General features: G+C 42.8%; 1 protein-coding gene across 1 annotated transcript; it reads left to right on the forward strand.

Annotated features, from left to right (window-relative positions):
• Nucleotides 1–12,505: 12,505 nt before the first annotated feature.
• On the forward strand, nt 12,506–63,232 carry GRAMD4 (GRAM domain containing 4; the record flags this gene model as incomplete). Its single annotated transcript, XM_080363424.1, has 18 exons — nt 12,506–12,682; nt 22,310–22,430; nt 36,094–36,214; nt 43,037–43,098; nt 45,071–45,203; nt 45,668–45,693; nt 47,374–47,465; nt 49,023–49,114; nt 50,091–50,139; nt 50,979–51,050; nt 53,360–53,403; nt 53,502–53,611; nt 54,843–54,997; nt 58,844–58,991; nt 59,460–59,553; nt 60,599–60,683; nt 62,062–62,130; nt 63,131–63,232. The coding sequence occupies exons 1-18, from the start codon at nt 12,521–12,523 to the stop codon at nt 63,230–63,232; spliced, it is 1,737 nt and encodes a 578-aa protein (XP_080219550.1). The 5' UTR covers nt 12,506–12,520.
• Between the last annotated feature and the right edge of the window lie 80,947 nt (nt 63,233–144,179).

The raw sequence follows: 144,179 nt of genomic DNA on the forward strand, positions 1-144,179 counted from the left end.
GAGGACAAAGAGCAGATATTCTGCCTGCTGAGGGAATGATGCATTTTGAAATGTGAGGGAATGGAGGTTTGCTCCTCTAGGGGAGATTACCTTGAACAGAAGGGCCTTTCAGCCTCAAGCCTGCCAGTTCACTGTGTTAAGAGAAGTCAGTTAAATAGCTAAATTATTTAAACAGGTAATGGCAGTTCAGATGTCAAACCTGTCTTCTGGGTGAAGTGATTCAGTACTTTTTATAGCAAATGTGCCGACTGTGCAGATGGACTTACATAAATAGTTGTGCTCTGAAGAACTGGAGGAGAGGTCTCTGTGAGGAAATAGCCACAAGTTGAACCAGGGGAGGTTCACATTGGATATTAGGAAACATTTCTACACAGAAAGGGTCGTCAGGCATTGGAACAGGCTGCCCAGGGAAGTGGTTGAGTCACCATCCCTGGAGGTGTTTAAAAGACGTGTAGATGAGGTTCTTAGGGACATGGTTTAGTGCTAGAGTTAGGTTATGGTTGGACTCGATGATCCTGAGGGTCTCTTCCAACCAAAATGATTCTACGATCCTATACCTAGAGGAGGAGTTTGGTGCTTTCCCATGTCATGCAACTTCCTCTGCTATTTCCAAACTCTGCTACGTGGAGAAAAACATCCTTCTCCTCCTTTGGGCTGTGTGGGTGGGATGGAGGAGGCTCTTTTCCAGAGCGCTGCTTTCCTGCGGAGCTGCTCTTCACGTTTCTGTCAGGCTGGTGGGAGCATGACCTTGAGTTTTTACTCTTGTGATAAGATTTCAAGGAATAGTTTACAAGGCTTTTACAAGTGGCTGTGTAGTGTAGACTGTGCCAGAAATGAAGCTGATGCCTGAAGCCAGACCTTGTTTGAAACTTGCTGTTTCTGCTACTCCTTCATTTAGGTTACTTGGCTAAATCTCTTCTTTGTGTGTTGTGCAGCATAACTATCTTTCACACAGTGTTCTTTTACATATTATTTATGCAAGTTTTTACACAATACTTCATGCCCCTTCATTTAGAAGTTGAAATGATGAGGAATTTCAACATCGCAAACTGACATAATCTACGTGGTGTTTTGATTGTTTTTCCTGCCCTGTGTGTTCTGTGCCCATAGCACCAACTTCAGGAGCATTTTCAAGGCTTTTTTTGGGAGGAAGGGAGAATGCACAGAATGAACAGCGGCACTGCTTCTCACATGGAAATGTGTGGGATTTGTGGATTATACACATTCTTTGTAAGCTCAAGGCTAGTATATAGGAAGGAAATTAAAGGTTCTTAATTATAGTGGTGGTTGTAATTGTCATGTGCTAGCTGTGTCTTTGTAGTTCTTCATGTACTGTTGAACTTATTTACCCATGAGGGGAAAAGTTAAAAAACTCCTAAGTCATTAAAATAATTTTTATGACCATGTGGCGGTTGGAGAGCTACTGGTGTTTGGAAAAATACTCAATTCCTTCCCTTGGCTGTGCCTGTCATTGGTTTCTGTAGGCAGCACATCTGAAACACTTGGGTTTTGGTGTGCTTTGTTTTTGCAACATAAATAATTCAGAGGCTTCATGAATTCTCAGATCAGCGGTAGAATAGTTAAAGCTTGCAGAAGCAAGTTGTGAAATGTACATAAAATCACCGCCTCCTAGGAGTCTTCTGCTGAAAACTTGCATCTAGATGGTTTGATGGAATCTTGTTACTCACTGACAAAGATGTTAATGTTGGCTTCTGCTGAAGTGTCTCCCTAAATTGATGGAAGCCCCTTAAAATAGACCATCTTGCTGTACTCTGGCGTTAGCCCCTTAGCCTGGTTCTCAGTGAGGTGCCCCAATAGCTGAATGATTAGGGGAGTATGAACGTGGCTCTGTGATTGTTTTGTGAACAAAAAGGTAGAGGAGTTCATTTTATCACTGCACATGTAATACAGCGGTTGTAGTTTTGTGGTCTTTTGCCCGATAGCTTTAGTAATTCCTTCGCTGTAGTCTTGCTATAAGAGAAATCATAATGCACGGGTATCTTGGCACCGTGTGATGTGTGAAGCGTTGCTCACATGTGCAAGTTGGCTACATGTGTTATGCGGATGGTTGTTTGTAAGGGCTGGGGCGGCTTCTCTTTAGCAGCGGGTTTCATGCACTGCGTGGAGCTCAGCAGAAATTAATCAGGCTACAGTCGTTGGCTGTGAGCTGTGTCCTACTCAGATGTGTACCTCTTAGTTCTCTTAAGTGAATAGCAAGGTGAAATATTTTTTAAAATAAAGAATACATAGTCATTCTTCAAGACTAGACTATGTTATATACCTTTGTTCTGTTTCTGAAGATTGCTGGGTGAGCTGCCAGCTGAGGAAGTACTTGCCCACTGCTGAGGGTCTCCTCTCAAAGAAATACCTGCTAGGTCCAAGCCGTTCTGCATAGCCCTTGGAAGGCTGTTCTCAAGCTGTCTTTCTCTAAGCCTGGTTTATGGTTCATTTCCACAGTGTCTCTTTTCTTTTTTTTAGCAGAATCCCCATCCTCTGATATGTCTATATCTGTATCTATGGACGATGAACAGCATATAACAGGTATAACTGCATTGGTCTCAGTAACTTGCACCTTTTTTTACTTGAGAGGATAGAATTAAAATTCTTTGACAGTGCTGGGAGAGCTCACACTTTCTAAACAGCGAGCACCTTCCATAATAAACTTATTAGTCTCAATAAGATGTTCCATGCCAGTATGTGTACTTCTGACTTCAAATGTTTATTTTAAAGCAGATTGTAAAAGGCTAACTTTTGTTCTGAATGCTATGTCAAGCTAGGCTTCTTACACTTCCATTTGAACAGTAGAAGAGGAGATATACTCAGTGATGGCCTAATCTCACCCTGTTTTAGTCATGTCACATCCTTCTCCCCTGATCCATCACCCCCATGTCTGTATGTTTTTACAGGCAGCAGCTGTGGTGGTTGCTTATGGCAGCGCTTGCTCGGTGCTTCTGATTTGGTTGAAGCCCAGCTAGACCTGAGCTGCCTAAGCCTTCTTGTATAGAGAGGCTCTTGCTGAGCTGGTGGTGTTCATCTTCCCACCTTCGCCCTCAGCTGCCCTCACCAGTAGACAAAATTCACAGTGAAGACGCAGAAAAAGCTTTTTGTCAATGCCGAGCTGTGACAAGCTCTTCTCGCGTCCTTCAGAGGAGATTGAAGCTCTGTCATGGGACTGGTTTCTGAAATGTGCCTCATGGCAGCTTCATAAACGCTGTCTTTAGGGTGAGGCTTTGCAGTCATTTAACCTGATTTAAGTGCAGGTGGCTGCTGTAAAAGGATGCTTTTTCCCTCTGCCCCTGACCAGAAACATTTTCTGTTTGGGAGGCACAACAGCTCTAGCAGCTTGTGCAACCATGAGTGAGTGAGGCTGCATAGCTGTCTGCTCCAGTTAGACTGACCTTGCCAGAAAACAAACACAAAAATTAGTTGTATCAGCAATGAGCTGATAAACTGCATGAATGGTCAAGTGACATGAAGGCCATGGCAGAAATGAATGGGTTGCTCCCTTTGGTGTCAGCCTGTGATCAAGTGGGCTTCAGGCTTGGCTGGGCTTGGGATGGGTATGTAGTGGGGGAAGGCGCAGTGGGTGACGGGAAAAGGAGGGTTTCACCTGGAGGAAAATAGGCTTTTATTAATATTGTGACATGCTGACCCTCACAGGGTATCTGCCAGGCAGAGCAGCTGGTGAACACCAGGGCTGAGCAGCTACTCACTGCCCCATGGCTTGACCTAGTGGCTCCTCCAGTCCATCCATACTACTTGAGCTCCTCTCTGCAAGTGAAGCCCTTTCCTTGCAGGGCTTTTTGGTGCTGCTCTGCAGATGGTATAGTGAATGCTTTACTTTTTTTCCCACACAGGTGTCTGGAGGAAAAAGTGAGCTTTATCTTCCTGTTTTGGCAGCTAAAATTTCCAGTTTACAGAAGAATTAATTTAACAAAGCTTGCTAATTTTTGGATTTTGTTATGAAAGAGAAACAGAGGTGTGTAACATGTCAACATGTTTGTGCAAGAGCTGTGTTTTTGGAGGTGTAATATTAAGTGGGTGATTAAGTAGGAAGTACAGCTGCTCAGCTGAAATAGTCACTGCTTTCGGTTTCTTTCCTGACACACTGGGGTGTGACCTGTACAGGTACACCTGTGTGTGTTTCATGTTGTTTGTTTTTTTGTTCGTTTGTTTTAAAGTGAGTCCCTCTACCTGCAGTTTTCCAGTGGTGATCAAGCCAAGGCACCCCAGTTCCAGCTGCCTTGGCACTGCGCTAGCAGTGGGAGCAGCAGCTCCCCGTTCCATTCCTCTGTGCAGGGTCACTGGAGGTGCCTCCTCCTCTGGCTGGCCAAAGGGTCTGTCCCCAGGTGTTTGGGGGATTCATGCTGATGACTTGCACAGGTTTGAAACTTTGCAGGGACTGAGCAGCTCATTTTGGGAACCTCTGAAATAAAATGTTGCTGGATATGTCTGAAGTAGCCTCTGGCCGGGGCAGGTACAGAAGAGAGTCCTGCAGCCCCCTGCCGCCATGTTCTGTGTCTTCCCTCTTCCCCCAACCCCTCCTGTCTACGGCAGCTGAGCTGATGGTTTTGAAGACAAGGCACTTTTATTGTACAACCCCGATTCATCTCCCAGGCAGCTTCATGTTGTGAGCTGAATGACACGTCTGTCTCTTTTGGGAAAAAAATAGATTTTAGTGTAATGCATATTCATGAAGCTGCATTATGGTTGCTGTGACAACCTCACCGCTGGCAGGCAAGATCAGTATGTTGAACTTCTGTCTCCAGTCCCCGTGTTCTACCATAGTGCATATTACACAGCTTTCTACATTTTTCTTTTCTCCCTCCCCTCCTCCCCCTAGTCAGTGGACAATTTAAATTGTTTCATAGTTGATGCTTAATTAATAGCTGCATCTAATTAAGCCTGCAACACTGAAACGCAACTTCCTGCTCATTTCCGACCTGTGCTAATTGAGTGTTGGTTCTGCCAGCAGTCTGTGACACAGAGGAGATGATTGTGGTGGGGTTTTCTTTGTTCATCTCCCTTTAAACTCAAAGTAAACCTGAATTACTAAGCATAGTAATTCTCCACACCATAGGTAGCCTAACTGATAGCTTCAACTCTCATGCAAAAAACCACAACAATATCTATCCCTCTAGTCTGTCCCTACCCAGTCTAGTCTATCCCTAGAGTTTTAAGGATGTCTGACCCTGAAGGGGTTGGGAGCTTGTAGTAGGTGTTACTCAAAACCAGAAAGCAATTTGCTTGCTGTATGCATTGCATCATGTGATGCCCCTGGGGCCAAGGGTGACGTAGTTAGAGGGACACTTTACCAGACTGTGATGCTAAGGTGGTGACTAATTTCAGGATGAACCTGTGTTGGGTTGAGCGTGGGGAGAGCTCAGCTCTGAAGGTCAAGCTCTGCGTGTTTGTTGATGTCAGAAATTGAGGGCATTTGCACAACACTTGCAACTTTTGGAGAGTGTTTGTAAGCTCCTCTTGACCAGTCCAGCTGGATATTTGGCCCAAAGTATTGCAGTTTCTTGTTTTCCCATGAGAAATGATGACATACAGGTAATTTAACATATTGCATAGTCCTGGGTGATACAAGTCTCACATGGGCACCATTCATGAAAGGACTGCGTTGAATGAAGTTTGTGTTCCTTCTGTGTGCTTCAGCATCTTGTTGAGTTGAACTTAATGTGAAGTTTTATTGAAAGGTGCCAGCTTCTTCTATACAAAACCATTCCCTGTTGCTCAAGAAGAGACACTGTGGGTAAGGTTTGGCTTTCTTCACAAATGTGAGCCTTCTGAATTCCAGATTGGGAGAAGTGTGTGTATGAGGCAAAGAAAAGCTGAGCAGAGAAGGCGCTCTCAAGTGCAGTCAGTTGATCTTTCTCCAGTTAGTTTCTTAAATATTAATAAGTACAAAATGTTCGGACAGTGACTTGAGATGAGATTCTGTCCATTAGGATGAAAAATTAGGAGGGAAGTACTTGTGTAGCAAGAGGAAACTTTTTGCACAGAGCAGTTCACAGAGCTGGACCATCTGTCTCTTTTAAGCTTAGATCTACTCCTTGAAGTTCCCAGTTTTAGAGATGTCCAGAAAAAAAAGAGCAGACCAAGCTTTTTTTTTCAGTATCAGTTGGTATGTGGATGACCTTGAGTGTGTCTTCTTGTGTTCCTGTTCTCTTGTCAGCTCTTTTCAAAATAACACCCAGGAGAATTTCAGTGAAGAAGTAATGAACACTTAATGTAGTCATAATACCTTCCACTCCCTTGATTTGCATGTCCCTCCTTCATGATAAGACCGAAACATCCTGGTGTTGACACAGTGTCTGTGATCTATTGATACACACAGAGCCTGGCTTTTCCTGGGTACCAGAGCTCTTACCCTGAACTTCTGTGGAAGGCGTTTTGAGATTAAAAGAGGAATATGAAGGAGATGGGGTGTGAGGATGAGAGCTCAGGGCTATGCTAGATTTGCTTCAACTCCAATGTCGTCTTCAGTTTTCTGAAACACTGTTTTTCTAGCCAAAGAGCACAGGTGCTTTGAAGTTTCCTTTGCTGTGTCATAGTCTCACGTGGCCTTTTTGACCCAAGATGAAATTAATCTATGATGTTTTAATGTTGTTTTATTTATTTCTTTTTTTCTTCCCCTCAGGCTCCAGATGAACACTTACTGAGGCAAAGAGGTTTGACTTTGTGTAGCTGGTTTGTGTTTAGTTAGCAGCTAAGGAAAACTGAATCGCCGTGTTGCGAAACAGAGTCCTTTCTCCAATAAAGTGCGCGTGAAAACTTACCTGTTCAATCTCTGCCGGGTCTACCAGCCCGCTTATTCAGCATGTTCTGTGTAAGAACGAGATGCAACAACAGAAAACTAAAACCACTTGTAGGAGAGACTGGGGCGAGTTGAGGTGGATTTCAGACCGCAGCGATGCATTGAATGCTGCCATTCCACGAGTTCTGTCCTCCCTTCTGCATCCCAACCTCCTCCCTGTCTGTTCAAGAGCAGAGCATGGGGGGAGCAGTGGCACAAAGTGTGGGGGGATGATGTCCATAGGAGTGAGCCCTGTAACCCAAACTGCCCCCCAAGACTAAGCCGGCAGGCTGGCTCTTGTCATTCCCCAACAGCTGATTGTCTCCTTGATGAAGCCTTTCGGTAAACACAGGAAGGAAGAGCCATGCTAGATCTCCTTATGATTTCCACGTGACAGGTTGTGAAAATTTGGGTTTTCTTTGCTTAACATAAGTTTGTAATCTGTGCATATGTTGGTTTGGATTTTGAGGTCTTGATATATTCACTTAAACTGAGCATCTGACAGTTGTTTAGGGGTTAATTAATGGTTTTCGTATCAGGTTTAAATAAAGTCATCTCTGGCCCTCTGTAGAAGGAGTAATACCTAAGCCTTGAAGGATTTGCTTTAACAACCGGATATCAATGGCAAATAAAAAAGCACATTTAAAGGTTATTTTAGTGGTGTGGTGTGGGGTTTCTTTGTTTGTTTGTTGTTTTTTTTGTTTTGTTTTGTTTTTGCTTTTGATTGTTTTGTTGTTTAGTTTTTGTTGTTCTTTGTGGTTTCTTCTTTTTTTGTAATGTGGAAGATATAGACCTTTTAACTAATGAAGCCCTGTATACATAAACTGTTGCCTAGTTTTTTACTCGATGGTTTGGAACTTGAAGATAATTTTTACAGGCTGCTGTTTAATTTTGCTGGTTTGACCTCTGCTGCTGCAACAAGAGAAAGAAAAGCCACCTCCTTAAAAACCTGGGTGCCTGAACAGCCTTGTTTATAAGCACGCTAATGTAAGATATCCTTACTATATTATGACAGAGGACCTGCTTGTATTATTAGATCTGGCTGAGGTGCAACAAAGTTGGACCTAAATTGGTCTTGCAGAGTCAGCGTCTGCCTTACTGTGCTCTGCAGCACTTTCTGTTACAGCATTGAATGTGGGAAAGATCTCCTGTTGCTCGCATTAATGGTAGGGTGTTTGTATGCTGAAATAGACTTGGTTAGGGAAGATGGATTTGATTTTTATTTTGCTCAAGTTAGTAATTTGCAAGCATGACACCAGTCTTAATGCTTATTTATAGCTTGTTTGTTGTATGGTAGTGGGAACAATTATTGTCATGTGTATGACAGTGCTGGGTAATTAGTGTTAGCAACGCATGGAATTAAAAATAGTTCTATTTTTATTATAATTTCATAATTTTTTTTTAATACTTAGTTTGAAAGCAGAAGGAGATGTGGGTCTACATTCATGTTCTGAGCTCTGCATGTGCAAAACTGCATGTTGGTTTTAGTGTTGCTGGTGTGGGGAAGTACTAGAAACAGCCTGAAAATTATTGAGCTGAACCAGCTGAGGCCAAGATGTGGATGGGTGAGGGGGTGAATAGCCATGAGGGTGAAGCAGGTGTTTTTGATATTTAGTTACTCTGTTTTACAATAAAGCTAATTCTAGGTCAGATTCTGGTCTTGCCTTTTACAAAAGCTCCCTCAAGCTTATCTACCTTTGACTCAAGCTACTTGGAATACAGAATCTCTGAGAAGCTTTTTTTCTAGCAAGCTTGAAACTGCTTAAGTGTCACCATATTTATTGATGTGTATCTAAAAAAAAGTTGCTAGTTGCAAGAACAGGCTGCTGACATAAAAAGCCTGTCTTAGATCGTGTATTTGGCTGGAGGCCAGATAATGGGTTTCTATAGGAGCTTGTTGGCAAGCTTAGGTTTTTTCTTAGGTTAATCTAATGTAGCTGTAAGTAATCTGGGAGCCTGGTACACTCAAAACAATTTTTAGACAAGAAGATCTTATTATTTTTAAATTATAACTGAGCATATATTTTTATATAACAGCTTTTTGTACTTACAGCACTTAAAAATGCGTAGGAACATGATTCTTTACTAGTTCCTCTTTTAATGGTCAACCTACTGAATAATACTTGAAAAATATTGGCACCGATGACATCGGGTTTTGCTAGCCTCTGTGTTACAGAATTGAAGCTGTGTTCGGTGGAGTGATCTGTTAGTGCTTTAAACAAAGGTTTGCATTCTAAAAAGAGCCGATGGTAACACACTTAAGGGCAGGTACATCAGTTTTACTAGTAAAATATACCATAAATGTGTTCCTTGGTACATCCGTTGGCCAGGTTATTCTGTGACCAGGGCTGAGATGCATGAACTGTCCTAGGAGGAGGCTGGAGTTCAAGACTTGGTGTTCCCAGTCCGTGTCCAAACCAGACAGTTCCACTGCTGGGCCTTTTCACCGGCCCTGTGGGTCTTTCATGGACTCTGTGGAGAGGGATCTGCGGGTTCTGGTCAATGCCAACTTGAACATGAGCCAACAGTGGCCCTGGCAGCCAAGAGGGGAACCATGTCCTGGGTGCATCCAGAACAGCCGGGCAGGGAGGGGATTGTCCCGCTCTGCTCTGCACTGGTGCGGCCTCACCTGCAGCACTGGGTGCAGGTCTGGGCACTGCAGGGTAAAAAAAAATATATGTATATTAAGTGTCCAGAAGAGGGCTATAAAGTTGGTGAAGGGTTTAGAGAGGAAGCTGTGTGAGGAGCGGCTGAAGTCCCTTGTTTTGTTCGGCCTAGAGAAGAGGAGACAGAGGAGAGACCTCATTGTGGCTACAGCTTCCTCAGAAGGGGAGAAGGAGGTGCTGAACTCTTCTCTTTAGCCACCAATGATAGAACCCGGTGGAACAGCAGGAAGATGTGCCAGGGGAGGTTTAGGCTGGACATTAGGAAAAGGTTCTTCCCCCAGAGGGTGCTGGAGCACTGGAACAGGCTCCCCAGGGAGGTGTCACGGCCCCAAGCCTGACAGTGTTCAAGAAGAGACTGGACAACACCCTCAGACACACGGTGTTAACTGTGGGGTTGTCATGTGCAGGGACAGGAGTTGAACTCGATGATCCTTGTTCCTTCCAGCTCAGGTCTTTCTCTGATTCATTCTTCATTACCTGAAGGTAAAGCTTGAAGAGAAGGGTTGGAGATCACTCTGTCTCAGATGTTTTTGTTGCCTCTCACTTGTTTTGTGTGATAAGCGAACATGAGTCCGCTCTAAGGGGAAAACTGAATTCAGATCTTGAAATGTCCATTCAAGTGCTGTATATACCGGGCTATAAAAAGAGGTCCAGATCTAGCCCTGTTCTTTGCAGAGTGGTGGATAAATGGGACTTTAACAGGAGAACACTGAGGACTTCCCAGTTCTGCCCAGGACAGCAATGCTCATCTGCAGCCTTGGATTAGCTACTCGCTCCGTAAGAGGGATGGAGAAGGCCCAGGATGTGTGCTTGTCCTCCCCTGCTGTGGGCTGGTAAGTGCCGGCCAGCACAGGGATAGCACTCAGCCAACCTGATTGTTTCTTCATATGGCTTTAGATCATTAGCACTGACGGCATGGATGATGAACAAACAGGGTTTGGTTTACAGCTGCTTTGCTGTAGGTCTGATTTGTGTTTTATGTAAAACTGGTTGAACACAGATGGAGACCTTTGAGATGGGGAGAGCCTGATACAATTGTGCCAGTGCTTATCAGAGGTTTAAACTTCCCTGTTAGCATTTGTTCTCTAGTTGCTATTAATAGTAGGGCCTAGAGGTATTTCTGGATGTGATAGCTGACAAGTTTCTTCGTCAAATAGTCAATGAATGAGCAAGAAGTGTTTCTATTTTCAACTTAGCTTTGACAAGCAATAGAACTTCAAAAAAAAGCTGTTCATAGAAAATAACCTTGGTCTGAGTTACCACAAGTGATTCTCCTAAGTGAAATGTTAAACACAGTGCTGTGGCTTGAAAGTATCTCTGATAAAGGAGGAGTTTCGTGGATTTTTTTTTTTCCAGCTGCACTGTAGGGGATTTGTATTAGTTTCAAACTTCTGTGTTTAAGTGAATGGTGCTAGTAAACCTTGGCAGAGGTGCAAAGTTAGGCAGATTTTGAAGGGAACGATCTGTTTTGAACTTGGCGTGGATAGTCACTGCCAAAGTGTTAGGGTAAGCGGAGAATCCACAGGGAAAGACAGAGCTCTGTTGAAAGGAGGCTTGTGTTTGGAGGTGAGAGTTGCCTCAACTGCAAAGCCAGTAGCAAAGGGCTCCTCTTCCTTGCTCTTTATTTCTGTCTGAAGCGACGCGTGTCTAGACCTGCCTGTCGCTTTTTCGCCTCACACCAGTGCCTGCAATGATGTGCCACGAACCTAAGCATGTTTTGTAGTGAAGAGGAGGGCAGTGTTGACCATAAGGAAAAAAGGATAGTAAAAGGAACAAGTGCCTCAAAATAGATTTTTACCCCTGCAAAATTCCATTTGGGGGGGTGTTGCGGCACCCTCCAAAGGGAGCACTCTGAGCTGAGGAGCAGAGTTTGTAGGAGAGAAAATTGCGTCTGGTTTGTTATAAACTGCCAGAGCAGTAACTTGCTGGAGTGGCAGGATCAAGGAACTATTCTAAAAATCTTTTTAAAAGATGGAACTTAGGACCTCTTGGTACAGTTTGTGATATACGTAGAGCATTGAATTTAAGCAATTCATCAGGTCTGGTTTACATCAGAAATGGTGCAGTCCAGTGTCTTGGAAAGCTACTATTACAATGAGTTACATACATAGAATCATATATTAATCATACATTAATTAAGCTTCCTTCTATTGTCTTTTAAAAAGCAAAAATGCTTCTCCCAGTTTTATTTATAATTTAAGTATTGCTCATGTCAAAAACTCTCTCTGGAAGTGAAATGTCCTGGGCGTTTCTCATTCCTCTGGATGTCACGGCACCAACACATTCTGCAGAAATACTGGTTACGTTCATTATCTTACAGTAAGGTTTTGGTCATGCTAGTTAGAAGAAAAAGCAACCTAGCAGAGTCAGTTGTGGTAATTTTAAAGATCTTGGCAGTGCATTTGTATGTGGTTTATGGTCGATTTCAACAATCTCTAGTTTTTGGTGGGATCTTCTGCATGACTCTGTCTGGTGGCTTTCTTTAACAAACCCTTGGTACTTTCTGGTTTTGTAGCCTGAAGCAGTAGGAAGGTGTGATAGCCTCGCTACTCTTTTGCTTCATTTTTTCTACAAATTTGAAGATTGGTTGTGAAGTTTGGTGGATTTCCATGTTTGATTGGGAGTATCAGCAAGCTGAAGAATTTGGACTTACCAGCTCACCTCTTTCTTGTTTCAAGCAGCCTGTTAGGAACTGACTTCCTAATCTTTCTTTGGAGTGCAGGTTGTTAGTTTGTGCCCATTCTGACTTGCTTCAAAAATAGCCATGAGAAAGAGGCCATAATAATGTGGGAAGATGGTAAATCATCAACTACTGAAAAACAAACTATGCATCTGTTACACCCTGGAAAAAAATGCCTGTTAAAAAGCTAAGCTGCAGCGTGTTTTTCCTCTGGTGACAGGAAGGCCCTTGAAAGATAGTTAGAAGTATTTAGGGATTACAGTGTGTGTATTTAGGCTTATTGCAAGCTTTCTAAAGTACTCTTCATGTCTTGTTTCTTGCAGGGACTCCAACCGTCATGTTAAGGTAAAGCAGAAAAGTGCAGTGCTGAACATGCTAAAGAAGTTGGACAAAATAAGGTTCAGAGGTCACAAGAGAGATGAGTTCCTTGATTTAGCAGAGTCTCCAAATGCTTCAGACACTGAATGTGGAGATGAAATTCCAGTGAAAATACCTCGAACGTCAACTCGAGACAATGAAGAGCTGAGAGACCCTGTAAGTACCTGATTTAAGTATCATTATATTATGTTACATAGTTATCAGACAGAAAATTAACAGAAATTAATAATTCTTTGTCCCTATATTTTGGATTTAAGACTTGAAGATTCATGGACTAGGAAGTAAGCTTCCAGTAATAGACTTTCATTTTGTGGAAACATCAAATTAATTTATTCGTATTAGAGTTCCTTGTCCCTATTATTAATTTTAGATGTTGTGGGTTGACAGGCTTGTTAACCTTGGATGTGTTTCTGAACGCTGTCTGATTTTTATTTGTTTTGTTGGGTTACTAACGAACAGATATGAAGGGAAGACTTCTTTTCAGTCTGAGCAGCTCAAATCTACTCAAATGGCACTGGGCAGGACTGTAGAGCTGGTGGCTTCATTAGGGTTAGAGGGTCACACCATCTTGTTCTTCACTGCCGTGTTGTATCCAGTAATGCTTCCATGCTGTAGAGCTGGTTTAAACCTGAGCAGGAGGTGAGAAAGACTCTTCAGGTGCTACAACTTTTTGGTGCTTGTAAGCAAAAGCACTCAAACAGAGCTGCTGTTTTAAGTGCTTCAGAAAAAGTTAAATATTGGTTACATTAAAAAAAAAAAAAATCTGCTTTAACTGTTAAAAAATGGCCATGGATCCTTGAGCTTGGAGTGCCACCATCTAAATTATGATTAATCCATTTAACTGTATTCTAGAATGTGACTTGGAAGTCAGAATTTGTACCGTCTTATTTGGAAACTCACCGTGCAGTTTTTATCCCCAAACTGTGGTCAGGCTGTTGTCTGAAAGCTCATTTCTAGAAGCACAGGGCTTACTCACCGCAAGTGTTAAACTAAGAGACTCTGAACTGTATAGGTTTAAGCATCTCCTTGGGGGTTGGCAGCCTGGATGCTGTTCTGTAGCTATTAGGTTTTTTAAATTTAGCTGGGCCTGTATAGCATCACATACAATCCTGCATATATGGAGCTATTTTGCCAGAAGTTTTTTCCTATGATCATTGAACAAACAAGTGGTAATGACAGAACATTTTTCATTCACAAAAAGTCTATTATATGAAAGTCCTCAGGCTCCTCAGACAGGGAAGGTCTGTTGAATGCCTTTGCTTTGCTCTTATTCTGCTTAAGACATCTGTCATTTGTTAAGATGTCTGTATTGTGTATACAGGGACTAATCTGTGCTGCTGCTCTTCCAACATGGTGTTTGCTGAGGTTTTTGTGGGTAAATACTGGCTTATTTTCATTAACCTAAAGCATTACATTTATGTGTGGAGAGCAGGGAATACCCTTTTATCTAATCAGAAGGTCTGGATGACAGAGCTAGAAGCTGCATGAAGATTGATCTTAAACCCTAAATACTATTGTCTGTGTTTCTTCAGGAGGATAGTAGCTCCAGGATGGTGTGGCTGAGGGAATAGCGAGGTAAACCTACAGCTTCCATTAGCTATAAATTCTTCTAGCTACACATCTGCAGTGATGGTCTCTGTTTTCTCAAATTGTTGAGCTCTGTGTGTTGAGGAGGTAATCTGAAGAGAAACACTTTGCTTTCTGGCTGATTACATACTGTTAAGTGTGCTTTCATGATCAAAGGCCTTGGGAAACAGTTGGGTATCAATATTTTAAAAACAGAGAAAGGGAGAGAAGGAAGAGATCAGCAACAGCATCGGACTTGTTTTGCCCTGCTCCTGGTGTTTGGGAGCTTCAAACTCAGTGTGATGCTGGAACAGTCCAAGAGCAACAGCTGTGTTACAGGTATGAGCAAAATGAGGAAACTTGTATGAGAAAAGGGGTCTGACTCACAAGGGATAAGTTTCAGATGGGAAGTTTAGGGGATTAGCATTTGGCCCTCACAGACATCTGGCCACTAAGTGCTACTGCCAATCCATAAAATGAAGGGGAAAGAAATAATCCCCTGTGCTGCAGAGATGCAGGGAGCAGAGAAAGTAATGTTTGTATGTTTGAGTCAGTGTTAAAATAGAGACTGAGGTTGTGTGAACAGTGTGATTCTCTATTATGCCTCTGTTTCTTATTGAGATCATGTGGTTGAATTGTGCCTAAATTGTTTTTAATTCAGTGACTAAAACTCAAATCTTAAATTGCTTATACAGGGTGGCTTTCTGTAGTAGGCTCTGTGAGCAACTTAGTATTATAGTGTTATTACACTGGTCATGAGGAGATCAAGTCTTGTTCGTTTCTTCCTGTTTAGTACCTTTGGGAGCTGTTGAAATCACACACAAGTGAATGCAAGTCTTGTGCTTAAGTTAGGCTGCCTGTCTTTTCAGATACATGTGAGCAGTGCTGTGCTTCCACTGCTGCTGGTTCTTTGTTTTTATTAAAATCCAAGTACAGAACTAGTGGGCTTGAAAGAGCAAGATTAGTGCCTTGGAACTGAGCATAGGTATGTGAAATTTGAGTCCTGGTCCCCTTGTCTACATCTTCAGTGGGCAGATATTTCTGTCTCTGCTGTCAGCCGTTCCCTTGACAGAGGCTTCATCTCTGCCCCTCTCTACTACTGATTTTTTTTTCCCTTCTCTCTAGTCTAGTGTATTAATCATTATGGAGCCATTAAAGAAAGATCTCTGTCTATTAGAACAGTACAGCACAGTAATATGAATGAATGAAAGGTCGTTCTGTACTGTGCCTCAAGGGTATCTAGTGCACTTAGAAATGTGCACATTAGGTGCCTCTTTTTGTATGTGCCTGAAGTTGACAAGTGTATGCAAAAACTTACCACAAATTGAAGTTTCAGAGTTAAAAGTCTTGTCATAAAAGGTGGTGATAGCAGAGCCCTGGCCATCTGCAGACACATCTGCAGACTCTGTTGCACACCTCCAACAAGTGGAGTGAGTGTTCGCTCCCACACCACAGACACGGTGGTGGGACTTATTCCCAACACTTCACATGTCTTGCTGAAGTAGCATGTGCAAAATATACAGCCTGTAGAAGTACAGAAAGGATGACCATATGAGGTCATCTTATGTTCTTTATCTTAAAACTGTGAGGTTTACCTGTTTAGTTCAATAATAAACATCCTAACTTGTGTATGGGTGAAGCATACAGCTAGGTCCTGGTAGGAGAGCCCTGAGGTTGGAAGGATTTGTTATTTTACTTTGAATTCTCCTCAGTGGTTTCTGAGACTGTTTGTTTATAAGGCATCTAACTCTTAATTTGAGCTAGTTTGGTCTCCACTTAACAGGGCAGCTGTTTGCTTGTGTGGGTACTTTTCTGCCTCTCATTTATGTGCCCTGACTACCAGGTATGTCTTGGATAGCAGGTATTTCCCTAGGTCTCTGGATACTTGGACACTGATATCAGATCATTGCCAAGACAGACATGTGGGTTAACAAATTAACTCTTTTCTAAGCATCTCTTTCAGTTCCTGAATAGCTTCACTGATTTCTTCCTTCCTTGCCTCTACCATATGTGGTTGGCTGTTTTGTTTTGTTTTGGTTTTTTTTAGGCAAGGACATTCAGCACTGTGTGCAGCACTGTTATTTCTGCATTGTTTTGTAAAAACACCACAATCATAAAATAGATAAAGGGGTTAACCTGGTCCATTCCTATTTCTGGATAGTGAATGTATCAGAATTTGTTTTGTTGTGACATTGGAAATTCAGGTAGTGTTGCTTGCTCAGTAATTAAAGTCACCGTTATTCAATGCCATCATGGTTTTCTTTTTGTAGATGCAACATGGGTTCCTTCCTGCTAGACCGCAATTTTGAACTTACAAATCTTTAAAATACTGCTCCGTTGACTTGATTTGCTAAGAGGCAAATGTTCAGGAATAGGGACTGTGCCCTGAAAATTGTAGATCACCCTTTTATTTGCCAGTTCTGGCTTGATTTGCCTCATTTTAACTTATGTCTCATCATTTTATGCTATAAATGAATTTATGTACTCTTAGTGTGACAAATGTCACATTTTTATAAAAGGGAGAAAATGTTCAGTATTACGTACAGTTGTATGAATGAACTTAGTGCAGAGGAGGATCAAGTCCCCTTCGTCAGAGCGGGGAAAGAACAAAATTGTGTTTAAACCCATGGAGGTTCTGCACTAACCTGGCAGTGAGCATTGCAAATTGAAGCTCTCTTGTACTTGACATATTGTACTGAATGCAGTCCAATCTACTTATGCAAGTTTCTGACCGGTGTGCTAGGATTAAATCTGAGTTATTGTGATACAGAAAACATTAATTGCAGTTCCAGTACAGTTTGACTTTTCCTGAAACATGTCAATTGAACCCTTAAACGCTTCTGTATCATCACCTCATTTACGATGTTTGGAAGGTATAAAGCATGATGCAAACATTGCTGTTAAGATATTAAAATCTCTAAACCTGGCTAGCACTAGATTTTTTTTTTAATTGATGTGAAATATAGCTGTGTTTTAGGAGTTTGCCAATATGGGTATGCTTCCTAGAACTGCTGCTAAAGATTAGCTGTTCATGCAGATGCTTTTCTTCTTGAGCAGTGTTATTGCGTTTTCCTTTTCCTTACAGCAGGTAAGTGCACCAGCCACACAGAACCCTGTTGTAATTTAGCGTAAGAAAATGCCATGAAGTGTCAGCTGAGAAACTCAGGAGACTGTGACCTCTCCAGAGGAGCTCTGTGGTGTGTTGTATTACTGAAGAATAGCTTGGGCTGGAGGGGACATTTAAAAGGCATTTAGTCCAACCCTCCCACAATAAGCAGGGATGTCTTCAACTAGGTCAGGTTGCTCAGAGCCCCATCCAGCCTGGCCTTGAATGTTTCCAGGGATGGGGCATCTACTGCCCCTCTGGGCAACATGGGCCAGTGTTTCACTGCCTTCATAAAAGAAATGTATTCCTTGTAACCAGTCTGAATCTCTCATCTTTTAGTTTAACACCATTACTTCTTGTCCTGTCACTCCAGGCCCTACCTGACTTCCCCCCGTTTGCTGCTCAAATGAATGCAAGTTAAAATTTTCTATTTTAAGCTATGTCTTCTCTGTGTCGGTTCCCAGTCGCTGCCAGGCCTCGAGAAGTGACTTGGTGGACGGTTGTACCCCCGGGCTTGGCACATTCTGTCCTCATTGGTCCCCATCCTTCATGCTTGAGAACTGCTCCTCTCTAAGTTAATTAAAATCTTGGAAATGAGAGCAGCATTTTGTTAGATATTCCTAGAGAAAAATGATCCATGTATGCTGCAAAAGTAAAATAAAAGGAGGATGGAGTTGGGCAGTTACTTTTCTGTAAGATGCGAAGATGGAGAGGACAGATCTGCATCTGCTTTGTTAAGTAGTGACTTAGACCTTTTCCATGGCTGTACAGTGAAGGTGGTGTTGGTGCTCAGAGCACAAAACCAAATCCCAGGGCTTGCAGAGTGAAGTGCGTTTGGTGAGGGAAGGCAGAGAGCTCTCAGGTTGGGAGATGCTGTTACGAAAAGCCTGAACTGCAGATGGCTTGAAATACACATTTGTGGGTAGATGTGGTTTTTCAGATCCAGAGCTGGATGTGTCCTGGAATAGCAACTCTGAACTCTGACAGTGGGTTAGAGGCAATCTGTCGTCATCAGAAATCTTCCTTTAACCCCTCTGGCTCTGACTCTCCGTGCTCAACTCTGGCATTTTGCTGGCATCCGAGGCACCACCAAGCCTTGTGCGCAGCCTTTGCTAAGTAATAGTGATTGCCAACATTTTAAGAGGGCTCCTGTGTCAAATACTGGCAAAGCTAGAGAGGCAGAAGGAAAAGCAGAAATCTCTGGAAGGCTTCGAGGCTTTTACTGTGAGTCAGAAGAAGGAAAGGGCATCTGTAGTTAATTTAAAAGTGTAGTTAATCCAGCGCAAGTCCCAATACTAGCCTGCAGAGACACCAGAAAAACGAAACAATACCCAGTTAACGCTGGAGTTAATACAAGGTAAATTTTTTGTTAACTTGCGTTTAGTCAGTTATGCTAACTTAAGACAGACGTACTTTTTGAATATGGAGACAGGCAGTTGACCTCCAACAAATGTATAGACCTTTTTAGCCTGTTAACACCTCTTGACACAATGAGGTGAGTTGGTGTGGGAAAGAGACTCCTGGGACAATAGAAGCATCTGCTTAAATGTCTCCCAAATTGCTGTCCTGGACATGCTTAGTTTTCTCAACACTTCTAAATTGTATTTATTAATACCTTACGGTGTCCCTAATTTTGGAAATAGTATACTTTGTTTTCCACTAAACTGTGTCACTGTATCTTACCACTCTAGTTAAACTGTTTTATTATTATATGATAATTGCATGATCTTGCTCCTAGTAGTCTTAGGAAGCAGCCTTATGCTTTGACTTAATGAATGTTATCCTTTTTTTCTCTATCTCAGTAACATTCATTGTAATATTTTGGGCTTAGTTTAATGATGTGTACCTGCTGATTTTTTAACCCTTTAACTAATGTCACACATCTCTGGTCCAGTGCTGTAGTAGATAACACACATTTGGAAACTTTCAGAAAGAATTCTGTTCACCCATGTCACTCGTTTCCCAATATTTGTCATCTTTTGCTTTTTCCTGCTTGTGAAGAGGCACAGTCAAGGTATTCTGGGCTTTAATTAATGACTTAACATCTCTGAAGAACCAAGAGTGGAGCTACTTCTCTAGATGGATTTCTGAATTGTTGCTCATCTTTTGGTGAAATATCTTGAGTATCTTCAATGAGGGTGAAAACTTGAATATGCTTTAGATATTTTCTAGCCCTTTTCTTCGTTCCCTCTTCCCTTTGTGTTCCTGTCCCCAACACAGCACATAGGGTTGGGGACCAGGGACTGGTTAGGCAGGAGCCAAGTGCTGCCTTGGGTAGTGGCCAGTTCATCACAGGTTGTTTCTGCTGCTCTTTCCCCCTCACGCTCTTTCCCTGCTCCAGCGTGGGTCCGTTCCACGGAGTGCAGCCCTTGAGGAGCAGACTGCTCCAGCTGGGTCCCCCTTGGGTCACAACTCCTGCCAGCAAACCTGCTTTGGCCTGGGCTCTTCTCTCCACAAAGTCAGAGGTCCTGCTAGGACCCTGCTCCCGCATGGGCTTCCCATGGGGTCACAGCTGCCTTTGGGCATCCACTTGCTCTGACATGGGGCCCCCACAGGCTGCAGGAGGAAATCTGCTCCACCATGGACCTCCATGGGCTGCAGGGGGACAGTGGCCTCACCGTGGGCTGCACAACGGGCTGCAGGGGAATCTCTGCTCTGGCTCCTGGAGCACCTTCTCCCCCCTTTCTTCACCGACCTGGGTGTCTGCAGAGGTATTGGTCTCACATATTTTCACTCCTCTCTCCAGCTGCAGTTGCTATTATGCAGTTTTATTCCTCTTGTTAACTGTGTTATCCCAGAGGTGCTACCACCATCGCTGATGGCTTGGCCTTGGCCAGCAGCAGGTCCATCCTGGAGCCGGCTGGCATCGGCTCTGTCAGACACAGGGAAGCTTCTAGCAGCTTCGCACAGAAGCCACCCTTGTAGACCCCCCACTGCCTAAACTTTGCCATGCAAACCCAATACACTCACAGAGCCCAGGAGCATTCCTCATGAGTACAGCATCTTGCATGTGATTTTATTTATCTGTTTATTTTTGAGCAGTGGCACTGTTTCTTTAGACAGCTCAATATGAACCCCTAGGAGCAGAGACTGTCCCATTGTACCAAATGTGGATATACAATATAGAAAGCCGTGCTTTAACACCTGGGCAACAATCTGTATTTTAATAACGCTTTCCCTTTGCCTGTCTGTAGAGTGTGTTGTGAGGGTGCTGCTATTTGACTCAGTCACGTCTTCCTCCGTGGGGCTCTCCAGGTGTCTGGCAAGTGATAATGCTAAGTCTTCTGGCATAAATAAATATGACCTAACTCTATAGGTAAGAAATCAACACAGGTTAATTGCCATCCCGTGCTCATCTGAAACCAGAGAGCTGTTACTCTTCAGCAGTGGCTGGAGTGGTTGCAAATGGCATCGTACTGCTCCTCTCTGTCTAAAGACAGGTGTGAACGGGAGGTCTGGAGCCGAGGATGCTGCGCTACAGCTCCCCGTGTGAGGGCTGCCTGGGGGTCTGTCCGGCCCTGCTGTGGCATCTGTGGCGTGGCTGGTGCTGGCTCCAGAACGGCAGGCAGCTCATGGCTGCTGCTGCTCATTGGAACCGGCAGCCCTGGCACAGAGCTGTGTGGGTGTCACTGTGCTGCTTTCAGGACTGGAAATAGCATCTCTGCTTTTTCCACTGTAATACCACTGTATTGAGCAAGACCAGGTGGGGAGTTGGTACCAGGTAAATGCCAGGCAGTAGATGCCTACTGAGTGCTAATTTGCCTGTATAGACAAATTCTGAGGCTTAAACTCAGCATCTGTTCAGCTCAAACAAGAAAACAGATGTTTAATAGGTATCTCCACACTGTTTTATTTTTAAAGTGCAAATCATTCCCAACAGTAAAAGTACTTTGCTGTCAGTGAGCTTTTGTTACATCTTTCCTAAGCCATAGAAAATGTCTATTAATTAACTCTCTTGTAAATTAGTAGGATTTATATTTGTATGTAATTTAAGCTGTCATGGTTAAATGTCTGCAAGCTGACTTTTGAAAGCGATACAACTCCTGTGTTTTTCAGAGCTCAAACAAGGGATAGGGGAAGGTTAGGATAGGTAAATAAATCCCTTTTTCTCTTGAGTTCATGTCTTAGATGTAGGCTTCTATAATCTAGCACTTCGATTTTGAGTATAAGTTGTTGGAGAAGCTCCTGTAATTCCCACTGACAAACTTTTTGTACGTGATGCGGACTGCACACAGTGCCTGAACAACTATTAGCTGGGAGATGCCCTCAGCCATCCTTTCTCTTGCTGTCTGAAAATATCCCCTTTATGGGAGGAGGACAATGTCACCTGCCCTCTGCTCCTGGGTGAAAGCCTGGGGCTTTCCTGTGCTCCCCTCCTGGAGATGACAGTTGTCTCTGCTTGTCTTACCTAGTCAGGTCACTCTTTAGTTCTTGCGTTCTGCAGTATTGCTGGTGCTGAGTTCTTTTGAGGGATGCTGGTAAATCAGTCCACACACACAATCTTCAGACTCTCCCCTCTCCTGGCCGGACAGGATGAGCTTCTGGGCACCAGACACATCCTTCAGCAGAAACTGGGCAGCACTGGAGGTGGAGGAGCGGCACTCATCTTCATTGCAGAGGTTGTGCTCTTCAGAATTACACTTCCATAAATGGATATTAAAATATGCAATATGTGATTTCTGATAACTCAGTGAATGTCTGGAAAAGTATTATTTTTGCTAGCTTCATAATTTTATATGTCAAGTGTGTTGCATTGACGATTCATTGAATGGGAAGAGAAGACAGATAATGTAAATATGCCTTTAAATCAGCAGAAGAAAGGCTAAGTGATGAACTGCTAAAAGGGGGAAAAAGAAATCATCTTTGTTTTCTGTAACTCCCTCTGGTCTGCAGAAGTGCATTTTATGGGAGAAATGCTGTGCATTTGATTAGCTTTCACTCATCTTGGTAGTTTAATGGTGGATAAGAGGTATGAAGAGTTGTTGATACTTGCAGGTTTCTCACTTGGCTGTTTCTTTACTGCCCCGTAAGTAAGTTGATGTATTTAAATGACAAAAAGAAAAAAAAACAAGTGTCTCTGATCTGTCATTGTGTTCTGGATTTTCTTATAGGCTGGTCCAGGGACCATCATCATGGCTTCAGGAGTGCAGGATTTTAACAGAACAGAATCTGACAGACTGAATGAGATCAAAGGTCACCTGGAAATAGCCTTACTGGAAAAGCACTTTTTACGTAAGTATTAAATTAATGCTCTGTGGGAAGGAATAGCTTAAGTCTGCTGAAATAAGGCTTCTCTAAACTGCAGAAGTTGGCATCAGAATTTTGAGGTGTGGTGATGCACAGATAGCATGTGGGCTGACATTTCTCTGGCAGGAATTGAAAAGCATTCCCAAGGTTTCTGGGTCACTCGGATATTTTTTCCTCATTGCATTCCTCAGAACATACCTCTCACTACATGACAGAAGCTGCTCACTTGAAATCTTGGTGTTCACATCTTTAGGTTATCTTAGAATTAACTCAGCCTTAATGTGGTTGCATTAGGCATTTTTTGTCTAATAGTGATTGTAAGAAGGAAGAGATTTCTGAAGGAGTGATCAGTGCATCTCCTTGGCAGCTGTTTCAACAAGCTGTTTCAACTGTATGTCTTAAAACACATCTCTTAACAGTAAATAAATTACTGGTAAGTGGTACATGGAATAAGAGTATCTGTAGATTTCAAGTGTTACTTGTTTGGTTTGTGGGTATGTATGTGTGTATATATATGTCTATATGAGACATAATTGTTGTTCGTGGCTAGAGGCACCCTCAAGACTTTTAGGATTTTATCTCAGCAGATCTGAACTGCTGACTTGTGAAACAGGGTGTTAAAACCATTCCTTTGACTTGGTAGAAGTAGAGATCTCTGTAATAAATCAACAAGAATTCTTGCTCAGTTGCTTCCCAACATGGTCATTTTAATGAAGTTCAGAATATGAGAGTTGCTTTTTATGTGTTCAAAGCATGTCAGATAATTTCCAAGGGGTAGAAATAACAAGTCTATAGATTCTATTCAATTTCTAGGTTATAATCTAACAAGATGACTTGTGTTTTATCTTCAGCATATTCTCAAGAATTTTGAATTAATTTTCTGTTATTTTTGTTTTGTTTTGTGGGATTTTTTTGTTGTTGTTTTTTGTTTTCCCCCAATGTGTATGAGAGGAAGGCATGATAAAGGAGACTGGGCAAGGATTTATAGTGAGCTGCTATCAGCTTCCGCTGGTATCTGGAAGAGGTATCATGACTGGAATGTCAAACAAAAACTGAAAGCTCTGTTTGACTTGCCTTGTTGGTTTCAGTGATTTGTTTGAATTCTTATTTACCTTTGCAGTACAGTTACCACGTACTCCTTCCATTCCCCAAGTCATATTGCCTAAGCTCCTGTTACCAGGATGGGACATTTGTGATTACCTGATGTAATCTGATGCGTGACAGAAACAGTAGAACTTTCTAGAACAGATTTCTGGTTTGAAATAGGATGTTCTTTATGCTATAAAAACATGGTATGGTTCCCAAACTCTTCCACGACTGGTGAATCCAATCTCAGTATTTAATATGTGGTTACAGTAACTACATGGGGCACATATTTTGGGGAGCACACTCCAAGGTAAAGGGTAACAAAGCTCACCCTTTCTCGTGAACTTTGAGCAGGTGGTTGGAGGTTCAGGCCATGGGGGCGATTCAGCTGAGTGATGTGGGTCAGTCTTGGGTGTCTCCAGCCCTCACTGCCAGGTCCAGACAGCCTGAGGTTTGCTGTAGCTGCAATTATAGTGGCGTCCTGACAAGCTGGTTGTAACTCTGTACATAAAAACAAAACAAAGAATGGTAAACTGGTAGAAAAAGAAGCGCATTAAAAGTTATCCCTTATTCCCCTATACCCCATTCAAAATTCTGGGCTGGAATGTATAACTGTCAGAGTGACGTAGGAGCTCACTTTTTGGGTATGGTTCCTGTATTCTTCTATTTTCTTCCTCCTTCTCTTTGAGGTGTATGGAATTTTTGTTTGTTTGCTTTTTAGAAATGGTTTGTTATTTATTTTTCTTCCCAAACGTGAACTGATGGTGAGCAGAAAAACATGAACATGTACTGTTTCTTTGCTTTAATTTACCATTGGAAAAAAAGACTAATTGTGATTTTTTTTTTTTTTTATCATATTGCTGCAATAGGTGTTTTTTAATAAGGTTAGTCACTCAGCTGTATTTGCATACTATTTTTAATTTTGGCATTCCTTAAGGACACTTTGCTATAATTGTAGTTTTACATAAACCATTTGTCACTTACTCCGTTTCCCCCATCTAGCTGCGCAAAAATCAAAGCAACTGCTAGGATGTAGGGGAAATGTTTGAAGTTCCATGGGTTTGCTTTTTAATGTGTTGGGTTTCTAACTGCTGTCAGCCTGATCCTGTCTCTTTATTTTTACCTCTACTATAGCTCTTCTTTGTATAGGTGTGTTATTAGGTAGGAGGTTTAAAGAGATTTCCTCCCAGCTGTATGTTGTGTGTAATGTACACATAAACAACACAGCTACAAGTTGGTGTGGGTTTGCATTTGCAAATGCCTGGCTAAAGGAACAGCAAACTGTTAGTCTTCTCTAAACCCCATTCGGCTATTAGTAGGCACAAGTAACGGTGCAGTTTGGCTCAGTGGTACCTTCAGTGAAACACATCCCAAACCGAACTGTAGCCTCTACAAGCTGCAGAGGAAATCTGGAGCAAGAAGCTACTGGAGAGAAAGAGTTGTCAGTAAAAGGAGAATATCTTCATTTAAGATGCCAGATGAATCTCCTCCCTAGCAAAGAGATAATCTAAACATCTGGAGAGGTGAAAATGGAATTGCTTAGCGTGTTGCGTAGCTGTAAACGCACATAAAATGTGGCTGGAAATGCTGAGGGGTTTAAGCTGCAGACTGACAGGAGGATGAAGCACACGGAGGAAGGGATCTTGGATAATGATGTCTTAAGCAAGGGAGGGATCAGCTGACTGCACCAGCCAAAAGGACTAAAGTTGCTTTTCCTGTCTGTGTGGGAATGGTCTTAATCTCTAATCTAATGATTCCGCCTGAGCCCTAGTACAGGAATGCTGAAAACATTCAATGCATGTTGGGACTGGCGGCACTGTGATATCAGGGTGGGTTCCTGCAGAACAAGGCTTTGAACTAAAAGTGTGAAGAGCTCAGTCTGCTGGACCTCCGAATATATGTGGATGGATCAAGCTTTATCTTGGAGCCGTCACCATCACAATCATCCATGGATAAAGGACTGTGTATTACTATAACCTTTTTAATGCACATGAACCCTGTTGTGGTGCTGGCTGAGGCTTCAGCTTTGGAAGGCAACTACTGTACTGGGGCAGCTAGATTAATGTGCTAAGGTTAGTAGTGGTTTGTGGTGCTTCCATTTCAAAATCTAGTTGCATCCAAACAAGGCATAAAAGCTTGCTTGCTGTTCTTGCATTTGAAAGAGAAAATGACAGGCAATATCTGCTTGGGTTTGCACTGCACTGAGATACATGTCCTGCTTTTCTTCCCATTACTGTTTGTGCTGCTTGTGGAGGGCAGTTTTGGAGATATCAGCACTCTGGTCCTGGTGTTACAAGGTGCTTTGTAGCCATGTGTGCATCCTATGGTTTACATGAAGTGTTAGCTAATTCTCATTCAAAGATGTTGGAGCCTTTTGAAATGCTAGTTTTAGCAGCTCAGGGAAGAAGAGTTGGTGGTAGCAGCAGCTAGGAGTAAACAAACCAGGTGGCTGTTGGAGAAGAGTCATGAACTGGTAAGCTGAAGAAATGCCACGTGAAGATGAAGAGCTTTAGAAGGACATGAAGTCCTCTTCCACAAGGGCTTTGCATTGCACTCTGTACGGCAGGCTGTGGCAGGAGTCTCTAGGAGCTCTCAAAACTGCTGCTTTTGTTTATGATTTCCATACCAGCATTACAAAAGAGGTCAGGATCATATTTCATTCCCATTGCAGCTCCCACACACTCTTCATTCTCATGTGCCTTTTCACACCATGTATGTGATTAACTCCATAGTGCTTTCTCTAGCTTCTGCTTTTTGGTATAAATGACCTGATGGTTCTCTGTTAGAGGAGTGACCTAGTGGAATACAGGCCTCATGAAAGTAGAGCTCTAGATAAACATACATAGTGCTCAGGCAGATCTGGGGTGTTAGAAAGTGGCGAAATGTGTGGTGGTGGTTGTGACCAGACAAAATCTTGTTCTGTACAGAAGTGCTAATACCTCCTCGAATAGCCCTAATAATTGCATGCAACAAATTGGCTATGAAGCTGAGTCAGAGGCCTATTACCTTCTCTCCACTCCCCTGGTGGAACTTCTCCTGACATGAGGGTCAAACACCTGCAGTAGCAGAGCTGGAGAAGAGCAGAAGAATAGTTTCACTGCATTGGCTTTGCTGTCTTCATACCGACCTGGCAGCCTGCAGTCACCTTTGGTTCGGGAATCTTGAAGGAGAAAAAGAGTTGATTTGTGTGGAAGATGAAGACTCCGGTAAGAGATAAGGAACTGCCGTGTATATTGGAGGCACCCAAATACCAGCACTGGGCTACAGTAGCCATTCCTTGCTAGATGGTCAGCCCTGGTCAAGGGATCCTGAGGATGCAGCATGTGCTGATGCTGGTGAGCACCGAGGCTGCTGTGGAGCTCACCCTGAGCTTCTCCCACCCTTTACTCCTGCCCCCAGGCCTCCTTTCTTTCCGCTTAAAATCCTGGACTCTCAGAGCCCAGGGTGTTCTTGTGAGATGTGTACGTGTCCCTCACCCTTGTGGAGTTCCTCTCAGGACTGTGGTTTACGTATGGTTATTGGTGGGCATCTTCTTGAATGTTTTCCCCGGACACCCAGAGAAGCTGCAGGAAAAAGACGAGTCCAGGCATTTCGGCAGAGCTGTCTGTTCACCAGAACTGCTCTCACTTGCATTAACAAATTTGCTGAGAAGTTTTTCTAGGTCTGACTGAGAGGCTTCTCTTAAGACTAGGGAAAATTTACTAAGAGGTGTAAGAAAGGTTTTGCTTGTACGCAGATGCATATACCATGTACACCGAGTTCATGTCTAGCCTTCCTGGACAAAAAAGCCCCTCCAAAGTTCTGTATGTTTTCCTGGATGCTTTGTTGGAAGAGGTGATCATGGGCAGGTTAGAGCACTTGTCTGGGATTTAGGAGGCCTCTGTATAGACAAATGAGGATTCAGACCTCCATTTCTCATCTGCAATGACTCTGACTGGTGGAGGGTGGGTTGTGCTCTTGCTCACTCTCAACTTGGCTTCCAAGACCACAAGCTTCCTGAGACCAGAGGAGGGGGAAGGGGTGTGAATCCAGCCCAGGGTCCTGGGCGTGTTGTCGTTTCAGGCCCAGCTTGTGCAATATGCCCTCATCAGTGGGCAAAGCGTGTGAACGGTGGTGGTGTGAAGATGCCAGAATGCTGGAGGGCCCAAGCCAGGAGAATCATGTGCTGTCACGTCGCCTTTTTGTGGGTCTGATTAACCAAAGAGCAGCACTGCGCTGACAGAGACGTGTTGTTTTAGCTCAAACAGATGCCACCTACACATCACATTATGTAGGTGGGGTGTGCTCTTGCTTCTGCCTTTTTTTGGGTGCCCAACTTGGCTTCATGAATTGTGGAACTGTTGTGAAAGCTCAGGGCTTGCTCTGTCCTTCCCTTTTGTATAACCAGACTCTGGGAGCCCCATGGGGAACCTTTGCTTCCCAGTTTACTAACATAAAAGCCTTGGAACAACCTGCTGCTGTTGCCAAGCCAGATGTTGAAATGTTTATAGCCTGTTACACTTCTACCAGAACCAAGGAGTGAAAACAGTTCCTGCAATAATCACAACATTTTTGCAGTTCCCTTTATTTTAGATGGATTCTGTGACTCTTCTGGCATTTTTAGTCTCTGAAATTTCTGTAAAGTTCATAGAGCAGTAGTATTTTCATTACTTTTAAGCTGGCTAAAGTGTAGCTAGCAATAGAAAACTTCTCACTTATGTTTTGAGAAGGAGATCTGTCTCAGTAAACAGCTACTTTTTAAGATCAGATTTTTTGAGGAAGCTTAATTTAAAATCCTTTAGCAATGAAGGGGAAATGATTCTGTGTCTGTTATAACACAACAAAGCTCCACTGAAAACGCTACATGTAGATGTAAAGTTACTAATTGGTTGTTAGCATAACTCTTTTGTACATACCATAGTAATGACATCTTAATTCTTTCTAACCTCACCCACTTGAAGTGAAGAGGAATGGTGAGAGAGGAGGACAGACCAGTTTGCACAGAGAAAAAAAATCTTGTCAAATATGGTGTGCTTTGTAAATCAGTCTCCCTTATCACATAAAGTAGAAGAACATATCACATGAAACTTTGCTATTGAGGTGAGGAAGATAGTACCAGGGGAATGTTAATTGTGCTGAGAAGCAGGATGGTGGTTCAGACTTTACTTTCTCTTCACTGCTTCTGCATCATAGTTGGTGTGTTCTCTGTATCAGCTTAGAGAGCCTGTGCTGCTCCCTGCCCTGTAGGCACATCCACAGAGACTCAAAAGTTGTTCCTCCAAAGCCGTGCTTATTGTATGTACTGGAGCAGGAGCTCTGCCTTGGGAAGAGCAAAGAGAGGCACAGTAGAATGATGGAAACAAAAAGAAAAGTTTAACTGCCAAACGGGGATTGTTTAACTGCCAGACCTGTGTTAGGGTTTGGCAAATTGGCATGACTGTTTCCAAATATGACAGATGAGTTTTGATGTGTGCAGACTGAGCTGGAGAAAGGTTATAGTGAAAATGTTGGGTTTATATTTAACTGTTGTCTTTTCTCCTCTCTACCAAAATGCATATATAAAATGGGGTAGGAAGGAGGAAAAGCTAGACACTTAAATAGATGTACTTCACCTTTGTTTCTGCCTGCTTATTTGGCATTTTATGACACCAATATTCCTACTAGAAAATCTTTTTCTCTCCTTTTTTTCCTGTAAAAAAGACTCATGCAAACAAGCAAGAGGCCTGACCACAAGGGAAAACCATTAAATTGACAAAGCAAGGTGTTCTCAAATGCAAAAAACCCATGAATAGTTCTTCCTTCAGTTTTCCTTCTTTGCTGACTTTTTTTTCTCCTTACCTGATTAGCATTTGGATGTCTTACATTTTGTCCCCATCCATAGAGTGGTTGGGTTAAAAATATCTTTGCATGTTTTTAGCATTATTTTCTTCTACACAATGTAGCTGAGCAAAGATGAGCTGAAGATAAAGTAGTTCATTATGAGTCTTTTTGAACAATAGGAAAATAAGTTTTTGAGGAAGGAGGAATGAAAGTTCGCTGAGGATTAGTTGTGTAGTTGAATGTGAGGACAACTCCTTTTGATCCCTATATAGCAGTGGAGGTGTTGGATTTGGAGTGGTTTGGTGTTTTATTTTTGCACTGATTTGACTTTTTCCATGCAGGGGTTTCTTTGCTCACTTGGGACTGCGCACCACAGAATAAATAAGTTGTTTGATACAGCAAGTGTGACAAAAGTTCACTCTTGCTGTGGGGAATTTCACTACGACACTGACTCCTGAAGGTTACGGAGGTGAATCAGGGCTTGGAGATGGCTCTGTTCTTCCTAAATAGCTAGTACTTTCACTGCCACCTTAAACTGTGCTCTTAGAAAGATGAAACTGTAATTGTGATGTATTTGGAATAGTATTTGTGTAGTAGTGTCAGAGATGCTGTAACAGGGGCGGCCGTTCGCTCCTTGGCACGGCGCAGAGGCAGCCCCTGCTCTGCGGGCAGGTGGTGCTCAGAGGGGACCACTACAAGTCCCTCTTCTTGTGCTCTTCCTGACCAGCACCACATGGGATGCTGGGCTCAGTACCTCTTCCATTTCATCTGATGTAGCTGCTAAAGGTTTGTACATGATGCTTAGCCTCCTCAATGTTGCTTCATAAAATAAGCAAGATAAAGAGAAAAAGAATTATTCTCATCTTTGTGCCTGAGATGTCAGAAAGAACCACTTCTGAGTTAGACAAAGTCTGAGAGCATCTGCCTTCGGTTTAACAGGACCTTTCCTTAATCTATTTATTTTTCAAAGCTAAATGGTGTGGTATTGAGTCCACATAAATAGATACCAAACAGATTCTGAGGAAGCACTTGGCCAAAGAGGGATCAGTGATGCTGAAACCCATCTTTATGCTTTGCCAAGTTCATTCCTGGCTTTTCTGAATTAAAGGGAATAGAAAAATAAAAAGCTAGAGTGAGAACATAAGTTGACTTCAGTCTGTTGGTGTAAAAGGGTTGCTGGACCTAAAGTCAAAATAATGTGGATTCCTGCTTTTCCAGCAAAGAATATGAGGACAGTGTCCAGAAAAAACATAATGAAAAACTCTTGCTTAAAATGTGGTCAGTTTACAGTGCTGTACTGTATCATTTTGGTAATAGTATCTGGTATCGTTATAGTAGGAAGGAGCTTCTAAACCTGTCATCAGACAATGCCACAGCTGGACTGCATCTCCCACACTCTTCCCACTGCTGCCTGTCTGCTGAGATGACTCTCCAGACCACTTGTTGTCCAGCACGGGAAGAGCTGTGAAGAAGACGACTTGTGTCTGTTTGGGAAGTGACTACCTAACCACAGAAGACAGAGGAGGGGTTGGACAGTCAAGTGGTGGAGCCATTCCATGTCTTTCATAGCACTGCCATTTGCTGCTGGTGTTTAAGATAAAGATTGAAAGATCTTCAGTGTCTGTGATTATGAAAATGGACATGTTTTCAGACTCCAGATACCTTGCTAGTAACATTGTTTAGCTGGGACAAAGTTAAAATATTAGCTTTCTGTAGGACTTAGGAGTCTGGCAAGGGTAGAAGCTGCCTGCACTGGAGAAGACTCCCAGTGTCTGGCTGTGTCAGCGTGGCTGGCGAGATCCAGTTTGACGGTGTGGGGTTGGGATTTAGTGTGTTTAGTATCAATTAAACAACATACTTGAACTCTGGTTATGTTCAAAGGGTTGCAGGGAGATTTGCCATAATTAACGTAGACGTAGAAGGGTTATTTCTGTCTTGTTAAGCACTGGTGTTTCCCCATGTAAATATGACAGAGTGCGTGTATGCTTTTTTGGCATTTATAGTTTTCAACTCTTATCTTCCTTAGATTTAATGCTAAGCTGATTTGGTAGCTAGAAACAATGGTCTGCAGTCTCTAGCTATATTCCGAAAGATATTGTTTTTTTTCATCACTTTGTCCCAGGAGGGGATTTTGCAGCGCACCTGTAGGCCTGTGGAGGAATGCTATTATGCAAAACAGCTGCTAGGAGACTCCCTAATCCACCTCCAATCCCCGTATTAAGGGAAATATCCGATTTACTGCACATGCAGTATTGAATTAGAAACCCAGCGTGCTGCCGGGCGTGCCCAGCCTGGTGTGTCATCCCTCTGTTCTAAATACCACTCAGGTACTGCTCAGTCTCACCTGAACTAGATGCTGTGCTATTTAAGAACTTTTTATCGAAACATTCCTTACAAGCTTCTGTATTCTGGAGAGCAAACTGAAATTTTTCTGTTGCTCTAATGGTTTATGACATAACAATGATGCAATGAAATGCTGCCTAGCAGGTCTTTTAATAGTTACATGGTATCAGCTAAACTTTTAAAATTGCTAAGTCTTTAAATGATCAAATCCTTGGAGTGCAGGTGCAACTGTTATGTTACACTTAATAGAAAATAAAATGCTGTAGAAAACCTCAAGTGAATACATTTTTTTGGTAACTTGGGAGATGCATTGCCGATGGTGGTCAACTCTTCTAGGGTTTACAGTGCAATGAAAGGCAAATTAATGTAGTTGAAACACTATCATTGCCTTTTCTCACATTATTCACTAGTTTTTAAAAAGTGCTATATTATCCAGATATTGTCCTGCTTTTCTACACGAGTTGACTTTGCTAGAGACATTTTAAAGCATTTTTTCAGGGTCACACCTGCTGTCATGACCTAAATGGTTACTCAGCCTGCAGGTATATAGATGGAGACTGTGACTGTGGGTAGGTAGGATTCTGTTACATACGTAGACATGGAGGTTGTTTGCTCTAAATTTCTCTACTTTATTACAAATTTCCCCCAATACCTCAAAAATCACCACTAGCAACTCTACCTGTGATTGGTGGTGAATGAAAATATCTGTATATAAAACTGTTATAAATTATTGGCAGCAATCAAGTAGCCTGTATATTATTACAGGCTACTACAAACTTATCACTAGTGAAGCAAACTAGTGATAATATAGCAGCAGAAATATTTATGGTAGATTACTTATATGCACATGTATTTATATGTTCACAGTAATATCACTATCAGGCTTATTAGAAAGATTTGAAGAGTTGCCAAATCATCCCAGAGGGGAGGACAAACTGATCCCACAGGGCATCCAACCATCCCAGAAATGGGAGGACAAACCGAACGTTCCCCAACAAGGGTTCAAGATCTCTTGGACAGTTTGTGCAGACAGTTCAGCCTATTTCACAATGGAAAAGTATGTGCTGCACAGGAAGTGCTCAGAGAGAGAAGCTTCATTTTGGATAAAAATTAAGTTGTTTTTATATCATAAAGAAATGAGGAGACATAGGATACCACTACTTCAGCAACCAATAGATGCTGTTAATTTCTGGTTTTTACCTGGAATAGCCAATAGATGTTGATGTTTTCTTTTCCCTCAGGCCAATTTTTATTTTTCCAGGCTGTTTTCTTGCAGATAAAACAGCCAATGTCATTTACCATTTCCCTCTTTCTTAGGATGTTTTCTCCTTTTTCCAGTCTGTTTTTCACCTTTTCAGTTGGCAAGTTGCTATTACAGTTTCTCGTTTTTGTGCTTATCAATGGTATCTGAGGATGTCTCTGGTTTCTAGGTACCCAGCTGTGTACTTCTGAGGTGCTTCTGGTTCCCAGGCTGGTGGGCATTGTCTCTGTCAGCATTTCAGCAGAGGTTTTCTTCTGTTCAGTAATTTTCCCCTTCTAATCAGGTCACCTTTACGGCTGCCACATCACCTGCACGTCCAGTTAAGATGTGCAGTGAACCTCTTGTAATACTTCAAAGTTTCTTGCCCAGTGGGAGATAGGAAGCCAAGATTGATATACCTGGGAGGGAAATCAGGGAAGCTGGTTAATCTTGGACCTGAAGCTTGACCTTTTATGTTTGAGTCTTTTGTGTGAGTGCGGAGGGGAGGATGTTTGAATTTTGACTGTCTGAAGATGAAATCCAAGGAGCACTCTGCTCTCATCGCCAAGGAGGATACTAATCTGTAAAGCTCAGTTGATAGACACCATGGTGAAATGGTCTTACAAGCTCTTCTCAAGGATCTGTGACTGCTGCTCTTTGTAGCCAGCTTCACTTGTTCTGCAGAAAGGACCCCTCAGGGCTGGAGAAATGTCCTCTCTGAATTCAGTTCAGCTTGGCCAAATTGCAGATTATTTCAGAGGAGAGAGCAAGGAAGAACGGTTCTTCTTTCCACCGCACCCCCTCTGTGGTTTCTGTTGCTTAGCAAATGTAAAGTATTTAACCAAACACAGGGGTTTTACAATGCCAGACCACACTGCTGCCAGAGTAGCAACAAACACTTTAAAGAGTTGGAGAGGCCAGAGCAGTTGTAGTGGGGTGGATTTAAATTGCAAAGCTCTGTACTTCAAAGTTAGGAAATGCCATGAAACGTAAAACTGTGACAATCCTTACTGATGAGATGAAGTTATTTGTATTTTATACAAATTCTACCACATTCGTTGTCTACCTTTTAACTGTGCCTCTTTGCATAAATAAATTCTGCATCTCTGGCACTGCTTGTCCTCCTAGTGTTCAAGTTTATGGGGGTTTTGTTTTGGTTTTGATAGAACAAGATGTAGCGCAATGAGAACAACTGGAATTAAGGAAGCTGGAAGATCTGAGTAGACTCTCGGGGGCACTGATGTTAATTTACGTTACTTGTGGTTTTCTTGTGTATTCACAATGGATAGTCACTTCCCTTTTAGAAAAAAAAAAAAGTGCTTAAAGAAGGATTTTTTCCCTTTAATGGTCTTGAGAAGATAACATCCCTATGAAGCTTTGGAATGCTTTGCGATATCTTCATGATATTGCACAAACTCCAGTGCATTTGAAGTGCAACAGATGTTTCCCCTCAGCTGTGTGCGTGCTTTTGTTCTGGAACAAGGCAAGCCCCTGAAAGTAGGGTAAGCTCATTATAAACATAGTTTTCTTGTTGGATTTAAAGTTCTTTGTGGACACATAATTAGGAACAGCTCCACGTATAAGTATGCCCTTATGTCCGTATCTTTCCATTTATTTACAGGAGAGACAATACCTGCTGCAACAGTGAAAGTTCCCTACCCTACTGTTGGGAATAGTGTTAGTTGCTGGAGGATAACTTGGTCTCTATGCTCCAACTCTTCGTTCTGGGGTTGCTAACGCAGCATCAGTTGTGACATGACGGCAGTCTGTTCGCTTTGATGGAGTTCAGCCTGTAACCTCATGGTGGAAGCTGTCCTCTTGATTCATGTATCTTTTTTCCATCTCTCCTAATTCTGTGCTCAAAACCTCTTAGTGCTGCAGGAATACGGATAATCTACCACCACCTAACGTGCACAGTGAATAAAATGATCAGAGAGACTGCACAAAGATGACAGTTTATCAGTTCTTCTGGATATTTGCACTAGGGCTTCAGACCTCCTGAAAACACTTAATGATCGGTGTCAGAGGGCCTCAGATATTAACTGTCTGATTATCAAAGATTTACAAGGCAATATATAAAAAGAAATGGAAGAGATTGCTGGAGGGTAGAATATAAAACAGTAATATTGTAAAACGACATAAAGCCTGAACCCCTGTGTCTGCATTGAAAGTGGAATTAGCTATTATTTTCTTTTCTGGTTTGCTTTAAGCTTGAAATACACCTGCTGTTATACTATTTATTGTCAAGATTGAGCTTAAAAACCAGCCCAGAGACCAAAATGTAGAGAACTTCAGAAAACAAACAAAAAAATAAACAAAAACCCTAAAATAAAAAAAAAGAGGATCCCAATCTTATTTTTGTCATATCTCTTATATACATATCTGGGAAAAGCGATCCAGAAGCGATCAGTGATAGTAACCCCATTGTATCTCTAGAGTAAAATAAGGTCATGAACAAGGATACTGCCAATGACAAAAAAGCAAGGCTAATGAGCCAGAAAGTCTCATGCATAGTTGATACTAAGTTCTCATGAAAAAACTTGTGAGAGTGTGTATATGTGTTTGTATAAGTAAATATATGTGTGTGTATGTATATATATTTATATATAAGCTATTGCATGGGAATTAGTAGGACACACTGTTATCTTGGAAAGGGGTAAAAATCTGAACTTAGGTCCTCGTCTAATAACCCCTTTTTAAAACTATAAAATGCTCAGGTCTGTAATGGGGCCAATTGACTTGATAAAAATACAGGGATGCCAGAAATTGATGGATAGAGGGTTATATGGCATCATGTAACTATGTGAGTACCCGTTTGTGTGGTGGTTTACAACCTTTCCTGCTGATTATTTCTTTGGGGAATGAAGAGTACATCACATTTTATTTAGATAAATGTAGCTTGTACCAAGGGCTTAGTTTTGATACACTGCATCTTGAAAAGAAAACTTTAAAGTTGTTGTTTCTTCACACCTTGACAGTTGTAACTAAGTATTTTGTACATGATATAGTTGTGTGCTTTTATGAAGTCTTTCTAGTCTTTGGTTACTTGTTTTTTTGTGGTGAATATATTTGGTATAGCACAGATCAAAAAACCCATGTAGTCTGTCATAATTAGGTTTTAATTTTTTAATATAAATACTTCAGGGTAACTAAATCTTTTTCTTCTCCCTTTATTAATAGAGGAGGAGCTCAGGAAGCTGAGAGAAGAAACAAATGCTGAAACGTTAAGGCAGGAGCTAGAAAAGGAACGGCAGAGGAGATTAGAACTAGAACAAAGAGTCAATGAAGTACTTAAAGCAAGGTAAGAGAAATATCTAAAGCAAGGTAAGATAAATATCTTCACTGTAAATCTGAAAGCCACTTGAGATCTCTGACTGTCTCTGAGTTCTGGTTAAAGCCTCTATTTCCAGCCTAGGCTCTCTTAAAATAAATTAGTAGCTCACAGAGAAAGAAGCGCTCTGTATTTTCCTATTAAAGTACGTCTTGTACACCGATGTACACTGGAGTTACTTAACCATCACATAGTGCCCCATCTGCAGAGATATCCTGACACTTGTCTAGTTGGGATATTCTGAATTTCAGCTTCTCTGATGCCTTCTCTCAGGGATCTTCCCTATGTGGAGCTGTCAGCATGCACTGTATGCCAGAGCCTTTGTCATGCCATTGCACGTGCTTTGCCTCTTCAAAACCTGCGCCATCTCCAGATTGTCCGGTCCTTGTTACTCCTGTTCTAGCAGCAGCAAGGACATCCCAGTACCACAGCACAACCCGAAATGTGTGGATGTGACTGGAGCTTGAGCCTTCCTTGTCACTGCAACAATGAAGGAAAACATGTCTCCTTATATCCCTAAGTCCTTTCAGCCTTGAGGACACCCACCTTAATAATGCAAAGCATCACATTTGATGTCGTCTGTCCTTAGTCTGCCTAAGACGCATGGACTTCAGATCTTAAGATCATAGTAGTTTCTTGGTGGCCTTGTTGGTCTAGACCCCTTGCATACGCAGCTGCCTGTGTAATCTTCCTCAGCAGTAGCTAAGATTACTTGGCTGAGCAGTAGGATCTATGGTTCACCATCAACTGCTGTCATCAGGAGAAACTGCAGGCTAAGTTGGTAATCACGCGTGATAAGCACTGCCAGTTACTTAGAGGTGACAAGCAAGAACAAACAGGCAAATGTTTTTGCATGGATGTGAGATTTCCCAATGCTATACAAACTCTTTCCAGCCTGCTGCTTCCTTTTGTGCTCCTCCTGGGTATAGAAATGTCTTTCTGGTGAGGCCAGCAGTCTGTGTCCACTGGTATTCTGTAGCAATGGAAATAGGAGCCATTTACAGGAAACGTGAGCCTGGTTACTTTCTGTGGTCTGTTTACCTCCTATTCCTATAGAATCCTACAATCATTTAGGTTGGAAAAGACCTTTAAGACCATCAAGTCCAACTGTTAACCTAACACTGCAAAGTTCACAACTAAACCATGTCCCTAAGCACCACGTCTACACATCTTTTAAATCCTTTCAGGGATGGTGACTCCACCACTTCCCTGGCCAGCCTGTTCCAATGCTTGATAAACCATTCAGTGAACAAATTTTTCCTAATATTCAATCTAAACCTTCCCTGGTGCTTGGGCTCCAGGTCACACTCCAGAGAATCGGGAGAGTGAGCCCATCATTGCTGGGGGTCCTGGAGGAGGATGAGGAGCTGCCTTCCTCTGCAGGAAAGCACCCATTGTCCTGCTCTATTTCAGAGTAGTGAGAATGGTCCAGGGTCTGATATGGCCCACTGTGACTTATGAGTACATGTGTTTTGTAGAAAAAAGAGTTTGAAGGTCTTTGTTTATCAATATTAGTGTTAACATCTGTGTCTTGTTGGATTGTGGACAACAGCAAATCTCTAGCAGGTGTGCCATTGCTAAATTAAGGTAGCATGAGCTGTCTGCTCCAACCCTGTATTCCCATTTAGGTATCCTAAGGATTACACTAGGCCCTTTAGCTTGGTTATTGCACTGGGGGATTACATTCAGCCAATTATCCACTTTATCCAACTCTTTTCTAACTAGTCTTGCTAGTTCCAACCTATTTGGGACAGTCAGGTGTATATAAGATGATTTTCCTTGTTTTTACCTAGAAGAAAAATTGGGCTGTCTATGGTTTTCCCTTGTGCTCCATTGTGTGCAATTCTTTTTAACTTTTTGCGCTTCACTATATGTGTTTTGAAATATTTTTATTAGGACTACAGACAAAGTGTTGGCTGACACAAATGCATAATAGGCCAAATTTATGCCTAATGGAAACTTAATTTTATTAAGCAAGTTACTGCAGAAAGTCATCTCTGCTTATGTCAACAAAACCAAGTTTGTCCTGCTTCTCAGTTACCTAATTTTTCATAAGATGTCTAAATAGATATTCATATAAACATGTTGGCATATACTGTCCTTTTTGCTTACAGAAGTGAACTGCTAATGAAAACCAAATCACGCTATGATGTATTATAAGAAGGAAGAAATTATTTTAATAGTTGCGGCATTCAAAAGTACATGTGAAGTAGATCAATACCTATAGCTATATAAATACATGCTGCAGAGTGTTCAGCAAAGATAAAACAGTGAGCTAAAAATATAGATTTTTTTTTTTTGTTTGTTTGCTTGTTTTAGTGAAGAACATGGGCTTCTTTCCTTGAATTGTTCCCAGGGAGGAGGGAGGAGTGGAAGAAGAGGATATATAGTGGTTTTGTTTGTCGTAGGGTTCATCGTCCGAGTATTCAGAGGCATTGTGACCTCAGCTGAAGTTTTCCATAAACGCACTTTGGGACAGCCCAGCATTTGGTACAACAGCTTAAGCTTATGACATTTTGCTAGTGGAACAATGCAGAAATAATTTGGAATAGTCTGTGTGAGCAATGCTTATTTAGTGTAAATTGTGGGTGATTACTGCCTTATTTTATAAATTGTGAGCTAGCTCTATTACACAGAAAATTTAAAAAAAAATGTAGTTTTGCAACAGCGTTTACCAACAGGCTGTGTTTTATGCAAACCTTTTTATTAGTGTCATTGTGAGCTGTTTTTAAGAGGAGAAAATAGACAATGCTTCTGCATAAGCCACTATTCCTTCTGTACCACTTATCCTGGGTCACTCTTCCCGGCCTCTTGTTGAACAATGGCGTCTTCGCACATGCGAAGTTTTGCACGTGGTGGAATTTGTGGGTTGAGAAGATGCTTCAGCTCGCGGTTGCTCTGGGGGCTGGAGGCGTTCCCTGCGGGAAGGATCCCTGTCGGGCTGGGACTCCGCACAGGTAGCGGGAACCCGAGACCTGGCTTAAAAGGTTCTTGCCTGAACTGCTGTGCTGGGATTGCTGACATACGTGTGGGATTGCTGACATTACCCAGTTGGCTGAACTTGGTGCGTGCCTTTATTTTTAACTTAGATTTGTTGACAGGTGAAGTTGTTCCTGTCAAGAGTTTGGTTTTTTTTGGTTTGTTGTAGGGTTTTCATGGTTTATCTGTTTGGTTTGGTTTGGTTTGATTTGGTTTGGTTTCTGTCGGTTTGTTTTTCCTGCCTGTGAGCATTTGGATATCGTACAACTTTGAGTTGATGATATTTTTTGCTGAAGCCTTTTGTTTCTGGAACTACCAGTTTAGAACACCAGCCGTGTAAAATGCATGCAGTGAGGAGGGCAAAGGCTTCTGAAATATTTGATGTATTTTAATGGGAAGGAGAAGCAAAACATAGGAAAATGTTTTAACTCGGTTTTGCGACAGCTTCTCAAGCTCACAAGTTATGTATACTCAAATGATTAATCTTGAAACTAGGCTGTGAATATACCTTTATGCTTATTTTTTTTCATTTCTGAGCTTGTAATGTGCTTTTGATGGAAGCACATACACATTCATGTTGTTTTGAGCAGTAAGAAAGATATCACAGCCTTCACTGGCTTCCACAACAGCTGTCAAAAGAATGGTGATGGGTGATGTGAACTCAGTACTTGGAGTCAGCCTGTAGGAAAATTGATATCAATATGTCTGAGAACATCCCAGCAGTGACTGGACTTGTTGTCTCCAGACTCTTGTTGAGGAGAGTCTGTGGATTCACAGGCGCCTCAACTCGTTGCTGTCTTCATGGCCAAAGATGCACAAAACCAGAATGTTTAGCTAAGGTAAATGGCCTTCAATGTCAAGGCTCCCTTAACTTTTGTGTGATACTTACTGTTACAAAAATAATCCTTTGGCACTGTTCTGTGGGGCAGCATTGAATGGACGCTGCATCAGTGTGTGCTGGTTGTTTTTGAATGCTGTACATCTGCCAGTCATGGACAGCTCTAACAGTACTGCTTCCCTGACTTGGGTATGTATTAAAAACATTAAAACTGGCACATTCGTGTTTGTCTTCTCCATCGGCTGTAGTTGCTCTTATCTGTTTTAATCAGCCTGTGCTTTTAAATGGGTGCAGTCTCTAGTTGCAGAAGCATGACTCAACCTCAGGTTGGGCATCTGTTGGTGTTACCGATCACACACCATTTTCTGGATGGAAAGCCTGGTCCAAGAGGAATTCATGCAGCTTGTTTTCTGTGGTGCAGGCTGCAGTTAAGGGATGTGCTTAGAAAAAACCTTTTGTATTGTTCTGGGGACCGTTTGTGTTCACCAGCCCTTTAGCTGATCTCTAGCATGAGGAGTGGTTCAGAAGCTGTAGGAAAGGTAATTCCTCCCCTGTGTCAGTGGTCTTGATGTATTGGCTGGTTCAACATGACCTCATTTTGGGATTGAGCTTCCCAGTGGGTGTGCAAGCCTAAACAATGAATTCTGAGCTTCCTGGCCCGAATCTGTCTGAAGTGGCTAATTATAACCAGATTCACAGGTGCAGTAATGAGTTGTCATTAACCTGATGATTCGTAAAGGTCAGGTTCTTCACAGGGAGGGAGTAACAGGCAGATGGCAAGTAAGACATTGCCAAAATATGAAACAGAAAAGCACCAAAAAGGGCCAAAACCAAACCGTCATGTACCCCTCACGGAGCCCAGTGAGGCTGCTATCCAGAACTGCTGCTTGATGAGACTTTTTGGATTTTGTCCCGAGAAACACAGAGAGTAATGATGCTGTGCTGCTTCTGAAAATAAATCCCAGCATGTCAAAGGAAGACCCAGCCTGAAGGCTCTGGTGGTGGTGGGATCCTGTCTCAGCTCTGTCACTGGAGCTGTTCAGGTGTGACACCCTCCCAGCACCTTCACACAACTGGAGCGAGTTGAGTGACGGGCTCCTGCCTGTGTGAACCTACTCAAGTATGATTGCCTCCTTTCTTCCAACATGTGTCTTCAGCTTCAATGAAACATGGTGGCAGTGACAGATTGAGGATGAAAATGCCCACCTATATGATGTAACTGTCTGACCTGATGATAGAGGAAAACAAGACAATGCTATATGATAGTTTGTACAAATTTGATCACAATAATTGCTGTCTATCTTCAGAGAGACAGAGCTGGAAATGGAGGAGATGCAAGGGTGTTGGGGAAGGTGTAAGATAGGTGGGGAACCCGTGGTTTGTACAGAAGCTGAGGAAAAAAAGCACAGAAACCAAAGTTAAAGTTTAGCTAGAAAAAATAAACTGGTGGCATTTCAGGCGGCTTTTGAAAAGAAGAGTTGCTGCTGATACAGAAGAGGTCTGGATAAGTCCTGAAGAGGAATGAGAACAAGTGGCTTTGAAAGTAGAAACCATTTAATTTGGCTACTGCACACTGATGGATATCCAGTTATAATTTTAAATCAGTAAATTATTTCTAAATGTTCCTTTTAGAAATGAACAAGGATGTGGAAAGCTCATTAGCCATGGGAGTGCTTAGGAAGGAAGGGAGTTAATTAGTTCTGTAGTTTCTCTGTCACGCTAGTTCAGACTGCACAATTCGTTATGGCCTTTTCCATGCGCAGCCAGTACAGCAAGATCTTTCACTGATGTATTTGCTATAGGAACAGCAAGAGAGAGAACTATACATCCATCTATATTGACGTGATCTGCCCCGTACAGCAAGATCCCTCTTCCTGCTCTCCATTTGCTGACCAGTGTCCCACTTGGTTCCTTTCCCGAGGAGCAGGAATGAAGGCAACATTTGAAAGCACCTACATTGTCAGATAAATGAGTGATAATGAAATTGCATGGCCATCATGTTTTTGTTCCAAGCAGTAATCTATTCAGTCATATAACTCCCTGTCAAGTAAAGCTTGCTGTGGCTGGTGTTATGTTGTCAAAGCTGCTGCCTTGTTAGAGAAATCTTTCTGTAGAATATCTACAGGGATGGCTGAAGACTTTTGGACTGAAGCCCGAGGTGTTCTGAAGACAGCCGGAGGCTGTGGATGGTGCAAATATAATTTGAAGCCTTGCACATGTGCAGAATGGCAAAAGCAATTGTGTTCTCTAAAAACTGTACACTTTTAATGGATGAGAATATTATTCTTGACTTGTTTTGAAAGATAAGACCAGTGATGCCTGCTACTTGCCATATATTTTTAGAACATTTTTCTGTCAGTTTTTCAGACCATTATTTAAATTTTAGAAGTTTTTAAAAAGATATTTTTAAAATGGGTTGGTATCTGTGCATTTCAAGAGCTTAAAACATAACATTTTAAGTGATTCTTGAGACCTGTTCCACTCACTGAAGCTGAGTGGTGTTTGACTCTAGTGACAATGGCAGAATTCAAGGTTCCTGCATGGTTTTGTTCTAGTATTGTGATTATCAACTTGCTATATGGAATCCCTTTTCATTTGTTACTGTGGGAAAAGTCGGGGCTCTGAAAAGTTTTCCTGGATGGCATTGCAGTGAATATGCAGCACAAAGGCATAAGCAATGCAACAAATATGATATTAAATTATTTAGTAGCTGTAAGATGAAATGGAGCTGTCAGTGATGGGAAATGGCTAAACCGCACCCCTCTTCCCGGTGGGTGTATTTCCCTGGATCCTAAGTGCAGTGTGCAGTGAATATTTTGAATATTGCGAAAAGGCATAAGTTTAATTTTTCTCTTGTCGTGATTATATTATCTCATCTGTGGAAACCATGGAGGAGGTACCAGTGCTCTCTTTACCTCAAAGGGAAAAAAAATCTTCATCTGTAGCATTTCACATTGTTTCCATTTTCTTTGCAGGACAGAAGAGGCGCCTGCAGCTCAGCAACCTGCCAAGCCACAGACACAAGCCAATGGAACAGGTAATCTTGGTCAGATCTCTGCTAGCGGTATGGTTCAGTCAGAATTTTTTACCCCTTCCCTTTGATTTTTACAAGATCAAACCTTGCTGAAAAACTTGCTGGGTCCTTAAGCAGGACTTCTGAAGAAGCTGACTGTGAAAGACCGTTTGAGCAGCTGCTTGCCTCTCTGTACATGATTCTGCTTTTACTTTTTGTAGTTGACTTTGCACACCTGAGCAAGGAATTTCTTCTGTATCGTAAAATATTTAGGAGTGTAATGCCACCTGTTGCCTGACATCATGATTTGTGTGTGCCTTGTTGATTTTCGGCTTACCAGAAATCAGCTGTAATACGTAGAAAAGGTGTTCTGTTTTGTTCTCAACTGCAAAAGCTCTTTGATGCCATTAACTGTAATAGTGCTTCCTGTTTTTAAAAGAAAATATGTTCTGGAGAAAGAATAAGCTTAAGAGTTACTAATTTTCTTGGATACTTTCACTGTTGTCTACATTTATCAAGCTGCTGCTTATTATGAATTCAATAATATAGTGATTTCTGAAAGAACTAAGGCAACAGGCAGACTCTCAATCTTCCAGTACACGTAAGCTTTCCTCCCTGCACCTCTTGATTGAGACAACCACTCAGGCTTTTAAAACTGCAGATTAAATTTGAAGTTGCTCCTCCTGTACTCCCGTAATGTTATATGTTATATATATGTTCTGTTATATCAACTACCACCTGCCATTTTTTTCGGTCTCGTCCACTCAAAATTTCTTTCTCAGTACTATTTGAAGTATTAGCGTGTGGGAAGCTCCTTCATATTTGTTTATTTTCAAATATAAGTGTTATCTCAGCTGTAAACTGCCACTAAATTCCTTGTTTTTCTAGGTTTTGCTGCCATTCATTAATAGTTTGATTCTGTTTTTTGAGCCCCAGTTGCTTTATCTCATGTGCTTAAAAGCACCATTTTGGCTGTTGTAGTAGTTGCCTGATGAATCTTTCATGCCTCTGTTTAATCATATCTTAATTTTGTGGAGTTCTGTACTTAAGTGTGATCCTGGAATAGTTGTGACTGTGTCCTCTTTGTGACCTACCTTTCCAAAGAACAGTCAGTCTGTTCCTTCTAGACAGGGATTTTCTGAGTTACAGGTAAAGCAGAAGGTGATTATTTTGTTCTCACCTGCGCTACCTTAAGGCTTTAACGCTTGTATTACTTCCATATACCCATGTATTTATGTTATGTTTTTCCACTGGAACTGACATACAGAAAGCGTGCATCACTGCGTTCCTTTGCCATATAAGACTTTCCAGGCAGTATTATGACTTTATGTTCCATATATAGAAAGTGGCACATGCAGCATTATTTCTGTAGCCTGGCTTTAGAAAGAAGTGCGTGCACATTATACACACACACACACAGGCATCTTTACAGCCTAAAAAATGATTGAACAGTGCTAGTAAGAATGCCTCTTGCAGAATCTTACTCTAGTTTTCACCTCCCTTTCCTCTCCAGTCTTTGTGGCTGCACAGCAGTGTCCTGCACCCTGCTCAGGAGTGTTTTGCTTTACTCTGGCTTTTCTCAAGGTGACCCTTCAGCACAATAGGAGTGCTGAGATTTATGTCTGTTTTTTTGTTTATGGGAACCTCTTGAACCAGAAAATGTTTTTACAGTGTTTGCTAAAAATTCTTGTTTGTTAGGATGTTTAAGTAATCTCTGTACTTCTGTTAATAAGATGCTTCCATGTGCTATTCTTAAGACCAAAGCAGTAGTCACCTTCAGTCTTATTTTACCCTTCTGGTGCAGTCAGGGTTTCTTTACATCGGTAGAAGGACGTTGCACAGCGAGTTTTCGTGAAGAGTGGTGCCGAAGGGCAGAAAAGCTGCACGAACTCTGCTTCACAGCGATGTGTGGCGTGCGGGGACGGGGCAACCTTGGGATGAAGATGTCTTCTACTATTATCCTCATACTTAGTGCTTCTTCTCTTCTCCTTCATAGATAAGCGTAGTCACACAGTCAGTTCGAGGCTCCAGAAGTGGTTTTGTGACAAATTTGGGGAGTACGTTGAGGACTTCAGATTTCAACCAGAAGAGAATACAGTGGAAACAGAAGAGCCACTTAGTGCTAGAAGGTAAAGCTCTCACATGATTGTGAGAAATTGTTGGATTATCTACGAGTTGTTTTTTTTTCTTTTTTCTTTTTTTTACAACCTCTTACATGGCTTAAGCAAGTGTTTGTATAACAAGTAATAAAACAGAACGTATAGAACTGTCTCAAAAGGTTTGTGAATTCTTTGGCCAAAACATGAAATTTGAAGTTTATTTGCTGTCAGAATTACATTATTTACCAGGATCCATCATATGCCTTTCAAAAACTGGACAAAGTCTTAGTTAGGCTGGAGGGCTTTTACATTTCAGCTTTTGATCTGATGCAAGGTGGGCTGTGTTAGTTACTAGAAACAGTTTTCATAACAGGCAAGAATCGGCTGGATGTTTGCATCAAGTTTCATAACTGAGCAGTATTTAAGGCACTAAATGTACACAACTGTGCACTACTTGCCTTTTTAACAAGTTGCTTTTATCCATTATTTTTCAGGTTGACTGAAAACATGAGAAGATTAAGTGAGTACTTAGCAGTATTTATTTTCTGGAAGTAAAACCAGTTTTTAGTGACCGTACTGGAAGTATTGCTGCATTTCAAAATATAGTGTTTTGAAATACTTCTGCCAGTTCATAAGCAGAAATTATTCCAAAATCCTGAATTAGTGTTTGGAGTTCAAAGTAACTTAGAGGAGCAACGGTAGAATATTGCCTTTAATCTTGAATTGCATTTTCAGTTCAGAGATACCCTATGTAATGTTAATTAAAACATGTAAACATGCAATGAATGAGAACAGAGTATTTGTCCAATGGCAAAAGTAATAGTTTTCATACACTTATGCCTGAGCTGCTCGTAGTTCTCCTGCTTGTGCAGTTACAAGAAGGAGAGGTTGGATGATGTATACCCCAAGTGTGTCTTGCATTTCTTTCTCTTGGATAGCTGATAAATTATTTTGAAAGGTGGAGGGTGCAAGATGGCAGGTTAAATGAAGTAGTGAAGCCCTCCCAAAGTTCTGTGCAGGAAAGAATTTTTGGCTTAAAAAAATTGACTGATTTGTGCTCCAAATTATTAAATTATTGTAGGGGGAAAGGTGAAGTTGAAATCAGGGTCTGTAGTCTTCATGTAAAGTCAGTTTTGTTGTCCTTGTTCTAATACCAGTATTTCTTCTGGTTTCATTTGGGAGAATACTTGTGACCTGTTCTCTGTGGTGGACATGCATTGCCCTCAGAATAGATTTAAAGAAAGCAGTATTAAGTTGAAGCTTTGAGTCACTCTTAACTTCCACTAGCTGGGCCACAAAATCTAGATCCCTGTTGTCCAGGGGAGCCTGATGACCACATGGAGCTCCCAAAACCTGGGTTTTCCTCAAGACCCCTGTTGTCACCAGCAGTTTCCAGCGGTTGACCTTCCCTGTGGGTTCGGTGTGGGATGGTGGAGCAGTACTTGAGTCCATGACCTCTTCCAGTGCCTTGGGCATCACCTTCCACTTCATCTGCTGCTTTGGTTGTGCCACTGATGCTCAAGGAAATCTAGTCCTAGTTGTTTAATTACTTCCCATAAGGAATGTATCAAGGATAGCTGAATTTCAAGCCAGACAAATTGGGACAGCAAGTCACAGCCTGTGTTGAGGAAAACTTTTAAAGTTGTGAGCTGCAAACTGCAAATGAGGGTGGGTGCTCCTGAGGCTTCCTGTCCAAGCATAGTCTTCAGTCTTCTCAGGGAAGGTGGAACCAGTGTGTTCTAGCAGAGAAAGCAAGGGTCTTCTTGCAGCAGCCCTCTCCTGTTCTCTTGTGTCCCCTAGCTAGTTTGCCCAAGTGGTAAAGAGCTCAGAGGAGCAGGAAGGGTAAAGGACAAGTGGTTTCTGGGGACATGAGGGAGAGCTCCTGGTGCTGTCTCTGTGTGGCTGTGGGCATTTGTGTGTGAGGGTGACACCGCTCTGGGCACAGGTTTGTCTCCTGTTCAGTGACAGAGAGAGCAAAGGGCTGCAGAGGTGGGAGACAAAGTTTTTGAAAATGCGTTCCTTAACTAATTGTTCAGTTACATTTATGGATTTACTTTTTCTTAATTTGGATAAGCCTTTTTATCATTACATGTGTTGAATACTCCTATTCATTTTCTAATTTGGTTGTTCATAATTTACAAGTTATTTAACCACTGCCAGCTAATTCTGACACTTGTGTTTTTTCTCCACTTATGTTTAGAGAGAGGTGCCAAACCTGTTACTAATTTTGTGAAGAATCTTTCTGCCTTATCAGACTGGTATTCTATCTACACTTCTGCTATTGCCTTTATTGTAAGTTATCTTATTCCTCCAGGACTAGTAAGAACTTTAAAAATGTAATATTTACCGAAATTCATTGAAACTGCCATATCTGAGTAGGAGTTGTGCTACAGTTTAAGTCAAATCAAATAGTGTAATTTAATTTAACACAAAATACCAGTAGTTGTCACTTCAGTTATATTTCAAAGTCACGTCAATTGTGTATTCTGGGTTTATTGTAGCATAGTTTTGTAACTGTTAAAGTAACTTATAATAATCTGGGCATTGTTCTCTCATTTCTTGTTTCCTGTCTCCCAGTCCTTCAATTTAATGGTTGCTTCAGCCTCTGCAAAATCTCTTGTTGTCAAGGGCTGAAATGCTGATAGCTGCCATGTGTGATAAGCTGTCGTTCACCATCAGTGCTCTTTGCCATTTGTCAGGATCACACTTACTGATGAGAGACAAAATGCCGTGATTTGAGTACCATTTAGTATGCAAAAAGATCGGGTCTGTGACCTAAAGTCAAACATTCCCATGCTATGTAGGAAGGTTCGCATGCCACAAAGTGGCAGAACTATTTAGTGGGGCTTTGGTTTGTTTTCCTTCTAATTGTTAATTAAATGATCTACATTGTTTTGGTTATGGTGCATATAAAATATTTTCATATAGATGGAAATTATTACTGTTAGTTGTAGCTAAATGAACGGAATGAATTCGGTGAAAATGTCACACACGTTTTCATTAAAAGATCCCTCCCTGTAAGTTATAGAGCCCTTTTTAATGCTACTTTGTGCAGCACAGCTGAAGGAATATTGAGGAGGAGGCTTTCCCCTCCTAGTGACCTGTGTCTGTCCCTTCTCCTGATCTACTGATTTTCTCTCGCCTCTCCTGACAAACTCATTCTGCAGATAAAAGCTGAAAGAAGGAACTTCAGCTTTTGTTCAGAAAGCTCTGGGACGTCGGAGCCAGGGCGATGCTTTGGTTTGGGGTTATCAGTGAAAAGTCTGTCATCTCTTGGCAGGGAGGCTGAAGTTTCTGTATTTTCAGAAGATGGGAAAGAGACCTTTTGAAGCACTTTGTGGTTTTAATTGTTAGGTAAAATAAAACCTATTTTCTTGCAATCTTTTTTAGCCTTGGTAAAAATATGGGATTTAATTGACCTGTAATAATGGAGTGAGAGTTTATCCTGTTGCCCTGTATGGGGCTAATTGTTACAACTCTTCTATTATACCGGTGCTTCAGCTGCCCTGGGTGAGATTGGACCGTATCATGGTCACAGAGCAGATTCACAGCCTTTAGGGTTTACTTTTTACTACGCCTTCGTGTAGTCACAGTGTTGGAAATACTCAATACTCTCTCTCAAGCAACTGAGAACTAGTTAAGTATAGTCTCTGGAAATTTGGTTCAATTTTATTGTTGATGTTACGTTCATGAATGCAGTGCTGTTGTCGGTCATAGTGTGGCTACAATTTAGTAATTTTTGTGATCTGAATTGCATGATTCTGAACCCAGTAGTACAGTGGGAAACAATATTTCATGCATCTCACTTTACACCAGTTTATAATCCACATCTCTTTTTTTGATCTGCAGATTTACATGAATGCTGTATGGCATGGCTGGGCCATTCCTATGTTCTTATTTTTAGCAATTTTGAGGTTGTCCCTAAATTACCTCATAGCCAGGTATTTACTTAAATATTATTCTCTTGTAATGCTTTGCTTAAAATATGTTTTATTATTCTTGCATTGCGTTGTAAATTTTCTAATGTTCTGAGTTAAGTCTAACAGTGAAATTCAAACTCTAATATCCTTAATTTCATTGCTTTCTATATTTTTTGACTATTCTAAGGAATTATCCTCCTATCCTGTGACTTGGGTCATCATAAATCATGCTGCATGTTCTCTGACAAATGCCTCAGCACGTTAAAATTCTAAAATAAAATTCTGCAACATTCAGAGCAGTTGGAGAAAATCACCTTAAATATTGAAGCCTTCTGCTTTTTTCTGGAGAGAGTTTTCACCTAGGCCTGACATTTCAGTTCTGCCTTTTTCAGTAGCTCTTAGCATACTTTATCCAAAGTATCTTCCATTTGTAGATTCAATCTCTATTAAAAATTAAGACTTGTTAAAAAATGTATGTTTTGTGTACTGAGAGGATTTTTTAAAAATGCTTGTTTAGGATGATGGTCTCTCCCCCCTTAAATGCTGGAAAGCACTTTAATGTGCATATTTTAAAATGATTTTCTGACTGCTTAATTGAGACTTACTGTCTCACACTCTATTCTTTGGAAATTACCAGTAGCAAATAGGCTTCTGAATAAGTTGATCTAATTTTGTTCACATGAAAAAAAAAAACAAGAAAAAATATTACTAATTATTAACTCTGTGCACACAGCTCACTTCTGTTGTAAAACCCACAAGCAGTGATTCTTTGTAATATCTACATAGCCTTTTTTTAATGTATATATATTTAAAGCTGTCTGTGGTTGGCCACTTGTACTTATGTTATGGGTTCTTCATTAATTTGGGGATTATTTTAACACTTTTTTTAGCCATAGTGCTTGTTGTGGAAAACGAGTTTTTAACCTCTTACAAACAATCCATGTTGGCAGGTGGAGAAGAAGTACTTGCTCTCTTTAACTATTTCCATAACTTCTAGGGGTTGGAGAATACAGTGGAGCATTGTGCCTGAAGTTTCTGAACCCATGGTAGGTCTCTGGCCGGTTTGACCTGTATACCCACGTTAAAGGTTGCACCTTTAAAACCTTCCTCTGTGTTTATGTGAGTAGTTGTAAGAGGAATGAGGCATGAGGTGCAAATAAAGACACTACAGCTTTTTTCTTCCTCTTGCAACTTAGAAATCTTCACTAATGCACTCTCAGATTTGGGCGTTTCACCCTAAAATATTCCAAGCTTGAATCGTATTTCTGGACTCAGTGTGAACATACCAACCTGGGACAAGTTAGGTCCTGTGAGATCTTCAAGCATTCTGTTTTCTTTGTAACATTTTGAAATTAATGTTTGCATGCCCTGCTTTAAGCAGGAAGGATTTTAAGTGTTAATGTAAGATGGAGCTCTTTGAATTTCAAACTTTTCACCAAGATTTAGTGAGGTCTTGCTTCCAGGATGGTTTTGTTACTTTTAAAAGCCCAGTAAACTATTTAAATAAATAAATTTAAAAGTTTTAGATGTAAAATTTCTAAAAAAATTACATTTCTATGCTAGACCAGAAATAGGTCAGTTTAAGCTTGTGGTTGTAGACTGAAAGCCATTGTAACCATGCTGCTTCAAAGGCTTATTGTGTCTTTCACAGCCTCATATTAGTATGTTTGCATATACCCTGGAGGAAAAGCGTTGAGAACTAAAGATAACCATAGATATGAACAGTGAATCTGAAACAAGGGAAGAACTTGGTAAATTTAGAGATTCTTCAAAGTGAGAGGATTATTACCGAGAATGTTGAGGGGTCGCCTTGTCATGAGGAGTTTTGTAAAATACCGGTTTCAGCTGAGCTGGAAATTAATGGCTTGTCTCTTTCTTGCCCAAGGAACCCCCAAAAGAAGACCTGACCGTGTCTGAGAAGTTTCAGCTTGTTCTAGACGTGGCTCAGAAGGCGCAGGTACTGTGCTGCTCTTGGACCTCTACGGCTGCTTCCTTAGAAACAAAGATGTTCATAGTCCAAGTGGTCAAAGGATGTTGCTATGCAGCAAGTGGAAACAAACACTCAAATACACAGTACTTTTCATGCATAGGGATCTTTACCTATGAGCAGCAGAGATCTTGGAAAGATTCCTGGAGGTTCTGAAATGGCGCAGTGCTTCAGAGAAGTGGTTGAGGGTCTCCAGTCATGGCTCTGAGTGAGGTCTGCAGGGGGACAGGAACAGCTTCTGACTGTTAGCAGCTCATATGCATATATTAGAGACAGATAATGTAGATCAGGTGATGAACCTTACCAGTGTGCTGGAGTGTGGATCCACATCCCAAATCTGCTCACTGCAAAACTATTCCTTCAAGATTTATCTGAAGGTTACTGTCTGTTAAGCTGTGTTAATTCAACAGTTTGTACAGCATCTCCGAAACGGGCTCCTTTAAACACCAACCACCCGCCTACACCAGCCTTGAAATCTGCTGCTTGTGCGGGAGAGGGTGAAGGGAGGTTTTCTCCCAGCTGGCCTGGCAGCCGGGTGCAAGGTTTAGATTATTGTTGGACTCGATGGATCATGAGTCTCTTCCAACTGAAACAATTCTATGGTTTTATGATTCTATGCCTCCACTGCCCAGCTGAGCTGCAGCTTTGTGCCGTGTCCAATGCTGTGCCGCTGCCGAAAGCAGCTTACGTGGGTACACTTGTCTCCTGCCTTCTGCCGGTGGCCATGCATACGTTTATATGAACACCTTGGGAAGGTGAAGTTTATGGGTGCTGAGACAGCAGGGATTGGTCAGAGAACATAGCTGAATAACCCACTTAGTTCTGAGCAGGGGTCAGTTTACATCAACAGTTGTTGGAATTGCGTGGAATCCAGTAACTCCCAGGGTACATTAGTAGAACCTGATTGATAGTGGTGTGTTTCCAAAGAAGCTAACAGCCCAGCACTTGATGAACTCGGTAACTATTTCCTGAAATTTCAGTGCTCAAAATGTGTGAAGAAACTTTCCACTTCGTTACCTATTGACAGAAGCTCTTAAATTTTAGATTTGACGGCTTAATTTAAAATTTTTGCAGTGATGTAAACACTTTCTGGTTCTGACAGTGCAGTCAAATAGCTTCTTCACTTCTAACAAAAAATCGTAGGTTACAGAACAGGGTGTTAAAAGAGGTGGAAGTCAGAGTATTGCTATTCTCTATTCAGTTGTGAAGTACATTGATGGCTAAAAATAAGTTAAATATAAATTTCTAGGAATTGCTTATTACCAACAGAGTAAGATAACTCTGTTGGTTTCATCATATATTCATCAATTTGGACAAGGGAATAGAGTGTACTATCAGCAGATTGGCTGATGACACCAAGCTGGGAGGAATGGCTAACATGCCAGAAGACTGTGCTGCCATCCAGTGGGACCTGGACAGGCTGGAGAGTTGGGGGGGAAAAATGTAATGAAATATAACAAGGACAAGTGTAGAGCCTTGCATCTGGGCAGGAACAACCACAGGTTCCAGTATAAGTTGGGGAATGACCTATTAGAGAGCAGTGTAGGGGAAAGGGACCTAGGGGTCCTGGTGGACAGCAGGATGACCATGAGCCAGCACTGTGCCCTTGTGGCCAGGAAGGCCAATGGCATCCTGGGGTGTATTAGAAGGGGGGTGGTTAGTAGGTCAGAGAGGTTCTACTTCCCCTCTACTCTGCCCTGATGAGACCACACCTGGAATATTGTGTCCAGTTCTGGCCCCTCAGTTCCAGAAGGACAGGGAACTGCTGGAGAGGGTCCAGCACAGGGCAACAAAGATGATTAAGGGAGTGGAGCATCTCCCTTATGAGGAAAGGCTGATGGAGCTGGGTCTCTTTAGCCTGGAGGAGACTGAGGAGTGACTTCATTAATGTTTATAAATATATAAAGGGTGAGTGTCATGAGGATGGGGCCAGGCTCTTCTCAGTGACAACTAATGATAGGACAAGGGGTAATGGGTTCAAACTGGAACACAAGAGGTTCCACTTAAAATTGAGAAGAAACTTCTTCTCAGTGAGGGTAACAGAACACTGGAACAGGCTGCCCAAGGGGGTTGTGGAGTCTCCTTCTCTGGAGACATTCAAAACTCGCCTGGACGCATTCCTGTGTAACCTCATCTGGGTGTTCCTGCTCCAGCACGGGGATTGAACTGGATGGTCTTTCGAGGTCCCTTCTAATCCCAAACATTCTGTGATTCTGTTATGTGAACAAAAAAACAAGTTAATGTAGATATTAGTTTTAATTTTCTTGCTTCTTACGCAGAACCTTTTTGGCAAGATGGCAGACATACTGGAAAAAATTAAAAAGTAAGTTTTCTGACATGAGTCTTTTTTTTCTCTTAAAACAAGACTTGACCGATGTCTGGAACACTAGTAATAAAATCTTGTTTCTTTTTTGTTTACAGCTTGTTCATGTGGGTCCAGCCAGAAATAACACAGAAGCTCTACATTGCTCTATGGGCAGCATTTATTGCATCCTGCTTTTTGCCCTACAGGATTATTGGGCTTGCAATGGGTAAACACAATAAATAATTGACGTGTTAAAGTCTAGACTTAATGTGTTAAAACACAGAGAATTTAGAGCTTAAGAAAGAAAACACTGCATTAATAAATAATGTAGTGTTTTAAAGTATTTTCATTGTGCTTGGCATTGTATGTCATGTGCATTTTGAAAAACCTTCTCTGAATACACAATATAATAGAAAAAGATGGGATAATGCATTCCCTCCTTGAAGAGGGGAAGTTTCTGAGTAGCTATTAGCAGAGGTCTTCACACTGTCAGCTACAAGGCTTTGGGAAGTCCTATATTTTGGGTTTTTTTCACTCATACATCCTAGCAAATTAATTATGCAGGACCACATAGAAGGCACAAAGCTGACAGGGTTGGAAAAAATGCAAAGGTTAACGGGACTACTTGTAAAACCTGGGGGATAGGCTGGACAAAGTGGGCACATTACTGAGGGTGAAGCTGCAGATAAAGTCTCAACTGGAAATTGGGAAAAGAGGGTTCTTGCTACAGCATGAGACTAGCTTTAAGATATGAAGCCATCTACTGTGAACCAAGAATTTTCTTTTTTCATTGAAATAACGATATAGTCGAATGAGTATCACTTCTAGTGACACTGAACCTCAGATTGTGTCAGCCTGAACATAAACATAGGTTTGCTTGACATGGCAATTGAATTAGATGTGTGAAGATTTTTCTTTTATTTTTACTCTGGCTATTAGAAGGTGATCTGAATTGCATTCAGTAATGATTTCAGGGAGTATTTCAAGCCCTTATTAATCAGGTAGAATGCAAAGAAATAACTTGTATAAGAAAAGAGGACTTACTGGGCTGGAAGGTAGAATTTAGTGCAGTGCATGAGAGCCCTCTGTTGCCATTTAAGTTCTTGCAGGGAGCTGCAGAGTTGAATGCTCTGGCATGTTTGCTGGCTTGGAAGTGTATCATGTTTCAGAATACTTCTGGTAATAAGGAATGTATGTTTGAATTATTTTAATGTTCTTCTGCATAACAAGAAGCTACATAAGTGGTTTAAAAGAACTGGGGGTGGGAAGGAAGGAATCTGAAGAGAGGAGGAACAGAAGAATCATTTTCTGTCTCTAGAAGAAGAATCAAAATGTTACAACCAAGAGAATGGTTTAGCGCTCTGACTGAAGATACAGTATTTGGTGTAATTCATGATCAAAACAGTGATGTTCTTAACGCCTCTTCAACATGCATACTGAAGTGACCTTTTTTTCAGGACTCTATGCTGGAATCAAGTTTTTCCTCATTGATTTTATCTTCAAACGATGCCCCAGACTAAGAGCTAAGTATGATACTCCTTATATCATCTGGACAAGTCTCCCAACAGATCCTCAGCTCAAAGAAAGATCTAATGCTACAGTGTCGAGACGGGTGAGCCTAATAAATCTTTTTGTTCCTCTGTTTCCAACATCTGAAAATCAGATCCTTTTCTCCCTTTCCCTTTTCTCCTGTGACTAGAGCACATTAAAGGGAAGGTTAATTAAATTCTAACAGTCAATGCTAGTTCTATTGATTATTATTTTGAAGACCCACAGAGTTTTTATATGGATTCTGTTTCTTCTATGAAAGGAATCTGTTATCAAAATCTGTATATAGAGAGATATATATGTGTACTGGAAGTCATATGAAGCTAACCACAGAAAAATAACACCATCCATATTCATATCAACCTCTGCAAGATACATTCTGTGTGATTTTATTGTCAAAATTTAGTCTTTTTGTACTCCTCTGTTCTCAGACTTTCTTTTTCAGTGGAAATTCTGATGTTTGTGTAGATAGAAGAACAGTTAGTTAAAAAGAAATTAAAAAGGCTTGAGTATAATATGTGGCTTACTAGCGGGATAAGCTTAACAGAGGTAACAAAGTAGTTTACAGATTAAGGCATTATGTCTTGTGGTTATTTGTATTAGGTGACCTTTTAGCATAGTGGTGATAAGTGACTTTTCACCATGTTGGTATTCCAATAGTAAATTTTTCTTTTGTTAATATCTCATAGTTAAATATTTAAATGTTGCATTTTGTGCAACTTTGCAAATTGTTTTGTGGCCTGACACGATATCTGAAAAGCAAGTAATGCTTTTCCATATCCCTGAGTTTGTGAATGTTTATTAATTTAAAAGTAAAAATAGTTGTAAGAAAACTTCAGTCTAATCCCATTGTAGCATTTGCTTCATGTGTCTTCTCACAATATCTAATTGCATTCATGGAGTATCTGAGTACTGTCATAAACTCCCTAACTAAAATGTGCAGCACTCAACAGTAGTTCAGTCTGGCACACACCTGGAGAGCAAAAGGGACAAACACATAACCTCTTGGTTGTTAACCTGTGAAGAAGAAGAAATATGGGGTTCTAGGGGTGATGGAGCAGTTGGTGGTAAAAGAACTGCAGCATAATGTGAGTATTTCAGAAGGAAGTGGAGGAGAAGGATGGTCTCTCACAGAAAGTGAGTCTTTTGCTCCTCTATTTTCGAAGGGACGAGAGAGGTGAATGAGCACCCAGAGCCATCCATAGTCTGTATTTCTCTTGCTGGCAAAAGATGGGCTTAAAATTTTCTGTGCCTCTGGAGCTTACAGGTTATCAGTCACATACTGTGGTGGTGGTGGTGACAGCTTCTTGCTGTGTCCCTCTAATCTGTCTTAGAGGTGGAAAGGCTCTGAGTTACTGAACTTGAATCTGTATACTTAGAGAGTAGTCATCCCTTCTGGCTTTTCCGTATGGCTTAAGTCTTGACAAGACCAGGGTTTTCGTACTCCTGTGTCTGACTTGATGGCCTTGGCTTGTGTTCCTGAAAATGATGTGCAGGGCTGCGTTATCTGCTTCCAAGTGTCTTGGGTAACTCAGTCTCAATAATTTGAGACAAATTTTCTTACCTTTGAGAGATTTCTGGGAACCTCATAGTATAAAAAAAATAGATTTTTGTACAAAAAGGTAAAAACCAAATATGTTTTTCAATTCTTCATAGAAAAGGCAGAGCCCAAAAGCACCTAGTGCCAGCATATGTGCATTTGCTTTGGCTTCTTATCATTAAGCCACATACATTAAGCCACTGTAAACCAAGACACAATGCAGTATTCCTTGCCTATCCCACAACTCTGACCCTGTGTCCTTAGAGAACAATCTTGACAACAGTTTGTGATGGGTAAAGGTTGTATGTCAAAAGCTGATGACAGATCAAGTGAAATGGAACACCTTCAGGTTGTTGGTGATGTGTTTCAGTCAGGGCTCTTCCAGCATTGCAAATCTAATCACTTCCAGTTCAATTTAAGGCTTATCAAAATTGGGTGCAATGTTTTTTTTTTTAACTAATAGACCATAGGCTGTCTGAAGCCTGAGTGGCTATGGATGAATTAGCCACTTCTTTTAAGGGTAGGGGAAATATTTGCCTGTTTTAGGAAGGACTAGAAGTAAGAGCAGAACTTTCTCACATCTTCAGCCACTGAAGTTTAAACACCTTTTAAAAATCTCATTATATAACAGGTAGGTAGGAAGCAGTGTAGCAGAGAGCAGGAATAACCCTCGCTCCAGCGCAAAAAGCATTAGACTTCTTGCTTGGTATGTTTTGGGACATGGAGCTTCACCTGGTTATGTGCTTATGGGGCCAAGTAACTTGTCTAAGAAAGCCTTCCAAAAATTCTTGTGATCTTTATGTGCACACAACTCGGTAGAGAAGCTAGTGGTTCCCCTGCTTCCAGGGGCCTGCTCGTTGCTAAGGGCACAGCAGAGGGGCAGTAGCTGAAGCAAGAGTACAATTATCATCAACCAGTTGCTTTCCATGTCAACTTTCTTTATTCTTTTTTCCCGAGGCATCATTGTATTACAGTTACCCTAAAAGCTGGATGGTAAATACCTTCTGTCATGCCTGTTTTGTCAGTTTGGTTTGTACTCAGTAACTGAGTGCACATTTTTTTTCATTTGCTTTGGATTTCCTTTGTTAGCACTAAATCCTGCTAAATGTCGAGTTCTGCCAACTTACGTGCAAAACAAAACCAAAAGGCAGCGGAGACTGGCTGGCCTCCGACAGCCCGGGCCTTGCAGACAAGGGCTCAGTCCTCAGCTTGCATGTTGTCAATTTGCCAGTTGTTTAACTGCATGTGTGCAGTAGGGCTGAGAACGGAGCTGCTGATGCTTCGATGGCAAAAGCTAGCCTTTGGAATCGTGTGCTGCCCCACCAAGATGAAAAAGCAAACGCAGGCAAGTTTTCCAAAAGGAGCTGCCTGCTGTCCTTCCAGAAGCAAGGCTTGGGTTGCTAGGGCAGCCTCTGGTGGTTCAGGAGCTCTGTGTAAAAGTAGATTTTACTCAAGTAAACTCAAGTTTTGAGAGCTCCACGCTACCTTCCCCACCTCCCCGAGGATGCTGACAACCATTCTGATTTTATTTCACATGTCAACACTCTCAACATTCACTTCATCTTCAAAGCAAAGGAAAGATCAATGGCTCTAACACAACCTGAATAAATTGAACTGGTGTGCTCTAACCACTGATAACTCTTCTTTTTTTAATTGCATTCATTGTGTGTAGTCTCTTGGTTTATGAGCAAGATCTTGCAGCTTCACTCGGTTCATGTTTTATTCTATGTATTATACTGTTAAATAGATTTCACTTTTTTCTTTTGTCACTGTCACATTTGTGTTATTTGTTTCTTTTCCTGCTAGCTGTCAGGGCATGAAAAGGTATGGATCCTAGCGTGGAAAACTTCCTTTCAATTTCAGCATATGTGTTCCTAATGAGCTGATGCGGTTTTGTGTGACTTTGTTTGCTCTTTTTTCCTTCTAAACTTGTTTTGTGCAATACTATTTTGTGCTTGGTCTGTCTCATGAAGACAAGCCAAGTATCAATAATGTATTAACTGTTATTAGTCCTACTAGTATAATGATTGGAGTTGTGTGGAGTGACATAGCTGTATCTAATCAGATGTGCCCTTTACTGTAGAACAGTGGTGTTTTAAGATGGGTACATCTAGCACCATGTGCTTTCACCCCTGCAAAGGGCATCTATCAAAGGGCAGCACTTTGAAAAGTCATCTTCAGAGAGCACATTAGAGCTTTGTGCTATGGCAATAGCGTAGCGCAGTAGTCCAAAGCTAACTTTATGTAAGTAGTTAACGAATATTGTTGCATTACGGATATTTTTAGGAAGAATAGTTAGCCAAGTTATTTTAAAGACCGCAGCTTAAGTGTTGCTGTTCAAATTTCGGAATTGTGTTTATTTTTCTGCAGCTTCAGACAGCAGCATCCAGAAGTTACGTGGGCTCGAGTGCCCCGACGGGGATAAGCAAAGATGAAGACACAAGTCGTTTTCATAGCACCAAGAGGGGGAATTTCCATGAAGTTTTTAACCTGTCAGAAAATGAGCGTCCTTTGGCAGGTATTATGTGACAGGAAGGCTGCATTAGCAGAGTGTTTTCTAAAAAGCCAAGGATAGTTTAAAGTTGAATTCCCTCTCTGTGCAGTGTACCGATACAGGCTTTTGATTAAAAAGACCTGCTCTAAATTAGGATGAATGGAGACGTTCTCTTTCATTCCAAGTCCTTGCAGTTCTTTGAAAGAATGCACAGCCTGGCACAGCCTTTTGTGGAAATGCAAATGGAGTAGTCAAGTTAAAGGGAATAATTGTGTGGGTGGTTTTTGTTTTGGCGTTTTCTTTAAACCAGTGTTAAAACAGATGTTGTGATGTCTAAAAGCACCTTTTTTTTACGTTTTTCTTTGTAAACACATCTAGTTTTAGGTATCTAAAGTTTAATTTTCAGTGGTTTATGCTGTTTTATAAGGAAACTTGAGGGTAGTGCCTGTCTCTCTTTTTCTTAAGTGAGATTTCTTGTTATGACTTTTTCAGTGTGTGAAAATGGCTGGCGCTGTTGCTTGATTAACAGAGATAGGAAGATGCCTACGGACTACATCAGGAATGGAGTTCTTTATGTCACAGAAAAGTGAGTCATTGTCCTCCACACATTTCTTAGGAGAGAAATGCAACAGACATTTAAAAAATGTGAATCTAAAAGTAATCCTTTAACAATATTTTGAAACAAAAATGCATTTTCATGGTGCTTTAAAACCCCAAGAAACTACTATAGTAGAGGGAGAGCTGAATCCGGGGTGTGGTAACACTTAAGAAATGTGATTTTGCCTTGGAAAGGCTCACACAGGAATGGAGAGTGGCTCTGTGCAGTCAGTTCTTAGTAGCTGCACTTCTTCATGTGAATAACATACTGTCTACATATATACTAAAAAACAAACCTAAAAGCTAAGTGTATTTTGAGAGCCGTTATCAATGGTTATTTGGCAAATACTCTTAGTTTCTTTTTTTTGAAGCAAATTGAATGTATAACTTCCTTGAAACAATGTGCAACAAAAAGAAAATAGAAATTCAAGCTTTGGTTTTAATCCCTCCTTACCCCCCAGCCTCCTGGGGCTCAATAACTATTGTCACTACTGTTTGAGTTTTGCACTGAAATTCCTTTGGACTGTAATGAATGGAAGTAAATCTCATCTGTATGCAATGTCACCTAGTGATGGAGACCACTCTCCAGCATTTAGAAATGTGAGCTTTCATCTGCATCACAATAACATGAAACTAATGCAGTGTTCTCCATTAATCTTCTTTTAAGATGGTAAAAGATTTACAAGCCTTTTGAGTTTTGGTACTTCAGCTGTTTAAGGATATATGTGCCTCTTGTGTCTTGAAAATGCTTGTAAGGTTTAACAATTCAGTGCAGTAATATAAATACAAGTGTTATTTTGTGTGCATGTATGTTCTGGACTTTCAGACATATCAACCAGCTGCTAGAATTTATGGATTGTTATTATGTTCTAAATTAGAAATCATAACCTAATTGCCTATCATGTGCCTCTTCTTTTTTTTTAAAGCTGATTTTAACCTGTGAGATTTCAAACTTCAGAAGTGACAGGAGGGATATTGAAAGCTTTGTTTTAGAATACTTTAACTAAATGAGCGTTTTCTTTCCTTGTCTTCAGTTACTTGTGCTTTGAAAGCTCCAAGTCCGGCTCATCTAAAAGAAATAAAGTTATAAAGCTCACAGATATAACAGATATTCAGAAGGTATGTATGTTTTGTGTTGCAAAGGGGGGAAAAAACTCATTTTGTGTTCAGCTAGTCATGTTTTGCTTTTCTGCTTATTTTGAAAAAGCATGCCATTGATCATTTTTATAAGTAAAATGTAATTCTTTGATCAAGAATGTTTCCCAGAACTGCTTGTTTAGCCATTTGGACTCACCGCACACAAACTCACTATGAACATAAAACCACAAAACCCTTACACTTCTGAATTATTTTAAAATTAAAGTTTTGTTGTTTCATAACTCCTGCATTGACTAGAGCTGTGTAGGATTAAAGATGATGTATCGTTAGCAGAAACTGTGTAATACTAAGTTCAGTTTGGGTGTTGATATCAGTAGATGCACCATCTAAAAAGCAGGTGCCTCAGAGGGACGAGGGATTATTGTGAGTGGAGAAAGGTAAATCATTAGAGCAGGCAGGCTGAATTGGGCTGGAGGTTCATCTATCTGGGATCCCGTCACCCATCAAGAAGTGTATGGTATAGGAAGCACAGCAAGTACAAGGTGGTCCTTCCTCTGGGCGAGTTTTATCAGCCTGCGATCACCAGTGGCGTTATTGGTGCCTTGCATCACTCTGTGTGATGTTTAACGACACTTTTTGTTACCCTCTCTAAACTTGTCCTGCTCTTAAACACAGACACCTCCTGCGTTCTACCACAGCCTGTGAGTGCCACAGAATAAATCATGCTGTGCAAAGAAATACCTCAGCCTAGTGTCTGCTGCTTACACACCTCCAGATTTCCAAATGAATTCCTTCTATTTAAATCATGTGTCCATACAGCAGACAAATTATGCTCAACTTGAACATTCCTGTTGGAATTAATAAATCACATTGTTGAGTTCTAAACATCATACTTGAAGTAATGCTGGCTCGTTGTTTAGTAGGTCTTTACTGCCATAAAGGTCCTTTTGCTTTTGTGTAGCTTTTTCAGTGAAGATGAGAAAGGGATCATGCAGCCAAGTGTAAAAATGTGCCGTGCCTGGTTTTATTTGGGGGTGGGAAACACAGGTCAGGCCTGGGGTCTGTTCCTCCTTGGGGATATTGCCCAGTTCAGCAAGCTGTATTCCTTCTTAGCATTACGGACTTCTTAAACAGGGTACCTTTTTTTTCTTTTTATCTATTTAATTTTGAAAAATAAGCTTTTTCCAGTCTGCTTGCTGCTCCTTTAGTGAATGTTACTTGTAGAGACACCTGTAGGTGGTGCTCACAGGCACTCTCAGGTAGGCATATACACATGGGGCAGATGTCCGTTGTGGCTGGGAGGATAAACCACTGACGAGTTGTGTCACCTTCTCAGCACCTTTTGCAGTCATTCAGTACACAGGACATCTTTGGTCTATGTCTTTGTTTTTCTTTGTAGTATAAAGTGCTCTCTGTTCTCCCGGGATCAGGGATGGGTATTGCTGTGTCAACACCATCTACACAAAAAGTAAGTACCTAGCTGTATCTGTATTGCTGTGTTTGACCTCATGCCCTTTTTGTCTTCCCCCCCCGCCCCGCCTTATTCCAGTGTTTGGCTTTTTATTTTTCTTAAATTTTAATCCACATGTCTATTATTCTGTAGATTTGCCTTCAGAATATTAATGATTTAAACATGTGGGTTGTTTTACTGCATCTGGACTATTTGACTATAACACTTAAGAAAAGCTCACACCATCCTTTCTGCTCCATTATTTTGTTACCTCCACTGACGGTTCCCTCAGTGTCCTTCCCCAGGAGCTCGGGGCTGCTCTGCGGTGCAGTCTGGAATGAAAAGCTGATGCCTTGAGAGTGTCTGTGGGTGAGGAGGCTTTGGGATGGAAGGGCCTGACCCTCAGATGCAGTTTTCATGTTTCAGTCTTATGGTGCTAAAGATTTAAGCTTCTCTAAGCCACAGATACCCTTTGGGTGACTAAAGCTTTTCTTAACATTTGACTGAACCTTATTTTAAACTAATCACTTATAAATAACTTTTCTCCGAGTCACACGACTGTTGTACGAGACTTTCTGCTCGTTGACTGATATTGAGAAGCACTTCTCAATTACAAGGTTGAAAATGTTCATCTACTTAAATAAATATAGATGAGTCAAAACAAAAAGACACTGATAAGGATTTTTAGAAATCTTTAATGAAGGCAGAGTTCGATCAGGAAAACATCATACACTGAGCAGATGGAGAGGAAAGAGAGCTGAAGTGTTCTCCACTGCTAATGCTCTGTGCAGATGCATTTTACTCCATGTTTGTTTTAAGAACAAGATGGAGAAGTGAATTTTTTCTCAGAAACTCGGTCATATATCCAAGAATTTAGTAGAGAAAAGGATTTTTATGTCTTTATTAAAGCACTTAACGTACAGTTCATTTCCTGTTCCTGTTGATTTGGCCAAAATCAAAATCAGCTAGAGCAAGATTTTTCTTTTCTGGACTGACATGATCTTGTTTTTCCTTTTAGCCTTTGGTGTTTGGTGCCATGGTACACAGAGATGAAGCTTTCGAGACGATTTTCAACCAATATGTGAAAATAACCTCTGCATCATCAAGCAGTGAGAGCTAGTATCTTATCTTAGAAGACCTAAAGGAAAATTTCTTATTTTACGACTTGGTAGTGAAAAAAAAATGAACATCCTCATCTATTTTGCAATAATTTTTCTTGTCTGGTGGTTTATATTCTATGTGTTACATAAATCAAGTGTATTTTATATATGCCTTCATGTTTGTTTTTAAGATTTTTGTAAAAAAAGACAAAACAAAAAACAAAACGAAACAAAAGAGTGAAAGTGCTATCATCACTATTAGCCTTGCACATTAAGCACTTTTAATGTTTATTTACTGACATTAAAAGCTGAGAAGATACTTGGAGAACTTGACTGAGTGAACAAAGTTAAACAGATTGGTCCCTTTAACTCCACTGATATCACTAGGGGTACATTTGTCCCTTTATCTTGGTTATTTTTCCCTGAGATGTGAGAGTGACGACTGCAGCAGCATGAAGTCTCTTTCTTCAGCTCAGAGTTTTAATTGGGTTCTTCATTAAAACTGATAGCAACACCGCAACAACACCAAGGAAGTATTATCATCTTAGTCTTTCCATATTTATAACTGCACTTCAAATAACTCCTCCTTGCTAATTCTTGCATTGCAGAAGGATATTTTACTGGTTTGGTTAGGTTTGATTTTTCCTGCGTAGACACTTAAATTGCTTGTACAGTGAACTGGAGGAGAAAGTTTGTAACTATATCTTCCTTTCTTAATTAACCAAAGTAAGAGGAAGGAAGGCAGGCGGATACTTTTTATAAAAGAGGGCACCAAAATGTTGTTCCTAAAATGTTAGGCATCATATATTTGTATTTCTGTAGATACGTGTCATAGAAGGGCTCAACTATGGTACATGTTGTATGTACAAGGTGTTTGTATGTTGATGCATAAAAGACTTGCAGATTTTTTGTGTTGGGGGAGGTGGGAATAATTAACCTAAACTGAGACATGACTCGTTTTTTAATTTGGCTTTTCTCTTGAGTTACCGTGTAATTAAATAACACTGTAATATAGCAGGTGAAAGCACTAGTTCCCTTTCGAAGTATAATTTGGGGGGCATTGGTATGTTGCTGTCTTTCCTGTTGCAAAATTAAAATTTAGTAACAATTAAACCCAACTGCCAGGTAAAACAGGAAGGCTGTGCTCCTTCTCTAAACTCTCTCAGGCCTTTCTAGCCTCAAAGCACATATTGACCTTTGTCTTTAATATTAGAGAGCTTTTATATTCTATATAATAGCACCCATCTGAGAGGTTTAGAATTTTATTTTCATGAAAGCACAGTAGGAGTTATTTCAAGCCTTCCAGTATGTCTTTTCCTTTGCTGTGTCTTTTGGGTTGACCAGTATGGATATCTCCAGATAATATATAAATGTCTCCAGAAAAAGCAATGGAGATGCAAATTATTATTTTAAAATGGAACTTAAATTCATGGATTATTTAAAAAACAAAACAAAACAAGAATTTTCTTTCTTTATAGGAAAAGGGGTAAAATGAAGGAGGGTGAGAGGACACAAGCACTAAAGTGTATTTAACTCTTAACACGGGTTTTAATTAAGTCTCTCAACAAATGCAGCAGTGATGGAGAAGGTGGCAGTCAAACTGTACAAACCTTATTTCAGTCTGGCCATGAAGAGGTATGGTATGAAGAATGGAATATGAACTTGATATGAAGAAATGCTGTTGAATACTGTGAATTTGGTTGGGTATTGTAAAGTGAAACCCTGACAGGGTAAAACTCTGTGCCCTAGATGGAGATGTGAACAAGAATGAGGGAGAATCCACCATAATGGCTAAAGTGCTTTTGGTTTTTTGGAGTTCTCTCTTTAGAGTAGCGCTTGAACGTGTCTTTACATGACCCGAAAAAAGGGGTGCACTTCTAACACCTCCTTAGGTACAGTGTAAATCAGGGCCTGACAACTAAAAATATAAGTGAAACTGGTGGGAAACCCATTTTACCACCACCTAGTATGGGTGTAGCTGACAGTTTGTGGTTTCTTTTCTTTACACATGTAGGTTTTATGTTTAAGTAAGAATCTTTCATCTTAAATTTTTCTCATCGAACCTACTTTAAATTCTATTAATCTCCTTTTGTAATTGCTGTGTATTATCATTTATCTTTCCTTTCTAGAAGCTTCCTTTAATAGAAAGCGGCTAACAAATAGGCATTAAAATCGCTTAATGTTATATAAATTTTATTCAGATTCATTTTGTCTTAAGAAAAAAATCTTTTGGATGTGTTTAAGGTTATCCCTTCTTTTTTTTTTTTTTTGACGAAACAAAAAACTATATTTTTTACAGAGAGCATGCTCTTTTTCTTATTTTTGTATCATTTTTCAAGTGTAATTTATACCTTCACTCTGATCATAACAGCAGATTCAGCAGGAAACTAGTTGATTTGCGCTTATTACCTCTCCCCTGTCCCACCCTCCACTGTTTGAGCCCAGTCTACAGGGTTGTCCAAGGTTCTGGTTCCTGGAGGAGCTACAGGTCCTGTGCTGATGGTGCTGGGACAATTAACCGTACCTGGGCTTCTGAGAGGGAGGAAAGAAATTGTTATTCTTTAACTAGACTGAAATGCCTCGTGTGTACAATGTGCACTTAATTTTCTTTTTCCTGGACAAAGAAATTAGAAACTTCTTATAAAATCTAACGTGCTGACATTTGAAATGAATCCACAGCGTGAAGGTAAAAATGAGCAATTCTTAAAACAGTAAACCTAGTGCAAACTGCAATGCAACGTTGTTTCATTCTAATATATAGAAAACAGATTGGATTTTCTTTTTTTTTTTTTTTTAATAGCGTTGTAATATAACTGACAAACAACTGTGTACATATGTTGCAAAGTTCACTTTACATTTGGTTGTCCAGGTTCCTGCAGCGTAACTGCTCTGGCACACATAGCGTTGCAGACACCAGGAGATAACCCGGGTGTGTTTGCTCACAGGTTCTCCTGGTTTTCCTCCCACTGCTCCATCGTGGCTTTGGAGGGCAGGAGGGAACGGACAGTGAGTAAATATCTACCTGATAAATTCCAATGTTCCTACATAGTTTCGCAGTGTGGCCTGACGTGCTTCAGTAACAGGCTGGGTCGTACCACTTAATGTAAAGTGCTACTTTCTAATAGCAGAAAGTGGTGTTCTTGTCATTCCGTCTGTCTGTTTGCTGTTTATATTTGCAATTCTGATGTCCGTGGTTCATTGCTGGATCATTCACGTGTAATCGGATTTAACTTCTTTAGAAGTGCGTTGGTCAGTTTGAGTCCCTTTTAAAGAGAGAGAAAAAAAAAAGGGAGATGAAAACTGACTGCTTTAATTCGTTATCAGTGACCATTTAAATTCAAAAGGCAAAAAGAGCTGAAATATGAAATCATGCCTTTCTGTGCACTGTAGCTTTTGTGAGGCAAGATTGAATGCACAAGCTATTTGTTAGTAGCGACATCACACAGGATGCCAGCAACAAACCCTGCCCTTGTTCCTGCAGAGAGAAAAGAGATTTTACCCAATCGTGAAGAGATGAAAGGATGTACTTTTTTTGGCTACTTAAACTTGTATTAAAAACACTGGTAGTTTTTATTGAATTCTGTACATTTTGGCAGATGTTTGATTTCTACTAATCATTGAAATATAATGGATGTTAAAATTTTTATGTCTGAAGTTTGAGTCTATATTTTGAAGTTGTAAATAATTCATTATCAGTGTAACTTTTGTTTGACATGACAAAAGACTTATACTGTATAAAGAATTGAAATAATGAAATTATTTGCCCTGTACATTTTTTAAGAAAATCTTGTTTATTTAAAAAGTCTTGTATAAATTATAATTTTTATTTAAATAAACCTAAAAATGCTTTGTGCTAACACTTTTTACAAACTTTAATAACTTATCTATCAAAACCATGCCTGATTTCCTGAAATGAGTTCAGTTAGTGCTTTTCAGCAGATTCATCCCCACCTCAAGTCCCCCCACTTGGGGGGAGGTGGGTGGCTTTTGTTTCTCATTGTTTTTGGAGCCCAAGGAAAAGGCTTTTATTTTAAATAATCCTGTGAATGTATTGGGGAGAGCATACATATTTTTGGTTTATCTTTGTCTGCAAGTACATCTGTCCCTTTATACCCACATGGTTAATTTAAGAGATGAAAAAGGAACCAGTGATTTCTAAGCTGCTGCCACTGCAGGAGGTCGGGGTGACCCAGGGCTGTTTGCAGGGTGCAAACAGGGGTGTCTGCCAGAGCTCCTCCGCGGCACCGGCAGCTGCGGGCTGTGCCCTGGGTGCGCACAGAGGTAAGAACGAGCCTTTCCCACCCAGAGCTGTGCAGGAGGTGAGCTCAGCAGTGGCATTTCACAGCGTGGTACGATGGCTGTTCTGCAGTGTCTGCTATCACAGAGAATAACAGAATGGCTGGGGTTGGAAGGGACCTCTGGAGGTCATCTAGTCCAACCCACCTGCTAAAGCAGGTTCACCCAGAGCAGATCACACAGGAATGTGTCCAAGTGGGTTTGAATTTCTCCAGAGAAGGAGACTCCACAACCTCTCTGTGCAGCCTGTTCCAGGGCTCTGGCACCCTCAAAGTGAAGAAGTTTCTGCTCATGTTCAGATGGAACCTCCTGTGCTTCATTCTGTGCCCATTGCCCCTCATCCTATCATTGGGCACCACTGAAAGGAGTCTGGTCCCATCGTCTTGACATCCACCCTTGAGATATTTATAAGCATTAATGAGATCCCCTCTCAGCCTTCTCTTCTCCAGGCTGAACAAACCCAGCTCTCTCACTCTCTCCTTGTAAGAAAGTTGTTCTAGGTCCCTCAGCACCTTTGTAGCCCATCACTTCAGCTGCTGCCTCACACCGACACGCAGCTCATTGCTCAGCCTCTGGCTGCGCTTCGGTGTAACCCATAAGTAACCCTGTTGGGGATCGATGGCAGATCTGTTCTCTCCATGGGCTGTGCCAGGGGCTCGCTGCCCAGCGCTGGTCCTCACAGGGTGCACGGGCCTTTGTCTGCAGTTAGGAACATATCCCAGGAGCGAGCTGCCTGGTCATCTAATGCAGACCGATTTGTTTGCCCCTAGAATGCTCCTTTCTGTGTTTGGCCCAGCTGAAATAGTTCAGTCTGTGACAGACTCTCCAGTCCTGAATGCATGCTGCTCTCTTTTTCAATATTTAGGGTTCTTGGGATGCATCTGGCAATGCAATGGTGCTTCCAAGCTGGTATTTTATGTGTTCTGAGAACGTGTAACTTCTCACTTGTTCTACTTTAATGCAGTTCTCATTAAATATTTGTACGAGATGAGTTGCATCTGCAGCAGGACTCAGACTGGATTCAGCCCTGCCCGCCTGAAGCCTGGTGGAAGGAGAATGTGGAGCCTGTAAGGCTCGTTTTGGCCGCCAACTGCTGGCACTGGGGAGGAGGGGACAGTCTTCCTGAAAACAGCACTTTCTGTCTCAAGCTTGCTTTAGCAGCCCATGAAAACAGTAGCATTGAGTTGAATGAGCCGTTTACCTGCTCTGTGTGTAACTGACGCCTGTGCTGGGAAAGGAGGAGATGCGGGCAGCGGGCTGTCAGTGTCACACGCTGCCTGACACCCGCCTGTCAGTGTCACACGCTGCCTGGCACCGGCGAGCGGATAAAAGCACGGCCTGTGCGGGACCAGGATTAACATTGAAGACAGTTACAGCATTCTGCATGGAGAAGCGGAGGGGGTTTCTTTGCTGTTACTTTTAAGTCCAAGTTCCTCAACTTGAATCCCTGGATTCACTAAATTCCTCTTTAAGTAGTTTTAGGAAAAGCTAATTGTTTTCATTCACGAAGTACTGGCACCTCCCAGGCCTTCAAATATTTTTCCTACATCAGGAGAAAAAAGAAACTAAAGATGCAAAGAGTTCCTTTTCGGTGTCAGAGAAGTCAGGGCATTGCAAAGGGAACGGTCTCTTGCAGCAACGGTGTCCTCGCTGGGCTGCGGATGCTCTAGAAGTCCAGTGAGCTTAATGCGGCGCCTCAGGGCTGTATTAATGGTTGTGGATGTGTCTTTGGTGTGACATGTGGCTTGCACTGATGCTGTGTTTGACTGGGTTGGATCTGGTTGGCAGACACGGAAGAGGAGGAGAAGATAAATACCTCCTGTGTTTAAATACCTGACTTCTTCCTTTTTCACTATGTTTTTTCTGCTAACTACTAACTTCCATTATTCTATAGACTCTGCCTTATGCCTCACCCTTTGCTAATTCTCTGTATGTTTTCCTTTGTGCTTCTTTCCTGCTCCTCCTCATGTGTACATACAAACTCTCCTCCAAAACCACTTGGCCCATTTACCCCTTTTCTTTTTCACTTGCTCTTCATCTCTGAGTGATCTCATGTGAATGGATAAAATCCTACTAGTACTTGCATGTCTAGATGAGAAATTTCTCTTCATCCCCACTTCATGTAGTAGTTTGTGCTGGCCTTTACATTATAGTCTAGCTAAAAGTTCAACCTGAATTACACCCAAAGAAAAGTTGCTTTTTTTTTTCTTGTGTTCCTAAACTGCCCAGATTTCTGGTTTGCCATCTATGTGACTACTCAGTTTTTGAACTGAGAACTTCTTCGTTTCCTCTTATTTGTGGTTTTCTGCTTCAGCGTTGTTCCAGTTTTCCTGGAACCCTCATGCTTTCAGTGCTGATTATTTAGAGATACTGACTGGCCGTGTCCTGACCAACATGTGACAAGTTCACTAGAACTGCCTCCACCTGCTACAGCTTCCATTTTGTGTAAATTGGAGCTAAATTACTATGGGCTAGTTTGGATTATTCAGTGGCTTCCATGTTTCTCATGCTGCTGTATCATGTCTTTGCTCATGATCTGCACAACGGAAGGGAGAGGATGCTTCTTGAAACTGTTGAGCGAGCTCTTTGACGACAACAATCTCTTCCCAACAAAACCAATTTTACTGGTGCAAGCCTATGCCAGGCAAAATATGTGTCTGCAGAGGAACAAAAGTAGAAGTAGCTGCCTCCTGCAAGGTGGTATTTGGGAAGGACTGTTTGAACCTAAGCTCCTGTTTGCTCAGGCATCCCCATGCCAGTCTCCTGAGCACAGGGCACGAGGGTTTATCCTCTCACAGCTGAGTCAGTGAGAACTTCTGAAAACCCTCTCCATAGGTTTTGTTGTTTTTTGGTTGTTTTGGCTTTTTTGTTATTAGCCACTCATGAATGTTAACCAGCCACACAGCAGGAATAAGAGCCACATGAGCTGTTTCTAAACCCAACAGTCCTTAAAACTTTCATACAAGTCTATACATTTGCAGAAATGGGATCTGTATGAAAAACATTTGAGATCAAAAGAAACTTTTTGCAAAAAAAAAAAAAAGCTTGTGGAAAAAGATTAAATCTTCTAGGTGCTATTTGAGAGAAACTGGGGATGGGTCCTGGAGTGTGAGCCTCCACTGGATATCTCTATGGTGTGTATTTATACAATGGTAGCATTTACCTTTCTTTACATTCAGGGGTGGGGTTTAGCATATTAATGCAAGGCTTTCCTGTATTCACATGTTTTTTTCTTGCACTACCCTGTGTTTCGGATGCTCACAGGAAACATCTGAAAGGTGTTGGTCAGTGGACATGCTCTAGGAAAGTTTCCAAAGCTACGCAGGGCATCACTGCTCACAGTGCTCACCTGGCAGGGGAAATGCCTCAGAAAACTGTCTTCCTGCTCATTGATGGAGGTTCACATTGTTTCTCATGGTGTGTTGACCCTTACGGCTTCCCAAAATAAGCAGCCTCAACTGCACAGCTCATGGAGCGGTGGCGTCTGTGCTCAGATCTTGCAAGATGAGTGGCTCTGGGCAGTTTCCAAGGAAAGCAAAGCAGAGTGGAGCGAAGTTAAGCCCTGGCCTTGCTCTGGGTGATGCAGGACTGAAATGGTGTGTGCTGGAGGGGAGGACCGATGGGGTGCTGTGGACAGGCAGCTTGGAGTCCAAAACTGGACTTGAGATGGTTGTGGGTGCTCCCCATACCATCTGTGGCTGAGCGGAGTTCAGAGAACTTCAGGAAAGGAGAGGAAATGCTGTCTTCAAAGACGTATAAATATGTTGAGACTCTGCTTTTAAATGGACTAAAAAGCATACAAAGTGTTTATGTGAGGAACATCTTCATGTGAGGTCACTGTGATGAATATCAGTTACATTTCTCAACTTGGGGAAAACAAACACACAAAAATAATGTATGGCCCCAGCAAACAACCTGGACATTCTGCTTGTGTCTAAGACTTATTCCTGATATTTGAGTAGGGTGGGCTTTTTTTTTTTGTATTTCTGGCAATATGGGCTGCTTAGCAGAGCTTTACTGTGCACCATGTGGCTTTCTCCTAACCTGTAAATGACAGGAACCCTTTAACGCCTCTGTCTGCATGTGTGCTGGGAGGTCCAGCTGCGGAAACGCCTTCTTGAAAAGCCTGAACTCTGGCTTGTGCTTCAGCAAACATTTTAAGCTGACAATGGTTCCACAGGAAACTAAGAGCTCCTGCCACCTCCCTCATGCCAGCACGAGGGCTCACTAGCCCTGAAATGACAGAAACCCAGCAGAGGCCAGTGCCCGTCTCCCTTTCCAGCACAGCAAGCTGGTCCAGGCTGGCTTGGCCACACTTGAATCTGTAGCCCCAGATATGTTTTTGGTGACCTTAATAGAGCTGCTGTATACAATTGCCTTTATGTTCCCCTTTTCAGTTTTGCAATGTTCATCAGATTTCAGAGGTAAGTTTTGAGCATAATTTGGGTAAACATTGAAGGCTGGTGCTGGTGCTGAGTTTATAATATGCAAAGAAACTTAGCTAAAACTAAAGTCTGTGTGTGCAAGTTAACTCTGCACAAAAGCTGATTGTGCAAATATTTAGCCAGTTGGTGTGCTGTTGTTAGGGCTACATTTCATCAGCTCAATCCAATTCCTTCCAGGACTGACTTTTCCCCTGCTCCTTCTCTCAAAACTTGCAGTCGTTGCTTGTCTAGGTTTTTGGTCAGTGCCATCAGAGCAGGGGTGGCTGTGGGGGACCAGGAAGCACGGCCAGAGGTGTCATGGTCTTTCCACTTGACGTGTTACCCAAGGGGCTGTGGCTCTGCCAGCAGCACTGAGCACATGGGGAATCGCTGCGTCCAGTCGGGCTGGTCCCTGCTGGCGGCCGGGGGCAGGGGGGGCAGCTCCCTGGGAGCCCCCGTGCAGGAGGAACAGAAGAATTGTCATCTGTGGGGCAGTGCATTCTCCTCCTAAAAATCACAGGTGAGGATCTTGGGTGTTAAATTGAAATTGAAAAGGATTTTTTTTTTAATTGTTTTTTTGAAAGCCATGTCACTCTCCAGTCTTACTTTCTCCTTTCTGTATCTGTGAGTGTGTAGCTGTGTATGCTGACAAACAGGCCAAAAGCTTACAAAAACTACAACAGATGCATTTGCAGGAAGATAGACCTCCTTTTTCCAGGCCCTTAGCCCCTACCCAGCCATCGTGCTCCTGCAGCTCTCCCTGTTTCAGTTCCTGGAGCTGCCTTTGGCCACCTGGCATTTTCTGCAGGGGCCAAGGGCCACCACATGGCTCAGGAGTTGGTGGCACCGCTCAGGTGCTCCTGTTGCTTGAGCATCACCTGGAATCAGTGATACTGCAAGGCAGGGAGTGCTCCTGCTGTTTTAGCTGGTTAATCACCCCTCAGTTAAATCTGCTGGGAAATTTGGCCTCTAGAGGGCTGGGTCTGGGATGAGATTTTTTGCCAGAAGTAAGCTGCAGTGCCACCTTTAGCAAAAGGGGGTCAGGAGAATAACTGGCAGAAATAGTTTTATCTCATTTTTTGCAGCTCCACAAAGGAAGCACAATGCTGTCCCCGTTTTCCCCTATGCCCAGTGCTCATTATCACTTTAAAATGCAGTGTGGGCAGACTTACACTTGACCCAGTTGCAGAAGTTCAGACACAGCTTGGTATAAAATGCAGGCAGATACAGGATCGGATGGTCAATCTGCATGAAAAGGAAGCTGCTGGTGGTGCTGGTGTTCTGAATCTTTGCAAATCTCATCCATAACTCATAAGCTGCCTGCAGATGTGGCACTGGCCATGCCAGCTGTGGTGGCTGCTGGGGGACAGCTTGGGTGTCCCAGACACCCCTCAGCCCACATCTGCCTGAGCGTTTTTCTCAGGCGTACAGTTTCTAACACTTAATGCTTTTAAACCTAGACAGGAGTAACTCACATTTTCGGATGGGGTATGTCCTGCTCCTGTTATGCCGTTGTGCCCTTAGTCTGCAAGGAAGATACTGTCTCTGTTAAACACACCCAGATCTGTGCTCCTGAACCTGTGCCAGCGATTTCAACATTTGCTGTATTTGCCGCTGTCTTTCTGATTCTGCTCTCCTGCTGTTTGAATATACCAGCTGCCCGAGCCGTGGAGCTCACCAGCACCAGACTGGAGTGGGGACCATTTGTCTGTGTCTGACGTGCCCGGCTGGTCCCTTGGCCTGAGGGACTGCGATGTTGAGAGGTTCCTGCGACAGCTCTGGGAGCCTGGCCTGTGAGCTCCATTTGGAAACACATCACACAAGTTCCTTTATGAGCTATCTATATCATTCCATGCCTGAGATACTTCATAGCACTGTACTATAATCCTTCTTGCTGCTAACATTTTTTCTGGAGAATATACAACCAGAATATATGCCTGGTTTCAGTTATTTTTAAGTCTTCGTTCGTGGTTTTAGGAATTAGATTTTTTCATTACTTATTAAGGAAGCCCTGCTGACAGACACTTTCCCCCTGCTTTCAGCAGTGTCATTTTGGCAATCACATCAGATTGCTCAGAAACAGGTCATGCGATGAGAGAAGACCTGAGCACCTGTTGGCAGATGCCACACGCTGCACAACAGGACACTGACAGGGGGGCATGATGGTGACAAACTCACTCAGACTTAGGATTTCTGGGAAGGCTGGATCTCCAAGAGGCATTTAACCTCAAACGTAGTTGCTTTAAAGCTCCTTTGGTGAGCACTCAGCCTTGTAGTTGTCCAAATGGACAGAGCTGGCTGAAGCTTTTATGTTTGGAGGACACCTACAGCTCCTGCAAGCTGGATGACTCCTCCAAGCCCATCTTGTGCTGCTCTTCTGGCTTTGGCAACTGTTTGGAGGTGCCTGTACCAAGCTCCAGGCTCCTCTGCAGTTGTACGGGGAGGTGAAGGGAGCAGCTCACGTCCCCCCAGTACAAAGAGCTGTGGGAGCCAAGTGCTGTCCCTCTGCAGCTCCTGACTGGGTACAAGTCACTGCTTTCTTCTCTTGTTGGCAGGGAAAGTTGTCACCCTCCTCACAACCAAGCTTGTCCCAGCTGGGACAAGTGATAGAAGCACCTGGGCTTTGCACCTCTGGCAAGTGGTATGTCCCCAAGCCCCAGGTCCCCAGGCTGGTTGGGCAGAGAAGGAAGGTGAAGAGGGCTGGTGGGGAGAGAGGGGATGCCCTTGCAGAGGAGAGTTTCACCTGTCTGTGTCATTTATCCTCTTTTATTAGGGCAGCTGTTTTTGTCTGGTTTTATACTGTTTTGTGTAGTTCCTGAAGTGCAGGAACTACCTGGTTTCTGCTTTTTGGAGGCCAAGGCTGTAGATGAGAAGCATCTACAGCAGAGCCAGGGGGACCCTTTCTGTTTCCTTTCACTATTGTTGTGACTGAGGTGACCTAAAACCTCTTTCCCTCTCTTAATTTGTTGCTAAAATGCAGCTGATGGGTGAGACTTTTAACCAATTCAAAGGGAAGCTCTTGCAGGCAATGAAACTGAAGTACAGTTACCAGACGTTGATTTTGATGGTCTCTTTGGGAAGAGCTACGTTGTAATCTATCTGATTTGCTATGTTTGTAAGGAGCAGCAGGCACCTTTGTCACCAGCACACGACAGCTGGCTGCTGCAGCGGGTAACATGCAGGAGCCTGTTGAACTGCAGGGGTGATGTGCTGCTGTGCAAAGGATGGGGAGCAGCCACTTGTCCCCATGGGGTACAAAGATTGCTGTGCTGGAGCTGGAAGTCTCCATCGCTCAGAGCATTGCTCAGCTGGGCACCTCTGAGACCTTTGGGGTGGGTATTTTAGCCAGCGTGTTTTCCTGTGAGCTCTCACCTGGTGTGTCCCGCTGCATCCAGCTCACAGCTGAAGACAACTCACATCCTCCTCCAGCCCTGGGCACGGCTGGGTACAGCCTGAGGCTGAGTCTGTCTGCGGGTGTTTAATAATGAAGGGAAGGAACTCGAAGGAAGTGTACTGCTTTAGATCTCCTCATCAACAGTTTCGACATGCTCATCAGCAGTGAGGTGAAAATAGCGTCTAGCTACAGATCAGTGTGCAGGTCTTGGGAAAGGTCTCCACACCTCATGATTACAGGGGCATCAGGATGCAAGTTTTTGACACGCACCCAAGCCCTTTATAAGAAGAAAACAATGTTTGCAGATTCTGAGAAGAGAAGCAACAGAATTAATCCACGTGCTCTGTAGTACTGAAATGCTTTTGTGCCAAGGTGGAGGCTAAAGGCTGAAGTAACTTAATTTCTCACACCTCCCAATGCACAAGTCTGGCAGCTGCAGGCAGGGTGGCGAGGGGTGGAGAGGCCTCATCTCCAGTGGGATGAGTGCAGCTTCCTCAGGCTCCAGCAAGGCAAACAGACTGGAAATACCTGGGAAAAATCTTTCCCTACCAGAGTGTGATGTCTGTTGTGTTTAATTGGTAATGTGAGCAACCCAGAGCTGGCCAGCATGGCTGGGGTAGCTGTCTGCCACTGCCCCAGCGTGTCACTCCTGAGCTCCAAATCCCACAGGGTACACCTGCCCCGTGCCTTGGCTGTCAGGGCACAGTCCCCATGGTGTATGGCACGGCAGCACGCCATGGGAGACACTCTCCAGAGCAGAAAATACTCATCATGGCCTTTTTATAAGGTCAGAAGGGACTATGCACTGCAGAACCCCATCCCCTAAGGCTGCTAAATGATACCTGTGTGCAGGCAGGCACCTTGCCTGTACCTGCTCTCTGTTTTGCCTGTTTAGTGCCTAAATAGAACAACCACTATCAGGCATTTTGAGGAGGAAGAGCTATCTTTTTGGTAAGCCCAGAGCCCTGCTGTGGTTGGTGGTTTGGCAGGATCATCTAAGTAGGGGGTATGAGAAACTGGCCTCTGGCTTCATCCCAGCTTCCCAGCCCAGGACCCAGAGCCTCCAGCCACACTACCCTGTGCTGGTGAAGGGCTGGTGGCAGAGGAACATCCCAGCACTCTGACCTCAGCTCAGCTGGGCTGGCTCAGTTTTCACGTGAGGAGTTTTTATCCAGAGAGTTCATTGGACATATGTGCAGATATGATTCAATATTAAAAAAAAAGAGGGTTTAAAACAGTTTTGTTACATCTCTCTGACTCAATTTGCTTCTTTCTGAGACCTACCAAGTCTTCCAGAAACAGAGGGACAATAAACAACGATAGCTATTTCACTGTCATTATTTTTTGTAGACAGATCTGAACTTTTAAAGCCAGGCAGTAGTAGATACTTAAAAAAATCTTATATCTCATCTCTAATACAATCAGCTGTGGTTGCAAGTGTTTAAGGAACAACTAAAATAACAATGTTAGGCTGTGGTGTGTACCACGGCAAGTCATTTTAAAGTTCTGTGAATGTTTACCCATTGGTAAAGGAAGGGGCAGAAGCAGGAAAAATAAATCTAACAAAAATCCCTGAAGCCTGAGGTACAGCAAGACACTCTTTTCTTCCTCTAGACCTCAGTTATTTGCTTTCCTAGGTGCAACGTTGCCTTTTTGCTGCTGAAATGGTTTATTTACCCCAATGCATACTTAGATCTTTCTTGATGTACTAATTCCTCCTTGCTTCTCTATTTACGCCTCTTAAATTTTGAATCAATAACTAAGAAGTGAAGATTTGGGGATATTCAGTGCTTTCATGGGAATGTTTTTGCTTTCTTCCTGTTTCTTTCTGGCCTGTTATCAGGTTCAAAAGAGAAGAAACCCAGGTTTCATTGAAAAGATGTAAAAAACCCACATTCCCTTTTAAGACTTCAAATTCTCTTGATAGTAGTCATCCTGACTGCTGCTTTGTTGCTATGGTAATTACTAGTCCATTAAAGCCACTTTAAAATGGTAATGATGAGCAAGAAAACCGGATTCATAACCATGTCATTAGCATAGCTATTTTCATATGTTTCATGAGATTAGAAAATAGTCTGGTGAATAGTAGCCTGATTTATATTCAATTTTTATGGACTGCTAATGATTTAATGGCAGACAGATCTGATGCAGGCTGCTATCAGATGCACCAGCTCAGAGCTCTGTGATGATAAAGCTACGGGACCTTTGTGTTCCCCCATGGTAGAATAAGCCAGCTTGAGCTAATTAAAATACCTTCAGGGACATCTGACATCAAACATGCTCAGTGAGGAATCTGGCCCCACCATAGCAGTACCAGGGAAGGAAACCTCTGAAGATGTTATCCTGGTTCCCAAACTTTTTGGACCCTCAAGACCTCACAGCCATAAAGCTGAGTGGTGGGACTCTGTGTGCCACCACCCCTGACACTGCAACTGAAGAACTGCAGAAGTGATGCTGCACTTGTGGGTCAGTAGCGTTGAATTAGGAAGCTAACTGGGGGACCTGAAGCAGGGCTGGAGGAGACCTCAACCTCAGGGCTTGAAAGGAGAGCAGACAGGGAGAAAAACCTGGCATTCTACAGGTCACCTCTCTGCCTGTCAGGACATATGTCTGTGCTAGAGGATTTCAAATGAGTGAAAGGCATCGCTAATGCTGGTGCCGAGGGCCTGGTGAGCTCCCCAGGGCTGGTGGCTGCCGAGGAGGGCACGGAGGCTGATCCGCCAGACAGGTGACTGGGGCAGAAGCTGGAAAGAAGCCTTCAAGCAACACCAGTTGGGGAAGCCGGTGCTGCCCAGACAGAACTGCATTTCTTTTAGTCCTTTGGGGACTATTTCAAAATATGATAATGTATTTATCCTTTCAGTGAATGAAGGGTGGTAATAGATGCCAACGGGAGCTGTGATGCCCTCCAGCACCTGGAAGGATGCTCTCAATCTGCTGACAGGCTTTGTATGGGGACAGATGTTACTGTATGCCATACCAGTGAGATGTGGTTGGCACAGGCAGGTGACAGTCGTTACCCCTAGACCAGCAGCAAGTGGGACATGAAAGCAGATCTGATCCGGGGATGGCTGCACCTTGCAGTGCCATTTGCTTACAAACCAGGTCCATCACAAATTCATCCTTACTAAGCTCACACATCAAGGACTTGGCTCCAAAATCTCTTGTTTAATAGAATATGTATTACATAAAAGAGATTTTAGTGACCACAAATCTTAAAAGTATTGGCCAACTCAGAGAGAGGAAGGGAGAAGCGAAAGAGTTAAGGTAACAAAACAAATCAATATGAAATGGTAGATGCTGTGCTGCTGATGTCACTGATGTTACTTTAGCTTAAGACTTGTTTGAGGCAAGAGGAGTCTGAAATCCCAGATGTGACAGACAGCAGTTATTAAAGTTACTATGAGTATTTTTATGAGGCACCTGAAATCTAAAAGCCCCTCCCATTTGCCTGTTTAGAAAAAAATTCAACTGAAATATAAAAATATCGCCTGCTATTCAAGGCCAAATTCTTTTTCACTCCTGAAAACAGGGATCTTGTCATACCGTGGGTCACCCAACAAGTGAGGAAACTCTGATATCAGAGGCAGGAGGCTGCTGCTTACAGCTGTTGCAGTGGCCTTTGCATGGCAGGAGGCACATCTGGAAATACTCTTATCCCAGCACCTGGCTTTAGGCTCTGTCTGCCACTGGTCCCAGCCGTAATAAATGGCGTGAAAATGAAAAAAGCTAGATATTGATTTTTTTTCTTTTCCCCGACTTTCCTCCCTTTACTTGTGGCTAAATATGTTAGTTATTCATGAACACGTAGTGCTGACGGCCTGGTTGGCAACATGTGATGCGTAGTGGCATGTGCCACCCTAGAAAACAGGCTCTGCTAAGCTGGGAGTTGGGTAACACCTTCCTGAAAACCCCTCCAGTGTCACTCGTGGCCCAGCAATGCCTCACTAGTGCAAGACTTGCTCCTGGGTCCATCTTCCATAGAGAGATACTTGAATTTGCCTCAGAATATTACATATACACACATATATATGTATAATATACTTTGCCTTATATTAAAAGAATGGATCTTCTCCGAAAGGCTCCCACAGATTCCAGGTTCACTTTCCATGACTGTAAGAGCACTGGTGTCCTTCTCAGTGCCACAGAAAGACGTTAATGCCTTTGCAAGACTAGTTTGAAGAAGGGAAGCCAAGATACCCTAACAATGCTAGTAAATCCTTGTAATTTAATACCGGTATCTGCCTATCCCAGCAGACCACTGCCCGCCCTGACAGAAAACAGTTTTCTGTCTTCTGTGCTGGCTACAGGCGCTGGGGCAGCCCAGAGACGGTGGTGTTTTGGCTTCCTCTTTTCAGTGTCATGGAGATGTCCATCCCTGTGGCTCCTGCCACACAGAGGAGGTGGAGCTGCCATTTGTAGAGCATGATGACCAGGGACACAGCGGCAGGCTTGCGGGAAGGAGGTACAATTAAATGAGAAGTTTGCTTTGTAGTCAACAACAGATACTAAAATTATCCCACCTGTTGCAGTCCGAAATTGTCGCTGGTTTCAATGGCAAAGACAAAATCACCCAGTGATTGCTCTTATAAAAGTAGAAGAAATGTAGGATCTTTCATGTGTGTTGTGCTTTGACTCCAGCCAGTGACTAAGCACCACATGGCCACTCGCTCAACACTCTGGCTGCCCTCAGTGGGACAGGGAGGAGCACGGAAAAAGAAGTAAAAATGGTGGGTTGAGATAAAGACAGTTTAATAGGACAGTAAAGGAAGAGAAAATAATAATAATTATAATAAAAAAATATACAAAACAAGTGGTGCTCAATGCAATTGTTCACCACCCTCTGACCAATGCCCAGCCTGTCCCCAAGCAGCAATTGCAGCCCCCTGGCCAACTCCCCTCAGTTTATATACTGACCATGACATCATATGTTGAGGAACATCCCTTTGGCCAGCTGGGGTCAGCTGTCCTGGCTGTGCCCCCTCCTGGCTTCATGTGCACCTCCCTGCTGGCAATTCCTTAACTTGGTACAAGCACAACTTAACAACAACTAAAACATCCGTTTGCTGTCAACATTATTCTCATACTAAACCCAAAACACAGCACTGTACTAGCTAATAGGAAGAAAATCAACTCTATCCCAGCCAAAACCAGGACAATGTGTTTTCCTACATGAAAAAATTGGAACGCAAGTACTTTATTTTAATTCAAAGCCTATACAATGCAACATTTTGTTTTATCTCTTCCATCCATATGTGGCTTGTATGTGAAAAGCAACATAAGAAAAACAACATCAAAATTAAAAAGAAAGGAATAATCTTTTTGGCCTGCAGAGATTTCATCAAACACTTTATGACAGAAGTGACTGAGCGAAGACAGACTCAGCTTGTCATTTTGGATGCAGGCAAAAGGAAAGGTAAATGAAAGATGAAGAATGAAGGTGTTGGGTCACTATCTGTAATAACACATCTAATTCTGTTGTTATTCCGTCTCCAGGTTGATCTGGGGAATTTGTTGAACTGTGAATTTCTGTACAGATATAAAGTTCATGCTTCAGTGCACAATGCTGATTGCTCATCAGAGGCCTGTGAGCAAAGGCAGCTACTGCAGAAATTCAGTTCTCCTTCTGTAATGAGCTTGTCTAAAAGAAAGAAGAAAAAGGATTAAAATCGGTAATAAATTGTGTGTGTTTTATTTTCCATGATATGCTTTCTCTGCAAATATCTTATATATGCCCCATATGACTTCAGTACAAATAACTATATATATATTTTCTTCATTTAAACATAAAATCCGATGAATTCTCTTTGTTACAGACATGAAATAATCAAGGGAACAAATGAAAACCCACTGAATGGTTATTTACTGCCTGTGATGTTTCAATGAGGAAAGTCTTCCTGTTACCAATTTAACCAGCTTCTCCCTCTGTTTATTTGACTAACAGATGAACAAGTCAGCAAGACTGAAAGAATTTGCTATTGCATCTTCATCCTAGTAATGAATCAGTGTGGAATGAACTTCATTGCAGGCCAGCGAACGCAGAAGCGAAGAGTCGTGTGCTTGCAGGGGGTCTGCTAGCTGCAGCACTACTATTAGTGTGAAATGTGGCTGTCTGACTATAGGAGGGAGATTCGACACAGCAAAAAGGGACTTTTAAACAAATGGGCCATTTAGAAACCATTCACATAAATGGGATGAGTCTTGGGGTGTGTTTTAGAGTGGTGGAAAAGATGAGAGTTTGATGGGAACTACTTTCTGTTCATCTGCTATCCTGTTCAAGGCTATTAATTATTTCTTCTTGTTGTTACATGTATTAAAGACAGTTGAATCTTATTCAGCTCTGCAATGGCGGCTTTTTGTTTACTTGTGAGCCTGCCCTTAGAGCAAGTGAAGGTCTTAGAAGGTTCACAGTAAACAATCCTTTAAAATAAAATTAAACTCTGCAGGTTTTAGTGTAATATTTTTTTTAAATCCTGCCTGTGTAATCTCTGCTGAGTGTTACTGCATTTTCCACAAGGTGGCCGGCTGCATCGCTTCTTAGTGGCTCCCTGTCTGCACAGCAAGTGCTGGGAAACCTGCTTAGATCCCTTCACCCTTCAACCAGTGGTGGTAATAAATTTTGTTTCCACCATCTCAAAAGCACTTCTATTTCTGTTTTTCATTACAACTTAATCATGGCCTTGTAGTAAAAACACACAGCTCTATAAAATACATCTTGTTAAGGTAATATTTTCTATCCTGTGCATCACTTAAGTGCTTGCCTTAGTCTTGTTCATCTCCAAGGTCGGGGTCCGAAAGCCTGGCTGCTCTTCTGAATTACTTTTCTCCTTACACTGCAAAGTCAAACAAGATTTTGGTTTTCTTTTTCTGATTGCTCACAGAAGCCATTAAAAAGTCGATATTTGCCAGTTCTTACCACAGGTATAGTCTGCTTTTAATTAAGCCTCTAAGCTACTGTGGGTTGTTTATTTTCCACAGCCAAGTAGAAATTAGGTTTTTCATCCCCGGGAGAAAATGAGTTCTTCAACATTTGTTGTTTTGTCCTGATGCAGGCTGCAATATTTGTGTTAGCACACGTGAAAGTTTGAACAAATGGTTCAAAAAACCCCATCTAATTTGGAAACATCTAAATGTTTTTGCTTCAAGCTGCAATCTATAGCACATACATGTCCCTGAAGCTGCAGTCTGCAGGGATATGAGTTTAGATCCTCTTTGCTCCCATTTTCTCCTGTGACTTTTCTATGTCACAGCCAAAAATCCCGAGGAAAGAATTAGGCAGCAACCTCCTCTGCTTTCTCTCATTTACCTCTGCGGCTGTTGTCAGCCTCCTGAGAACATATGAAGGGCTGAGGCCCCGAGGATCCTCTCCTTGGTGGAACTATGTCTCCCATTGTTTACCCACAATCATGCTAAATCAAAAAAACACATTTCGATAAAAAGCTTCTGATGAGCTTTGTAAACTTGCTTGGTAGTAGCCCCAAATTCTCCACTTCAAAAAGGGGACTCATGCAAGCCACCCCATTTGTATATGATGAACTTCTCATTTTCAGAATCTGTGTTGACTTCCAGATTGCTCTCATATTAGACAGAGCCAAATTAATATTTCTAGGTTTGTCAGTTTTTATGTCTAACCAGGCACCACGAAGTGACTAGAAAGATTTCTGGGTACAATCATACAGGAAGTAAGCAAATGTTCTTCATGGCTAAAGTCAAAGCAAGGTTTCTTTTCCTTTCCTTCACATGTTTAAATGCCCAGGTTTGCCAAGGCTATGGAGCATCCACTGCATGTTTACCTGCCAGTGCTCATTTCAAATCTAGAAACAACATTAAAAATGCAGAGAGAAGGACTGACATGATTCGCAGAGTTTCTAAAAGCATAGGAAAAATGCCAGCCAAAGGGAATTTAAAATCTAGGCATCATGAAAAGGAGCTCCTGAAGAAACTCTGTGTGATGCAGTACAGGAAGGGATGTCAGTGGGATAGCCTCATAACCTGTAAACACTTTCATTTCAACAGATGTATAAGGTCAAGAGTTCTTCAGAGACTGTAGGAGAAAAAACAAAGCGTGAGAACAGGTAGGTTAGATACTGTGACAAACCTCACAGTATGAATAACAGGCTTAGGCTACAGTGAAATAGGGAGCTGAGACAACAATACTGCAGGCATCTGGGAAAAGGTTATGTGAAACCTCGTAAGAACTGGCATATCAAATGGTCTTCTAAATATATCACTGACCAGAAAAGGCAAAGTGGTTTCTCTTTGACCAATTTTACAGATACTTGTGAAAAAAAACCAAACCCATTCTACTGCTGCTTCAAAAGCAAACCTATTTTCTGTGCTTCAGCTGTGATTTCAGCATTCAGTTCAATTTAGTATTTTTTAGCATTAGTATTAGCAATTCAGTTCAATTTTAGTATTTTTAAATAGGCTTAAATGATCAGTCTTCCATTTAGAGCCATGGGCAGAGCAGTGTTAAAGCTTGTTCAGATCTCACTACTTCCATTCAGGACACTCTGGGGCCAGGTGAGAACTGAGAGCATCGTTCAGACACATATGGGCCAACAGCAGTGGAAGAGCTGCTGGTGGATCCAGCCGTAGGATCAGACTTCACCTTTCGTTTAAAGAAAGTGAGTCCAATAAACAGTCCCTCCCCTGCCCCCACGAATCACAAACCTCAAGCTATTTCTTTTATGTGTCTGTGATACTTTTTAAGCTGTAGAGAGAGATAATAATAATAAAAAAAAAATCAGTAATAGGTTGGTCTGTTTTCTGCTGAGGATGAAAAACCTACCGTTTGCTCACCAGGGTTCAAGTCTCCTATACAGGTTCTCAGCAAAGTCTTGTTTGACATGACTGTGCTTTTAGTGCTTTGCTTTAGATGAGGGTGGAAATCTTCAGGACAGGATTTTTTTGTTATTAGAATGGGTCTGTATTTCCCTGCCATCGCTGTTTGAGACATTTGAAGGGTGTAAAACTGGAATTGGAATCAATTAAAAACCCAAAGTGAATCAGATTAAACCTCTTTGAATCATCACTCTGAAAGAAATGCAAAATTAGAAACAATGATAAAGAGGAATTGAGTTTTTTTAAAGCTTCAGTCAAAATTCTCTAAGCCATGGAGATTAATTGAGGCAAAGATTTTTAATTAACATGATTTTTAAGGTAAAATATGATGCTGTAGCACAAAATGTAATACTGAAACATGGTGTTCAGCAGTTTCTTATAGCCTCCCGCTGATATGGGCTGTTAACATAGCAAAGAGCGATCAGCAACAGTACGGCACTGCTGCTCAGGTGCGTGTGGCGATGTGGGGGCTCATACCATGCAGGTGAAAGCTGTGGAGGCCTTTTTTCTTCTGCTCAAGGTGAAAGGGAAGGCTGGGGGAACTGTATGTGTAGGGTGGGTTCGTGGAAGGGGAGATTAAGGCTTTGGTGCTCGTGGAGTGCTGTGCCTGCTGGGACACATCCTCCTGGGGATGGGGTGACCTCTGGGTGCTGTGCTGGGCAAGGACCAGATGATCAGGAAAACTGCATCAAGACAGCTGGGAGGCTTCACATTTACCAGTCTTCCTGGTTAAATACAGCTGCAGAAGAACAAATTCCCTATATTTCCAGTCTGAGGCCAAAGTTAGCAGGGATATGTGGAGCAGCTGAGCTGCATACATTTGAAATTAAATGGAGAACTTATGGTTGTACCAGAAAGTGTTTTCAGGTTTTCTCTTCCCTGGGGTCTTGGTTTCCCAGCTCACTGTTATCTCACCTGGACACATATCAACTTCTAGTGCACATAAAACCTTCATTTTGCCCTTTATTAGCCAGCTCCATGGTCTGGGAGACAGACAGCAGAACAGTGGATGTGTTAAAAAAGGTAAAGCTTATGTGTTCATCTAACAGGTGCTTAGCCCGGGTGTGAATCACAGTAGGGTTATTCTGATACTTAAGCACATTCTTGAACACTTTACTATATTGGAAATTAAATTATGTAATATCTATGAATGCTATTATGAGATGCTGTGTCATTAGAGGTTCATTATCTTAATAGAAAGTGAAAAGTAGTTAGCTCATGAACATAATTAAACTGTTAACTATGATTTTGACTAGAGTTGGTGTACAATATTTTCCTTCATAGATATAATATTTTGTTTCAGGGCAGATCTATATATTGTCCCATGCAACCACAGAATTGCTGAGGCTGCAAGTACCGTTGGAGACCATCTAGTCTACTCCCTGCTCAAGGCAGGGTCAGTGACAGCAGGTTGTCCAGGACCATGTCCTGTCAGGTTTTTAATATCTCCAAGGATGGAGACCCTGTATCCTCTCTGGGCAACCTGTTGCAGTGTTTGACTTCCCACACACTAAACCAGAAGTGCTTAAGTGCTATATACTACAAGTTCTGCTTCCTTACATCACCATGCAATGGCAAAATAGACATCAGTTTAAATACACAAACATACAATAGTACTTAAGTAAATTTTCAGCACAATTTATTATATCATTGCAATATGGAAAATGCTACTAACAGGAAAGCCCAAAGCACAAAGAAGATAGATGGATACATAAATCTATTTAGGTATCTCATACCTACCCAAACCAAGGAGTGCATACAGAGCATCAGAAACATGCTCTGAATGACTTGGCCAGGATCACACTATTTTCTGTGCTTCAGCTGTGATTTCAGCATTCAGTGTGTTCCATATTCTTTTTTAGTATTTTTAAATTCTCCAGCTCACAACTCACTCCTAATTTACCAGTTCCATCCTCTCTGTACCTCCTCATGAGATCTTAAATAACAATTTTAGCCTTTCTGAAGGCCCAGACAGTTTATTCCTCACAGAATTAAGACATTCAGACTTATTAAAATGGGTATAATGTGGTACTACCATTTTTTTTTGTGCTACACAGCGCTCATTATGAACCCCACCTGACATTTCATGAAAATATGAAAAATCTGAATCTTTTAAAATTAAAATCTTTACCCCTTTAGCTTTCTTATACATTGTATGAAATGTGATCTTATGAAGTGTGATTTTTTTTTGTCCAAAAAGGACAAAAACATCATCCCGGTAAAATGGCTGCATTTCAAGTACTGAGCTTTATCTTTCAGGGAAGCAGAAGTAGCAGACTTTCTGAATACTTGCAGGGTACAAAATGCAAAATCAAATCCTGTGTAGGGAATGAAAAAAAATCCATTGAAAAAAACAACCAAACGATTAACATCTTGAAACCAAAGCAAACCATTATTTAAAGCACTCATCATGAAACCTCTTCTCTTTGACACCTGCAAAACAGCAGCTCAAATCAGCCCCCTCCAAGGCTGGGCAGACAGAGCCCTACCCACAGGGTCTGAAAATGTGAGTCCCATCATTACGAAGCTGTCAGCACAGTCAGATACCGCATAATTTCAAAACACTGCTACAGTGGAGCAATGCGGTGGCTTATTGCTGTAAAATACCTGTAGCACTTCTTCTGCAAATGAGGTCAGTGAATTCGTTAAGAGCCAAATGCTCTTGCTTTGGGTTTGCTCTTCACAGTGGATGGTGGAGTCATATCTCAGAGAAGCACTGGATGGCAGTAAATGCACAACAAAACCGAGGCAGACAAAGGCAATTAAATAAAGCAAGGCAGAGAGAAACCAAAAACTTCAACTGCTTCAATGATCAGTTCTTTACAAATGGCTATTATATAATATAATAAGTAACTGTAGTTTTACTTATTCATTAGAGAGTTTTGTGCATGACTACAATCCATCTGCTTTAAATGGCTTGAGAGTGAAATTAGCTGTCTCAGATGTTATGGGAGTTGCTGAATATCAGGAAGGAGTAAAAACCTTTCTGTTTTCAGGAATATTGCAAAGGATGAACTGAAGATTTTCCCTTTGAAAATTTAAATAACTGAATATATTTTCTTATTTGTTGAGGTTTTGCAGATTGATTGCCTTTTTGTATGCATAGGCAAATGAGTGCAGAGCGGTATTTCTGTCAAATTTGATATTGCTTTTTCTTTGAGATGCAGTTTGACTGATAAAAGTAACAGCATTGCCAAACTAAACACTGTAATGCATTTCATTTGGTAACGCATGACATTTTGTTAAAAAAAATAACCATTTCTGTACACAAGACAATACAAACCCCTATCACAAGACTCAGAAATCAGCTAATGGGTGGATCTCAGAAAGTAATTATATCTGAGAAACCAGTCTCCCAGTGGAGTGCGTTCACTGGGATTTCACAAAGTGCCTGCTCATAGTCCCATTCTCATCAATGTCCCCTGCAGCCGGGGTGCAAATACACCCCAGGGGACCTGGCTGCAAAAAGCAGGGGGGCAAGTGATGAAGGGCAGCTCTTCAGAGAAGCCACAGCAGTCTGGGCTTCCTTGAATAATGCACCTTTTCATTTTGGGCTGATTTGCTGGGGGTGGAACTGTGTATGCTGGAATAGTTTTATGCGAGAACCAGTGATAGAACTCAGGACTGTATTTCAGCAAGTAATGGCCAAGAAATGGTTTCATGTTGGACAGCTGACTGCTGATGGGCTCCCGGTCTAGCCCAGTGGCTAAAGTGCTAAAGAAATCCTTGGCTGCGTGGGAGGAAAACACTGATGAGAGGCGGGAAGAGAAATTATCACTCTGTGAGGCATTAGCAAGAGCATTACTGGAACAAACTTACCACTTCTTGGATCCCCAGCTTAAAGAGTACACTGATAATTTGGAAAGGATTCAGAAAAGTACTGCAAGAATGATTTGAAGTCTGGAAAAGCTTAGAGAGTGCCAAGAGCTCAATATAATTTATGCAGAAGCACTTTAAGTGCCTTGGTCATGGCCTGTAAGCCCCCACCCAAGGAAAAGGTTTTTGAGTCTCTGTAACGTGGCACAGAATGCCTGGAGGAAGGGTCAGAGCAAGACCGAAGGTCTATGCTGGAGGACAATGACTTTTTCAAAGTCTTTGTACATCATCCATCAGGACGCTGGGCTCAGCCGTGCAGGGACAGCCATGATGGAAAAAAATGAGCATTCTGTGGATGAGTTTCTCCTTTGGTACAGCAGCGGGTATCTAGATGAGCAACTTAAGTCAACAGTTGTTTTAGATTTATTCAAGCATAAATAAGAGCAGATTTTTGTCTGCCCTTCACCAGACAAACTGCAATGTTCCTAATTTTTCACAGCAATATTAAAACAGAGAGCTATGTTGCCATAAAATAAATTGTATAATGCTCAGAAACAACATACTGTAGACAACAAGGTCCTTAGGATAAACAGATATTTTGTTGCAAATACAACAGAGTTCTTTTTATATAAAGAAAACCAGAGATACATCAGATAAAAGCCTTGGTACATAGCTAGATAACAGACCATATTCAATAAGTTTTCTAAACATCTTGTTCTGTCTGTCAGATCTAATGATGACTGGTGACTAGACACTTCAGCAAAATGCTGCTTTGCTATTTATTTCTCATTTATTCTCCTGAGAAATCTCAAAACATTTCCAATTTGATTTAAGGAAGTTTCCCGAAGTCAATTGAACATGCTACAGAAAACAGTTCACTTTCATGGTCAATATGCAGTCTATAAAGAACAATAAGGAGAAGGTAATTTCATTTTGATTATGCTAACCTTGTATGTTTATGCTCTGCTTGGATTTTAGTCTCCCTGTCGCTTGCTCTGAAACTTGTTATATATTGACTCCTTTTGTCACATCCAAATCTTCCTGGAGATAGAACACAAGGATGCACCTAAACTGTGCTCACATGAAGGCCAACTTAGTCAGCGGCCCCAGAGATGTGACATGGAAGAGCCTGCAGCCACAGATGGTGGTAGAGCACTGTGTGATGTGACTTGTGCTTTCAGCCCGCGCTGTCCCATACTTAAAAATATAGCTATCCTGTTTTAACATTCCTTTGGCTGCATTTGAAAATGTTACCAGGGCTTTTAACTATTTTTACCAAAGAGAACAGGGTGGTAAATCACTGCCTACCGCTAGCATTGAAGTCCCTCAAGCCAGTGAGGCTAATTTTACACTGATAGCATTGACCTTCTAGACCACCTTCAAATCCTGTGGGCTGCAGGTGTGTAGGTCGGGTCCCCAGCATCCAGAACAGATGCCTGCAAACCCCAATCATTATTACATCTGTCTGCGGAAAGGAGAAGCTGCCATTCAAGAAGACAGCAAAGGGTTTGTGTTTAGCCTGGTAAACCAGGGACTGAGATGTATATGCTCACTGCAAATAAAATACTCAGGGACTGATCCTCAGGGAGATTTGATCTGAAAGACAGCTTAGGTATGGGATATAAACTGGTCTTGAATAAATGTAGTCTGGAAATTACAGAAAGATCCCAACCGACTAGAAGGGTCCAGGAATAGAGTCCTAGATGAGGGAAGGTAATTATCTATTAATAAATACCTTCCAGGTGGACGTAGATCACTTTATGAAGGTCATACTACCTGATTGCTGAGAAAGCAAAAGCTGAACTCCATGAGCAGGGAGGCCCCTGCAGCCTCGAGCTTCTTGCTGGCATGACCCTCTTGTCCAGATTGATCCCTGCCTTCCCATAAGTCTCATGCCAAACAGCGACCCTGGTGCTTTTCTGTTCTTTCCCTCCTACACATTGTGTTTATTCACAAAGATGACAGGAAATCTTCAGTCTGTGGTTTCCAGACATTGTGGGTAGAGTTAAAAATAAACGCCAACAACCAAGCAATAGTTTTACAATGAATTTCAGGCATGCAGTACTTGTCTGATAGTTTGTTACCAGGCTAATTTTTTGTTTCTAATATATCGTTATAATTCCATGATTTAACACGGAGAAATTTGTATGTGTGGACAAGCCAGCTCTATGTTTTAATGATACTTATGTATATGGAATTTTAATGAAGATTGCCTTCGGTGGGTCATTAATCTAATCAAGAATATGCAAAATGCTTCCTTTTTTTGTGGAGTCTGAAGAGCAGTGAGAGACAAGCATTTGTCCTGCCACCATGCAATTAATGCTCTGACATCTTCCATCTGCAACTGAACAGGGGAAACAGGGACAGACCCGTGCAGGAATGGGAGCTCAGGGAGCAGGAGGCAGTGGTTTGGGAAACCTCTGTGATCTGAGGGTCAGGGAAGGCTGGTAGAGCTTCAGATGTGCTGCTCTGAGGGGATCGAAGGATACTGAGCCCCAAAGATCTCTGGGCTAGAGTTTCTTTACTTGTTATATACAGAATGCAGCACACAGGGGTATGTTGCTAATTCCCTTGTTCCACTCCCACTACCTCTAATGCTAAATAAAATACAGTAATTTCATAATGATATTTACAAGGTCCCCATGTCTTTGCAAATAAAGTAAAGACTCTGTAGCCTTTTCTGGTGCTAGCAGTATCCTGCTCATGGTTGTGTCGGTGTCTCGGTGGCGCCCTGGGCTCAGGGTCCCTGTCCTGGGTGGCAGGCAGCACTGTGGGGCCAGAGGGCACTGGCAGCAGGGGGTCCTTTCCCCAGCCACCCCCTGGGGAAGCAGAGAGCTCCTTTTCCCTGGGCTGGGAGCAGGGGCTGCTTCCTGTCTCCCACCAACCTGAATTTCTTGTGATGGCTTTAGCAGCTGTATTAGCTCACTGCTGGATCAGAAACCCTCAGTGGCTTCCTGCAGGCACTATTCTGTCTGATTTCTATAGAGATTACCATGTTCTCTTCCTCCGTGTCTCCCTCCCAAACATCACACCCACATGCTTTCCAGGTTAACTGCTCCTTGCACATTCGTGTGAGGGCTGTTGCAAGGCTGGCTGCACCTCCCCACTGATACACCAAGGTTTTTTCCACAGATGCATGATACACAGATACATATATATATATATATATGTATCTGTATCTGCATCTGTATCTGAGGTTGTCCGAGCCTTAAAAGTCCTTCATCTGAGGAGAGAGCTCCTTCAGCTAGAAGTGGCTGAAACCACCTGCCAAGCCACGTGCCCGTGTCTCTTCTTCATCCTGGTTTCAGGCTTGGTTTAAGTGTTGAGCTGCAGGTGGGGGATGTTATAGGATAAAATATTGTCAACAAATACTTACTTGGCTTGAATAATATGTTTTCCTTGCATTTTCTGGCAGTTAATGGAAGGCTCATATGTATTTTTAAAATTCTAATTTTTGTTAAATCCTCATGTTAAACTCTTCTGCAAATCCAAAACCTGATGGTCTTATCCTTCAGGATGCTGAGCCCCCACTCTCAGTCCCTGCAGGAACTGAAGCTTCCCAGTGCCTTGCAGGGGGAGCACTTACTGCCACATTGGCATGGAAATGGTGTATCGCAGAAAAGCTGGAGCTGAGCGATCAGGCAGACTTCACTGTCTCTGCATAAAGTTCTGGCAGGCTGTTCATTGTCAGGGTGCCTATTGGGTTTGGTACTGAAGGAGTTAACAGTGGCAGCCCTCCATGGCTGTGGCAGAGGGCTGCAAAACACACTTGTTAGCGTAACAGTGCCTTGCCCCCTGAGCAGCTTTTCGAGAGCAATCACATTTCTGTTTTAAATTCACATCTTTTCCTCAACAATATGCAATGCCTGCGTCTCCCTGGAAATCCTGGTGTTGTACAGCATTCATAGCGCACAAGGACGAAACGCAGAAGATGCATTTTCCCCTGTAAAGAACAGCCCCAGATCCTCCTGCAGCTGCCAGGGGCTCCCCGCTGCTGTTTGCTCATTCAGTACTGCAGCTCGGCTTAAAAGGTTTTTAAACATCAGCTCTCCAGCCTTTTGCTGTCTCCAAACACCTTTAAAGAATCTGACCTTGCAGCAGAATCCCGGTACATGAGAAAGACCTTCAGGAAGGTACAAAACTCACTGCAAGATGACAGGCCCTCTCCTGTCAGAATTTGTGCACCCCACAATTTTATGTGGTTGGTGAAGAGCTGAATGAAGGAGAGCTCTGAGACCATCCCTTGCTCCTCATATAGAAAAGAGCAACTGGGTTACTCTTTCTCCCCTACATATAGGTCTTTTTTTTTTTTTTTTTTTTAATGTATGCACACTGTGGATTTACATAAAAAACCCAAACAAACCTGGAGGCCTGTTTTATTAACATGGTGCTTATTGACTGTTTCTTTTTCTACCAGTAGGAAGCAGAGAAACAGCTCTTCATGCTGCCCATCTCAAGAAGCTGGTTTAGCATCGGGAAGATGCCCTTGCCTGGAGAGAGCCCTTTCCCTGCACCGCCCAGCACCGGTCACCCCAACAGCATCTTCTACCTGGAGGCTGCTCCTACCTACTTGGTTCTGTTCCCTGTCCTGGTAGGCACCTGGGGAAGCGAGGTGGTGAGAAGAAACCCAGCACAGCTCAGACACACGGGGATAAGTGGTGGGGAGCCCAGCGTGAGAGCTGGCAGCTGTGGGAGGCTGGTAGGACATGCTGGTGGGCTTGGCCATGTCCCTTCTCCTTTCACAACAAAAGGAGAATGACAGTAATGTCCTTCTGTGGGAGTGCTTTGAAATCTACAGATGAAAAGCCACTACATAAAGGCTAAGTACTATTATTGCTACTTCTATTCACACAGTATAAGCTTGAAGTACTCTCCTGCTTCTGCTCTTGTTTTTAACACAAATAGGAAGAAAAAATTTAATCTAGGAGGATGGCAAGGCTATGGTGAGCTATCTTGTATGAAATTATGGTTGTGTGAATGAGGTGATGTTTTCCTGAGACCTGCTCAAGCTCCTGCTGGCACAGTTCGTTTCCATCTGACAACTCCTCACTCGCATCCCCAGGGCAGCGGCCGCGGGGCTGCGGGCAATGGGTCCCTGTCCACTTCCCCCAGGCAGACTGGGGAGGAGACAGTGCCTTTCCCTTTCATTGAGCTATTGGTTTGAGAGGGGATTTCTACTAAAGTGTAGTTCGTGACAGGTAAGACTGAATGAGACGTCATCCAGACATAGATATTAGTTATATCAGAGTAAAGCTAAATAAATAGCTTGGAGGTTAGTGGTGTTATAGCATGTGATTGAGACAACAAAGAGGCAAGAAACCCCCGTCACTGGGTTTTGTTGCAGCAGTTGACACTGCTTATAGCAATACAGATTTGCACAGTTTTGATGTAAATTTGAAAACTTTTTAGTAAAGAGCATGGACTGCACATTTGCAGCCAATCCCAGGGCTGCCGTGTGCTACTTCTGGAGTAGCATCACGTACCGTGAGCAACACCCGCACAGCATCTTTTCACCCCCCAAAAGGAAGTGTTTTTAAACAGCTTCACTGTGCCTTGCTGCTGTGAGGAATGATGACAGTTCTTAGAAAAGGGCAGGCCTGCAGAACTAGCAGGGGGGAAAAACAGTCCGGAGCCAGGTAATCAGTGGTAATGAGCCAGGAGGATGCTTGCCTTGCATTTACCTGACTGTCCAGCGAATGCTGCAGAGGAAACAGCTTTAAAGGCTGCTAGATGGAGAGAAACCAGGCTTTCTAAAATTGATAGGCAAATACAAGCTAATGCTTAGTGAGAAAAGCTGCTTATATGAGGATGAATGTGGTATCACATATAACAAGGAATTATTTGGTTTATTTTAAGCTGATTTATTTTAAAATAATTTCTGAGCTCCTGAGGAATTGCATAAACATTTTTCATAGTATTTTACAGAAACAGCAAAAGATCTTGGTTTTCAGCAGAGCTTAAAAGTTGTTTGCAGACTCCACTGGTGTTGTGTATCTGTGGGGCAGCTAACACACTTCAGACTTCTGGTGATCCCAGCCCAAACGAAAGCCACTAATAAAAAAGTTATTTTTAAAATGACGGTGGAATATTTAACTACATTCAGCTGGATTCACCTGGTAACACTGGCAGCCTTGATTCTGCTCACCAAGAAGGAAGAGAAACAAGAAGAGGCTCCTCCTGCAATGCTCTGGAGGTCCCCAATGCCAAGTGGCTGCATCTGAGCTAGCCCCTGTGGTTCCCCTGGTCACAGGGGAGACAAACTGGCTCATCCCACCCAACAGAAGCCGGTGAGGGTGCTTTGGATGTCTGACATGCCCTGAAGCATCTCCCACAGGTGGCACTGCCGTGGTCAGGTGAAACAGGGGGAACGTCTCTGTGATCCTGCAAAGAGCATCTCCAAATGGTAGAGTACCTGCATTCTTTGGAATGTCCCAAATGCCAAAAGGGACAATCCTGCTGGAAGATTCAGGATCTGTGGTCATGCAGGGGAGAGGGTCAAGTACTGAGCCTTGTAGGTGGGCGTGAGATCTAAAACCCCACCCTGAGGTGGTTAAGGATGTCTTCTGGTCTCCCAAGCTGGTTCCCTGGCCGTGAAGTAGAAAACGACATATTGACACTGTCCTATGAAGACTGTGCTCTAGATACAGATTTGAAAAGTTTAGGGTAGCTGATTCCGAAAGAGGGGCTACTCCTGTGACTTCTATCATGGCAGTCCCAAAGTTATTACAAATGCAGAAATTTAGACCCTGGTCTTTATAGTCTGTGAAAAACCTGATGGAGTTATTTTTATAAATGGGTTGCATATTTTTATGGGCTTAACCTTTTATCCTGAAACTTCTCATAACTGTTTTATTAATGCTCAAGAGATCTGAAGTACAGATTGCTCAGTTTAAACAGTGTAGGAAATTTAAATTACAATTAAGAGCTGGCAGGAAAATTAACCTGAGCCACAGCTGCAGCCTGGAATGAGTGGCTGGTGTATTAGGTACCTGCCACTGACCACCCACCCGGACAACCTATATTTTGTACATTCAGGCATAAATCAGGGATGATACTGCAGAGGGTGAAGGACCTGAAGTGCTGTGACCAGCATGCGTTTGGAATTCCCCCTGTCCCCCTTGCTGCTTTCCAATGGGCTGTGCCTGGGGACATACTGGGGCTGCAGGAGCCCCAGACGCTTCCTGGGCTTTACCACATGCCGTGTCCCTGCATCCTCAACAAGGACATCGTGCATGTTCTCGTTCCCCCAGAGCTGAGAAGAGCGCAGTGACCCAGCTCTGCGGCAGGCTGCATTTTGGCAGAGGCAGGAGCTGATTTTGCTCTGAAGGGGAAAATCTACGTCCATTAAAAGGTGCAGCATCAAGAGAGCAAATTAATCAGACACATCTCAGCCTCAGTTGATTATTAAATTAGAGGTGACCTCTAACTTCCAAGTTTTTCACCTAGTTGTTCAAATGCCATGATAATGTTATAATTGATATTTGTTTTTAGAAAGCCACAAAGGCTCATCTTACTCTCATTCTCAAGAAAAGAAGATGAGGACTTTGGGAAAAAATTAAAGCCTTGATCTTCTCAAAAAGTCCAGGCATAATGGTAAAGCCAGTAGTAAATGCTTCTGTGTCTCGGGTGAAGGAGAAGAGGCAGACAGTAGCAATGTGATTCAGGGATGCAGCACATGCAGTGGCAGGGGATGGGAAGCCAGCACATGCAAGGCTGGGCAGAGCAGAGGGATCAGTACCCCTCCCTTAGTGAGCAGTGGTAAAGTATCATAGAATCATAGAATAGTTTGGGTTGGAATGCACCTTTAAAATTCATCTGGTTCACCTCCCTGCAAAGAGCAGGGACATCTTCAACTAGATCAGGTTGTTTAGCGTCCCGATCAACATGACCTTGAATTTTTCCAGGGATGGGCATCTATCACTCCTCTGGGCAACCTCTGCCAGTGTTTCACCACCCTCATTGTAAAAAATGTATTCCTTATATCTAGTCTAAATCTGCCCTTTTTTAGTTTAAAAACATTACCCCTTCTCCTATTGCAACAAGCTCTGCTAAAAAGTCTGTTCCCATTTTTCTCATAGGCCTCTTTTAAGTACTGAAAGGCCACAATAAGGTCTCCCCAGAGCATCTTCTTCTCCAGGCTGAACAACCCCAACTCTCTCAGCCTGTCCTCACAGGAGAGGTGTTCATCCCTCTGACCATTTTTGTGGCTTCCTCTGGATCCTCTTCAACAGCTCCATGTCTTTCCTGCGCTGAGAGCTCCAGAGTTGGATGCAGGACTCCAGGTAGGTCTCACCAGAGTAGAGGAGAGGGGCAGAATCACCTCGTTCAACCTGCTGGTCGTGCTTCTTTTGATGCATCCCAAGATACAATTGGCCTTCTGGGACGCAAGTGAACATTGCTGGGTTGTGTCCCTCTTTTCATCCACCTGTACCCCTGGGTCTTTCTCTGCAGGGCTGTTCTCAATCCCTTCATCCCCCAGTTGCCTCAATCCGGGTGTGGGACCTTTCATTTGGCCTTGTTAAACCTCATGATGTTTGCATGCACCCACTTCTCAAGCTTGTCCAGAGTCTTCTGGATGGCATCCCATCCTTCTGGTGTGCCAACTGCACCACTCAACTTGGTGTCTGCAACCTTGCTTAGAGTGGACTTCATTCCACTCTCTGTGTCATTGGTGATGATTGTAAACAGTACTAGTCCCAGTATGGATCTCTGAGGGACACCAGTCACAACTGATCTTCATCCAGACATTGAGCTGTTGACCACTACACTCTGGATGCAAACATCCAACCAATTCCTCAGCCACAGAACAATCCACCAATCATATCAGTATCTCTCCAATTTAGAAAGAAGAAAGTTGTAGGAGACCAGGTCGAAGGCTTTGCAGAAATCCAGACATCTCTAGCTCTTCACTTGTCCACTGATGTAGTCATTCCATCATAGAAGGCCACTAAGCTGGTCAGGCAGGACTTGTCCTTGGGGAAACCATGGTGCCTGTCTTGAATCACCTCCCTGTCCTCCATGTGCCTTAGCATAGCTTCTAGGATGATCTGTATATGGGGGATGAACTGAGATGAGGAGGAAAGGTTAAACACAAATGGCCAAAAAAACCCTATGAAGCCAGAAGCATACAGGCAAAACATTCAGAAAACTCTAGAAAAAGTAACTGAGAGGGTTATGACATGAAAGCAAAAATGGCTTCTCTTCTTCTTGTGGACATAGAAATTTACTAAACATCTTTTGAAGCCCACAGAATTCACATATCAGCCTGGGAAAGTAGTATGGGCTAATTCTATGGCAGACTTGGACCAGACAGCGCTCACTAACGCTTGCATCAGCATTATGGTCAGGTAGAGAAAGGACAGCATAAATTGGTTTCTTGGCTGATATTAAAAAACTCAGGCAAGAGGCTTGTGCCAGCTGAGTTCATATGCAGGCTCATAGAGTTAAAGCTGGTAGGATTGTCTGAGGGCCTCTGCCTCAAGCCTGCAATCAAAGCACGTCCAACTTCAAAGTTAGCTTCAACTTCAAAGCGGTATCACACTGCTCAAGGTCATATTCAGAGGTACATAGCATATACCACATAGTTCATATAGCTACATGGTTCAGTGAGGCAGGTGCTGAAAAATTAGGGATTCTTTCTGCCACCAGGGTCTCTGAGGAGGACTGAGGACTGGTGCCAACAAATCAAGTGACTTACAGTTCATGTAACTGGAGATGCTGCTACCTAATTCACAGTTAGGTTTGCATTAGGGCCTGTGAAATCCAGGGCTGGAAAAACAATACGATAACAAGTCCTGCAAAATATGGGGCCTTTGCTGGAGTTTGGTGCCACTGGCATCATGCACATTAGAGTGAGCCATGTAACAAATGTGGGACTCCTGTGAGTGAAATGCCCAGGCAGTTGCTGTGTCCTGCAAGGCCTGTTTACTGATATAAGGAGCAGTGTTCACTGGGATGACTGATTTGCTCTAGGGCTGGTTGCATTTCTTCACTTTTTCGGGGATGAGATAGATAGATATGGGGTAGGGTTTAGAAATCAGTGGCTGAAAAATATTTTTTTATGATCACTGAACAACATGCTGTGCTACTACCAAGCTTAGAAATAGCTCTAATCTATGGACCTCATTTCATACCAGCCTTTATTGCGGTCACTGTAGGCTTTTAGTCAAGCTAAGGGAACCACTTCTTGCTTATTCTTGAACAGAGTCCATCTGTCCCACCACCATTAGCTCTCACATCAGTCTGGCATATTTAGTTGAAAATCTATGAGAAAGTTTAACCATTTTGTGTAGTTAAGGTCTTGAGTGTATAAAACACCCTCTTATAGCCTGAGCAGAAAATGTAGCCTTCATCCTTGTCTACCAGCTAACAGTCATAACCCACCAATGCAGAGATGCACATCTCTGAATTCTAATTCTAACTTGTGTATGTGTTACAGTAAGTGAAGCCATTTAAAAAAAATAAATTCCACTGTATTTTAATTCCAGCACATTTCCTTAGCCCTGAGGACTTCCCCAAAAGCCATGAGGAAACTTCATTATCCATCTCCTGGGAGCCTTAGCCTTAGTTTTGACTGGAGCATTAGCTCTTTCTCTAAAGCTGTGTCTGGAGCAAACCTCAGAGGCCCATGCACAGGCCACACTGAGGGCAGTAGGGTGGGCAACAGGCAGCAGGTCAGGTCCCAGTCAGGTATCTGGCTTTTTTTGACCATTGGAGGGACTGAGTACATGGTGAGCTGAAAACTACCTGGCCTGTCTGGGTCAGAACAATATCAATAGTTCAAAGCCTACTTGAGCCAGCAGTGTGTCCAGGTAGCCAAAAAGGCCAACAGCATCCTGGCTTCTATCAGGAATAGTGTGGCCAACAGGACCAGGGCAGTGATCGTCTCTCTGTACTTGGTACTGCTGAGGCTGCACCTTGAATACTGTGTTCAGTTTTGCCTCCCTCACTACAAGAAAGATGTTGAGGTGCAACTAGCATGGTCTTTGGTTTGGATTTAGTATGAGAATACTGTGATAATATGCTAGTTTTCCCATGTTGTGCCTATGAAGAGCTAACATTTTCTCTCAGTAACTTTCTAGTGTTTGGGACTTGATATGGAGAGAATGTAATAACTTAGTAATGACCAGGGAGACTAACTTCTATCTAGGCTTTCTATCTGCAGGTACAAGCCAGCTAGGAAGGGGGGCATAGATGGAACAGACTTTGATTCACATCCAGGTTGGTCAATGAAAATGTTCCCCACCATTAGTGTCATGCTCTGTATATAATTGGAATTGGCCTCTCTGGCTCATTAATTCCATTCCTGTTCAGTTTGCTTTCCTTAGTTCAGTTAGTTCGGTTATTTTTTTTAGTCCAGTCTTTCACTTTTCTGTTGTTTTGCCGTTGGCCTTTGGGCCTTTCTGCTTTTTTCCTGTTTGCTTTCTCTCACTGAGATCAGGTGTTTGGGACCAGGGTGCTCTCTTGTATGAGACCGACTGTTTCAGCACAACTGGAGTTTCATGAGGGATTGCACTGAGTATATTTTATTTTATTTTATTTATTTAATTTAATTTAATTTTATTTTATTTATTATTATTTTTATTATTGGTAGTATATTATTAGTATTTTGATGCTTATTAAACCGCTTTTATCTCAAGCCATGAGTTTCTCTCTTCCCTTTAGGTTCTCTCCCCTACTTTGGGGGGTTAAGGAGGGAATGAATGAGTGAGTGGCTATTGTGGTCTTTGATTGCTAGCTGGGATTAAACCATGACACATGGTTCTGGGTGAATAAATGGTAGTGCTTCTTCCCGGGGCAGGTGAGGTTTGTTACAGCAGACTAGAGCTGTACCAGCATTACTGGATTTTGCAAGATCTGCCACTGTTGGATAAACATAAATAAAAGCAAAAATAGATAACTAAGCACAGCGGGGAGTTGCATAGGACAGCATGCTTCAGAACAGAAAGCAGCCAGGAGAGCGAGGCATGGACTGCAAAGCACAGAGCAGAGTGGACCCTGTCTACGTGTTCACTGTGTTCAGGGCTGACTTCTTCGTTAGGTCTGTCTGCTGCTAGAATATAAAATGCAACTAGGAAGGTGATGTCCTTCTCTAGTTGAAATTTCCAGTTCCAAAATAAATGGTACACTTTTGAAAAGGGGTCAGCTATAAAGGGACTGACCTTTATTCTCTGAACATGGTGCAGTATATTAGTGTTGCAGGGAAGTGTCCATGTACAATCTTGATAGAAGCATGAAATCGCAGCCTTCATAGGGCACCCACTGTAATTTTCCTGACCACAGAGGGCAATGTTTAATATTCGTGCTTTGGATGTATTAAAAGATAAAATATGAATCAAATAGCATGACTGGAAGCTGATTTGGTTCAGAAGAAAGTAGAAGTTAAAACTTTTATGCATCTGCACATCAAAGTGTTATTACTAGCTAAGGTTTCTTTTTATAATTTAAGCCCATATCTGAATTGAATTTCAATAGGCTGATTGTGCAGTGTACTCCAATCTCCATATCAGTCAAATTTGATGAACACCCCAAAGCTCAGTGGCTGAGAAAGAGAGAAGAAAAAGCATGCCTAGGAACATCAAATGGAAGTGCAGGCCTGATATCTTTTGTCAGTAGAAAGATTGTTTTAATACCCTGTCGGTCACAGTAATAACCTTAAACAAATAGATCACTTGTATTTACTTTGTAATATCAGTGCTTTTACAAGATTGACTACCTAGTGGGATTGTCTGTACAAATTCCACAGTTGTCCCCAGGCAGTTCTGTGAAGAGGACACTTTAACTCCATATGCCACAGAAAGATGCCTTCAGTGACGCTCCATGAATTAATCATATCCCCGGGGGCTGTGGGAGGATAATGGTAGAAAAACCCTGCCGGAATGACTTGAAGAGCTCCAACGAGCTGTCACAGCACCTGGCCACTTTGTGCAGTGGGGAGCAGTTATATCAAATAGGCTGCTACCTGTGCGAGCAGACACCGCTGAACCTCGCCGAGCTGCCCAGGCTGGGGAGAGAGAAGCCAGCCAAGACCCCACTATTTACATTACAGATCGATATGGACTCCCTGCCACCTGGGGCCATAGGGGTTGGAAGAAAGAAAAGGCAGTAAACATTTATCTAGTGGATTACTCTTCTTTTTCTTAATCCCCACCGCTGCTATTGAGTTACGAGGCACTGTAAGGACGAACTGTGCGTGCTCTTTTTACTGATAAAATTGCTAAGCAGTGAGCTGAAGTTTTTGATGAATGAATGGCTTTTTTCTTGATTGGTTATCCATTCTTTCTTCCCAGCTTCTAGGATCGTACCCTCAAACTCATGGCCATGCCCAGGCATCCCCAGAAAACAAGTGCATTCCAGGAAGGTGGAGATAACTGCATGTAATGAAAAGGTAAAATTATCACTGAGAACATGTTTTTTTCTTCTTGTTATTTCCAGCAGGCTGTGTCAGATCTGATTTAATTTTCTTTCATCTCTTCTGGGCACCAGAAGTTTTCCTTTTATATGAACATAAATAAAATCCTTTCAGAGGAATGATGTTTGCATGGAGGGTGTGTTAACCTACAGGAGTGTGAAGTAGGTTTACATTCAGAGAACAACATGTGCATCAGGATTATTCCCTCCCCACTTCCCCCATATGAGACCTTTTCCTCTTTTGTTTCCATTTGAGCAAGGTGCCAGTTCATTACTCTCAGACATTTAAAATACATCAAGTGCAAGTAATGCATCGGGTTTTTTTCCTAAATGTTTTTCGGTTGGTCTGTTCTTACTGTATTTTAAACCTGTTTTTCCCTGTCAAGACAAATCCTGCCTAGACAAATATGAGCACAGCTCTCCTTTTGTATTTCCTTGCACCTTGTTCTGAATTTAGCAGGAGCCCCGCTGCAGGGTCTGGTTAACCTCTCTGACTGTGTGAAGGGACTCCCAGGAGACCATTGGAGAGACTCCTGATTTACAGCTGTAGGTGAAAGTAGGAAATCAGACCACTGCTTAAAGCTGTAGACATGCCAAGCATAAATCTTCTCACCACATAGACACTTGAATGGCCAGAAAAGTAAGGCAGATCTGGAAAGATCCAAATGCCACTCCACCCTAAATGAGCCTCTTTCTACTGATTGATATAAAGTGAGCCTTGGAGTGACTAGCTTGGATGTTGCCCTCTACCATGCAGGCATTTCCAGTCCAATGAATGAGTTTTCCACCTTCCCTTTTCTCGGATTGTCACTCTTGTCATTTACTTTCATGCAGGAAATTGTTGCCTTTTAAAGATCTCAGGGCTGAAAGCCAGACTCCATCATGTCCCAGGCGTAGAACCTTAGAAAGAAGTTCATCAAATGCTGTTGGCTGCTTGGCTGGTTGATAGCTCAAGCCAATACATTCTGGCTTGAATGGTCAGAAAAGACCTCCTTATTTCCCCATGTCAAGCTCTTCAGCACAGGGATTGACCTGCCAGGGCAGTTAGGCTAGGCCTGCTCGGAGATTCAAGAGAAGATTTCAGAAACCATTACTGCCAGTCGATCTCATCTCATACTTCTTGTTTTCATACAGCTACCAAGCAGCATGCCCACCTTCCAGGCACAGCTGATGACAGGGTCAGATTCATCCTATTAGGTGCTAAAGGCATCTAGACTTTAAATGAAGATATTCTGCATTTTCCACCTACTCTGACAGAAGAAGTGGGGAAGTATTTTCTCCAAGTTGCACTGTAGGAATCTGTCTTCTATGGGATTTCATAGCAGCCTTGGTGTCTTAAACTTTTGGTGGGTCTGATCTTTTACCTCTCATGAACTCTGTGAGATTTCTGTCTCCTTTTTGCACAGGGCAGTGGTTTTGTACTTCTGTTGAACTGGAGTAGTCTTTGAACTGGGCATATAAACACAATCCATTTTACTTTTACTGTGAGTAAAAGTCTTAAACTGTGTAGTCAACATGTCTTCCCCAGAGAAACACCTCATTGCCTGGCTGTTTCATTTTGAAGTCTCGTAGCCATGAAATCTGTTGGGAGAGCACAAACATTTGTGATTACCTGACAGCTCTAGGAAATGGCACAGAGACAAGATCTGTCTTTGAGAGAAAAGTGCTGATTGCAGGTAGAGGCTGCAGGCAGATCTTTGAAACTTCTCCATCAGCTTTGGGCTCTTGGGAGCACTGAAGGAGGGCATGCCCTACCAGTCTGCCCCAATGAGCAACAGTGATTTGATATGGTTCTTTCACCCAGCTGATAGTCATTAGTTTTGTTAAGCTAAATAGGATTGGGGGTGTCTGCGAGTGTGATGCCATTATTCTTTCTTAATGTTAGCACACTATTACACAGAGGCTTCCAATAACATAAAGAGCCTTTGGTATTGTACATGCTGTACATGTCCCTTCTGAGAAGCAGGTCCTTACCTGCAGTCTAAATATTCCACAGGAGGAGCATGGAGAGGTGTACATGGCGAATTTTTCACCATGATCAGCAGAAGGTCCGTCTGAAGGAGTCAGATTTTGGAGTGCTAAACTACAAATTCCTTCTCCTAACTGTGTCTGGGACAAGCTGTCTTTGTGCTTGGTTATTTGCAGTGCACCTCACTGAGACTACAGGAGGCAGATTCAGATGCTGTTTTAGCAGCTGGAGATCCAGGGATGTGTAACCAGTGGGTCTGCCCACTGTCTCATCAAGCTCTACTTAGAGTAGGTTTGGAAGACCCAGTTTATAAAATCCACTGTTTCCTTCTTTTTCTCTTCCCTGTCTCTTGCTTGTGCATGCATTAGTCCATTTTGCAAGGACTTTCACAGGCATGGAGTTAGAACAAGCTGGGTTTCTCAGTCATAGACTCCTCATCTTCAGATCTGTTCACTCTCCTTTTCTCCTGTAGCCTGTCCCTTTCCCTTCCTGCACATTCCTACACTCTGATCTTTTCCTTCCAATTATTTTTTCCCCAAGAGATTTTACTTATCGCAGTCTCCAAGCCATTTGTTACTGGACTACAAAGGGCCTTATGCGTTCTCCATTTCCCTTTTCCATTAGTTTTGTTTGCTTGTTTATGTTGTTGCTGTCGTCCTTTATTTTTTTTTCCCCTCTCCTATTTTCTTCGTATTTTCCCCTCAAAATAACTTTTACCGCTAGAGCTGATGTGCACCATCAGCTACAGTTCTTGACTATACATTTTCAAGTGTGCGACCATGCTCCAGCACTCTTCATGACCCAGGCAGGTGGGGAGGGCATCCAGTCCTGCAGGAAACTCCCACACCGCAAACTGTGCAGGAACATAAGCAAATCTCAGTGTCTTACTCCTGCCATGTAGTGGTAGTGAATCTAGTGGTGTGATAACTTAAGGTGGTTATGCTTTTGCTGGTTTTGCTTTTGAAGAATGCTGTCTTTGAGATACAGTGAGACCACGTCACTGGGGATTCAGCCCTGTGCTGTGCTCACCCTGTGGCCGTTTTGACTTAATTTGTGCCTAAATCTCCTGATAGCACAGCACCAAGAAGTGATGTTAAAGAAGGGAGCAACAATCTCTTCCAGTAGCCCAAGTCATTATTAAAAACGAGAGGAAAAACCCATAAATTTATGTGGACTCACTTGGATTTGAGACCTAACCTAGGTAGCACTCAGGTCTAAATTCAATTGTCCTGGAAAATATCCTCATGAGTATTTTGAACAAGAAAATTCGTGATATTACAAAATGGATTGTTTGTTTGAGATTTTGACCACTTCTGGGCAAAAATCCCCTGAGAATAGTTGTTCTTGTCAGTTTTTGTCTGCATCTGAACAAGAAAGAATATATATTCTTGAAACATAAAATCTCTCAGTCAGATCCACAGTGGAGTGGTATATCTGGAAATTAAATTTTGACACTTCATGAAGACTGAAAAATGAAGTGGGTTGAAGTGTGCGAGACTGTTCTTACCCCTTGTCACATCCACAATATCTCCTACATTTGGGGCAGGCACCGGCAGCTCTGCTGCCCGGCACAGGGAGGCACCCCAGCCCAGAGGTGGCATGGTGGGACATGATTGTCACAAGAGATGGCATAAAGCAGCCCCCCATCCAGTATGACTCTGCAGGAGAGGGCATCACCTTTGCATGTGCTGCAGTGCCCCATGAATGAGTAAGAGACTGTGCCAAGCAGCTGGTTACTGTCAATGGAGGTGGCTGGGGTGGCCACAGTCCAACATATTGTGACAAAGTAAGGGGGAAAAAAGTATTTTCATCTGGTTTTGTAGAAGGAAGAGGGGGACAAAAGTGCAGCCTTGTATCTGCTGTGTGTGAAGCATTCAGATACATTGGGTTCTGGGGAAGATGGGCTTTTGGGTACCAACACCAGCTCCAGCTTCTGGGGAGTGAGAGGGCTGCTCTGCCAGGGGCTGAGTTGTGGGAGACCCTGATGTGGGCCATGCCCTCCCTGCTGGGCACCATCCCACAGGCCCTGAGCAGACAAGAAGAGCTGTGGAGTGGCAGCAGCAGGTCCTGCCCGTGAGCCAGGGACAGAGCTGGAGCCAGACACACTTACAGGGGCCCGGGGATGAGCTGCAGTGGGCTTGAGGTGGTGCAAGGATCTTCCTGAGACATGTAGCAACCTAATCAACAGAAGGATGTGCAAGAGCTCCTCCACTACAACAGGGGAGGAAATTCTGACACCAGAAGATCCTGCCTAGGTTTCTCTAATGGTAAGACCATGCAAAGAGTGCTAGCGCTGCATAGAAGATCTTGGCCTGTGGACAGAGCCTCAGCATTACACTGTGGCATCCCAGTGGTACCCCCAGCTCCCACCCCATGCCCCTGCCACCCTTTGCCTGTGTCTCCTGGCTGTGAGTGTGACCTGGCAGATCATTTCTGCACATTTGTGACTCCTGGGCAGCCCATTGAGCCATATCTTTCAACCAACCCATTGTGAAAATACGGTCAGACGAAAGCAAAGACTCCTAGGAACATTTTATTGTCTGTGAAGCTTAAACATGTGACTACAGTATAACATAAAGTGCAGGCAGCTTTGATGTGGCCAGGAATGGGGTCCACACCTCTAACTTCTGGGTGGTAGAGATTCATACACAGACCCATTCCTCAACCAAAGGCTGGGAGCAGCTGCTCTCCTCCAACCCAACTCAGTCCTCTCACCAGCAGCATCAGACACAAAGCAGCAGCCACCAGCCCGGGATGTGGGTGCTGGGGATGGAGGACATTGCCCTTTGGTCATGGTGCTGCACCCCACAGACCTCTGCTTGGAGCTGAACACCTACAGCTATGGTGACACCACGGTGGCAGGTGACACACACTTGCATGGCTGAGCTGCTCTGACATCTGAACCCATGTTGTTCACTGGACACTTCACCCAGCACAGATTCCAAAATGTCTCATTGTTTTTTCCCAGCAGTGATGGGGGATGATGCTCCTGGCAGAGCCATCATCCAAGGCACTTCAATGCAGTCTGTGATTGAGAGGGTTGTTTGAAACCAGCTCAGAAAACAGAAATTTTAGACTGCTGCATTGAGAAACAAACCGGCATAGTTTGGATTTGATTTTCATAAGGAGGCTATATGTGGCCTGAGGTATGCAAATGCCTTCTGATGCAGAGAAAAAGATTTCAGGAGTGTGGAGGTGTAAAGGATGGCAAATTATGTGGCATTATGGAATAATACTCCATTTTTGTGCAAATTGAGGAACAGCAGCTGTTAAGCATGTCAGTGTTTGGGGAGGTTAATTTCCAGAGCAGAGAAACAGAAAGCATTGCTGTCACTTACACGAGAGGAAAGGGAGTGAATGCAGCAACAAACAGGTGAAAGAGCCTCACGTTGTTATCCATGGGAGGATAAAAACATTAAATCCTTATTTAATCCTTGCAGAGTTATTTAAAATATTAAAAATAGTGGGTCTCAGAGGGGATTTAGAACAGTTACAGAGAGTGAGCTGAATTATAAAATGAACATTTGAGGTTTTTGGACTCATTTGCAGGAATAAAGCAAGTAATTCTTTTTCACAGTCTTTTCTCTTTTCTAATTGGCAAAAAAATGCAAACCACATACTCTTCTTACCAGTATTGGTGTTCTTTAAATCCAGAGAACCCCAATCTCACGGCTGTCCCCAGTGCTTACCCTGCAGAATCCCCCAGCCCTGGTACCTGGTCCCTGGCTCAGCCACTGCTGTGGACTCATGTATCTCACAGATTCTCCCTCAGTCTTAATCTGCTGCCCTCCTTGCCTCTTTCCTCCCAAAGTGTAAGCAATTATCTCATTTTCCATCTCCATAAAGCTGACAATTGCCTTCCCTGCTTCCTGACCCCACTTTGTTGTATCCCATTCTCTAGACTCAATGAGGCAGTTGAGTTTTCTCTGACTGCACCGTTGCTCCTCCTTCCTTTGCCTTCTGGGACTGGTCTCCCTCAGGTTGATAATGATCCGTGAAAGACTCCACTTATCCAGTTTAATTTACTCATGTTCATGCAGGCGAATCTCAAACCCATCCATTACAATCTTACAATAATCTCTTATTAATGTGGACCTTGGACAGCTGGCTCTAGGTGGCCTGCTTGAGCAGGAGGGTTGGAGACTAAAGCACTTTAGCTTTAGTCTGACACTTCAGCAGATGAAATACTTGTCTTTGACACTGGGTTGGAGTCAGTTTACCAGCATAAGCTGGTCCAGAAGGGTAAGGTCTTCTGCAGGCCCTGGAGGATGGATACACTGAAACATCTGACTGCAGTACTCTAAACTTCGGTAGCTCTCTGAGACACCTATCCACAGCTGAGGGTTAGGGAGTTGCAACAAAAATGCCACCATCAGTAAGAAATGGAGCTTTGTGTGTGGATCAGGCATGAAATACGAGGTTCCTGACAGTTCCTCCTGATCCTTGTATGATCTTCCTTTCTGATGTACTAGCTAGAGAAGTGCAATCATTACCCATGTTGCGTTTACAAGAAAGAAGAAAGCTCCATCCTGTTCTAACATACTGTGTATATTTTTGATGATTGCTCTGTATATTTTTGTTGATTGGTTTATTATGCAGTGATAATTCATGCTGTAGTCTGAAGGTACAATTCCTGCCCTTATAATGAGGCAACATTTTATTTATTTCCTGATATTTGCTAATACCGCATTTGAAATTGCTATCCGTGGCAGGATTAAGGGTTTTACTCGCCTTTGCTAAAATCTCTCAATTTAGCCTATTGCATGCTGTTTTCTACCCCCAGAACAGGCAGCAGAAGGTGGGATTTGTGTGCCTGTGTTAAGACAGGGTGATTTGAGATGCTCTACATGTACCTGAGACAACTTCACCAGGCTGACAGATACATTGCAGGGTGACCATGCGCTTCTGGTGTGGCCACTCTATTGGAGGAAGCAGATTCTTGAGCATCTCAGATATCACTAGAAGCCTGTCAGGCAAATGAATACAGTCAGTTGAGCCTTAAGAGCAAATTGTCCTTCCAGTTTGCTGCCTAAACATAGCAGCTTGTGTTATTCTAGATGTCTCAAGATAGTTGAGACACTTAGGCTGGTGGATATGGCAGTAAATCCAAGGTCACTGCTGGAATGCCAGCAAGATGCCTGCAGCATCTGAAATGATACTTGATGTCTATGTTTGGGCAGCTGAATCACTCTAGAGGTGACTTTGCGAGTGAGCTGAATCACTCTTTGTGCTCCACTGACTAGACTCCCCTTAGGTGTAATACGAGGTTCAACATGCACCTAAAATAGTGGCACCTTGGTTTAGTCTGGAGCTGAATCCTGTCCTTAGAGTTGACAGTCTGAATGTAGCTCTGTAGTTTTCTGTAGAACATTAAGCACACTCCAGGAGTTAAAAGTCTTAATAATGATTGCAGTGTAATAATGCAAGTGTATAATGTCATTATTCTTAAGCTAATTTGCTAATAATTAAGTCCTTTTGGTTCTTCTATTTCCATGGCTCTGTAATAAACAAAAGATGGGGTTCATTCACCCTTCAGAGCTTATCTGTAATTGCATTGTATGTATTTAAATGGCATTTACATTATATGTGTATATATATATAAATGACATATTGCTCATATTAAGAAATAAAAAATACCCATTAGCAGAGGTAGGAGCTAGAAGATGCTGGCTACAAGTCCTCTGCAGCAGCAAAAGTTCGTGGTCTTATCTGGAAAAAAACCTGTTTTCTCTCTTCCATGTGCTGCCTTCAGACACAGAGGAATCCTGCCTAATGCTGCCTTACTCAGCCTTGGCTGTCTCAGCATCCCTGGTCTCATCTGCTCGGTGCTTTGCTGGCTTTGTTTTTGCAAAGGTTTGGCCAACAGCACTCCTTGGACAAGATTTACCAGCAGAGCTGCCTCTGAAAGCCCAGGAGGGTGGAGAGCCTGGCGCTGTCGGTCCTCATGGTTAGTCTGACAAGAGTTGCTCCTGTAGGAGGACCAACTGAAATATTGTTTCTCCAATTTAGCGTCTGCCAGCTCTTATTTTTCATGTTCTATCTGTGCTATAACTTACTTGATGCAGCAGGTGCTTTTTAAATAAGGGGAGAGAGATGTTGTTTTCCTGTTTATTTCGTGTTTGATAACTTCTAGGTGGATAGACTCTGCCTAAGCCATCCTTAATAGAAACTAGATATGAGAGGTCTGTTGTTATATCACAGAACCAGGTGTTGAAGGAGGACTAGTCCTCCAGGCAGCCTTAACCCTTTGCTCATCAGGCAGGACTGTTTTTTGCATACATGGTCACTCAAAGGTTCCCCTTGAAACTCAAACACCTGCAAAAATGGCAGAAAGCTAGTGCTTCCTTCAAAATCAGAGGCAGGTTGATTTATTTTTAAAGGAAATACTGTCACCCCTAAAAATGCCAATAATTTGTATCTGGCTGAGCTAAAGCCAGTGCAATCACTTGTTCATGTTCCTCACTGGTTTAGTTGTGGCTGTGGATTGGGAAGTGGGTTATTTTTAAACGACTGTGTAATGGCAGAGTTTGTTGCTGTACAACTAACCCTTGGGACCTGGGACATGAGAACAGAAAGAGGACAAGGTCATGTTTGCCTGTTTCGAAGAGCAAACCTTTAGGACAAGTAAAGAGCCATCTCCAGCAGTGGTTGGCAGTTCAGAGCTATATATACCCAAGTACCTCTGAGTCTGTTCATTAAGTTTGGCCAGAGACTTCAAGCAACCAATATTCCTCTGTAGCTGCCCAAGCCCAGATTTGGAGCTTCTTGGCAAATTTTATTTTTAGTGAGATTTTCATGGTCCTGTTGCAGCAGCCTGCTCTGGCTGCGGAGCTGATGGAGGCAGCAGGGCAGCACACTGGGCTCTGGCTCAGATTTGGGAAAGCGGCCTTGAGCATGCAATGGGTGGGAGGAGGCTTCTAGATATATTGGAAATGTGTGAGTGGATTTTACTCTCCTCTGCTGTAATGCAGACATCTCCTACTCTTCTTTCTGCTCTGCTCTGATCAGGTGGAGGGATGGAGGGAAAGCTGACTGGGTGGTGAAAGCGCTGCATGAGGTGAATAGATGGCACTGGGGTGGTGGAGACAAGTCAGGGCTTAGATGGGGACTGACTGCCAGCAAAAAGGAGGTGTAGGAGAAGGTGAGGATGTACAGAGTTGAGAAGGGACAGAAGTGTTCCAGGTGCTGGCGCTAGAGAGAATCATTAAACTGGTTGCAGAAAAGGCGGTCGCATTGGCAGGAGGATTGGATGGGGCTGAGCTGATTCTGAAGGATGGCAGATGTGGACGGCAGTGAACAAATAGATCAGGTGAAGAAGGAGACACAGAGGAAAGACAGAAGGACATGGAGAGAAAAAAATAGTGGAGTTTGAAGTGGCACTTGTGAAGCAGGGAATGATTTGGATATTGGAACAAGGAAAGCAAGGAATTGACAGGGAAATAGAAAGAAGAAAGGAGAAACTGTACCCACATTTCACAATGTTTCTCAGTTTTTCAGTGGCTCCAGGAGGATTATGGTGTGTCTTATCCTACATCCAGCACTGGCCATGCTTCTGAGGTAGCAGATGCCAGCCTGCCAGCGGGATGCACTTCTGCTCCATGCAACATCTTCCAGGGTGTTTGTCCAGGCAGCAGTAATTGGATCTCCACCAACGTCCTCCACTGCAATCTCATCAGTCTCCCTGTCAGGTTTATGCTTACACAGTGTACAACATCCCCCAAAATATCAACATCTCCATTTCAAGCACGCAGTGGCAGAAACATGGCTCTAGCCAAGAGACAAGTGGAGCGTTTGATTTACTTAAAAGGCCTAACAACTCTTAGTGTTTCAGAGAGATGCAGAGAGATGGCTGTCTGGTTTTATTTCACCTGTTAGCTTTCTCCAACATTGATATGCTGCAAATTGTTTTCCATCTTTCCCTCATAGACTGGGGAGTAGGGAGGTGTTGTTTCCCTTTCCTCAAAACTACGTTTTCATATTGAGCTTCAAGGGCTGTATTTTAAACTAAAGAGGAACACCAGTACAGTTTTCATTAATAAAATATCAGTGCGCATGGTATATAGTTTGCTACTGGCAAGGAGAGAAATGACTAAGCAGGAGATTCACTTTTATTTTTTATATACTTATTCTAAAATTGACCTGACAGTTTCTAGCTATTCCTTGGTGACAGATTTCAAACTATTCAAACAGATAATTTTCAGCTTTTGCATTTCTCTTTGGAACTTTCTGCAAAAATTCTTCCACAATATTTAGCATGTCAAAGGCTGTCTAATAGCTCCAAGCCTTGCTTGTAAAACATGCATGCACAAAAATATAACAAGACTGTGTTTTGGCAATAAGCTTAAATCTCAAAGAAATGTTCCAGTACCCTGATTAATTAAAGACAACCCAAGTGTTACCTCCAGCCTGCACTGGTACATTGTTAAGCAGCCTAATTAATACTAGGACATACTAAAACAAGAGAGGTATTTTGGATTTTCAGTTACTAAGGGAAACCTAAGTGCTGTCTTTTAAATGCTTTGGCCTCCTTTTCTTGTAGAAAATGTGCTTTGTAACTTCCCCATATGCTCCTGCTGTTCTCTTCCTGATGGATGTTGCTATGGAAGCAAACTGGGAAAAAAAATCAAACAGCTAATAATGTTTCTGCAAATGATTGCACAGGTGGAGCTGAAAAGTACAGATGACACAAGTTAGTTAAGCAGGGAATTTGAGCTGCAGCAACAATTTGAGGCCAAGCATGAAAACACTCACATTTCTGTTTCTTTCCTCTTTACATATATTTAGTCAAATTCCAGATCTCTGCAAGCTCTTGAGGTTTATTTTGCCCTTTACTGAGTACATATATTCAGAAAGTTTCAGAGATGCCCTGAACCACTGGATTAAATAGGTAGAGGTTTAGAAGAAGGAGGAGAGCAGGGCTTGCATGGGTGGGATAGTCTTGGAGAACATAGGGCCCTTGAGGCTATGGGAACGAACTTTTCTCTTTCACTCAAATTAAAAGTGGTCATCCAATTCCTTGTCATATTTGAATATTATAGTAGCAAGGGAGGATGCACAAACTAGATGCTGGAGGGACAAAAATATAATGTGACTTTCTTATACTCTTTCACAAGATTATAAGCTTTTTCTTATGAAGCATAGCTGAGAAGTGTATGTGGGTGAGGAAATGCACCATCATGTCAATACAGAGCATCTAATTAAGTACTGAAAATGAGAATACAGAAAGCCAAGGAGTGAGAGTGATACAGGTTGCACCTGGCGTCTCTGCGGGCTCCTGGCCAAGGCCAGCCAGGCTGGTGGTGTGTCTCCAGGGCACAGAATAGGTAGCTACTCTATTTATTGCTTGCTTGCTTTTCAATCATGTTGGCTGCTGTTCTCCCTGACTCTGTGACACTGAACTTTTCTTTAGCTTTTCTCAGTCTTAGACAAACTCATACATATGGATTCTCGTCAAGCTGGTTCATGCTGCTTAGCCCTGTGTCCAGACATCCATCAATGATCCTTCTTGGTCCTTTCCAACTCAGGACATTCTATGATTCTATGATCCCTCTCTGCTAACAGCTTAAAGCCTTTCTTTTCTCCTCCAGACCTCTTCAGGCATGTTTTAACCTGCAACTGGACCACCTGAGTGGTTTGGAAAGGTTTAGATGGCTGCAGACCCCCTCTGGTCTGGAACCTGGTCTGGGAGGATCAGAGTTCCCATTGGGCCTCCTGAGCCCATCCTGCAGCATGAAGAAAGGGCACATTTAACCAGAGGCCATTTTTGGGTTCTGCTGCACACCAAAATGTGGGATATATCAGTGACAGTAGTGTAGTGCTGATGTGTGCTGGCCACTGAACTCCCTCCTTGAACAGGCCTGTGCTGAGCCCTTTCTCTGCACACAGCTTTTCTCTACAGGTGCTGCAAAACAGAAGCTCGAGTCTGGCCGTCTCGTGTACCGGGTTGGAGTCCCATGGTTGCCTAATTTTAAGAAATGCCTCCTTCCTGCCAAATATGGTTGTGAAACTTTTAAGGAAATTGATACATCCTGCCAAAACATTATGGTGCAAACTTTTCAACCACTTGTAATCAAGGGATGGATTTCTAGTGAAGCAAAGGTCAACTCGTCTGCTCAGTCCCCAGTTACATGTGGACAAAGCACCTGAGTGTCTGATTGACTCCTCACACCCATGTGTGCTACCATATGGCACAAGGATGAAGCAAAACAGGGATCACGAGATACGGGGATCACAAGATGCGGGGATCACAAGATGCAGGGATCACAAGATGCAGGGATCCATTAAAGCCACCTGTAGCCCATATGTACCTAGAAGACACTGGAACATAAGCATAGGTGAAGGTGCACGAGTGTGGTCCATAACCCCAGTCACGTAAGTCTTGTCACAAAATTTGGCCAGCCATTTTGGGAGCAGATCATGAATCACCAAAGCCAGGCAGCCTCACTTGTGTGAGCAGTCCAGCAAGCGGCAAAGTTATGAGGAGAAGACGGATCCAAAATGAGAAGCCCCTGCAGCTGGTATCCCACCACCACACTCTTGCTCAGTGAAGGAGCATACCCAGATTCATGTACAAGGTTTTCTGTTGGTGTGTCTCATTTGCACATAATGTATGTGTACACAGGCATATATACATAGCTATCTACTTCTAATGTTGGATTAAAAACAAGCTTCTCAGCTCCTGGGGGGATTATAAATTGGGCTGTCCTGGTCCTTGATACATGACAGCCTTGGCCTGACCGCAGAAGAGACCTGATCAAGGCTATTTTATCCTCTTACACTGGTCTTATGGGAGAAGGATCACTTACCCCTCTTCTGCTCTAAAAGGAAAAACTTTACAACTGCTTCCTTTGATTATTTAATCTTTTTCTGCTATGTGTGTGTTCTTGAGAGAAGGGACAGTACGCTGCATATAGCCATAGTCACTTGGTATTCAGGGGAAGTTCAGAGTTAGTGAGGCGCCTCTACAGCAGCTGCAAAGGGCCTAATATAAATATGAAGAGCTGCCGAGATTCATGATTGCACCTGGCTGTCCTGCTGCTTTACAGCCACCGCAAATTAATTCTTTCTGCATGCGAGCAACTAAGTCAAGTCACTTAAACTAGTGGCCTCGTGCTGTCCTCTTAGGGAAAGAAATAAATGATCTGCACTGTAGAGACCTAGCCCCGTGACAAGAGAGTCACCTTCCATGGGTGTTGGAGCAAGCCAGGGAAGAAATTCCAGTTTGAAGGTCAGCTTCCGTATAACCCTTGATAAGATTCAGTTACTGTGCTCTGGACCAGCATTCCCTGAACAAACGAAGAGAGCACATGAATCTGCTCATCTGTCCTGGTAGGGCTCCAGGCACAGGAGAGCAGAGGAAGCAACTGTCTGATTTTCCACTGGTTTCACTGAAGCATGTTGGCTGCAGCTGGAATGTCGATGAAAAAGGACATAACCTGTCTGGGGAGGGACATCATTCAAATGTCAAACTCTGCTGAGGCAGCTGCTGCTAAATGTCTGGTGACACAGCTTTGTCCTAGAGACCCCACTGCAGCAGGTGCTGTGCAAGCTCTTGCTCGCGCAAGGAGCTCTCAGCCGCACAGCCATGGTGCCGTCGCGCTGTGCAAAGTGCCTGCCATGCCGTGTAGCATTAATGGAGAGATCACCCGGCTTTCTGAAGCAGCTGATTTATAGACACATACACCCAAAGCAATGCAGAGGCCCTGTGCAGCAGGACAGTGTTTGTGGTGTAGTATATTTAATTCCTGTAATGCATGCAGAGCTCTCAAAATGCTAACTTTTTATTTCAGTCTGAGAAAGAGAAATACATTCTCTCTGCAGTAGAGACATCATTTTTAGAGTTAATACTGTTAGAGAGAAATGGCTCGGGTGTTTTTCTGTCCTGTGTTATGCTCCTGGATATTCCTGCTGTGGGGCATGATTCTCCAGCCATTCTGAGATGTTGCAAGTGGGCACCTCTGCAAAGTGTGCCAAATGTGTTGTCTTCTAGGTCACTTTGCAGCAACTCACCACACATTGCTGCTCCTTCAAATCCATCTTTAGAGAAGATCAGAGGCAGGCAACCAAGGGGAGTTATGGAAGAAAATTACAGCATTAGACTGCTCCACTGAGGTCAACGGTTGTGTCATTTAGAACTCAAAATCAGCTGTGATGTCTGGAACATCTCACTGACCTCACATGAAATCTGTAGCCAGCAGTGTAAGGGCCCACCTACTTGTACCAGCTGTGGAGGAGTGAGACAACTTGAACAAGACTTTTCCAGAGCTCCCTGTGGCTTAGAAGAAATTTGAAAAGAAGGCAGTAAGGAGCTGGGAAGGTGGGAAGATAAGGCAGGAGCATCAGGCCAGGATTGAATGAGGAGAGGCAGTGAGACTTATTTGGTTCCCATCCAAAATTTTTTTCGAGGACCAGTGAGAGGGAAAATTCCCAGTAATCCTGAGATCCCACATGGCAGCTGCCAGGCAGATGGGTACAGGGTGGACATTCAGGGTGATGAAGCCGGTGTTGAGAATCAGAGACTCCCAGCATAACTGTTGATGTTCACTTGGACAGGAGGTTTATGTGCAACATATCAGGGATCCCTGTGTGGGAGCAAGGAGCTCCACATGCTCTGGGCATGCTGTGCCCAGTGGGAGCAGGTCACCCATCTGCCCTGCATCAGAAGTGCCAGGGCTGGGTGCTCGCAGGTACCCTATGGTGCTCCAAGTGGCACTGGACCCTTGGCTACAGACAGGCAAATCCACCACTAGATCTGCATAGGCTACAGTGGGAGCTTAGTTACTCATCTGATATGACCTGTGAACTGAACCCCACACTTAGAAATAGAGGCAGAGCCCAGGCTGATACCTGAGGAGTTACCTGGTCATTCTCCCTTGCTAAGGCAGAATCAGGTCCACTTGAGACATTCCTGACTGATATTTTTAAGACTTTTTAATGTGTCCTGATGCCTCATCAAATGATTGCCTGATATCCCAGGGTGTTCTTAGTCCCTATAGTGGGTATTTGCTATTTAGGACATATTACTGGACAAAGGTTCAATATTTGTCAATATGACTGAGCTAAGAAGCCAGAACCTCCCACTTCTCAGGAAACAAGGCTAATATACCAAATAGGACCATTACCCAATGGTTTGTCCTGTCTACAGATTCATAGAATCATTTAGGTCGGAAAAGACCTTTAAGATCGAGTCCAACCGTAAACCTAACACTGCCAAGTCCACCACTAAACCGTGCCCCTAAGTACCACATCTACATCTCTTTTAAACACCTCCAGGGATGGTGACTCCACCACTTCCCTGGGCAGCCTGTTCCAATGCCTGACAGCCCTTTCCATTAAGAAATTTTTCCTAATATCCAATCTAAACCTCCCTTAGCGCAGCTTGAGGCCATTTCCTCGTCCTGTCACTTGTTACTTGGGATAAGAGACCAACACCTGCCTTGCTACAACCTCCTTTCAAATAGTTGTAGACAGTGACAAGGTCTCCCCTCAGCCTCCTTTTCTTCAGGATAAACAGCCCCAGCTCCCTCAGTTGCTCCTCATAGGACTTGTGGCCCAGACCCTTTACTATCTTCATTGCCATTCTTTGGACATGCTCCAGCACCTTAATGTCTTTCTTGCAGTGAAGAGGACTGGAAGGGTGGGTGGAAGTCCCTCAGACCTCACATTGGTTCTCTACATCCTCAGGGACACAGTTAGTGTTGTGTGGTCTACATCTCCCTCTGGAGTCACTTTATTCCCTAACGAAGCCAAGGGGAGACAGAGAATTGTCTAAAGCAAACAATCTATGTCTTACATGGCCTTAAATGGCCTGCAGCCTTCCCCATGCTACATCAGGGTCCAACTGCTCAGGATGGCAGTGCCTTCACTGGCTTCTGGGATCCAGCAGAGTGGATCTCACCTGAAGGAAATGAAAATGAAATAGAATATTAGCAGAAAGCTTAATGATATTTTCATCTGAGTATTATGAACCTGGCCCAGCACACAATGCCACACATGCACACACGTGCATACACACACACACACACACACACTTGTTTCTCCTTAATGCCTGTGACAATTGTTCTGCTTGGCACAAGTTTCCTTTATTTGCAAAAGTAAAAATTCTATTATTGCTGTCCATAAAATTATTCAGCCCTTTTACACATAGCTATGGTAGTTGAAGTGCTCCACTGATTTTCAAGGATGCAATCAGGGATTTGTGTGCAAACAGTGCGGAAATATGTACTTTTGTTACTCACATTTGGTTTGTTTGTCAAATTTGTGGCCACCATGAATTTACTGTTTTTGCAGAAGCAGCATCAGCAAAGATTTCCCAAGACTCCCCTGCAGTAAGAGATTCCACATTCTGTCTTCTGTCTGAGTGAGCAGTTTCTTCATCATCTCGTAATCTTCTTGAATGGAATTATATAAAAACCAGACACTATAGAATTTTACTGCAGCACAAAGAAATTTCAAAATCTTTAAAGAAATCAGTTATAATTTTCAAAGAGGAATCATCCTTGCTTTTCAACTGCTTCATCAAACTATGACTAGACTCTGCCATCTGCCTAGCAAGAGTTTTTATGTGTTGATTTAATAAACATGTTATGCTAGAATACTGAAGAGAATTAAGATAAATACTAGAATCTGTGTATATTGCTACAAGGATTAATATATCAAAAGAACACCCCAGCTCCACATGTTTATAGTCCTTTGATTTTCTTGGCACCAGTTTAGCTGTGGGAAAAAAATTTTAAACTGGACCTTATGCTCCTGGCAAGGATGGAACATTGTATATAACATTATACACAGCATAGCATAAAAATGTGTCCTTTTAAGGATCTGAACTGCAGTCCTACTTGCATGAGTGGAATCATGACAATAAAGGGCTAAGGAATGGGACCTTGCTGGAATTTTTCCATTATGGTATTTCGAAATTTTTTTCCCTTCTGTCTTATTTATTGAAAGGAAAACTCCTAATATTATTATGATGCAGTTATTTCTACATCATGGGGATAGGCAATTGGAGTTTTTTTCTTACTTCTGGTTAGGGTGACAAAGTTACTGCTCCATTTAAATTTGATATTCAATTTGTATGACTGTAGAGGGATAAAAATCTCATATTAAGAAATGATAAATGGTCAAGTCACAGAGATGAAATACAAACTTCTAAAACTAATTAATTCATTATCTTGTCCTAACTCCCCAAATGACCATATTAATTGCAGTCTAATTCCTATTGACTGGGACAAAGAGGTGACATGTATCCTTTGAAGAGCTGAGTGACAAAACTTTTTGTGTTCAGATAGCTGTCCCTGAATATTCTTGCTCAGAAGGCAGAGCTCAGCAGCAAAAACAACAAAGCTGCAGCAATAAGATATTTTCCTGAGCTGGCTGATGGCCTTACCTGTTCCCTCTGGTTCCTCTCAGCCTTCGAGGTACTAAAATGAGTTCAACACACATAGCATTTGTACACTACTTCTCACCGAAAAGATGTGCTGTCAAGCATGTTGTTCAATTTCCATTCCCTGCCTGTGCAAAGCAGGTTGTGTTCACCCAGATGTGTTCGTCAGGCCTTGCAAACGTCACTCGTTTCTGCCAGTGCCACTTGTTTGAGGCTGCAAACACCCGGGCACCGAGGAGCAGCAGTGTGCTGGGTGGCCTCCCACTCCACAGCCCGTCCCTCCGTCATCTCCCCAGTTCAGAGGAACATGTTTTGAGATCTTGGGATCTTTGATGCCTCTGAAGAGTGAGGAAGAACAGTCTGACATTTTGCTGGAAGAAACCCAGTGCAGAAAGGTTCCAGTCGCAGTGACTGGAATTTGCAGCTGAGTGTGCAGAAGTAGGTCAGGCCAGATGCTATCTGTAGACTCCTCTTCCAGGGAGGAGGGCAAAGGCTAATCAGCTCCGGGGTTAAGGTTAATGCAGACAGCTATGGTGGGTGCCAGCTCAACCATTCCCAAGCGGAGATTTGTATTTGACCTCTCCTGGCAATGCCTGCATACTTTCAGAGCTTATTCTAACATAAAGTGCTACTAAGCCGTTCTTTCCTTATGCATTTCACTCAGGTAGCTGTTGCAAAGCCTTAGACCTTGCATTGCTCATTTCTGCCCCTCTACAGTCCAGGGGAGCCCCACATAGTCTGTATATTAGGAAAATGAAGTCATGTTTTATACTTTATATGGGTGAATATTCAGCAGCCATGCAAAAGTCACGTTTGGGCTCAAGTCTGATTTGATTTAAGACTCAATTTATCTTCATAAAAGACAGTTTACAGTCATGCTTTTCTATTTGGCATATAATAAAAAAAGAGGCTTTTAAACCTTTGGGAAGAGCCATGTCCAAAGACACTAACCTTAGAAAATGGGGAACCTTAAAATGTGCAAGCTCAAGTGTCCAGCTTTAAAGCTCCTCTGTGTAGGCTTATATATATCATTCAAGTGAATAATGTGTTACTAACAAAGCATCATATTAAAACTGCTTTCCATTGGAGCACAGTGTGAGGACTGCAATGAGTTTTAATTTAAGAGCTCAGCAAGTGATTTGGGCAGCTGCCCCACCGTGACACCTTGCAGCTGAGGCCAGCCCAAGCAGACGGTCTTGGGGCATGGCTTGTGTTCTGAGCCTATTTTCAGGGATTGTGATGCCACTACATCATTGGTGAGCTTCAGGATGTGTTGTGGATACAGCCATAGCTTCCTGAGACACAGCTCACCCTGAACAAGAGATCACTCTTTTCACCAGAAAGATCCAGTTGCCCTCAGGGGACAGGCTTCTGATGAGCCTGGACTACATTTTGGGCTGAAGGTATTCAATATGGAAGAGTGCAAATATATGGGTTTCGATTCAAGTGTTACAAGGAGTTGGGGGTTTGCAAAGCAAGACATACAACCATGGTAGGCAGATGAGCTGTTATTCTTCACAAATTGCTGTGGTTCCAGTGTCAGTACCAACTTTGTGCTCTGCTTTGATTTGCTATGTCTTTCTCAGATGTCACTATGGTGTGTGCTTAAACGAGATCCCCATTTCAGAAAGTTCATTTGTATGGTATCTATATGGCAGAGACATCTGTCTCTTTCCTGAGCCTATGTTCTGGTTTTGATTTAGTGTAGTGGGTCTCTTTAGTGCCAAGAAAACACTCTGCTCCTCTCTGGCTGATAAATTCTGATGATTGCTCTCATTCTGTTTTCTTATGTGAGGAGACATTTTAATACTGCCTTCTCATCCATCAAACCTCTTCTTCATCTCAGGGACTCGGGCAACTATCTGTTTGGGAAGTGATTTCTTGTAAGTGTCATTTTCTAAAGGTGAACTCCTCCTGGCCATTGCTTTTAATCGTATTTTAATGGCAAAGGGCTTGCAGAGGCACTATGTAATCAAAAAGATGGCTCTGCGCATCCCCCCAAGGGTTTTGCCACAGTTGGACTCAGCCAGCTTTCCCCCACCTTGCCCAGCAATCACGGGGAGGGAGGGAAGGGTGCTCTTCTCTTCAGGTTGTACATTTTTCAAGCTCGGAGTTGGCTGCCCACCCAACATGTAAAGCAGGAAACAATTCCTGGAATCTGTGAGTCTCATCTTGAGAAAAGACATGAATTTACATTCATAACCACCAAAAGGATTTAATTTTTCACAATGAGTCTGCAGTTCACAGTAAATAGCTATTTGTCCTCATGTCCAGGGAACAATAAGATTGTAATTGCTTTCTGCTGGCAGGAATCAAAGATCTTGCTTTTGTCAGTAGGTTTTTGATATGCAGGAGCAGCCATGCAGACAGTGAAAGCAGCCTTATACACCTTCTCTGCACCTGGGACACCTCGTAGGTGAGCAATTAGCAGGGTCTGGTTTGACAGCCTCCAGAGACTGGTCACACCAAACATTTCTGTTCTTAATAAACAAGTGAAGAATAACAAAGCTAGGGACAACCAGAAATGTGCTTTGGCACAGTTTATTTCTGGGTAGCATCTATTTTTCTTTTGTCAGTCTCCATCTTAGGCACTTTGAACAAGTCATCTCTTTTGAGTCTTGTATTTTCAAACCAACAGTATGTTTGGCCCAGGAGCCAGAGCTGATGCTGGCTTTTGGCCAGGAATTACAGAGAATATAGTTGGTGGATTATCAGTCCTTAGACAATATTGAAAGAAATCTACCTTTGTTCCAAATCTCAGTGTGTTCTGTGTTGGTTACTGCTAGAGGAAGGCCACTTGGCACTTAGGAGGCATTTTGCTCTGGCAGGAGGTGTCACTGGGTGCAGAGGTGCAGCTGAGCAGGGAATTGCTCCTTCCTCACCACCTCACAAGTTACTGTTGAGGATGAGTGCAACAGATGCACTTGAAATAGTTTACTGCTTATCCTTTGATTTCTTTTTGCTGCTCCTTTCCAGCCCCACTGCAAATGAAGCTCTAAACTTCATCCTTCTCTGAACCCTTCTCTCAACCCTAGTTTTAACCCTAAACCTAGATGGAGCTGAACCATTGACGGTTCTCCTACAGCCATTACCCAGACGAAACATTTCTCACAGCCACCATCTCTGCAGCTTCTACTTTCCTTTTGCAACCCTGTTCCAGCCTCACTGCCATGGGAAAACTGACATTTTTTTCTTTCAACCCTGACCATAAACATGGGTTGAGAAGTTCTCCCTGACTTGCATTAGAAAAAACAAACAAACAAACAAACAAAAAACCCCAATCAACCAACCAACAAACAGACAAACAAACCCAAAAACACAAACAAGAAGTCTTTCTTTTCCTCTAAGACCAGGGCTAGAGAAGGGGTAAGATCCTGCTCCAGCAGGGGGATTGGACTAGATGATCTTTTGAGGTCCCTTCCAATCCAGAACATACTGTGATACTGTGATATGGAGAGTAAGGGTTAGAAATGGGTTAGGGTTTGGGTTGGGGCAGATAGAAAGGAAAACCTTTACTTCGCTCAGGGAGCTACAGCTTTTGGAACAGTTCCTAGTGGCTTCCTCACCCCTGAGATCCCCCAGGGGAACCCCTTTCTAGTCCACTACAGGGAGATGATTATTTCACAACAAAATGAGGTGGTGCATTCCTGTAAAAAATAACTTGTTTCCTGGTTTCATTCCAAGTACAGATGAAGCGGAGAAAGATTTATCACGCTTCCTTGTAAGACTTCATCTGAACGTTGGTCGCTTCATCATAAACAATTTTTCTTTCTACGGTTTCCCTTCCCTGGCCCCAGGCATGGGAAGCTGCAGAGGGCACCCGGGCGGGAGCGTCTCACAGCAGCGCAGGGTCAGTGCAGTGTCTCCCTGCCCTCTGACTCTGCCGGGCACGTCTCTGTGTCATTTCACCAGAGCAAAAAAGGGCTGATACGACTATGCTGGGCTGAATTCTCACAAGAATGATACTCCAAATACAGCAGTGACTGAGATGCTTATGTTGTAGCATCCCTGGGGTATAAGTCTTCAGGGAGCAAAGGTTTCTCTTGTGGTATAAAACTCTTCCCACAGCGTGGTGGCTGAGAAAACAACAAGTGGAAAAGTGGAGAATGTATTAGCATGGTCACAACAGGCTGCTTCTCTTCCCCCGCAGATGCTGGAGAAAATAAATCTGAGTGGAGAGGATTGGATTTTGGTAAATAATCACCAAGTGGTCTCATGTACCTTCTGTTCATTTCTTCCATCTGCACTGAAGAACAAGTGCATAGCCTGGAACCCAGCATGGTGACACACTGTAGACAGTGTTGGAAAGGCAGCTATTGACACGTTATATCTGGTTTTATCTTGTTCTCACAGGCAAACTTGCTCTGGATTTCACAAACAGGCTCCCTTGTTTTGTTTTTTGTTGTTTTCATAATACCACATATGAGCTCTTTGGTAAATTGCCACTGTGATTTTTTCCACTCACATCATAGTTTTTTAATACTTCAATTCTGAAGTACCATAAAACCTAGATTAATAGTATAATGGGAATTTGGAGAGCTGTGACATACAAGCAGTAGGTGTCCATGAAGTACAATTATAATACTGAGCTAATCAGCACTGCATTCAGTTGACTAAATTCTCACCTTTTAAATGACGGTAAAAAAACTCTACACCAGAAAAATTAAGAATGATGCAAATGCAGAAAAAAGTCAAGGCGAGTTCATCTATTTCAGTCGGAGATGTGTCAGTGACGTCCTGTTGATTAAAATGAGTACTATTAAGGTACATCATGCTTCCCAGCTCTTGAAAGTTTAAAGGCATAGGTAGGTAACACACATTTCCTAATGGGGGAGTTTAGGGTGGGACGGGGGCAATGGTGTGTGGGACCTGGTGGGGATGCTGGATACTGGCATGCCCAGCCCTCTGCATGCAAAACTGTTCCATTTGAGACCTGCTTTGTCAGATCAACATCCCCACACAGCATATGGATGATGGACATATGCATTTCTACAGATCTTCTCTAAGGTTTTTTGATTTTCCTGTCATGGGCTCCCTTAACCTTTCATGTTACATTTCATGCCGGTACATGCTCAGCAAATCTAAAGGCAGAACAGCACATCAGATAGGTCAACTGAGTCTTGGCTGATCTCAAAGCATAAATTATATTCAAGAGGAAAATGCTGGCCTCCTTGATCCGTTCCTTACAGGTTTTCTCCTTTTTTGTTTTAAATTTTGTGTCAAAACAGATTAATTCCCAGAGACAGCCCCTCTCATCCTTTGGCTCTTCCAAACATGGGCCATAGTCAGGACTCAATGGTGTGGAGTGGCCCTAATGAAGTTTTATCTCTTGTTAAATATGAGATATAACCATGTAAAGCAGCAGTTTTGTCTGGCTTGTAGTGGACAAGTCAGGCACACCAGGTGCTCTTTGGCCATCACACTGATCCTGCCCTAGTGACCATCCCACGTCCCAGCTCTGCTGCTCTCCACCTTTTGGAACCTTAATTAGCAGGTCATCACTCAGACAACCAGTTATAGCTTTGTTCCTGGCTTTCCCTCTCTGTGCACAGAGAGGCCCTTGAAATGCAAATATCCCTTGTGATTTTTGATCACAGGTGCTTTCTGCCTGTGGGTGACGTGGCAGGGCAAAATAGTCCCCAGGAATGTGTCCAGACTCTGCATTTCAACAGTTTCTGAACACCAGTAACACAGGGCTCTGTTGTAAAAATCAACTAAGAAAGGCTGGATTATCCTTCACTGAGTGAAGCACATCAAGAGAAAATAAAAAAGGAGGCCCTGATTTCATCCACAGAAGCTGTCATGATTTATTTGCTGTCGTTTGAATCTCCATTAAAAGGCTCACTGCGACTTCACCAATTTCTTTCCATTCTGATTGTCTCATCCTCTGCTGATATTTGAGGCTTGGCTTGTTATATCTGAATTTGAAAGATAGGCAGCCACCCGGAGCCTGGCAGCACGCTAGTATTAACTTCTCCTGCCCAACGGGCTTTTGCTGGTCCTTTATGGAAGATGAAAACTGATTAATCAACTTCAGAGGCTTTCTGAATTGCACAAACCCCATCCTTCTTGCTACCCAAGTAAAGCAACAAGCCCTGCTAATGAACCCATTGGAGGAGGGCTGCGGCTGCTGCTCTGTGGCAACCACATCCAGAGCAGCTGTGAACTTTTTGAGCAGCACTTTCTAATATGGGAAGTCTCAGATTTATGTAGCTATTTTCTTGTTTTAAAAGAAGTCAATACATATTCACAGTTTGACCCCCATTAAGAGCCAAAGTGATGCCACGTTTTGCCAGGAGAATGTTAATGCTATCAATTTTTCAGCTTTCCTACTTTATTTTCTGCGTGTCATGTCCCTTCATATTTAGCATGTGCTGAGGGACCACTGGAATTCAATTACTGCCTGTCACTGCTGTTTATATTGATTTATAGATCATCTATTTTGACAAGTTCATTGCCAAGCTTTAATATGCCTTAATAGCTTTATTGTTTATTAATAGTAATGCAAGGGTCCAACCTCCATTCTGCATCAAATGTCAGCCCTTTCCCTCAGCATTGGGCTGCAGGCTGCGGAGGGTGGTTGGGCAGGTGGCCACAACCAGGTGCCTTGCAGTGCCCACCTCCGCCTGCCCAAACGCCACCGGCACAAATTCCTTTGATTAATGACCTCCATGGATTTCCTTCAGTGCCTCACACAGGGAATTAAGAAGCTATTTGTCTAACAGATGCTTGTTAGAAGGACCCGGGTGGCTGGTGGTGCTGGTAGGGTTTTGGCGGTGCTGCAGGTACAGTATGCTGGCACTGCTGGTGCCGCGGTGTCTGGGGAACAGGGGAGCCCTGCAGCCCACAACGCCTGGCTCGGCAGACACAGACCACAAGGTACCCCAAAAAGGATAGAGATTAACACTGCCACTGGTTAGCATATCTGAACAGAGTAATATAACCAAGACCATTACAGAGAATGCAGAGGTGAAAAGGGTATGTGCATCACAGGGGTTTTTTTATGGCAAGCTATGTAGAGTTTTATAATGAGGGCAGAGTTCACTGGCAATTATTGCCTAGGAAAGTTTCCATGGATGGCTGTTTTTCCTTCCTTTCTTGCCAGTTAGCTATTTGAAATGTCAATTTTTCATAGGAAAAATCCTTCTCAAAAGCAGGAGTCCCCAGGCACCATGGGTCAGGAATATTTCAATGGGACAACGCTGTAAAAAAAATAAATATCCTGAACAGCAGCTTAACGTCTTGTATTTTTAGGCATAAGCTGTTGCATACTGGTGGGATAAATGATGAACAACAGCATATTTCTGATATTGTCTGCCTAAAAATCTACAGGACTAATTTTTCAAATGAAGATGTAGCTGATCTCTTGCGCACAGGTTTGTGTGTTTCCCTGTGTCACTGTGAGCCACTGCGTGTGGCCCTGAGCACGGTGGTTTGTTTTCCAGGGTTGTTTGCAATCCCAGGATGTCTGCAGCAGAAAGCTGCTGCAGCACGGAGGTGCGGAGCCGAGCTCTTCACTCAAGCCAGGGAAGGATGAGGTGCAAATTCTTTCCCGAAGAGCAGCTATCAGCAGTTCAGGCTCCATCGTGCAGCATTGCTCTCTCCTGTGAGCTGCTGACAACAGCAGCTGAGGACTCCTTGCTTTCCAGACCCTTCTGGAAAGATTCCTTCTTCCCCATATCTTGCTCAGCAGTGCCGAGCACCTTCAGAGGAATATAATTATGTGCTTATTTCTGTCTTGGTTGGCTGCATTTGCCCAATAGCATTAGTTCATATATTCCCTTTGCCTTGACTAAAATTATGAGAAATGAATAGCACCTATACTTTGTCTTTCTCTCTCTCACAAACACAAATACACACATAGACATATTTAAAGAGACAGCTTAAAACTTAAGTTATAGCCCTGGAATAACAACTGAAGGTGATTCTTTTTTTCTTTCTCCCTCAAATTCAGTTTTCAAAGTGAATTCAGTGGGAGTTGCCACTTTGGCTGATGAGATGAGACCTGTTTTAATCACTGCTGTCCACTGACAGGTATGTCAGGCAATTTAGCTTCAGGTGCATAATGGCAAATTATTATAGAGACAGAATGATTTTAAGTTTCTAGACAGTGGGAGCATTCCCAGAATCCATTACTGCCTGATTAAATTACCCAGATTTCTGTGTGTGAAGGTTTTGTACAGCAGCATGTAATCCACGAGAGTAACTAATCATATCATATTGATTTAGATGCTGCTAGAATGGGAAATCTAATTGTAATACTGAGAAAGCTTCTTGGGGAATCTGTACTAATGATTGCATTTGTAATCCCATTTGCAGGTGAAAGTTCTGAAGCACAGCCGTGAGATGAATAACAATGATGCTGGTTTGGACACAGCCCTGCAAACTCAGGTTGCAAAAGATGAGATGGGCAGAGGTTGTCCTGATGACTTAGCAGCAAGTCTCCATCCTTGTGGTTTTCTTCATTGATGCTTTGTGTAACTCATACAAAAAAGAAATGTGAGCAAAACACGCAAGTAAAGGTGAGAAATGCAGTAGGATTCAGCCTCCTGTCCTGCTAAGCTTGAGCTTTCACTCCAGCAGCGCTGTGCTCTGACCTCTGCCATGGTTCTGCTGGAATGCCACTTCTTTGCTCTCTCTCTTCATTTTATCAGAGGACAAACACATTTGAAAAGCACTTTTCATTCAGGGGAGTGAAATACTTTCCTGCTTTAAATTCAAATTATTTAATGTTACTTTATTCTTCTTTAAATACAAATTTCTACAGCACTTCTTTTCTGTTTGGTGATTGCCAGCAACTTGATCTGCCTTGACCTCCCATGTCTGTGCTCTGGCGATGTTGCTTCCACTTTTTTTGTTTTCTGGACTATATGGTCTATTAACACATGAATTATGTGAACTGCTTTTTATCTTTCCTCTTCGTGATACTATGGCAGAGCTGTATAAATATAAAAATGCAATGTGAGGAATTGTTTAGCTCATTTACTGTCATGTGATTTTTTGTAGCTGTTGATTTTTACTCTTTTGACCTGTTTATAATAACATTATAATTATCATTATAATTACAATGTTTATAATAATTCAGGTCCCTGCAGGGCACTGAAAGCCTCCTTTCCAACATATGATGAGGCTTAGCTAATTTTCCCTCTTTGGCTTCAGTGACGTCTGGTTTCTGAGGACCAAACAGCCATGCCCCTTATGGGTGAGATTTGTTTTTGTCTCAGAGTTAGTCCCCGCTTCTGGAAGATCATGGAAGAGATACCCTCATCCTTCCCTTGTGAGCTGACTCTGACTGATGCCAGCTGGACTTTCACAGCCCCATGCCACAGACCATGTCAGGGAGCTGCCAAGGACTACACGTGCCACTGGAGACCCCCTGTCACCTGGCTGAGCACCCCAGTGGGATGAAGAGCAGGGCCTGTCATATGGTCTTCTCAGAGCCAGCCCAAAGCAGCCCTTTAGACATAGACCACAAATTTCACCTGCACCCTTCCAGCAGCTGCTCTGCAAACTCACCGAGTCCTGTTGTACACCAACACTCTTGTAAAGGAGGGTGGTGTCCCTATCCCTCCTCCTGCAGGAGGACGTCACTGCTGCAGTGGTTCAGAGCTTCCCAGTTTGCTCTGGCAGTCTGTGCTTTGAGTGGGTACAAGGCAGGATAAACCAGGGTCCTGGGCAGATGCTACCTGGCTCCAAACAGGTTTTAAGCTTTTTTAGAGTGAAACATTCATTATTTTTGTTGCAGCATATTTTCTGGCACAGTTCACATGCAGTTTAATCTCCCAAATGATGGAAGGAGTCATAAAGAAACAGACATAAGGAAACTCTAAGAGTTTGAAACAAACAGCTGTATGGTTCCTAGTAATGAAGAGACATGGAATTTGTATTGGGTAGGTCGACAAAACTGAACATTAGTTAACCACAATCTAAATAACCTTTAGGATATTCAGCAGTGTATAGTAAAGTATTTACAAGAAAGTTTAATGGATGACTCCTATCCTGTCTATTGTGTCATTAAAACCCATAGGAGTTTATTCAACGTAGAGAACTCTCAAAGTTTTAGATAGCATTTGAATTTGGGATAAACTACAGTTTGGTTCCTTGGCAGGTAAACAAAAGTCTAAATGTCTTGGAAAGTGTGGATGGTTAATTCTGGTAATATGGATTCCCGGCAGCTGTGGATTGTGTTTCTGAAGAGGGTCTGTGACTGGAGCCCGTTCAGCCTGAGGCAGGCGCCACCCCATACAGGATGAGATGGAAGGAAGGAAGCAAGCGGTCAAACAGGCCTGGTTCATGTGCTGTGATCCTGTACTCAAGGACCACAGTAAATGTGTCAGTAAAACATATTACACTAAAAATATACACAGATTTTCTGCATCACTGAGTTCTTCCCAGGGAACCATCCAGCAGTGCCCCAGATTGCTGCTGCTGCTGGACAAAGGGCAATAATAAGAATTACATTTAATGAGATAATTTAAGTTAAATCAGTTTTAATACAAGATCATCAGATCCTGCCATACTGTGAAATTACAGCCTCATTTCCACCATTATATGAGATATACTTTCCAAGTCTCAGATTTCAATGACAGAGTTTTCCTTGAGGTCTGAAAAATGCAGAGCAGATATAGAAATGCTTTAATGAATGCAGTCTCCTCTATTCTATTGTATTACTTTCTCCTCTTTTTCTAGGCTGAGAAAAATTGGTAGTGAGACTGGGAGTCTCACAGTGATGCTGCCATCCATCTCACCGTTTCAATTTCTCTGGAGATTGCTTCGTGTCTATCAACGTCTAACTGGGTTGAGCTTTTAAGCTTGTATGCTCCCACCAGCTCCACTACCTTGTCAGCTGGCAGATCTGCAATCTGAGCTATCCTCTTTCTGATTTGATTTTCACATTTCTCAGTCTTTGGTCTGCGACGCTCTCCTGGTAGGTACTTGAGGACAGTTTTCCAGTGCTCATCAGAGATGAGCTGTGCTCCGTGTGGAGGTAACGTGGTGGTGCTGGGGTCAGGCAGACGAGTGATGGAAAATAACTGTAATTAATGGCAAACAGTACTTTTATATATGCTTAAATTGATATTAAATACAGTAAGAATAAGACTGAAGGAAACTTTGAATAAAGGGTCCCAGCAGGCAAGCCCTTTCTTTTGCCCACAAGACCAAAACACATGGTCCACCCGCACTGGCATTTTCAAAGCTGTCTGTCACTGTTTCTTTTTCTCACTTCCCAGCCTGCATCAGTGTCAGGTTCAAACTGTGAGGGTCCTGCTGCTGCCCAAATCTTCTCAGAGAGTAAGTGTGAGGCAGTGGCCAAAAATCCCAAGTCAGAAGGTTTTGAGTAGGATGTGTGTTTGGCTGGAGGGATGACATCCCGCGGGGCGGGTGGACCCACTTGCCCATAGAGCAGTGTGGGACGTGCAGAAAAGGCATCTGATGGGATCTGGCTTCAAGCCCTGAGCTGAAGGCTACCACAGAGTCTTGATTTGCACCCTAAGCCAAAGGGCACCGTTCAACCTGAAATAGAAGTTGCCCAGCTGAGAGAAGCAACATCTCTCCCCTTACTGGCCTGCTGCCCTGTGGAGGTTTCACCCCAGCTAGCACTGACCCAAATTCACGTCCCTGAGGGCAGTTTTACACAATGTTTGTGGTTTCTTAAAACAGCAGTCAGAAAAAAAATCAATCAAAAATGCCAAATCAAAAGGAGATGATATCGTATAAACAAAACCTGCCGAGTTTTGCAGAGTTTTCCTTTATCATTGCAGAAACCATAAGGGGCAAACTTGCTGCAGCGGGGCAATGTACACAGGGTGTTGTGGGGCATCCTGCCTGTGTGATCACTCAGCACAGGCAACCACATCAACCATTTTCTCTGCAGCTTCTGCTGTGATATTTCTCAGACAAACAGGATTACTTCCATTTCATGCTCAGTTTGCATGTTTGGGTTTTTTTTTCAGAAAGGGGAGGTGGATTTTTTGTGTTATGTACTTCCCTGTAATTAATCTGTAGCACAGATATGTGCTTTCTTGTGCTGCATTTCTGTTTCTCAGTATATTCAGGTTTTATATCTTAGTCAACTTATTACCTTCCTCTGCAAAAGAATTATTTCTATAATCAGATTAGTGCTGAATTTATACTGAGTCTGAAGTACAGCTTTACTCGCTTGATTATTCAGTTTGCTATAAATGTTGGGAATAAATTTCAAGAGAGTGAATCAAGCAATTTCTTTTTTTACTACCCTTATACATATTTCTACTTATTTGCCATGTACCTTTACTATACCAGCTCTAGTTGTTCAGAGTAGACCAAAAATGATGCTTAGCAAGACTGTAGGACCTTTCTGAATGCTGAGATAAGAGTGTTAAATATTTTTCCAGCAAGAAAATCCCTTAAATTTCTGTGAACTTTATTCTGAGATAAGAGCTGAGAGGGCTTGGGCTTTTATTACACCCGGATTGTTCACCTGTCTTGAAGAGAAGCTATCACGGTGAGCAACTTACCTATTACTGCATTAGTGACAACACTGGTAACTGTGTTAATGGTAACATGGGCATGTTTGTAAAACGTAAGCTTTTTTGTATGAACTCGTATATACTTAGGCCATGCTGAAATTATCCAGGTTAGATGGAGGATTTCTCTGCATTCTGCAAACAGTGTTCTCTGTGAGTGGTATTGCTCATTTTAGAGTTAAAGACAGGCGTTTCAAGACATTTCTAGGGGAAATATGCTGGATAAGAAATATGGATATGCACGTTGTATGAGTATGAACTGAGAAGATGCACGAGTAACATAATTCTTACAAATCCTAAGAAGCTCCTGTATTTCAAAAGAAGAGGACAGTTTCTTGAATGTTACTGAAAGAGTTAATAAAGGTAAAGCCTGAGGTTTCCAAGTTATTAATTTTCTGTTCAGGAATGGGTTGTTCTGAATTCAATTACCCCACTGCAGAAGTGCTTCCTAATATTTGATGGCATCTTCTTAAAAGTGTAAATGATGGCGTGCACATGACTACGCACTTATCAGAAATGAAAGGCTTTGCAGGTCACCCCAAGGTTGGCCATTGCAGAGCATGGCAAGGTCAGGTGCCCTGTCTCCCGCAGGACACCGTGTCCTCAGGGAGCAATACCTGGTGTGTGAGCATCAAAGCCAATCAATAATAGCACAACCCAGAGCACTGCTGCTTCCCAGAACAGTCAAAACCAAACTGAAATAACCTTCCTCCTTACTGCACCTGGATCAACACTTGAAGGTCAGGGACGATAGCCGGCTGCAAAGAACAGAGACTGGTTTTGCAGCCGACAAGCTTAGGAATCTGTTTAGGAGAACATTGGCTATGGATATTGGGGAAATACTATGGGATTACACTGATTACAAGCACTTTGACTTATTCTATATATGCTTTATGAGTATATGAGTTTGGATGGAAATAAATGAGAAAAATACATGTGGTATTAGTTTTTTTCTTACAGTTCACAATTTTTAAGGGTCTGGCAAACTCATTTTCCTATAAACTTCCATCAAAAGCAATAGTCAGGCTTTCCATATGTTGCCTTTTCTTTGGGACTTACCAGACCTTGAACTAGTTAATAAATATTTTTTAGTTACTAGGAGAAAATGTACTTCATATTCTATTTCCTCTTGCTTTCTAGTAGCCACAGGCATCACACTGGAATTGAAATAACCTCCTCTCAAACTGAGAAGTGTCTTGTGAATACTCAGGATCCCATGAGGAATACAGTTTCCTTGGGAAATAACCAATAGGCAGTTCGCTGTCTGAAAAATGCATCAATGGTGACTTGATATCTCAGCCCACCTGACGATGCACTGAATGGCAGTGGTTATCTTTGAATGCCAGTCTCTGCCTAGGGACACAGGTGGGCACAGGACAGGCATTTGGGGTACTGCTGGCCATCTCTGCCACTGCTCCAGGGCACGGGAGCAGGTGTCCCCAGGAGGCTTTGGTATCATTTCCCAGCAGTAGGGAAATATTCTATAAAAAATAGCATCATTTCTCATTGTCTGGTTGAGTTTTTAGCGTCTCAAGGGATGAAGTTGTCAGTGCTCGCGTCTGGAGAGTCCCTCTGGGACATGAACAATCAAATCAGGTCCCTGTGGCAAGAAGTTCTCCTTCAGTCCCAGCTTTCCTACCTGTAATGCATTTCTCATTATTTTTGCTCCTAATAATATCTATGTGTATAAATAAGTCTTCTCTCTCCTCTGTTTTCACAGCCATCAGGGATTTAGAAAGACTGAAAGAAGTAAGCTATGCACTGAAAATATTGTAAAATGGATAAAAATGCCCTACTAGAAATACCACATTATACTGACATAACCTAGACCCCCCTGCTCACCCAGGTGGGACAAATCTCAAAGCCTCTAGTAGCATGAATGTTAACACATCATTTTACAGTATGGTATGGTATCTTTTGCTTGGTGTATGATAAGGATGCTTTAGTCTTCTGTTAAGACAGATATTTTTATTTAAACACCAGAGAAATCAAAGGCAGTGTTACTCCCCCCCCCCCTTTTTTTTTTTTCTGGGGAGGCGGTGGGAGGATGGGGGGGAAAAGCTCTGAATTGCTATTAGTGAATAAAAATAGCTAAATAGTCTGTTCTTGATTTACTGATTTTATAATGTCCCAGGAAAAATACAGGGTTTTATATGCCTTCAGCTGTTTAAGGGAACAACCAGGAGCAACCCAAACCTCCTGACTGGTTTAAGGCACTCCCAGTTGGCCATCCTTGGCTAGTGAACATTCATGGGTGTCAGCGCTGGCAAGCACCAAAATTGCTCAGTAATATAATGTCTAGAAAGCAAATATTCTTGTTCGTAGTTTCCTGTTGCCTGTTTTATAAGGTCTTGACAGTGAAACTGAAACCCAGTAAAAATAACATCTTTCTTTCCCCTCCCACCTGAATATCCCAAAGCTGTTACACTCACATAGACATTTAGCATTGTATGTCAAAAATACTGTCACCTCTGTTTCAGAAACAGTGGAATCAGGGCCCAGAGGAACCACTGAAAGTGCCCCGGGTCACAGATTGAATAGATCCAAAATGTAAGAGTGAGCACTGAGTTTCCTTTAGCTTAAGAACATCTTCTATGTCTAGACAGAGGAGAGGATGTGTTAAACTCCTTGTGTTTAGTGGCATTGTTGGCAAAATTCTTCATAGCAGCTCAGAAGCCTAGAGAGAATTAAATGAGATCTGGAAAACCTCTTCCTTTTCCATGGTGTGATGATAGTAGCTGTGATGGACAGTGCTGGGTGGGAATTTGTCTTATCTGTGTCCATATTGCTCAGGCACAGGGGATCGCCAGGGGCTTTCCAGCCACCGGCAGCTCCCGCCATCCTCCGCCTCTCACAACCCCACAGCCCCTGTGGTGTCAGGGAGAGTGAAGGTGGCTGGTCACCACACAGGTGGTGGCACCCGGGTCACATTTGTCCTGCAGACAGATGCTCCTGGCAGCAGTGCTTATTTCAGGGAGCTATTTCTATTTTTCTCTCTGTAGAAGAGGACAAGGTTGACAGCCGTGACACACAGCCTCTTCCTCAGGCTGCTCTGCCAGAGCTGCTTTTCTCAGCTGCAATCTCAAGTCATTTTAAACAACTCCCCGACAGCTCTAGCACACAGTAATGTGATTAGGGCACTAACTTCTCTGACCATATTGCTTCATATTGCATTTCAGATGGTAAATGCATTCCTCCCCCTGGAGCACATTTCGCAGTTGCCCCAGGTGCCCAAGACGTTTATAACAGCACATGAATTCATCCCTGTGTCCCTCTAGCAACAACTGCACTCGCGTTCACCCTCTCTCCTGCTGCTGCCAGCAGGGATCCTGGAAGATTTGCACAAGAGCTACTCTCCTGACATACTTCATCCCTATTTTGAAAGTGTGGTGATGTTTCAGGCCATGGTGGAGGAGGCACGGTGGTGCTGGCAGGGACAGGCCACCGCGCTGGCTGCAGCACCGGCTGGAGATGGGACAAGTGCAGAGTGGAGAGCACAACAATTAAGCAACACATTTTGTTTCCCACTACAGACAATATTTTCACAGACAGAAAAATTGCTTTTCTTAGCAGTGGCTGTTCTCTTTCTTGATTTAGTACCTATGGCGCTGACAGTTTAAAGTCACATTTATTTTACAGGTAGCTTTAAACAAATCTCTGAGAGAGTGACTGGTACCTCTTGCCCTTTGAGGAGGATGGACTGCATCTCTCAGCAGAGCAATAGCCCTTAAAGTGGTGCCTATGGAGTTGTGAAGATTTTGCCCTGGGGCAGGATTAGAGGGGGAAAATCTCAGCCTCCTCCTCTGCCCTGGAGAACACCACACATTTCACTGGGGAGATGTCTTCTTTCACTACGCATGATCAAATAATCAATGGAAATCCCTCTAAGAAAACAAGTGCCGGAGAAATGGGATTTCTGAAGGCAGTTGTAGTTTAAGCACTTCTTTACTTGAAGCAATCTGACCCTATGCCACTGACCTCATTTCCTTAAGGAAAAGCAGCATGCAGTGTGGTGTCACTGGAGGAACCAGCTGGTGAGGACCTGGGCAGCCATGCTGCTTGCTGAAGTCTGGGCTCCTGCGATGGAAAAAGCCCTTCCATTTAGCAATTCTCTGTTAGCTAGAGTATTCTCTAAAATATGCAACTCTGTATATGTTAAAGTAATGGGTCTCATCTTGATACAGCTGGTTAATTTTTCCAGTGGTCTTCTCCACTGAAAATAACGAGCACTGCACTGTAAAGACAAGCTAGGGAGCTGGGCTTTATATATGCCGCAGTATCACATATGTAATATCAGCTGATTTTTCCCAAGATTGTAGGACGCTGATAACCAACTGAATAATACTTCAGCCTTCAGGACAACTTGTGTAGTCTATCAGTTCAAAAAAAGTTTACCATCATCTTCATATACAGCTCTTGTGACAATGTGTTATGTGCAGATTTTATGGAGGGAAGCTGTCTTCTGAGATTCACTGCTATAGATCATTTTTACACAGGTTTATGTTTAGTGGCACTTATTAGTGACTAAGATAGAGTGGTACTCCTCACCAAGAGATGAAGTTGTGTGAAAGCTAGGTAGTACAACCACTGGCTGGTGTCATCCTGTGAAGTTCGTCCAGTACTTAGATACTGCAAGCCGGTCCTATCATTTGATTGAATAATTATTTCTAATGGGAAGGGGAAATCAGTTCATTAAAATAATATACTCATAGAATTATTTAGGTTGGAAGGGACCTCTGGATATTCAGAGCGAGGCAAATGTCAAAGAAGAGCAAGTTGCTCAGGGCCTTGCCCAGTTGTACTTTGAACATCTTCACAAATGGAGACTCCAAACCAGTTAGGGCGTCCTCTTCTAGTGTGTAACGATTCTCACTATAAATTTGATTTTCCTAGTATCAAGCTGTCACTTCTCATGGTGTAACCTGTGCGAGTTGACTATGTATCAGTGGGAGGATCCTGGATCCAGGTTGTCTGGGTTGCTCTGAATGCCCTCCCTGTCCTCCTACATACCCGCATGCCTACTGATTTAGTGTCATCTTGCTAAGAGTACATCCCTTCCCATCAGTCAGGTCACTGGTGAAGGCATCAGAGCACCAGCCCCAGTATCAGTCCCTGAGAAGCACTACCCACGACTGCCTCCTGGCTAGACATCAAAATGTCCTTAAATGTCCTTTAAGCCCAGTAGGCTGGCTTGTTTTTATGTCCCTTCTTGTCCATCCCCATTGGGGGCAACACGCTCTCCATTGAAGGCAACAGTATCAGCTGCCAAACTCTAATGTGTTTGTGTACCAGTGACAAGAAATATTCTTATTACTTCTGTCACTGTTTTTTACATATTTGTGTTATCATTGCACTCACAGACCAGTGTTCCCAACACAGTACACTGCAGAAAGACTAAGATAAAAGTATGGCTCCATCCCTATAGTACTCCATCCTAAGCTGCTGTTTTCTTTTCTGCCAAGTGACTGCCAGGTGCAGTTCTGTGTGTATGTGAGAAACCAAAATGCCTTTTTTATTATTTTTTCCCCTCAAGAATTTAAAAGATGTGCTGCAGTAAAAAGCTTTATTTTATGGCTAACAAGTCAGAGGGAAAAATACCTCAGCATGATTAATTGTGGAGTACCACAGCCCCAGTGGTGCTGACTCACCCCAGTAACCTGAGAAAGGGTGGCAGCATCTCTTGCCTTCCTGCGCTAATCAGGACCTCGTTTCTTTTAGCAATGGGGAGATTGCCAGGTCCAGACCTTCCTGCTCTGTTATGTGTAAATGTCTGGGTAGGATTCATCATTTGCACACATTATTCATATTCTTCTTTCTCTTATCTCTGAGGATAAGGGAAAGTGCATTTGCTGGAACTTTTCATCAGACTTTATTAATGCACTTAAGAACTGGGGTGGTGTAAGCAGTGGAGGTTGTGCAGAAATATTCACCCGTTTTATTTAGATGATTACCTGTGCAGAGGCAGTTGCCAGCCAGTGTAAGATGGAGGCATTAACAAAACTGCATTTGGCCAAACTGATGCAGAGGAGGGACACAGCTCAAAGAAAATAAAATCCTTCCCTTAAAAGAATGCTTAGTTCAATAGAGGGGAGTACCACAAAACTAGAGGAGAACTCCTTATTTCCTCAGGTTCCACCTTGCTTGGAGTCATCGTTCCAGGCCTGTGGCTCACATCTGATACATGAACGTCTGCTCTTCCATTAGGTTATAAAGCTTTAAGAAGCATCGTCTTTGCCCAAGTCTCCTGAAATCCCAATACAATCCCTGCTGTTCAGCTCCCTCCCGCAGACCACCCTGGTGGGGATGTGCCTTTGACAGCCTCTTGTCAGGAGGATTTCCCTGCAGGCAATTTCTCTTTTTAAAAATCCTGACAGAAATGTCTTTTGAAAGGTTTCATTTTGTAAGCATTTTTCATTTACTCCCATACTGAAACCTCCTGTAAACTGGATTACCTTCCCTCGGATGTCGCTGGTGGGTGCTCTTGTGCCCCCCAAAAAGGATGCAGGTTTTCTGGTCTGATTAAAGGAGTAATTTAAATTCAGCAGACATCCAGTAAACACGTCTGAAGATCTATGGTACGTGACATCTTGAAATAGCTGGAGTAGACTCTACAGTGTTAATTAGGAATTACGTACATGTCCAAAAAATATGTAAATAAAGTACAACAAGCTAAGAATGCTAAAGATCACAAAGACTGAAGGTACTCAGCAATGCCTAATTAAAGAGACTTCCAGTGTAACTAATTAATGAATCTTATTTTTTAAGATGATATTTCTAATCAACAAGGCTCTAAAATGTGACTTTTTCATATTCACTGGAGATAAGGCACCAAAACCCCTCTCCAGTTGGAGAACAAAACAGATGACACTTGCACCATGACTAACACCCTGCATGGTCGGCATGAACCGGGCTCAGGGGTCCAGCCATCCAGGAGAGCAGGCAGCTGTCAGCCACCTTTGAGGATGTTGGTCTAAAATGGTACGTACAGCTGCTGACTGAAAGGTTACACAACTAGGGTAAGATCTGTCCTAAGCAGAAGCTTTCAAGAAGCTTAAACGCCTTCCCTTTTTATTACACTGTGTTTCTGCATTTAAACAAATTAGTCTAATATAGACAGTATGGGGTGGGAGAAGATATATTTGTAAAACACAGTCAGATACAGCCAAGTGCAGAAGAGGAATCTTTACTTTTAAAACATTGCAGTGCCTCTGAACTGATGCTTTGTTTCCCAAATAAATCACAGCTACAGAAGGGGGAGGCAGCTTAGAGGGTAGCTGTGAAGACCCTCTGTTAAGAAGCAGAAAACATTGTCTATGATTAAAGGAACATGAATACCTTTGAAGACATCTGCCCCACAAGTGGGACCACGAGGCCATTCGCCAGCTCATCAGTTATGATGAAGAGCTCAGGAGAGGAGAATATCTTCAAATGGGATTCATTTTTCTGGGCATTCCGTAAATGACAGACACAGCTGCCCACCAATGGCTCTAGCAGATGAATTCACACACACACCTGCTTACATACACGTATGTAAATACATATGCATTTGAGTGATACACACCACATCTTTGATGTATTAAGAGGAAAGATGTAAAGCCCTCTCCCTTGCTCCCAATCTGGACATTGTGTGTTCATTGCTGTAGAGGCAGGACTGAAAGGTGTTACCAGCACACAGGGATGTAAGATATTGAGCCAAAGTTTGTAGCTCTTCGTTGCTAGGTATGTTGTTACTGGAACCTATTTTGAGGCTGGTTTAGAGGGAAATTTCAGTTTCTCCCTTATTTTTTTTTTACTTTTCTTTTATTTATTTATTTGTTTGTTTATTTATTTATTTTTCAGCAGCGAGGGCAGAGGTGATGTCTTACTTTTTTTTTTTTTTATTGTATTCAAACACTCTTGCTAAGGTTTGTTTTCAGCATTACTGTGCAAGCAGCTTGCAAAGTTATTGTTAAATGCCTATGTCTGTAGCTTTGCCAGTAAGTGGTGCTAGCCGCACACTTTTGTAGCCCTTCCATGCAAATTAATGGCAAGGCTACAGCAGGTCTCATTTTAAAGGGTTATGTTCTTTGATGAAAATATGCAAATACAAAGTGTTTGAACAACATGGGAAATCATCCTCTGATCATTTTAGGGCTGGGATAGGCACATTTGACGGAGTCGTGTTCAATTTCTTAGCCATTTTTACTGTTACTGGCCATGGCGCACACACAAGCTCTGCACAAGAAGGAGGTTGTGGTTTTGCTCACATTTATCTATCTTATGCACATATTGTATTCGCTGAACAAGCACAGATTAATTTTATATATCCTTATACACATGTATACCCTGATGATGAATATGTGCCTTAGACTGAATGCTGCTGTGCTCAGACCTGCTGCAGTTTTGGCTTCATGGGTGGATGCCCCGTTACTATGGGGATTGGCCTCTTGGAGTCCTGTGATAGTAAAATCTCGGGCTTGCACCTAGTGATCCTGGGAGAGTTAAAAGGCAGAAAACCCTTTTGAGAGGGGAAAGCATATTTACTGCTCAAAAACATGCTAAATGGGCATATATTCACCTGCATGCTTGAGTGGCTCCAAAATAGGGAAAATATTAATCCCATCATCTGAGTAGCACTTATCAGCAGAGGATTCGCTTAAGAAGATTTTCTATCTTGGCCTTTTCGAGGTGGGGTGAAGCTGCGCCGACAGCTTCGGGAAGCCTGCCCGCCAAGAGAAATTAAAATGGATGCTCAGCTAAGGAGGTACCAACCAATCTGTGTGGGGGCCAGGGACTCCCTGTCTGTGGTTTGGGGCAGCCACGGGGCTTGAGATCGGGGAGGGCTTTCTACTGATCCTGCTGGATCGCCCTCTGCAGCAACGGGACCCACAGAGGCCAAGAGCCAGGGTCTCCACACCACCGCTGAGGGAAATGTGGGTCTGGTTTCTGTTGGAATTTGTGAAAAAATGGACTGATGGACATGGAGGACTTTAAGGAGTGACCTCCCTGCGTGCCCTGACTCAGGGTAAATACACAATTATTTCAGCCATAGCAAGAGAAGTAGGAGTCTCTACATCTGTTTATTCAGATGTCAGAGCTGTGGGGCTGGAGCTTTTCTTCTTGATAGTGGCAGAGCAGGGAAGCCCCTCTGAAAGCAAGAGCAGCTTGAGCTTTGTTACAGCAAATTTTGCACCCGGGCTTTCTACTTCCCTGGCTCTCATGCTGCATTTTGGTGCTCTCTGCAGCCTGGTCCCTCCCTCCAGTGTCAGCCCCAGAAGAGGACAACTAGAACGAGACAGTGGTCTCTGAAGAGCCACGACCTGAGCGTGGTGCCTTGCTGCGAGGTGGGGGCTGTCACGAAGCAGCCTCCACACTGACAAGCTACGCTGCGCATTGTACGGTGAAGGGTTATGGGGCTTCAGGCTTCTTCCTACAAGCTGAGAGCATTTCCAGGGGCTAGTGGCTGCTGAGAAGACCCAGGGCAGAGGTTGGGCAGAGGAGTTTCTGAACCGTGGTCAGTGCTGGAGGGAGAGCTTTGGGAAGGAGCTTTTCTGTCCCACACTGCCCAGGTTTCAAATCCTCTAAGTTTTTATTTCCATTGCAGGGGAGGAAAAAAACAAAAGGGAGAGGAGTCATCCTCTGCAGAACAGTCCCCAGGGGCTGTCTGTACAATGCTGATTTCTGGAAAGGTGAGGGAGGAGTCCTCACAGCAGGAGGGAATTTTTAATTAGAGCTTCTCTTGCCCACAGAGAAGAGCTTGCGGGGAGCAGGTGGAAGAGGCTTTTAAACAGTGCAATTGAACCGCCTTAATCAGAACATCTGGTAAATCTCTTGAGAAGGGGATGGCGCTTTTGAAGGCAAAGGAGGGAATTCTCTTTTCCTTGCTGCAGGCAGCTACTGCTTTTCCAAGCCCCTAATGCTGAAAGGTAGCCAGAGTCCTTGGCACCCGATGGGCTGGCCCTGCGTCCGCTCCCCTGTCAGGGAAAGAGGACAGCTCTAACTTGCACGTTGGGGTGAGAAAAAGGGGCAGCTGCTCACCAGCAGAGAAAACTTGAAAGCTTGCCCAAGGAAAAGGCAGACTGACTCTGAGGGAATTCAGTGAAATGTGTTTAAGGACTTTGACCCCAGAAATCTCATCTGTTCTAGTGCCTGCAATAGAAATTGCTTTCTCAGAGTTGCATGGCTGCTTTGATGGGAGCAGCTCCTTTGCCGCAGTGTTCCAGCCATGCCAGAGTGAGACAAGTGTGGGGTTTGTCCTGCAGAAACACTCATTTTGGCATTTCAAAGCCTATGTTTTCTCCTCTGTGCATTCCCAGCATAATGTGGATTTGCAAAGGTGACTGAAAAATGGGCTGTGGAAAGTCATTAGCAACATCAATTCTCATTATTGTAGCATATGCCAGTGCAAAAACATCCAGTGTTCACAAGATGGATGGGTTGCACTGGCTGGGCTGTGAGTGCCTAATTAGTTAAAATACACAGCATCATAAATGCCAGCATTGACAGTTGTGGCCTCGCAATGTCAGCATGGTGAGCAACGTTAATTTGTGCTGATATCAGACTGCTGGCTTGGTGTGGAAGCCAAATCCTGGCTTTGTACTGCAGCCAGAGTATCGCATCCCAGGGCAGGGCAGTACGTGCTTCATGCGAAGCTGTCACAAGCTACAGCAGCAGTTGCTGTGAGAGGCAGCAGAGGCAGCAAAAGGCAAATATAGGCTCTGCAGGAGGCCAGCTAAGTGCTGTGGTGTTCTTTCCTCTCAGTCTCCATCACCCAAAGAGCCGCAGGTATGTGCAGGCAGGGACTCCTCATTGCTCAGCATGCACTTTCCCGGAGAGGGGAAAGTCATCTCTGCCTTATGGCTTCAATAAAAAATCAGAACAGGGATTCACTGAGTGTGCATCTGCCTCAAGAAACCAAACTGCATCACAAAAGTAAACACCTCTGCTGTCACACAGCCTGGCTTTAATCCTAGTAGTGGCATCAGCAGCTTGATACCTGTACCGAGGAAATGTCGGAGAGTGCTCAGTGCTCTGGCTGAGAGGGTCCTGTCCCACACAGCTGGCATGAGGGTCCTCTGCCCCCATCCTTCTGGCACTGGGGTCCTCTGCCCCCATCCCACTGGTGCAAGGGTCCTCTGCCCCCATCCCACTGGTGTAGGAGTGCTCTGCCCCCATCCCACTCAGGAAAAGTTGCAGCCTCTGGCAAACCACCCCAACTCATCTCCCTGTTTCCCCAGTGGGGTTAACGAAACCTTTGCCAGGGAAAGCATCTCTTGAATGAGAGGGCACCATGCCAGCTGATCTGTGAACAATTTAACCGATTTTTCATTAACCAGCAGCTTATGGAGAAGTTGCTAAATTTTATGGGCCATTAGCAGCTTCTGACGCTGCAAATGACTATGAAATTCAGGGTCTTGCAGTTTTGAATCTTGTAGGCTTGATAAATAGCTCTCATCGTGAGTGTAGCATTTTGAAGAAATGCACTCAATTGGTACCTCTCAATTTGAACAAGCTGTTGATGGCATGGGGAACCAGAGACAGGAGTGACCGCAGCAACATGGAAACCTGTCTGCACCTCCCGCAAAACTATGAGGCTTTCTTTTGGAATGGTTATTTTGATAAATGTTGTCTTGGGAAGATGGTCCATGATGACATTGGATAGTGGGAGTGAGACTGAAACAAGCGTTAATGCAGCCATTAAAGTACATGTTAATCAAGTGCAGTAGAGGACCAGGAATGCTGCACGCTGTTTATGCACATGTAGCTGGACATTTGCAAAAATGTCATTTATCCTCATTTTATGGCTGGGAAAACTCCATCACAGAACAGCAAAATAAAGACCCCCATGATCACATACAGGTTACAAGCTGAGCAGGTTTGGATACGTTTGTCCTGGCCCTGGCCGTGGAGCTGTTCTTCATTGGCACACATACCGCAGCAAAGTGCTGCCTGCACCGGGGATAGCCCTGACTGTCCTTATTTCCCAGGTCCTGAAAGTGTTCCAGCAACTTTGCATCATAAATAAAAAGACACTACTTCTTCCTGGCTAGAATTATCTTACGTGGGAAAAGATGAAAAAAAGAAATTTAAACCTAGGATAAACAGTGAAATTTTGGAGATAGGGTGTTCAGGTTTTGCTTTTTAAAGGAGGTGGTTAGCAGGTCAAGAGAGGTTCTCCTTCCCCTCTACTCTGCCCTGGTGAGACCACACCTGGAATATTGTGTCCGGTTCTGGGCCCCTCAGTTCCAGAAGGACAGGGAACTGCTGGAAAGAGTCCAGTGCAAAGCCACAAAGATGATTAAGGAAGTGGCGCATCTCCTGTATGAGGAAAGGCTGAGGGAGCCGGGTCTCTTTAGTTTGGAGAAGAGGAGACTGAGGGGTGATCTTATTAACGTTTACAGATATATAAAGAGTGAGTGTCACGAGGATGGAGCCAGGCTCTTCTCAGTGACAACTAATGGTAAGACAAGGGGTAATGGGTTCAAACTGGAACACAAGAAGTTCCACTTAAATTTGAGAAGAAACTTCCTCTCAGTGAGGGTAACGGAGCACTGGAACAGGCTGCCCAGGGAGGTCGTGGAGTCTCCTTCTCTGAAGACATTAAAAACCCGCCTGTACACATTCCTGTGTAACCTCATCTGGGTGTTCCTGCTCCGGCAGGGGGATTGGACTGGATGATCTTTCGAGGTCCCTTCCAATCCCTGACATTCTGTGATTCTGTGATTCTGTCTGTAATGCTCATCTTCTAATTAATGCTGCTGACAGAAACAGACCAGTGCAGCCCTGGGCACTGCACATAGTGATGCTCATCTGAGGACTGAGCTTGAAATCCCTGTAATCTCTGATAGGCAGAGCTCCCAGGGATGGAGGCAGGAGGCAAAGCCCTGCCTGCTGCTGGCCTGGCAGAGGTGCAGCCCCTGCTCTCCAAGCGTGCAAACAGGCAGAGC

Source organism: Nesoenas mayeri (assembly GCF_963082525.1).
Source record: "Nesoenas mayeri genome assembly, chromosome: 1".
Taxonomy (NCBI): domain Eukaryota; kingdom Metazoa; phylum Chordata; class Aves; order Columbiformes; family Columbidae; genus Nesoenas; species Nesoenas mayeri.